This window comes from Momordica charantia (assembly GCF_013281855.1).
Source record: "Momordica charantia cultivar OHB3-1 chromosome 8 unlocalized genomic scaffold, Mcharantia_2.0 BLBB01000008.1, whole genome shotgun sequence".
NCBI classification, from domain to species: Eukaryota; Viridiplantae; Streptophyta; class Magnoliopsida; order Cucurbitales; family Cucurbitaceae; genus Momordica; species Momordica charantia.
The window spans coordinates 34098037-34209749 of record NW_028275166.1 but is presented as its reverse complement, the minus strand read 5'-3'; the positions used below and the strand labels follow the sequence as shown (position 1 = coordinate 34209749).

At 32.4% G+C, this 111713-nt stretch overlaps 15 protein-coding genes across 32 annotated transcripts; 5 read left to right on the top strand and 10 right to left on the bottom strand.

Moving 5' to 3' along the window:
• The first annotated feature begins 14816 nt into the window (after nucleotides 1-14816).
• On the top strand, nucleotides 14817-17558 carry BAS1 (Cytochrome P450 superfamily protein). The gene is made up of 5 exons (XM_022287325.2): nucleotides 14817-15273; nucleotides 15582-15805; nucleotides 15893-16137; nucleotides 16323-16683; nucleotides 16783-17558. The coding sequence occupies exons 1-5, from the start codon at nucleotides 14991-14993 to the stop codon at nucleotides 17230-17232; spliced, it is 1563 nt and encodes a 520-aa protein (XP_022143017.1). The 5' UTR covers nucleotides 14817-14990; the 3' UTR covers nucleotides 17233-17558.
• Nucleotides 17559-22102: 4544 nt separating this feature from the next.
• On the bottom strand, nucleotides 22103-29231 carry LOC111013114 (Plant Tudor-like RNA-binding protein). Of its 16 annotated transcripts, none has more exons than XR_015793019.1 (6): nucleotides 28429-28979; nucleotides 27588-28027; nucleotides 26561-27159; nucleotides 24187-26008; nucleotides 22840-22895; nucleotides 22103-22743 (listed from the first exon to the last, which is right to left on the bottom strand). XR_015793019.1 is itself a non-coding variant. In XM_088128019.1 (4 exons), exons 1-4 carry the CDS (start codon nucleotides 28499-28501, stop codon nucleotides 25987-25989), a joined length of 1134 nt encoding a protein of 377 aa, XP_087984145.1. In that variant the 5' UTR covers nucleotides 28502-28979; the 3' UTR covers nucleotides 22103-25986. The 16 variants fall into 16 exon arrangements, 3 of the variants coding, with proteins under 3 accessions (XP_087984145.1, XP_022143181.1, XP_087984144.1); XR_015793021.1 differs by having other exon boundaries at nucleotides 22840-22892; XR_015793020.1 differs by having other exon boundaries at nucleotides 22103-22895; nucleotides 24187-24306; nucleotides 24661-26008.
• A 2598-nt stretch (nucleotides 29232-31829) lies between these two features.
• Nucleotides 31830-34691, bottom strand: LOC111012944 (plastid transcriptionally active protein). Of its 3 annotated transcripts, none has more exons than XM_088127080.1 (4): nucleotides 34490-34691; nucleotides 34211-34359; nucleotides 33909-34006; nucleotides 31830-33746 (listed from the first exon to the last, which is right to left on the bottom strand). In XM_088127080.1, the coding sequence occupies exons 1-3, from the start codon at nucleotides 34613-34615 to the stop codon at nucleotides 33961-33963; spliced, it is 321 nt and encodes a 106-aa protein (XP_087983206.1). In that variant the 5' UTR covers nucleotides 34616-34691; the 3' UTR covers nucleotides 31830-33746; nucleotides 33909-33960. The 3 variants fall into 3 exon arrangements, with proteins under 3 accessions (XP_087983206.1, XP_087983205.1, XP_022142951.1); XM_088127079.1 differs by having other exon boundaries at nucleotides 31830-33141; XM_022287259.2 differs by having other exon boundaries at nucleotides 31830-33004; nucleotides 34490-34690.
• Nucleotides 34692-35278: 587 nt separating this feature from the next.
• On the bottom strand, nucleotides 35279-38770 carry NUDX19 (nudix hydrolase homolog 19). Its single transcript, XM_022287398.2, has 6 exons — nucleotides 38063-38770; nucleotides 37496-37636; nucleotides 37287-37391; nucleotides 37094-37193; nucleotides 36144-36236; nucleotides 35279-35814 (listed from the first exon to the last, which is right to left on the bottom strand). The coding sequence occupies exons 1-6, from the start codon at nucleotides 38681-38683 to the stop codon at nucleotides 35540-35542; spliced, it is 1335 nt and encodes a 444-aa protein (XP_022143090.1). The 5' UTR covers nucleotides 38684-38770; the 3' UTR covers nucleotides 35279-35539.
• Nucleotides 38771-39308: 538 nt separating this feature from the next.
• LOC111013045 (zinc finger CCCH domain-containing protein 39) lies at nucleotides 39309-41595 on the bottom strand. Its single transcript, XM_022287399.2, has 2 exons — nucleotides 40157-41595; nucleotides 39309-39854 (listed from the first exon to the last, which is right to left on the bottom strand). The coding sequence occupies exons 1-2, from the start codon at nucleotides 40944-40946 to the stop codon at nucleotides 39607-39609; spliced, it is 1038 nt and encodes a 345-aa protein (XP_022143091.1). The 5' UTR covers nucleotides 40947-41595; the 3' UTR covers nucleotides 39309-39606.
• Nucleotides 41596-43042: 1447 nt separating this feature from the next.
• LOC111013106 (RNA-binding protein csdA) lies at nucleotides 43043-44555 on the bottom strand. The gene is made up of 4 exons (XM_022287479.2): nucleotides 44412-44555; nucleotides 43986-44301; nucleotides 43713-43783; nucleotides 43043-43414 (listed from the first exon to the last, which is right to left on the bottom strand). Exons 2-4 carry the CDS (start codon nucleotides 44291-44293, stop codon nucleotides 43401-43403), a joined length of 393 nt encoding a protein of 130 aa, XP_022143171.1. The 5' UTR covers nucleotides 44294-44301; nucleotides 44412-44555; the 3' UTR covers nucleotides 43043-43400.
• A 3473-nt stretch (nucleotides 44556-48028) lies between these two features.
• Nucleotides 48029-50289, bottom strand: LOC111013010 (early nodulin-93). Its single transcript, XM_022287330.2, has 4 exons — nucleotides 49930-50289; nucleotides 49281-49342; nucleotides 48447-48522; nucleotides 48029-48358 (listed from the first exon to the last, which is right to left on the bottom strand). The coding sequence occupies exons 1-4, from the start codon at nucleotides 50018-50020 to the stop codon at nucleotides 48252-48254; spliced, it is 336 nt and encodes a 111-aa protein (XP_022143022.1). The 5' UTR covers nucleotides 50021-50289; the 3' UTR covers nucleotides 48029-48251.
• Nucleotides 50290-59343: 9054 nt separating this feature from the next.
• Nucleotides 59344-61711, bottom strand: PID2 (AGC (cAMP-dependent, cGMP-dependent and protein kinase C) kinase family protein). The gene is made up of 2 exons (XM_088127039.1): nucleotides 60978-61711; nucleotides 59344-60296 (listed from the first exon to the last, which is right to left on the bottom strand). Exons 1-2 carry the CDS (start codon nucleotides 61553-61555, stop codon nucleotides 59420-59422), a joined length of 1455 nt encoding a protein of 484 aa, XP_087983165.1. The 5' UTR covers nucleotides 61556-61711; the 3' UTR covers nucleotides 59344-59419.
• An 8346-nt stretch (nucleotides 61712-70057) lies between these two features.
• Nucleotides 70058-75972, top strand: LOC111013149 (FAD/NAD(P)-binding oxidoreductase). The gene is made up of 13 exons (XM_022287542.2): nucleotides 70058-70318; nucleotides 70670-70712; nucleotides 70958-71033; nucleotides 71473-71532; nucleotides 71675-71725; nucleotides 72159-72213; nucleotides 72340-72410; nucleotides 72515-72566; nucleotides 72907-72984; nucleotides 73692-73781; nucleotides 74536-74649; nucleotides 75353-75421; nucleotides 75526-75972. The coding sequence occupies exons 1-13, from the start codon at nucleotides 70151-70153 to the stop codon at nucleotides 75580-75582; spliced, it is 984 nt and encodes a 327-aa protein (XP_022143234.1). The 5' UTR covers nucleotides 70058-70150; the 3' UTR covers nucleotides 75583-75972.
• A 2319-nt stretch (nucleotides 75973-78291) lies between these two features.
• Nucleotides 78292-80740, bottom strand: LOC111013113 (uncharacterized). Its single transcript, XM_022287488.2, has 2 exons — nucleotides 79739-80740; nucleotides 78292-78642 (listed from the first exon to the last, which is right to left on the bottom strand). The coding sequence occupies exons 1-2, from the start codon at nucleotides 80165-80167 to the stop codon at nucleotides 78487-78489; spliced, it is 585 nt and encodes a 194-aa protein (XP_022143180.1). The 5' UTR covers nucleotides 80168-80740; the 3' UTR covers nucleotides 78292-78486.
• Nucleotides 80741-86261: 5521 nt separating this feature from the next.
• On the bottom strand, nucleotides 86262-91180 carry EMB1187 (Protein kinase superfamily protein). Its single transcript, XM_022287545.2, has 11 exons — nucleotides 90914-91180; nucleotides 90556-90647; nucleotides 90311-90417; nucleotides 89126-89231; nucleotides 88288-88410; nucleotides 88084-88175; nucleotides 87858-87942; nucleotides 87276-87381; nucleotides 87118-87184; nucleotides 86672-86764; nucleotides 86262-86598 (listed from the first exon to the last, which is right to left on the bottom strand). The coding sequence occupies exons 1-11, from the start codon at nucleotides 91051-91053 to the stop codon at nucleotides 86458-86460; spliced, it is 1152 nt and encodes a 383-aa protein (XP_022143237.1). The 5' UTR covers nucleotides 91054-91180; the 3' UTR covers nucleotides 86262-86457.
• Nucleotides 91181-96131: 4951 nt separating this feature from the next.
• On the top strand, nucleotides 96132-100359 carry LOC111013143 (binding protein). The gene is made up of 8 exons (XM_022287534.2): nucleotides 96132-96290; nucleotides 96361-96489; nucleotides 96974-97089; nucleotides 97760-97841; nucleotides 98570-98629; nucleotides 98708-98815; nucleotides 99587-99632; nucleotides 99841-100359. Exons 1-8 carry the CDS (start codon nucleotides 96216-96218, stop codon nucleotides 100053-100055), a joined length of 831 nt encoding a protein of 276 aa, XP_022143226.1. The 5' UTR covers nucleotides 96132-96215; the 3' UTR covers nucleotides 100056-100359.
• Nucleotides 100360-100843: 484 nt separating this feature from the next.
• LOC111012990 (uncharacterized protein At2g34160) lies at nucleotides 100844-102805 on the top strand. Its single transcript, XM_022287309.2, has 5 exons — nucleotides 100844-101050; nucleotides 101214-101262; nucleotides 101991-102053; nucleotides 102136-102200; nucleotides 102498-102805. The coding sequence occupies exons 1-5, from the start codon at nucleotides 100931-100933 to the stop codon at nucleotides 102594-102596; spliced, it is 396 nt and encodes a 131-aa protein (XP_022143001.1). The 5' UTR covers nucleotides 100844-100930; the 3' UTR covers nucleotides 102597-102805.
• A 251-nt stretch (nucleotides 102806-103056) lies between these two features.
• LOC111012983 (uncharacterized) lies at nucleotides 103057-106932 on the bottom strand. Its single transcript, XM_022287293.2, has 8 exons — nucleotides 106534-106932; nucleotides 105423-105535; nucleotides 104572-104643; nucleotides 104428-104463; nucleotides 104003-104048; nucleotides 103787-103874; nucleotides 103593-103650; nucleotides 103057-103350 (listed from the first exon to the last, which is right to left on the bottom strand). Exons 1-8 carry the CDS (start codon nucleotides 106610-106612, stop codon nucleotides 103300-103302), a joined length of 543 nt encoding a protein of 180 aa, XP_022142985.1. The 5' UTR covers nucleotides 106613-106932; the 3' UTR covers nucleotides 103057-103299.
• A 1213-nt stretch (nucleotides 106933-108145) lies between these two features.
• Nucleotides 108146-110177, top strand: LOC111012970 (uncharacterized). Its single transcript, XM_022287280.2, has 5 exons — nucleotides 108146-108289; nucleotides 108409-108529; nucleotides 108662-108765; nucleotides 109695-109826; nucleotides 109917-110177. Exons 1-5 carry the CDS (start codon nucleotides 108287-108289, stop codon nucleotides 109941-109943), a joined length of 387 nt encoding a protein of 128 aa, XP_022142972.1. The 5' UTR covers nucleotides 108146-108286; the 3' UTR covers nucleotides 109944-110177.
• The last annotated feature ends 1536 nt before the right edge of the window (nucleotides 110178-111713 follow it).

Sequence of the window (111713 nt, the reverse complement as noted above, 5' to 3'; positions counted from 1 at the left end):
TCAAGCTCATGTTATTCAACAAACTTACGTGATCCTGCACCTCTCAAATAAAATGTTATTTTTAATACTTTCAAATGAAAACTCGAACTCATAACATTTTGTTCATCGGAAGTAGATGCTTTAACCAGTTGAACTATATTCAGATTGGCTGAAATGAAATGTTAACTGATAAAATCCATTTATGTTAAATTAATTGTTACTGCCCGACCCTCATAAAGCCATGAATCCACCATTAATGGAGTCGGGGCAGAGTTGAGAGTGAAGAGAAAGAGAAGTATAGTCGGAGGAGTTGAGTTCATTAATGGGATGTTGGTAGAGACCAGAGAGTATAAACCTGGCCAACCTCACCTCGTTCCCCTCACGTGAAACCCACATGCTGGACGCTGGTTTCGTTAATAGAAACCAAAAGTTAAGGATTTTAACCTTAGCTTCCACTTGCCTTTAATTTCCAAATCCTCCCCCAACAAACATTGCCTCATCCTCATCTCCAAATTAATTAAGACCACAATTGTCATTGCAACTGTTGTTCACTATTGTAGATCCTACGCTGAAAAGAGTGAGTCCCACATAGCCAATTCCCTTTATCTTCAGATAATACCTTAGATTCTTACTTACTTGAGTATTGGAGCTTGTTTCTTTCTCTACGTAGGTTCTCCTCACGCCTTATATCAACTCGTAGTCTTAGAGTGATCATAATTGAGCTTGTTTAAGCTGATCTTGAACTTTACCAACATGTTTACAATATGTGGGGTGGATATATCCCAAGGACAGTGTCCCAAAACCAGGGGGTGAGTCTCAGCTGGCTCAGCTTATTGGTTATTACCCCAACAAAAGATCCCAAAGTGAAAGAGAGAGTAAATGAAATGAAGCCTTTTTAAGGGCAAAATGAGTGGTTTTCAGTGTCGGTTGGTACTGGCCATGGCTGGCAGTGACAGTGGAGTGTCATTTTTTGGGCTCTGCCAACAATTTATGCCCCGAAGTCCTTAAAGTATCATATGGTCTCTCTGTGTTGCCTTATTTATGATGAATGGGCCTTGTTTTGCTTTCAACTTGAGCTCCTCAAACATGGTAAAATCCACTCAAAACACTCATCTATGGACCTAATAAAATCCTTTTAATTCCAAATCTAAAGCTCAAAAAGATATATACAATGGATCATTTGGGTTTGAATTTATTAGGTGTCCTTCCCATGGCTCTGCTTTTATGGTATTCTCATGGGCAGCCTTTCAACACAGCAGCTGCCGAGTTGATCCCTTTTTGCTCTCCAAACCCAAATGAGGATATTTATTGAGTTGTTTCCTTTTAATTTACACATATATCCTTGACCCAGAACAATTCCAACTTCAGAAAACTAAATACATTCACAAACATATATCAAAATGTTAATTAATTAGAGTGTGGAGAAAGAAAGGATATGGTGGGGATCCAATGGTACTAATTGTGAAGATTGGGACTTCTCAGGGAAAAACAGACCATCATGTGAATTTGCATACACAAATAATATTGAGAGGTTAATGGTGGGGTAAGGATGAGGAGCAAAATGATGAGAGAAAAACAATTGAATGAAGGGTTGTAAACTGGAAGCAGGACATGTTCTGTTCTGTAAAGAGAGCATGTGCCAAGGCATGAACATGGTGAAGCATAAATAAGAGGATATCAAGCACTTGTCACTCTCCATACCTTATTCAACTATTGCTAAATGCTTATAATGCTAACTTTAGGACAAACACACACCACCTCCAACTGCCCTTTCCCCTCTTTCTCAACCAACCTTTTCTACTGCCTCATCAATTTTAATTATTTCTGCTATCGAATCATATCTCGACCTCTTCACGGTTCTGTCGAACCTGAGTTTGTGTAGCCTGTGCATGCAGTAAAAAAATAATTTAAATCGCGGGTTTGTAATTCGTAAAAACGTAAGCCTGTCTGATTGACAGGTGAGTTTCAATATGCTTAAAAGACGATAAAAGTTTTTAACTTTAGTCTAATGCAAACTAACTCATCAACCAAATCTCCTTAATCTATCGAAAATAATGATTTTTACATCAATATTTTACTTGCCCACTTCATTAATAAGAATAATAAGCCAAAAAGAATAATGGATAGATTATAAAGTACCCTACCCAATGGATAGATTATAAAGTACCCTACCCCCTAAACTTTGTCAATTTCTTAGAAAAAAAATAATTTTATCATTTCGAAAGTTTCAATACTATGGTTGATCTTTCACAAACGTTTCAAAAATACTATTTGAGTAAACATCCGTTAATATTTTGAATGGAAAGTTGATATGAACATAATCTGAAACGACACGACAATTATCGTGGTTAATTAACAATCCCAAATTTACTTTGAACATTTTCTTCCTTCGTTGTCAGAAGGGTTTGTTTCTCTGTTGTCTATCTAGTTTACCATAATCCCGCCTCAAAAACTCTTTTCACATTTCATCTTTTTTCATACGTAAATATCCAGGCAAACGAGATAAGAGTAGTATTGAAACATTTTGAAATAAATGACAAAATAGAGGTACTTTTTAGTAATTTTACCTAAAAGCTGAATAATGAATACAAAATTAGGTTACCAAATTGAAAAGATATATATGTCAAAGTTTCTTATATTTGATGAAGATTCCCACAAGTTGAGGGGTTCATTTGGCAAAGATATTCATAGCTTGTAAGATTGTGTCACCAATGTTTTTCCACTTAGAGAGAGAGAGAGAGAGGTGGGAAAAAGGGGCAGAGTCTCCTTTTTGTCTGCTTAGGGCAAACATTAAAGAAGATAATGTTTGAAGGAAGTTTAGTTTTTGGTGTGTCCCTCCAATGATTTGGTTGGTTACTGCCTATATATCTTCTCAGTTTTGGATTCAGCCAAAAAAAACTCTACCAAATATATTCTTTTTTGTCTCTCATTTGATTATTGGGTTTTGGGATTTAATTACAAAGGAAAAATTTTCAGAATTTAAGTTGGAATTAGTTGCTTAATGGCGACCACACGGTTTCTCCCTTTTGCATTAGGAAGCTTCAAGGGAGAGCTTGAATTATTCAATCATCACATTTATCTCTCTCTTCCCCCACCTTGCCTTTCAATTAGTATATATATTTAGAAAGAAAAGAAGGAGTGGTTAGAGATGGAATATATTTGGAGTACCCACACAAATAAACGATCGATCAAGAGATACATGTGAAAAGAAAGAGACTTGGTGTGAGCCTTACACGATATCATTTACATTAATATGGTTAAGACGTATTACATCTTAAAGAGTTTGAATAACTCTTTTCCTACAAATTATTATTATTATTATTATATATAAAAGGGGAACAAAAACTTAAAACCCACCATTTTTTAATCCATTTGAAGTTACCTTATCAAATTTCATTGGGTGAAGCTCAACTCCCTAATAATGTTATAATCACTAAATTTTGAAAATCGTATTAGAGTGAAATCCGAACTCAACAGTAGCATTGTTTTATTAAGATAAATAAGTTGTTAGGTCCCTACGAGCCATCGGTTCACTAGAGGCCCCAAAACTCGTTAAAAAGTTGTTAACTTGATTGTCAAAGTTTTTCTTTAATCGTAGATACTACGTCAATATTGTTCCTAAAGATATTCTCAACAACCCCATTTTTGTTCTTGCCCTTAATTTGTAGAACTATTTTGAACCAAATATATGCTTAATATATTTATCTAAACATATATTTACATTCGTATACCAACACAACAATAACGTTATTGTTATATATGATGAGTAAAAAATATGTAAGATAGCCTTTTATAATCGATTAGGGCTATTTTAATTTGCACACCTAATTAAAATGATCTTTTTTTTTAGTACAACAACATGTAATTAGGTTGGGGATTCAAACTCACGACCTTGTGATCGAAGATATATATCTTAATCAGTTGAATTATGCTTAGGTTTGAGTGTATGTGAAGATGTAAAAGTTAAACCTGTGATTAATAGGTGGTTTTTTTTTCTTTTGAAACAAAGGTGGGTTTAGTTATATTCTAAACTTTTTTGTTTTCCATGGAATATATAAATTCAAAGTTTCAAAAACTCACCTCTATACTGTATATATACTTTTACTTTTACAAATCACAAATCACAAATCACAAATCACAAATCACAAACTTTACATAGTTCAAACACAAGCTTGACTAGGCTATTCAAATCTAGGTTTTTGTAAAATTCTAACATAAGATTGATCACAAAAGTGAATTAATTATCACTAACTAGTTAATGGGTGATTAAAAAAAATAGTGTTATTTAGAGTCCTCTATAAATTTTCATCAACTCCGTAGATTCAATATCGACATGATGAATGAATCGGCAATTTCAAAAAAAAAGAAGACCGAATATAAAAAATATCAACAAAATATCACTATTATAGGCATAATATCAACATCAATAATTTAAACTTATTTTAAAAAGAGTGAAACAAGTATTCGTTAATTTAAATATTTGTCATGAAATTTTTTTAAAAAATAATTTTTACAAAATAACTATCAACGACGACATTTTATCGATATTTTTCTCAATATTTGCATAAAATTGAGATTGCTGGATATATTCAAAAGCTTGTATCTGTGAAATAACATGATAAACTTAAAAAACCTAAACATGAACATTTGGGAGCTAGAAATGCACTTGGGAAAGAACACTAAAGGGACAATAATGGTTTGAAAGGGACGAAACATAAGCCTTGAAATGTAGTGTGCCTCGTGCTTAGTTTCCTCCAAATTTGTTGATGCATTCGATAACAAATACAATTCAATAAACAAATCATTTAGCCAAGTTCACTTCAAACTTTTTTCTTAAAAATTCATTTCAATCCTATTTTGATTCTTTCAATTTTTATATTTATTTTAGTTTAATCCCTAAACTTCTAAATATTTTCTATCGTAATTTAACAACTTTCAAATATTTATTTTTGACTAAGTTATTTATGTCGTTATTGTTAATTTTATTTTTTTGTGAATCAATAACTAGGAACCTTATGCATATCGAAATCTATACCTCGTTACACGTAGGTGGTTTTAAAAACTTGTCCATATAGATATTTATTATCATATAAATAAGCAAAAGACATATTTATAAGTTTCTATTCAACAATTTATTGTTTTTTTTAGTACATTCAACAATTTATTGTTGATTAGTAACAATGACTAAAATTGTTTTATAGGCAAAGTTTTGGCAGAAGCAAAATTTTCTAAACTTTATAACTAGAATAGAATTAGCATGAAATTTCAAAGACGAGATTTAAACCTTTATAATTTAAAGATTTAAAAATTATTTTGGTTCTTATACTTGCGACATTTTTTTTTTTACTTTTAAAACATTCATTTGATCCATGTACTTTTTAAAAATGTTTATTTTAGTCTCTATTGCAAAATCTATACACATAGAAATCATTTAATACAAATTTATAACTGTTACAAAAATTTAGTGAGTAAAATATCATCCTAAAATTTTGATCGAAATAATGAGATAAAAATAAAAATAAAGGAATCAAAATGATGACATATTTAGAGTATAAAGACCAAAACGAAAATTTCAAAAGTATATAAACTAGCCAACATGAGTGTATAATTGACACGTGTCTGTTGTCTAAAAGGTCATGAGTTCGAATCTTTCATCCCATTTGTTCTACTAAAAGAATATTTAAACCAAATCTAAAAAATCCATGTAAAGTGTAGATTAGGCGTAGAACATACAAAAGTTTTTTTTTCTTGGAAAAATAAAACATTCAAAATTGTTTTATAAATAAACAAACTCATAGCTTAAAAGCAAGAAATAAATAAAATGATTATCCATAACTTTGTAACCAATATTTTTTTATTAAAATATCCAAAAAAGAAGCTTGACAAAAATCTTGGAGAGGTAAAAGAAAAAGAAGAAGGAAAAAAAAAAGTGAAATAGGCATGATGGGTGGCAGTGAAACCTCAATTTGAAAAGATGGGTTTTAACTGAAAAAGTGAAATTAAATTCCACTGACTGTCTACCCATTCATGAGGGAATGAAAATGCACAAAAAGTACACAATTTTCCCTTTCCTCATCATTTTTTTACTTTTTTTTACCTTTTTTCTGCCAAACTTCAGAGGTTGTTATCTTTGTACTCAAAAACCTCACCTGATTGCTTGTCCTTTTTTCTTCTTTCCCATCTTTTTAAAAGCAAGATTTTTGGTTTAGATTTACTACTAACTATATATATATATATATATATATTTTCTTTGATTATTTACCTCTTCTGTTTATTTAACTTTGATTCTTATACTTTTTGGATAGTTCGTTTTCTTATTTCTCTCGTTCTTGAATTTCATCATTACCTCAAATCTTTACTATATATCCCCTACGCCCTCTTGCTTTCCTTAAAGTGTATGCATATTTATTATCTTTGGGCAAAACGCTTGAGTCTTGTGTGAATTTTTAAAATAGAAATTAATATATGATAATTTGTAAAATACTGAAAAAAATACCTATTTATGAAATTTATTACGCACATATGACTTCTTTTTATTATTATTATTTTTAGTTCAATAAATGGAAGGGGAAGAATTTAACATTCAACTCTATGAAAAATAATAAATATCTCATCAACTAAGTTATTATCAAATTGTCATAGACATATCATTTCAAATCAATAATTCAATATATATGTATATTTTTTTATTTTGTAAGTTAACTGATATACAATCTTGTAGTTGAGAATTTGAACCTCTTGACATATGAGTTTGACATATTATGCCTATGTGCCTAGCAATTTTGCGAAAATAAACATAAATTCAAACTTTTTGACACATTTCTCAAACTATACCATCGAACGCTTACATATTATAAACTTATTACAAACCAAAGAGAAACTATATAAAATCTCAAACTTAGAAAAGTTTGTTCTTCAATTTAATCCAACCACAAATGACATAAATTTTAGACTTCTCAGCTCCGTAATAAACTACACATTACTTAAATTTATTGTGATAAGTTGCAAAAAGGGACTTATGATGTGTCTGCCTTGGCTAATCCAGATCCTTTTAAGATGATATGGAAAGGAGAGGCTCCATGATGTGGACAAACTTCAAATAACTTGATGACAAATGGAGGGTCAAGATTTGTTCTCTTTGACCCAAAAGATTTGACAATTGGCTGCACACATTAACAAATACAGTGTTGCAGCTGAGAAGTACTTGTCACAGCTAGGGAAAAATAAAAAATAAAAAAACCCTTCTCTGATATCTTTGTTTATTCTAATTTATTATTATTAGTGTTGGGTACATACAAAATTATTCCATTGGGAAATTCTCAATGTTATGTTGTGTGATTGATGTAACTACACAACGAGAAAAGAGGATGGATTTTCTGCCAGAATGAGTGAAAGTGAAAGTTGAATTAGCTAGCTAGAAGATCATATGTTTCTATCAGAGTTGTTAAAACTAATTTTCCCTACTCGATCAAAATTTCAAAATAAAATTATTGTTTTTAACTAGAAAGAAATTAGAGGTTGCATTTTTGGAGATTAGTTTACAATTTATTTTGGTTTTTGTTAGTTAAACTTACCGTAACAGGAGGCCCTATGTTCCAACTTTTATATAGTCATTTTCTCCCCTGTAATATTGATCTCCATCGGTAAAATAGTATCATGTCAATGGAATCGACAATAAAAAAGAAGAGAATGAAGAATAAAACCATCATACATCGATGTTAATATGCAAGAATATTCTCTTCCAAATAAAATCATAATTTTTCATAGGCAAATATGAAATTTCATCAACAATGATATTCTTTTCCAACGAATTTTACAATGAACTTTTTTTATTCCTAGAAAATATATTTTCCAATAATATTAATTTCTTCAAGGAGAGAATAAAAAGAACAAAATTGAAGATTGGATTACATCACTTTCCAATTTGAATTGATAAAAACTCATATAATGGGGAAAAATAATAATAATAATTAATTTAATAATAAAGAAGTGGGGTCCCTCATCCAGAAGCTAAGAAACCACGGAGAAGAGAAGCTATATTGACCTAATTAGCAAGGAGATTGCGCATGCTCTTCGGGAGTTAAATCAAGCTTTTAATGCTTTGCTAATTGTGACAAATTAAAGTGCGCCATTATCAGTCCTTCACCAATGTACTAGAGATCATATTCTTACCCTAAATTACAATTGAGAGATATATGCTGCTCGACTTTAAATTCGAGTTGGGGCCTATAATTAACTGCAAAAGCGGCCAAAACATGAGCATAGTCAGCTCACTAACAAGGGATATAATTCATTCTTTTGAGATCGAGGGTTCAAATCTCATACTGATCCATATTTATTTACTAAAAAAATTGCAAATGGACCTACTTCAATCTTCTCTTTGGTTAGCTAATAGTTCACTAGATTTGAAAGTTTTTTTTTTTTTTTTTAATTTGCAAACTTAGGTTGTCTAATTGCTAATGAAGATATTATCCTTCATTAATATACTAGTGTGAGATCAAGCTCACATCATCTTCAACCATATTCTAAATATAACCTTTTCTCTGTCACTATTTTCAAACTAGAACAAAAAGATTAAGACTATTTATAGTACACTTTAAAGTCATCCATAGAATAGTGGTTCATAAAACCAAACTACTTGTACTTACACTCTCACTAAATTCTAATTATAAAAAATCTAAAATTATTTTAAAAAAAAAACAACTTTTGGAATGTTGTTTGAAAAAAAAAAAGTTGGAGAAGATTATTTCACATGACTTGTTCTTGTATCTATTCCAACTGAGTCTTAATTTCAAACATATGTTTTATGTATATGAAAAAAAGAAAGATTGGGTTAGAATTTAGATGTCAGGTAGGGACATGCATAAAATTTTGAAAATGAAGGATTTAGAGAAAATTAATTCAAATTTCATGAAAGCCACCTATTCAAGAATTAATTTTTTATGTATTATTTTGATAATTAAATGTAGTAGAGATCGGCGATTATTCTATTAAATTAGTCAAAGCACACAAATTGGTCTACGAAATTAATTGAAAAAATTGGAAATTGAAGTTGTAGATGTAAGAGAAAGTGACAAATAGTGAGCATAAGGGAATGGTTCCCACCCCACACTAATGAAAAATGGTCGGCAGCTGCTTTTATTGAATCATTTTAATTTCCTAATCATAAGGTGGAAAACTTTTATATATATATATATATATATATTTGGGAACTTGTAATGCAATAAGGTAATTTTTTTTCTTTTTTTGAAGGATGCAATAAAGTAATATTCGAAGAGCAAATAAATGCCCCAATTTTTGTATCTTCTTTTGGAATTTTCTTTCTTTAAACCTTCGTTATCTCACTTTTTCCCTCTCTCTTCTAAGAAAATATATCAATGGCCTAATGAAGTGAACATGAAATATCCTATTTTCTTAAACTTTATGGTTCCATTATCAAGCTTTCACACTCATTTTATGGTTAGTTATATTAACTTTTAGTATAAGTATCAAAATTCTTGTTTGTAATCTAAAATATATAAATGGACAGATAATTAAACATATTATCATTGGTTTTGATATTGCACCAGAAGAGTTTAGTAGCTTCCTTTATTAGCCTAATTTATGTATAGATTTTATTTTGTCCATCGACTATTTTTTTAATACAAAGATTGAATTATTTCAATTATCATATTTTGATTGTATCGCGCAATTTTTTATTGTATTAAGTATAAATTTTGCATAGAAATATTTATGTAAAATTGTGAATTATGTTCTATGAACTATCCTAAAAACAAAAAAAAATATATATATATTAAATTTATAAAATAGTTAGTCTAAAAATATTTTATTTAAAACAATGACAAGATTTATGGGTAGAAACTAAAATAAGTATTTATAAAAGTTTTGTACTAAAACAAAGTATTCGGAAAAATAAAAATATAATCTAAACTCATTTTTTCTTCATGTGAAGGCATGAGTGAACTTAAAAATTTTAAATTCTCAAATGGTGTAACCCTAAAAAACGAGCTCAAATTTATCAGTTAAGTCATCAATATGACTCGGAATTAGAAATGAGTATGTTTTTATGTGAAAATGAAACCAACTTAAATAAATTAAAGGTATAATAATAATAAATGCTCAAAATAAGGAATAAGCCTTTTATATTTATGTAACTTGTCACCAAATTGCTGCATTAAACACTGAAAAATAATTGGCCTAGTGAAGCCTATAACTGTTGTATATATTACTCTAGCAAGCTAGGCACATGCACTTGTTTTTTTCTTACAAATTATGTACCTTTGTAATTTGTTTTGTGCCTCCTCCTTTTTAGGGTTTGTGTTTTCTTCAGCTTATTACATGCATTCTTATGACCAAACAAATTGGTGGGTCCCAACGACCCATTTAATTTTCACAATTTTATTATTTCTTTTTTTCATTTTCCTCCTTTTTTTTTTTAGTTAAACTTATTTACATATGGGTCATTTCAAGTTTGGATATATCTATGATTTTTGTTCATGAACTTATGTCATCTATATGTTTCCATACTCACACAAGTCTATACAATACCAAATATATAATTGGAGTTGAATTACATGCACAATACATAAAATTAATAACAAAGACACAAAAAATAAAAGGCTAGCTAAAATAAAATATTTATAGTTTGATTGCTTTCTTATAGTACACAACATGTGGGGGTGTGGGATCGAACTCACAATCTCTTGGTTAGATATGTATGTCAATTACCGTTGAGATATGCTTGTTTTTACCGTGTTATTTGATTTTCTGAAAGGATGAGAAGGTAAGAAATTAAATGGGAGACAGGCAAGTTTGGGTAATATATATATTAATTGGGTAGTATAAGTATTGAATATTTGTGTTTAAAATAGGAAGACATAGGACCCATTTAAGGGGAGGGCATAAGGGACCCAACATGTCTTGGTATTATTAGGACAAGATTAGGGATAGATGCCTTTGTGTGGGCACCCCAATGTTGGGTCAACTACATAGCATATTTCCCCACCTAAGCCACACAAACAAACCCTAAAAATAGACAGCCTTGTTCCCATGTGCTCAAATTTAAGAGCAACATTCCAAAACGACAACCTCCTTTGTGCCTCTCTCTCTAAAAACATCTTTTTGGAGAACCCTTGGAACCCATTCCAATCCCTTTACACAATTTATGTTCCCTTTTAACCTCTCCTAACATAAAATATACACCATCGTTTCTATCACTGTGACGCTCGAGCAGAGAAGAGGAATACACAAGTGGGTTCCTAAGATAGATCATGAAAAGCATGGTTAAGAAAGACATAAAAAATTTGATAGTTACTACCTATAAGCTAACAATGTGCACCTTCTTTTTGGATTGGTCAATTATAAGAACTCCAAAATTAAACGTGTTTGATTGGGAGCAATCTTTGGTCAGTCGGATTCCGAATCCTAATCTGAATCTTGGGTCTGGGGCGTTATAACAGGCTCCTACTCAATTTTGATATATCCGATACAAAATAAGTTTTAAAGTCTATCTCGATGATGATATATTTGAGTTTCTAGGATATTATTCAATTTTGATTTTTAAATTTTCAAACTTGGGTCCTGAACTAATTATGACAATCTTCCTTATAAACATTTTTAATCTTTATTAGTGCTAAATATTTTGTAATTACGATATCTTAATTGGAGTGTGGTTTTTTCTAAGCCTTCTTCTTCACCGACCCATGTCATCAAAATTAAGTAATTAAATGTGTTTCTACTATTTAGCGTGGAGCCTAAAAAAAAAAAGTATTGAGCTTTATCAAAAGGTAATCTTTATATGCTTGAATAATTTAATGATATTTTTCTTTATATCGTGGAAGAAAGATTTGGTACAAATTAATTTCCCATGTCCCAAATGTAGGCATATAATATTAAATTACTTGAATGTATACATATATATAAAAAAAAGGTGGGGTTTTCAAAATCAATGAGCTAATCATTCGTACAAATAACATGAACGAAATTATGTGGGAAAGTTCGAATTTATTTCTTCTCAATCATTCTCTAAAGAAACATACAAAGAAAATCACAAGGGGGATTCTAATTTGTTCTTTATTGACTATTAATTTTCTAAAGAAAAATCATGTTTTAATTTAAGGGAAAGTGAAATTGAATTTTATTTCCTCTTTTTCTTCCCCTCTTTTCTTGATTTACAAACCCACCTTTCCTTGATGGCTAAATTGAAATCTTTCACTTCCCATAATAGAAATATATCAAACTTTACCTTAAAAGTTTGGAAAGTTTGAATCTTGGTTAAAAGAATGTAGAAATTAACATATAATAAAGGGATTCAATGTATATTTGAAAATATTCTTGTAAAGTGACTACTCATTGAAATTTTGACAAAGAAATGTATGCCCTAGAAAAGCCTAATCAGAAAGTTGTATGTGAATGTGAATCTTTAAGGAAGAATGGTGATTGGTGAATCTTTTATCTCTCTACTTAAAATTGAAAAAAAAAAAAAGGAAAAAAAAAAGCTCCAATTTTCAAAATGGTAAAGAAATATTTTTAGGCTGAATTCTAGTAGTAGGCCACCTCCTATTTCAAGAAATTCATTTTCTAATATTTAGCTTGATATATATATATATATATATATATATATAAGAAAAACATCCTAATCAAAATTTAATGTATGATTAAAAAGAGATTATTAGATTTTGTTGTTTTTCTAATTACAAAATATTTACTGTTAATAGGTCATATCCAACAATCTTTTCCCCTACAAGGACTACTCTTAAATTCATGTAATTAATAACTCCATTTATAATTGTAATTCCATATTAAATTTATGTTGATAATATCTATTTCTTATGGTCCAAAAAATTGGTATTATTAATTAAAAACAGCATGAAGAAGATCCTAATTAGGTATGTGAGAATCAATATGCACAACTCATGCTGCTCTGTCATCTCCCAATCATTACTTGAAGAACACCTCAAATATAATCAAGAAAAAAATAAACCATTTGAGAGCTTAAATCCAAAATAATGTCCATAAAAAATAGAATAATTAAAAATTCCAAATATTATAAAATAAAATCATAGTGATCACAAGGAGAAGATAAAGGAAAATTGATAAAGTTATGGTTACTAAGCTAAAGACAATCTCATTTATTACATATTATTTAAAGATAAATTTTTTTTGGATCTCTCTCTTTTTCTTGGGGAAATTGAAATTAATTAATTGCATTTATTCCTCAACAAAGTACCATAATACAAAATGGGGCACGTTTTTTAATTAGAATGTCCTACTTTCATATAATATATGCTTTATTTAATTAATAATAATAGAGTTAGAGATAAATATTTGCATATATTAAATTGTCTTTGCTATTAATAACTTTGTACGTTTGACCTGAGTTGGATCCACATCAAGAGAGAGGATATATTTATTGTGGAGTGGACAAAAACATTATTTACAAAAATATTATATTAATTAATAACTTAACAATAAATTAAATTTTGTGGTTTAGAGTAGAGTAATATAAGGGAAAATTTTGTCATACCTAAGATATTATATGGATGAGAAGGAAGGTTTTATTTTATAATTTTTCCCTATTTCTTTTGATTTATTTTCTAATTTTGTTTTTTTGAAATGACATCACTATACTGTTTTGTTCCTTTCTATATCATTTAATTTCTCTTCTGAAATTGAAATTGAATTTTAATTAATCATTATTCAACTCTAAATTGTTATCAAGTAAAGCAACCCATCAGGAAAAAAAAAAGAAAAAAAGAAAAAGACCTTTTGATTTTTCTTATTCTAAATTTATTCCTTTTCCTTCATTTGATTTTCCTTACTATTTCAATCATCTTCCATATCCTCGAGATATAATTTTTCATTTTATCAAATCAACTAGTAAAGTCAAATTGTTTTACGATAAAGCTAGAATTTTTTTTTTAATTTTAATTAGAAACATAGGATGAAAAATAAATTACGAAAATAAAAAAAAATAAGAAAATAAGAAAATAAAACATATTTTCTTACAATACTCTACTTAAAAGGACATATATAAAAATACTAATATACTCTAAAGTATATTAGTACATCATCTTTATTAGAAAAAATAATTATCCAATGTAGCTATCTCGATTACTATTAGACGTGGATCTAAAATTTATCTATTCCAAATAATAATTATTCAATACCACTTCAAGATAAATTTTATAATAAAATTTTCTCTCATTTATTCCATAGTATACAATCTTCGGTCATGTTACATGAGCTACTCAAATAATTTCTCCTCTATGAGACACCCTTTAATAATATCTCTTGACCCATCAATTTTTTCTTCTAACCTTGTCCTTTTTCTTTCCCCATCTTCATTTCTTTAAATGACATCATTCTTTTTGTAAAGAGATTTTTACTGTCTCTTGACCATCTTATTCACTACAACAAGAATAAAAAATAAAATTAAGAAAAAATATAATTTAAGGGCATAATTAAATAGATTTCTATTCATCACGGTTAAAAATTCGACAGTTATTTATTTTATTTTTTCTCTTTGTTCTTATATTTATCTCTTTTAACTGTAACTTTTTTTAGTACGAACAATTTAGAGATACAAATAATCGAAGTTATTTATTTTATTTTATTTTTCTTTTTATTCTTATATTTATCTCTTTTAATTCTAACTTTTTTTTAGTACAACAATTTAGAGATACAAAGAATCAAATTTTTGACTTTGAAGAAAATTTACGTGTAAATTATCGTTAAACTAGGTAACAATTAAAAATTATTTTAAATGATGTGATAAATAAGAGAATTTTGGAAATGAAGATTTATAGAGACCCCTCCTTGGGTTCGTTGACCCTTAGCATTCCAATGGCGGCCCCTACGCCGCTGGCCTTGCTTTCTTTCTCTCTCTTTCATTAAATTTCTCTCTCTCTCTCTCTTCACTTTGAGTATTTAAAAGCGAAGCCACGAACTCTACAAACAAACCAATATAAACAGGAAAATTAAGGCGATTGAAGAGAAGAGAGCAATCAAAAATGGAGGGAGAGTTTTACGAGAGGGTTCAAGTATGGGGTTTGTGCTTGTTTCTGGCGGCGGCGGCGGCGAGGGCGGGGGTGGTGCTGTGGTGGCGGCCGAGGAAGATCGAACACCATTTTTTCCGGCAAGGAATTAGAGGTCCCCCTTATCGTTTCTTCATCGGAAACGTCAAAGAAATCGTCGGAATGATGCTTAAAGCTTCTTCTCATTCTCTTCCTAATGCCTCCCACAACATTCTCCCTCGTGTTCTCCCTTTTTATCATCATTGGAAGAAAATTTACGGTACCCATCTCCTTCTTTTTTGTTCCAAAGTTCAAAATTTTTACCACCCAGATCAAAAATATCGTATCTTAACTTGTTGAGTATAACTCATGGGAAGTAAATCTATGGTACCCATCTCTTATTTTGTTCTAAAGTTCAAAATTTTTACCACCCAGATGATACAGTATCTTTTAAGTTGTTGAGTTATGTTATCAGGAGAAAATCTATGATGTCCGTCTCTTGTTTTGTTCTAAAGTTCAAAACTTTTTACTATCGAGATGATTAATATTGTCGTCTTAACTAGTTGAGTTATGTTTATGGTTTTAAAGGTTCGAAATTTCTGGTGTGGTTCGGGCCGACGGTGAGGTTGGCGGTGTCGGATCCAGACCTGATCAGAGAAATCTTCACATCAAAGTCAGAATTGTGCGAAAAAAACGAGCCTCACCCACTGGTGAAACAGCTGGAAGGCGACGGCCTGCTGAGCCTCAAGGGCCAAAAATGGGCTCACCATCGCAAAATCATCTCCCCTTCTTTCCACATGGAAAATCTCAAAGTAAGAAAAGAAAAGAAAAAGATTTTTTTTTTTCTTTTTCTTGTTCTTTTTTTAGTAAATTTGAATTAATTGTTTGTTTTTTTTTAGTTGTTGATTCCAGTGATGGCAAAAAGTGTTGTGGATATGTTGGAGAAATGGTCAGCAATGACAGGAGATTCGGGTGAGGTGGAAATTGAAGTTTCAGAGTGGTTCCAAACCCTAACAGAAGACGTCATCACTAGGACCGCCTTTGGCTCCAGCTATGAAGATGGAAAAGCCATTTTTCGCTTGCAAGCCCAACAAATGGCCCTCGCCGCCAAGGCCTTCCAAAAAGTTTTCATCCCTGCCTATAGGTACCCTTTTAACTCTTTCTTTTCGAGAAAAATCCACTATGGGAGTATCATACTTCCTTTTACTTACAGAAGGTGTTCCCGTGCTACCGGAGAGTTTCAAATTGAGTAAATGAGTAGTGTCAGCTCTTTAAGAGATTGAGATTGACGTAGAGATTAATTCTCAATCTGTTTCTTTGATTTGTTAGATTTTTACCTACAAGAACGAATGTAAATTCGTGGAGATTGGACAAAGAGATAAAGAAGTCGTTGACGAAGCTGATCGACCGGCGGCGGGAGAATTCGGTTGAGAATGGTTCGAAGGATTTACTTGGATTGATGATTCGAGCCTCCAACTCTTCTCCTTCCGCTATTACGGTTAACGACATTGTGGAGGAGTGCAAGGGGTTTTTCTTTGCTGGCAAACAGACCACTTCCAATTTGCTGACGTGGACTACCATCCTCATGGCAATGCACCCACAATGGCAGCTAAAAGCACGTGACGAGGTACTGAGGGTGTGTGGAGCACGTGACATTCCCTCCAAAGATGACGTTGCAAACCTCAAAACGGTATGCAATTTTTTCTTTTTGCAAATTTATCATTTTTAACACATTTACCATTACAAAGGGTAGTTTAGTAAAATTAGAGTTGGGGGCTTGTTTGTGCAGCTGAGCATGATCGTCAACGAATCGCTACGGCTATACCCGCCAACAGTGGCAACTATTCGGCGAGCGAAAGCTGACGTGGAGCTAGGCGGTTACAGAATTCCACGTGGCACCGAGCTCTTGATTCCAATCTTGGCCGTTCATCACGATCAAACCATATGGGGGAACGACGCGAACGAGTTCAACCCGGAGCGATTTGCAGAGGGTGTGGCCCGGGCAGCAAACCATCGGGTCGGGTTCATACCATTCGGACTCGGAGCCCGAACCTGTATTGGGCAAAACTTGGCTACTTTGCAAGCAAAGTTAGCTCTTGCAATCATACTCCAGAGATTCTCTTTTCGAGTGGGACCCTCTTATCAGCACGCACCAGCGGTCCAGATGCTACTTTATCCACAATATGGTGCACCCATTATCTTCCAAAAATTACCCATCTCATTCATCCAACGGTCATGATCATATCATAACCATTCATCCCCCTACCAAGTGAAATCTCCAAACTACCCTTGAACCCACTGCATAATAACAATCATCCTCCAAAAAGCTAACCTCATGCCCTTGTTTTTTCTTTACCCCTTGTGGAAACTTCCAAGAAAAAAAAAAAAATTCTAACATTTTCCCCTTGGCATGTAACCTTGTGCTTTGAATTAGGATTTTAGAGAGACTAACAACTTAGGGTAAAGGCAGATTCCTTGTGTTTTCCCCTTCTCTCTTTCCCTCTCATGTGTATGTAATGTATATTTTTTTTCACCAATTTCTACACATTTTTTGTTGTATCATCATCTCGTTTTTTACTTGTTCATAATTCTTTTCGATCTAAATCTTAGTTATTTATGTTTAAATTATAACTTTTGTCCTTCAACTTGTATCAAATAAATCCAAGACATCTTATTATTTGACACAACCCTCGGAGAACCGTACTTGTAATTTAATCTAATCATGGATTATTAACCCTATTAATATCTCATACACACTAACTAAAACTTTACTAGTGTTTTAAGTAAGAATGATTACAAAATCTGGCATTACCAATGCAAAGTTGTGGTGTGGTTATTTTGATGGGCTAAAAGAATTGAAAATTAATTAAGTTAGAGGGATGATGGATGGGTTCCAGTGAGGAATTGGGGAACCCCATAAAAGAAAAAAGCAATGGAATTGTTGATGATTGGGTCTAGTTTGGGCAAGCATAATTTGATGATCCACAAATGAAGGCAAGCCTAGCTCTCATTTCAATGCCTTCACCAATAAAGGATTAAAGAAAAGGCACTTTGGGAAATGGGTATGTGAAAATTTCTCTGAAACAAATCTACCTTTACAAAATCACATCCTTGTGTTTGGAATTTCTTAGCAAAATTTTACAATCTCCAATGATAATGCCACAGTCCCCTTTGATAATATTATTATTGTATATAAAAACCCACTTTCCCTCCTCTTCTGGTTTTGTTCCTTTTTGTCACCAAATCAAGAGGCATTGGTGGTGTGCAAATACCAACGAGGTTCCTTTCTCACTTGTTTCAAAAACCTTTTTTTCTTTTTCAAGGGACCAATAAAAGACATTTCATGCTATATATATTTTAATAGTTTTTTATAAGTATATATCAAGGTTGTTGTATTACTTTTTACACATCCACATGAATTTTTTAGGTGAAAATTTACCCGTGACAATTAACGTGAAAGTTTGTTTGGATTAAATTTGAAAAGCGAAAGAAATTACTACTTGAGACAAGATCGGACATAACTTGACTTTTTTAACTGTAAAATGAAAGACCTTAAAACAAAACGTACTTTTGAAAGTATATGATATTAAGTTATTCTTAGTTGCATATATGAGAGATGATTTTGAAAACAAGATCAGAAGAAGGGCTAATAATGGGCAAGGCAAATGAAATGACAGCAATTTATAGGCTCTATGTTAAAAGCAAAATGGTTGCTAAAACCAACATATGCAAATCCAATTTTTTCTTTTTTTTTTTTTTTTTTTTTGAAGTTTTTGTTGCATTCTCTTTATGGGGTTTTGGGGATTCTGAGTTGTCTTATAATATATAGAATACAACAAGTTAGATTTCATAGAAACATCCTTTCTTTTTTGTATGTTACCTTTTGGGATCTTCTATGCTATCATGAAGAGATAAAAGCTCTAATCTTTAGGCTTTTTTTTTTTTTTTTATATTCCCCAAATGAAGTGTGCTTAGTGAAAGAGAAAAAGAGATATTTATTCCCATTAATGTTTCTTTAAAGGCTATTTTGGTTAAAGGAATCAATAGCATGTGACCCTCTCATCAATACTAACCCTTGTGACCCTAATTATTTTCATTCTGCCTTATCATATCACTATATTGATTTTGAAAATTGTGCTCAAAGAGAAATCCAAAACCATTATTATCACATGCAAGTGATTTGGATAATAATTCAAAACACTTTCACTTTTCAATATATATATTTTTTCCTTCACTTCTCATGCATGATATTATCAAGTAATATTATTTTTAGCCATGTCTTTATTAAGCTTAGACTTTTTTTAATAAACTAATTATAAATTTGATGTACTTGGATTGTTGTTTTTTTTAATATAAAGTTATTTATTATTAATTACAACCCTTCTCCCTCACTCATGGGTTTGTCTCAGTTGGCATGCTTCCACATTAACATCAAAGCCTTTGTCTCCTCCATCTGCACTACAAGACGATTTCAACATTCTAATATTCCATATTTTATTAGCTAATTTGATTACCAATTTATTTAAAAGTATTTTTAATTTCTTTCTTAAATTTACACTTGAAACCAAAGGATATGAGCTGGTTGATGCCTGGCCTTGATTAGAGAAAGACAGCTCCATTTACTTGGAAATTAATGCAAATCTCACTCATTTATAAAGAATGAGAGTTATGGGGACCTAATTGAATTCCATTTATAATTAAATTATAATTTTTTCTTTTGGAATTTATTGTAATGAGTTCCCACTGTTAACTAAAATTGAATAGATGTGAGCTCTCAAATTCTTGTCTTGTTCATAAAGGAGAAAAGACACAAGTTTTTATGAGTATTTGGAGTGGTTTGATATGCAGACATGGGTTCGTGGGATTCAAGTTGTTTGATATGCAAACATGAACTCATGGGATCAAAGTCGTCTAATATGCAAACATCAGTTCGTGGGATTGTTACTTTATATAGTTTCATATTTTGTACGATCCAAACACATGCATTCATTTATAGGCTTTCATTCCCGTACAATTATATCTGTTAAAGATCCTACGTTGAAAAAGATAAGCAACCTAACAAAGGTTTATAATAGATGTGGACTACTTTTCTTTCATTACCAATTGGTTTTGAGATGAAACTCATGAATATTAATATGGTAAGAGAACTTAAAAAGTTCAGGTGAGCATTCGGTTCAAAAATGAGATCCGGTCAAGATCGATGAGTCAAAAGAACTACAATCTTGAGGAGACATGTTAAGAATCTCACTTTTTTTTTTTTTGTAAGAAAGAACACGTTTCATTTAGGATGAAGTATGTGAGAACCATGCACACAAAATAAGAAACTATATAAAAGTACTCCAATTAAAAGCAAAAGGGTAGAAATGTCATAATTACGAAAAGGATGTGATTTTGAAGAGACTAGAGGCCGAAACTTTAATATCTTACCAAAGGAGAGCATAAGAATGAGAATTGTCCAAGAAAAGTCGGTTATTTCTTTCCGACCAAATATTCCAAAGAACAGCACCAACACTATTTCACCAGAGAATACACCTACTGCTATCTGAAGAGGAGGAGAGAGTCTCATTGAAGAAAATCTCGATATGGCTAGGGAGAGTAGAGGAGAGGTTGAAAGAATAGTAGAGATGATCCCATAAATATGTGGTGTACGAACAATGGAGCAGCAAATCACATTGAAGGTTTATAATAGACATGAGTTACTTTTTTCGCTCTTAATTGGTTTTGAGATCAAACCGATGAAGATCGATAATATTGATAACTAAATACTACATCCTTCAATTTCTTAGACATCACAATTTCATTTTTCGTGCCGTCCATTATCTCAAATTTCTTATTTATCTTTTTCTTCTTTTTTCAATACAACAACATGTACGGATAGAGATTCAAACTCATCTCATGATTGAAAAGAGATACCTTAACCAATCGAACTAAAGCTCAAATTTCTTATCCTTACGCTGGCATACTTGTTAATACTTTTCAAAAGATGACAATCATCTTTAAGAGCATCAAACAATGATTTTTCAATAATAAATCACTTGATTTAAGAACCATTAATTAAAACATCTTTTCCATAATAAATTATTGAATACAACTCGACCAAATGTCCTCTTATTACTTTTTCATGAATGGACACTCATATTTAAGGCCATGAAAACAATCCTCTTTCCATAATCACAATTAATTAAAAAAAAATGTCATTTTCCATAATAAACCATTTAAATTAAGGACGTATAGGATATAGTTGTACCAAATGACCTGTAACACATTTTTCATAAAAAAATTCATATTTAAGGCTCTTTAGACTATATTTTTCTCAAACAAATCACTTTATCTAAAGTCTAAACCACACATTAAAATGTCATTTTCCATAAATCAAATTCTTAACTTAAGATAGCATGATATATAGTTGTACCAAATGACCCCTTCTTTATTTGTTTATTTATTTTCTTTCACAATAATACACTTACATTTAAGACCATCATACCTATCATTTTTGCACAACAATTCACTTGATCTAAGACCACAATTAAAACATCACTTTCTATAACAAATCAAGATCCTACCAAAGGACCCCTTTGTTTTATTATTAGTTTTTTTTTTCCTGCAAAAACACTCTCATTTATCTCTATAGAAGGCAATCATTTTCTCATAACAAATCACTCGATTTAAGATCGTATTATATTAGTTGTACCAAATGACCTCTTAACATTCCTTTTCATAACATACCACCATATTTGAGATTCGTCGATTAAAACATCATTTTCCATAATAACTCAACTGAAACAGAGTTTCATAATATTTTTTCATAAAACTCTAATGGAAGATAATAGGTGTCTTCTCAATTAAGCCATGCCCACATGGGTCATAAGATTCTCGTATTGATGATCATCACATGAATCATTTTCTCATAACAACTAAAACATCAATTTCCCATAACAAATAACTCAAACTAAGTTTGAATACGATATATATAACTGTACCCAAATGACCATATTAACCATTTTTCACAAAACGACCATTTTTTCCATGACATACTGATCCCGCTCCATTTAAGACCCATCAATTAAAACATCATTTTCCATAATAACTCGATGATACAACCCTTAATATTTAAGATCATCAAGACAATACCAATACTTTCATAACAAATCACTTGATTATTCAAGATCATTTTCCACAACAGATCACTGAAATGAAGATCCTATATGTATATACAATACAACAGAGCCTCCCCTCTCTCTCTCTTACTTTCTGTGTCTAAGAGTGTGGGAGGCAAAATCACATGGGAATAGCAATCATGAAGAGGTGCAAACGAGACAACAGGAGAGGATTTCGTGGAGCCACATAAATGCACTGCTCATTTTTGCCAAAACTTGGAGCTCTGTTTGTTAACTGGATGACAATTCCACCTGCATAGCCTACAGCTAAGCCTCTGGCAACCCAATTCCCTGTTTCTAAACAGAACCTTTTTCCAACCCAGAATCAACTTTTTTTCCCTTTCCCTTCCAAATAAACATGAAAAGATGTGATTTAACTATAACTCACCCAACTCCCATGTGCCAATCCTTATTCCTACTCTCTTTCCCTCTTCCTTTCTACCCATCTCATTTACCCCTTCTTTTGACTGCTTATAATTTACACAGACCAACCAAACAAAGAGACTTTGGCCGTATCGGTACACGGCCTTCGTTTTCTCTATAAACATGAAATCGCAAGAACCCATCTCCGTGTACAACGTATAGAATAGAACCTATTCAAGTAAGACCTTATAACATCAGAGAAATAGTGTTTTTTGGGGGGAGGGGGGATAGAAAACAAAAACTCCATCAAATGGGGTAAACTGTACCATTAGTGGAGAAGCATTTATCATATGGGTTGAAGAAGTTTTCCACTAAAAAGCTGCTGTTGAAGGAGAGGACATAAGAAATTAAACAGCAAGAGATTTTGAGTTCAAAAGTATGACTTTCTTAGAGTGGAACAATAGACTTGGTTGTAAGATGGATTGCTATTACTATTACAAACAATGCATTGATTCGACTAGACCTGCTGGCCCAACAAAACTTAGTGGGGTTTTTACTATCTTGTTGGATAGTTAGGCATTGTGGTTCTTCATATTCAATTTCATATTCTTTAAATGTCACCTACTTCTAACATTCAATGTTGGATACTATCAAAATGTTTTCTTTATAGTTTTAGAGATATAGTTTTGGATTTTTTTTTTCTAGTTTTATCCCTAAACTTTTAAAATTTTGATTCTAGTCCCTAAACTTTATCTATTTTCATTTTGGCCATTCAACTTTTACAATTCTGATTTCAATACTCAAGTCCTTCTATTGAAACATGATATAACACGTCATGTATCCATATGCCACATCTACATTCCCTTTTGTGGCAGGGACTGAAGGTAAGCTTTTATGGTAGGGCCTAAAATAGCTTCAAAAGCTAAAAGAATAAAAATAGAAGTAAAAAATTTAAGGACAAAGATCAAAATTTTAAATATTCAGCCACAAAAACCATATTTAAACTTATTTTTAAGCCCTCGATTCTGTAACTAACTCACATGAAAACTTCAGAAGATTCTTAGGTCGAACAATAGATTTTACCTTAACCACAATTTATCTAGCCATTACAGTGAACAAACTGTTTCAGATCAATTCAGTATATAAAATAGAAAGACAAACAAGAAGATGCCCCATCAGTACCAATCAATGCCAAAAAAAACCCTGTTTGTTTTTGTTTTTATGCAGGCAAATTTTGAAACAGAAAGCAGAATAATTGAGAAACAAAGGTTGCGTTCTTGTAATATACCTCACACAACACTACAACAGTAAACAGCCAGTACAATGCTCTTCCTAAAAGAATCGACCATGGAACAAAAATCCACTCAGGATTCTGAATTTTCCTTGCTATCAAATATTGGGGGTCAAGCAATAGTGCCAAATTTCAAGTCAAGTGAAGATGAAGAACAAAAATGGAGAAATCTATGGACATTAAAGCCAAAAAAAGAAAGTAAAATGAATGTGAACAGTAGTTCTGCTAATTCGTCTAAAAAAGCAGGCATGATCAGGCACAGGAGTCAGTGAAATGAAATGAAGACTAATTAAGAAAGTAAAACAAAAGAATTAATGATGAGATGAGGCTTTTTTGGATTCAAACGTTCCAATAAGCATGATAGTTATAGAGCAAGGCTCACTCTTTATGCATCTGAAAGCAATTGAGGAGCATGAGGGGAAATCCACCCACAGCTTTGAGACAAGTTCTACACTGGCTTTAACGCCGAGCTGGAACTATACATCTCTAGAGTATGATATGTCTGCAGGATGCACATAAAAACACTATCAAGCCTTCTAAAATTAACCTATTTTTACTCTCATGAAAATAACATATGTATGCATTGGATAAGAAGGAAGAAACAGAATCCATCAATTCTATTTTATGTTACCTGGATCATGTACCTATTATGTGAGGTTGTCTAGTGGTCATTATTTAATTCATATTTGCAAATTTAAAAACAAGAAATAAACTATTGCATTGTACAAATTAACTAGGGTGGGAAATTCACCCCCCTACTGCTCCCCCCAATAGGGAGTTGTTGACTTTTTAGTCAACATGTTCATCAAAGAGAAATAGATCCGTCGTTGTAACAAAGAACTTTTTAAATTAATACCATGAAGAATGATCATTCATAATTGAAGACTGAATTGTAGCTCCATAACCAGTGGTGTACATAGAACAGTGAACATGATGTGCAGTGCAGATATCCATTTCAGAAACCTGAGGATGTGATCATAAAAGATACCTAAAAATTGTCAGTTTCTTTCGCCTTTAGTATATGTTCTCTGTAAGATGTTTGCCTCAATCATTATGTGTATATATATATATATAAACTGATGCTACATCAAGAAGAGGTATAATCCTATGAAAACTATGAAGTTCCTTGAGTAATCACCTGAAGAATTAAAAACATAAAAGACAAGCATTTCACAAGTTTATCCTATCAGTAGCTTGGTCCCTATTCAGACACAATCAAATGCCGTGATTTATAATACTGTACATGAGGCCCTTATCAGACTTTTGACAGTTGGCAATGTCAAGAGGGTCAGTGAAACAATGGCAGATAAGGAGTTTTGATACCTCCAAAATATGTACAGAACATTGTGTTTTACTGCTGAAAATTTGAAAATGTTCCAAATAGACAATTCCAAAATGAAGCAGCTTCAGGGAAATTGGAGTTCCCACTTCGCAGGACCACTAAACTAGCAAAAAAAAAAAAAACTAAATAATCTTAGAGGTTCCTGTTCCCCCACGGAACAGATTCCTGAGGGAAACAAATATGCCCTTTCTCTCCTACCCATCAAAACATTCAACGCTATAACATCAAAGTAACAAGTTGCCTAAAAGATCTAAATAAAACATCAAGATCAAGTTATTTGTGCTTTCACTCCATACGTTTTATAATTTAACTTTAAAATGTCAAATGAAATGATTCTAGGCTTGCTTCTCTCTCTTTCTCTCTTTCTCTCTTTCTCTCTTTCTCTCTTTCTTCTTTAAAGATTTTATCATGAGGATCTCCTGGTGACAGAGACATGCAGCAAACTTCAATGAATTAAAGTATAATAGATGAAAAAACTAAAAGACTGTTACTTAATTGTATAGTTTCGTGTGAAAATTTGACAGACCTTTGTTTCAACCATTAAGAAGAGAGGTCAGCCCCAAACATGAAGAAGAGTCTAATCCTCCACAGAAGGAAGGATGTCAGGCTCAAGCATGTCCTTAGTTGAATGGATGCAATAACCCATATAAACTGATATCAATGCATCTTCACAAGAAATGTAAGTAAAATTTTCATATTGTATATAAAAGGAAAATGGAGAATCTTATTTACACCATTAGAAGTGTGGCGCGCAAAAGCCCCCAACTTCAACACTGGAACAAATGCATCAACAGTGTTCTCAAGTGAAATTTCTCAGAGTTCCAAGTGGTACAATGATGATTAAGCTATCACAGGATAGATTCTGCAAAAGGTCATATGAAAAAGGTGAAGAAAGGATTCCATCAAATTATCATAAACAACTGGCAAAGCTCTGTTACAATAATGTTTTCTTGAACTGTGCCCAATATATTGTTGGACATGAGCATATATAAACATCTGTAATAGTATAAATCCATGGACACAAGAAGGAAATTAAACGTTCAGGAGTTGAGATAAATCAACTTTAATAATGCTGTTCTGTTTGTACACTACAAAGTTAGACCGCGAGCTATAGTAAAATAAAGAAAGAAGATCATTCTCATAATGCTTTGTACAATTAGAGGAACCATTCACATTAATCATTATTGCACTCTACACATAAAAAATATTTAAAACTTGAAGGGGAAAAGTGCATTTTACTTGTCATCTACTTGAAATTCTTGTGGAAACTAAATTTTTTATTTCCATCAAATGCTCGTCATTTGATATATGGAGGGATAGACGAAGATCTGTAAGCAATAATTCTTTTTCCCAACTTAAAGGACCCGAAGCATATAATGCCTCCATAGTGCATCGATAGGCATGTAACTCTAACCTATGGATTTCAGCTTCCAATGGTTTGTCTCTGGATAGAAGAAAATTGCCTGTTCCATATCCCAAATGACAAAAAGATTCAGCATCACTTCTAGAACCATCCGTATCTTCATTGCGACCAATAGAAACATGAAAAGGTAACCCGCGGTCGTCACTGTTAGAGACACTGCAACTGCCAACAGAGCATGTAGCTCTATCAGCATCGTTTAGTTCAATTCTTTCTTGAAGAGATTGGTAAGCTACACCCATTAGTTTCTTCCTATCACTGTTCATTTCATAAATGTCGGTTCGATCCAAAGAAGCACCTCCAAAATTTTCCCCTAGCATACCTCTTTGGATAGCAATTGATTTTACATGCCTGTGCAACGTGGAAGGATTTCCAGCAACCACTCCATGATATCTTCGCTTTTTCTTCAACACCCTACATTTCAAGGCAGCTCTAGCCATTGATTCAGCTTGAGAATACTCATAGTTTGATCCCCTTTTGCGGCTCTCGAAGTTAGAAGCGTTTTGGCAATTCTGAATTTGGGAGCTCAGACCATGAAAACCAGGGCTTGCATTCTCATCTTCTTTGCTATCATCACCAAGATTGCAAGATTTCTATATGCACAAACAACATTGGAAAAAAACATTAAAGAGGAATAGCGAGAAGGACAGGACAAGAAGAATATTGCTTTTAATCTTTCTCATTGGAGCCACTTTGGACCCTCAGTCAAACAACATTGATATACATGCTTTCATTTTACTAAATTTTAAAATTCAAAGCAAAACTCAACTAAACAACATTCTCAAACCATAGAAAAGAGAACCTACACTAAATGTTGTAGAGATCTTGGTAAGACAAAACTTAAACACTAGCTGATGTGCATATTTGTTCTATCAGCAGCAAAGCAAGAAAACTCAAACCGAAACGTAAATCAAGATAATATAATTAATTCAAGCCTCTGAAATTCTACATTTCTTAACATTAGACATTTAAACAACAAAAACAGTTATAAACAAAAAGTGATCAAGAAAATACTACCAACCTTGTGCACCAAAACCCATTTGTCATCTTGCCAAGACCTTCTTGCCCGAATGTCAAATTTGTTGACCTTAAATTCACAAGAAGATCCAAGTAATCTGACCAAATGGTTTTTCTTCCCCAAAACCTCAGAAACCGTAGCCATTTTCCAAGAACGGTCATTAAATACCTCCACAACGTCACCGGGAACCCAATTTTCCAAAACTTCCTGAGTAGGTGGACAAGGCCTGATAGCCTTACGCGATACCCTCTCCACAACAGTTTGATTACTGCCACCCTCAAATTTGTCATATCTAACAGTATAATAGTGACCACTGCCAGACATAATCTCAGCAGAATGCCAGGAGCCCGAAGGCGCCTCCTTTTTGCTTAGCACTTCCACTTTACTGCCTTTCCTGAATCGCATGTTTACTGATACGTGAACCAATTTCCAGAGCAAGCAATCTGTTTTTTCAAGGAGAAACAGCAAAAACTTGTGAATTAAAATACACAGGACTACCTCAATGAAGCTAAAATAAGAAATTAAACAAAATACCTAATAAACCATACAGAACAACACTTTCGGCGGGGAATAATAAATTGACTCAAAATTATTAAAAAGAAAAAAGAAAAAACACAAACAGATTTTCAGAAATTCTTCTGTATGCATACAATTGAATAGATCGCATGTTAAAATATGGAATTAAGAAAGCGGCTCTCCCTGTTTGAACACGAAGAGATTGTGAACAAACGTAGGCAATAAGAAAATAGAGAGATTAATGAAAGTACAAGAACATAAAGAGGAAATCGAAATCTTGAACGTTTGAATAAAAAAATTAGCTTTCTGAGACAATCGTCTGTCGAACCTGGATTGCTCAACAAGAATACAACAATAAGATGAAAACAGCTCGGTATTTTCTTCTTCAATCGCTTCTTCATCAACTAAACAGAGCATCAAGCGAAAATATCTCCATCACTAACATCGGACCGAAAGGACTTCGAATTCGAAATTATGCGATGTTTGGTTGCTAAGAAAATGCTTGGACGGAAACGAAAATACAATCTTAAAATCTTAGAATCTCAAAACCTCCTCGATTACAAGATGATGAAACCAGAAAGTCGACATTCAAATAAAGTTAATAGAACTAAAACTAGCATAGTTTTAGCTTTTTATTTCAAAATGTCACTACAGCAACCAAAACAATCAACAAATATCCAATACCCAATTTTCCTGAACGTTTCTTCTGTTTTCCGAGCTACCAAACAGCAGGTCAGAAAAAATGGAATTGACCCAAGAAGCAAAAAAACAGACTTTGATGAACCAAGATACAAAAACTAAATTCTGAAAAGAACATATACATCAAGGATCATTGCAATTTTGATCTGGGTTGCAAAAGAAAGAAACGGATTGAACCCAGAAAATGATGAAAATTGTAGAAGCAAAGAGAAAATCGATTTCACTCACCTTGGGATTTGAGAGAAATTTGTTATCACAAAAATTCCTCACTGCTTCTGTGATTCGCCTCTGGCTTTGTTATTTTGTTTATATTTGATATTTAAGTGTGAGGATTGTAATTTTTGGTTGGCGTTGGATTCTACAAAAACCCATTAAATCTTTTTTTTTTCCTTTTTTAAATTCATAAGAAATTTCCCATGAAAAAAGAAACATAGAAAGGAAAGAAATTGAGCTTGATAATCAACGAATAATTATATAATATTTTACAATTTGAAGTTGCCAAACTTCCAAGAATAGCTTGTTAAAGGAGGCTTTCACAGTACCCTTATGATAAGTTTATGGTTTCTTCATTTTTTTTTTCTATAATACGTGGGATAGGAGACTCCGAACTCGACTTTCTAATAAGGATGAGATGACAATTATCGTTGAACTAACTACATATTAATTTATGATTTTTCTTCATATCATGTGATAAATTTATGGTTTTTCTTCGTATCATATGATAATGGAAGATGTCATTCCAAAAAAATTGAGATTCATACAAAACTGAAACATATGTTATAATTTTCTAAAAAATAACCTCTTTTTCTTATTTCTAATATGAAGTTCAAAATAAATACATATATTGGAAAAAAGGTGTACATGACTACATGTGTCACGTACTGGATTGACATTGGTCAACCAAGGGATCCCTCTTAGATTGGCTCACTAATTTGGGCCAACCGACATCATAACCTAATGAGTGTTTGTGACGTACTGGATTGACATTGGTCAACCAAGGGATCCCTCTTAGATTGGCTCACTAATTTGGGCCAACCGACATCATAACCTAATGAGTGTTTGTGGGTTTAATGACACAAAGTTTATTAGTGAAGTAATCATCGTGGTTTTATATGTAGAGAACATCCCACCTTGGAAAGGAAAAAAAACGTAACTCTCAAATAAACTTGAGTGTTGGAGGAGTGTAGGGTTTGCACCACATCAGTGAGATTTGAGGTGAAGATTTGAACCCATGATTTTTTTTTAATTTGGACAATTTATTGGATAGTTAATTGAATAATATATAATTTTTAAAATTTAGTTGAAATGTAAAAGAAAAAAAATACATAATGTAATGGTCAATTTGATAACGATTTGTTGACGTATACATATTTTCTATTTTGTAGGAAATGTTTTTTAAAATATAAACTCTTTATTAGGAAAAACAAAGTTTCTATTTATGTTTTGTAAATTTAGTTTGAAATTTGAAAGTACCACTAAAAAGGTAAAAAAGTGTTAAGTAAAAGAAGCTAATTTCTAGAAAAAGAAAACTTAGGAATAGACAATATTAAGTGCCATTAAAAATCATGCTTAGTCACTATTCTTTCTCTAATACAATTGTTTAAAATAATTTTGAAGTCTAGCTAAACTTTGGAACTACCAAAAAAGAAAAGACAGTTTATAAAAAAAATCTTATAAATAGTTTACAGAAATTGGAGGCTTAAAAAATATACCAAATTAATTAAGTTGGTTTAATTAATTAACCTATTATTGTAAAATTAAAAAACTAAGCAAAATATTAACAGTTTTGAAATAGAATTTAATGGAAGATAATTGAAAAAAGAAAAACAACAAAATTCTAACAAAAAGAAACGACCAACCAAAATTATACAAGAGAAGTTGGTTGATGCAATTCCTTTTTTTCTAAATTTAAATAAAGTCGTAACCAAACAAGTCTCCAGCTTTTTAAATTGAATAGAGTTACATTTGACCAAACTTTATTTAAGAGACTTAAAAGGTCAAAGCAAACTTAATTTGAAAATCCACGTGGCATCCAAGCAAATGAATCATGAGTTTATTTGACTGGAAGAAGACTTTTTTTTTTTTTTTATAATTTCTATGACGTCTCGTCTAGCTCCAATTATTATATATTTTGTTTAGAGTGATATGTATGCTTGTGCTCCCGTGAGGTTTTCGTTCTAGATCCAACCTATTAGTCGGGTTTGCTAGAGATTTATTTTCATAATTAGACTGTAATTTTTTCTTCTCAATTTCTAATGTATGTTATGTTTGTTACGTGCCTTGATCTCAGACTATGAGATCCATCTTTTTCTTTGATATATATGTGACTCTTTAAAAAAAATACCACAATAATTTACCATCGAATATATTGAGATTTTTAATTAGCAAGTATAAAAATTATGAGACTTAAAAAATGAAAATATTTCTCTAAACTTGCCAGTTCGAATTGGCATACTGATCCACAACATGATTTTTGATAGAGATATTTATGATCTTTAATCAATTGTAAAATATTATACTATTTGCTTTTACGCGTATGTATCGTTTTCAATTAGAGAATTATTCTTAACAAATTGAGATTTGTTAATTTTCCTTTCATTAGCTTTGACAAAGTATTAACATGTTGGGACATTTGAATGAAATAAACAATAAACATCATTTGTCAATTTAATATTGGGTCATTTTGAACAAACAATTAGATAATATAAAATTGTAATCTCTCTCTCTCTAGCTTAGTGTATAGTTGAGAAGTTGACATTAGACATAACCTAACAAGGTAGTTGACAGAAAAAGAATAAAGCAAGATTAAAAATCATTGGAGCAAAATGAAGCTTGAAGCAATGATCTATACAATATATTTCTTTTTCGACCATAATATAACCAAATCTCTTCATCTTAGAAGTTCACCTATCACTTTTGCCACCCCTTTGATCTCTTTTTTTCCTTTTAAATGTCCCATCAATCTGCATGTTTTGCTTAAATGTAAAAAAAAAAGAATAGAATCTGACATCAGAAAGCAAAGAAGGGGGAAAGGCAAAAATCATTTTACATGTTCTATACTTCTAACAACTTGCCTTCCATTCCCCACAAGATTCTAGTTTGTCAAACTAGTTTTTCAGCTACAAATGTACAAGCAATGGAAGTGTGAATTTTTCTGCTGATATACACTTGAGAAAATGAAAGTCTCTAGTATTTAACAACGACAAGTAGGCGATAAAATGAAATTTCCCTAGTAGAAAGAGACACACCTGCAATCTTTCATTCGTTATTTTCGCTGACTTCTGATGGAAATACACAATTTTGTTAGATGGGAGAATTTGATTGTATGATTTGAGGCGAACGGTGTCGATGTTTACAGCATTTTCAAAGTAAACATATTGGCTTTAATCCGGAAGAGTCAACAAGTTAAAAGATGCTGCTCTAATTCCAGAAAACCATAAAGTCTAGCATACCAAGAAGAGAATAGATCAAAAGGTATCTCTCAACGATTTAAACAAGCTCCATAGAGTAGATTCTGTCGAACAGCTTCGATTTCAATCTCCCCCGTGCCTTAAAAACACCAAAGCAGCAAAATCAAGTGGTTTTTTTTTTGTGTAGTTGCCAATGTAAGAAATGACCGACCTGATTCCACAACACAAACTTACACAAGGAAGGATTGTTGTCTGGCATTGTCTATGGAAGGTGTCTTGTGAAGATTCATCATCATTTCATAATCTGTGGAGGAAGATCCAGTTTCCAGATGGTTCTTCTAACCCAAAAGTCTATTATCTTCTAGAGTTAAATTGTCCTCCGGACCCAGAGGTTCTAGACCACCTGCTAGACTAAACCTCAGATCGGTTTCGGGATGAACTCTAATAAGAACCAAAACTGAAAGTGGACCACCATTGCAAACGGGCAAAAATAATATTGTCGTCCCCTTCTTCAACAAGAGTATCTGCACTCAGAAAATCTCCAAGGTCCCTTATTGATCAATGGCACTGCCTTTCTGGGTTAGCTTTGGAAGGACGCACAAGATGATCTCCTTCCTTGCATATGCTTTCTCTGATGTGTATTGATTCCACTGAAATGGCAGGTTTCATTGGAGTAACTTCTTATTTTGCCCATTCATGCAAAACACAGACGAGTATCTGGGTCCTTCCCATTCTATTACAGCTACTGTGGCTTCTAAAGATATTTCGGGTTAATGCTGCCAATTACATACCGAGCTGCATGGAAATGGATATAGTTTAAATCTATCATGAGGCACAGAAGGATCTTCTCTTCTTTGGGACGCTGACATTTCTAAGGTTATAAGATAACTTCAAAAGCTGAGAAACCCAAACCAATTGGAAGGGAAAAAAAACTGAAAGCACCACAAAAGAATAAAAGGAGAATCAGAAAGCTGGCCCAGTTGTATGCAAGCATAGGTCATAATACATTGAACTACAGCTACAACTTCCAAAGCTCCACAAACAAGACTTTCTACTATTTATTAGAAAAGGGTTCTAAATAACAAAATAAAGAACAAGAAAATTTTGCGTATAAATCCTATTTTGGTCCGTAAACTTATAATGAATAAGGACTATGTTGCTAACAAAAGACAGCCAGGAAGCCAAAGTAAGATCTCACCCAAGAGCCTATAAAGAAAGACTAGACACGAGGTTATAGTATTATACCTGCGTAATAATCATAGTTTATTGTATGAGTTTACTAATCATATAATAGTTAATGACTTAAAATGAAATAATCATGCTAATTTTAGAGACAAGCAAATTCTCAGAACATGTTCAGTTGCAGTCTCAAGGGTTACTCTATCCATGTCCAGCAGACTTCAATCTTCTGATTCCTTAATATGTTTATAGAATCTACAACTATGACAATAGTCTGATGTTTCAGGTGACGATGATGAGTTTCCAACACTTATTGCTCAATCGAAACTCCCGAGACTCCCTTCGTACATTGCTAAGTCTATACTGACAATTAAAAGCATAAATGATCGATACTGCTCTCGCCAAAAATATTATCTGTATACAACTATGCAAAGAGCTAGGCTAGATCATCCATTAGTTTACAATTATCAACTAAAAAGTCTGAACAAGAACCCAATATAATGAAGGATAATTTACTTACTTGATAAGAAACTTAAAGGCAGTGTTTCACTTGTAGTCAATGCATAGGTGAATCATACTTCATATCCTTTACCCAGGCAGTTTAGGCAACGTTGTACCCTGCAATACCATTCATTATATTTAAAGAATTGAACTATAGCAAAAAAAACAAAAAACAACTTTAGGGTCCAGCATCTTCTTTCATGAAAATTGACAGTAACATACAACAACCTAGCGAGTAAAATATAAAGAACGGAAATGCACATAATTTAACAAATTTTTACACGCAGCAGTCGGCGAAATCAAAAGGGGTGAAGGATTAACCTGTTTCCCTCACAAGTCGGGCACACACAGGGGTTCATGGCAATAGGATCGGACAATGGCGACCAGTGGATGACAGCATTTCCTCGGCATAATTTGCAAATATAGAACCCTTTGCCTCTACAAGCCTTACAGGGCAAAGCAATTTTTCTCTGCGAAAAAAGAAAATCCCAAAATAGATTAAAGAGCTTTCTTTCTTTCCCAAGTTTAAAAGAGAGATGAATTCGAATCTGCTTCAGAATTAAATGGCTCTCTTGCATCATCCGGAGGAAAATGAATTACTCGTTTGGCTTCAGCGGTGAGACGAAGCGTTTGGATGGTGAGAAAAGAAGCGAAGTTGAGAGTGCAAATTCCGCCGAGGATAACGGCGGCGCCGGTGAAGACTGTTCGCAATTGCCTCGGTATCATTTTTGGTGAGAGAGAACAGTCCCCTGGCGGAGAGTGGCGCGAACCAGATACAGGGGATAAGAGGTTTTTTTTCCCTTTTTTTTCCTTTATATATATATATGTATTTTTTTTAGTCCAATAACACCTGAGCATACCTATAATATCGATGAACTTTCACTTATCTTTTATTTATAGTGTAATATTCTAAAATAAAAAAGATGTGCTAGTAAATTTTTTTTCTACTACTAACAAATATGTGAGATAAGAATTGAAATTCACAACCTTTCAAGATAAGAATTAAGAATTGAAATTCACAACAACCTGTGAGATAAGAATTGAAATTCACAACCTTTCAAGATAAGAATTAAGAATTGAAATTCACACCCTGTGATATAAGAATTGAAATTCACAACCTTTCAAGATAAGAATTAAGAATTGAAATTCACAACCAGACATGTGTATTAATTAGTTGAACTATTCTTAAATTAACCAGTGATTTATTAATAATTTTAATAAGTGAATGTTTGTGAAATATGAAACTAAATAGTTTTATATTGTTAATATATGCTTGAACAGTAAAATGTAAAAAATTATGGTTAATTTATAAGTTTGAAGGGTAGAAATTTGAACCTTCCATCACAGAAGAATAAATTATTATAAGAAGAATAAATTAAAGACAATCAGTTGCAGAGAATCTCATCATTCAATAAAATGCTGGGAAGTTTACAGGAAGAACAGAAATTTAACAAAGATGATATAGCTAAATCTTAATGCTCTTCAGCTCTATCTTTCTTGTTTCCACATTCAGAAACTAAATGTTGCTAATGTAAGAAACCTAAAGCTGTATCGATCAATCTCCAAAACGAATGAATGGATTCCTCCCTGGTCCAAATTACTATAGGAAGCAAAAATAATCAGAAGCAAAAAAAGAAAACAATCTTGAAACTACAAGCTGGACAAAGAATTTCTGGGCTTGTTCATGTCTGATCCTTCACTATTGACCCATGAAGAGATGAGGTGATGAGCAATTGCAAAGGGCCCCGGAACAAACATTGGAGCAAGTTCGCCACTCTCGACATTGAAATCTGAAGATAAACTCTGTAGTCTTTCAACTCCTTTGCACATTTGCTCGACCTTTGCTGCAGCAGTTTTCTGAGCCTTCTCATATTCCGCAAACGTCAAAGCTTTCTTCACGTCTTCCCTACTGTGCCATTGAGCATCTGAACCAAGCTCAAGAATTGTCAAAACTCCATAATCAAAGATTTCAGTTTCTGTATAATTTTCTGGCAACAGTATACTGGAGAATAATTACGTTGTCTATATGCATTACACTATTATTCTGCAAGCAAGAAACCCATTACACTATTATTCATTCAATACATTTTACATAGATGTCGAGTACCTTCAAATTGTACTTTACCATGTATTTTATTTTGTTACAACAGAATAACATCAATCAGAGGCAACCATGAATGCTCAAAATCAAGATCAATGCACCATAAATAAAGGATAGGGCTGATAATTTTCATTGGTAGTAAGTTCAAAATACCTTCCAACTCTTCCTTGTCCACATTTATATCAAGTGATTTTGCATATGCAAAGAACCCAACCATCAACTGACATGGCATACTATTTGGTCCAACTGTAAAGCAAGGGTAAAACATGATCAAACAGATGGAATTTTGTGACGGAAAAAACGAGTAGGAACGAAAATATATATACATATATCAAATAGTTAACATGAGAATTCCTTAATACAATGCTGGTGCAGAGTGCAAGTGCGATATGCTTGGAAGATGTAATATCTTTTCTGAGATAAAATAACTTTTTATTAAGAGGAGAAGAAGATAAAGCCATCCACTTGCTCAAGGCCAAAGTCACAACTCATGGGAAACTAATCCAAAACGGCACTAAAAGAAAGTTTTGTAAACGCGAAGAACCTAGAGAGAGCAACAAACACCCACAATCGTCCCACTCGATCATTGTCTTACAAAATTCAATGGTTTTTTCAAACTGAATTCTTCTTAAATTAGACTTGCATAACTGCAAAAGTCTACCTTGGCATTTGAAAGGACAGCCTCCAAGGAATTACTGCATAATCATGGAAGTACATAAAACAGTACCAATACCGAAATCGTAAAGGAGGTTTTTCCTTGTTGGCCAAACCTTCAATTTCTCTATTTTTCAATGATTCTTAAAAGAGAAGGTTCAACAAGTTTCATAGCTGTTCCATGATTCTTTTTTAAAGAAAGAGACACAGTGGTGGCAAGCTAGAAGATCTTTCAAAGAAAACCACTTCTAAAACTGATGTTAAGGGCACTAAAACATTTGAAATCATTGGTCATGGTTGGTATAAAATTAACAAAAATACAAAGAAATATTAATAATCAATATTTGATCAATGACATATGCTGGACAAAAGGCTAAAGCATGGATACATAATATAGCTACAGCAAGAGGCACGACATAAAGAAAAAACTAAATTTTCAAAAGTTGTACCAGGCCAAGGCTGAGAACTATGATAGACGACTTCCCCTACTTCAATGCCCGTCTCCTCCCATGTCTCTCTTCTTACTGCCTCTTCTAAGCTTTCTCCAGGCTGAGTGTAAACATCAGAATCAAATTATTAATATTTACTACCATAAGACAGTACTTCTCTACAATATTGTTCAATGTTTAATCGGTGAAGTACCTCGATAAAACCAGCTAGGCAACTCCACATTCGAGGAACAAATCGTGATTGTTTACTCAAAAGTGCACGATCGTTTTCTCTATCAATGACTAGCATAATGACTACCTGTCATAGATGGCCGATGATTAGAGATAAAATGTCTCGCCCAAAGAATCTATGCTTAATAAATCCTTCGGGGGTGGTGGGGGAAAGTGTAACAATAATCTTACTGGATCAACACGAGGATAAATCCTCTTCTTGCATGAGGGATCAGAACATTGCTTCCGTCTACCTGCTTCTGTGGGTACTGTTTTTCCACCACAGTGTCCACAAAATTTTGAAACATTGTGCCATTCTAGCAATGCCCTAGCCTGGTAAAAGTTTAAATAACTTAACCATGGAAATAAAAGTGTACAAGTACAACTAACACATAGAAATCTGTTAGTTTTAGTTCCCAAATTCCATGGGTTATTGACTCACATATAAATTGACTCACTGATTTCTGTAACATTTTTTAATATACAGAATAGAAACTCAAATAGAAAAGAGAGTCGGCAAAACAAAACACATGTTGATTGGTTCCAGATTGACTTTCATGCTGAAGATCTTCTAAGATCACATATTGACTCAATAAATTGATGTAATTTGCACAATATCCAAAGCAGAAAATGCAGAGTTAAGGCTTTGATGTAGTTATTTCCATTAATTATTAGCACTTCATTCAGTTAAAGAAAACAAAGTTTAAAACATGCATATGAAACTAAAACAGCTTCAATACAAACAAGCCAACTACTTACATGACCAGCAATAGCCAATTCTCCCATTGCTCGTGCGTCCGCCCAATCTGCGGCCACCATGAGAGTTCGCACCTCCACAAAGCATAGTTGCTTGCTCCCAAGTTCAGGAACCAAACCATCCTCACCCGAAACATCAATAGCCCAATAAACAGAATTTTCTTCACCCAAGGAACCCAGATAGACGAACAAATCCCCAGTCAATTCGACCACCGACTTGGCAAAGAGAGCCTTGAAATCAGGCAAGCTAATCCAACCCAGACGCCAGCTCGAGGCGGCATCAGTGGGCGCCGCACTCGACGTGGCCAGAGGCCTGCCCTTCCTGAAGGGCAAAACCTTGAAATTAATGGAAGAACCCAACCGGGTGTTGTCCAGAAGTTGGGAATTGAGGGATTCGAGAGCTGAAGAAGGGGAAAATGGGTCTTCCGATTTTGGGGTTTTCAGCTTGATGGGATTGCCGGCGAAGGCATGGGACTGTAAATTAATGGACATGGTGGGAATAGAGGCGGAACAAGAGAATGATCCTGCTGATGGGTTGAAGGAATTGTTGTGGGAATCGAAGGATTTTGGAGGGATGTAGAGCGGAGCTGTTGAAATGAGAGGAGAAAATGAAATTGATCTCATTTGTTTGCATCACAATTTTTCACCCATGGAATTGGGAAGCACAGAGCCAGAGAGCGCGCGCACGGTTGGACGCTAATAGTAACTACATTGCTACCACGTGTCGCGGTTCCTAATTTCTTCTGAGAATTTAGAAAGTATTTTTAAAAAATGCCAATTTTTCTAAAAGAAACTATTTTTTTCTAATTTCTGATATTTTTGTAATTCAGTTTTGTCCTGCAATTTGCAAAATGTTTACACTATTGCAACAAAGATAAATAAGAAATTTAAAAACTCATTTAAAATTAAAATTACCAAATTTTAAATTTTAATAAAATAATAAGTTGAAAGAATAAAAAACCTTTCCCACTTTCATTTTTCTCCCATTTTGGAATTCTAAAAAAATAAAAAACTTCTAAAATATTTATCATTGACAACTTGAAATTTATTTGTATTGCATTTTAATTGGGTCAAAATTTTTCAATTTGTTATAATTAAAAATTATATTTAAGGTTGGGCAATTTTAGAAAAATTATCTCCTCCCCCCTCTTTTTTCATTTCTAATTACAAATGATATGTCAACCTGTACGAAATTTATCAATGACATATTAAAAAAAAAAAAAAAAAACCATCAATGACATAAAAAAAGTTCAGCAAAAGATGAAATATATTGAACTACATTAAAATTTCAAACTATAGTTTTCTATGGGATATGAACAACAATGAAATAAAACTATAAACGAAGATGAACAATAAAGAACAAACAATAAGATATACCTCACTCTCTTCTTTTCCATACCCCAACGAATCCTCAGCAAAACTTTTTACACACTTCTATCTGATTCAGAAAACCAGCGCCAGCCCAAATCCGACATTGAAACTAATCAATTGAATTTGAATATCTCACCAATCCAACTTCAAAACAAAACTAAAACCACTCAAAAAACTCAACCCTCCATTTTGCTTGCTGAGCTTGGAGATAGAGGCAAGTCATCAAGCCAGTCAGCATAGATGCGATTTATCTTCTTGGGTCCTTTCCATTTCAGCAAGCACCGCTTTCCCTGGCCCTCCGGCACGGCGGAGGAGGGCGCGCTCATGGCCGAACTTGAAGGTGCTTCAGCAGCCACAACTAGAGGCTTTATATTGAGGGCAGAGTTAGATGCTTCCCCATCACGTCCAACAGATAGTTGTAACTCTGATCCATAAAGAACAGTCATCATCCCAAACAATGTCAAAGACAAAAAGAGGACAAACCACAAAAACTGAACAAATTAAGAAGAAACAAATTATTCAAACTGAACATTTTCAAGGCATTTCAGGTGTTTTAGTTCATTAAATGGCTAATCAGAGTTCCATTTCATATGTTCGTGACAGTGTATCCTACATGACCAACTACTGGATTCCATTCAGTTAAAAGAACTATATTCTTTTTCTCACCAACAATCCTCAAACCATTCCATCACAGAGAAAGAGAGAGAGAAGGGGAGAGCTATATACCAGATTGGCCATGGGCAAAATGGCATTTTTCACCGAAGGGGCAATGACCAGTAATCTCCCACTTGGTGCATAATTTTGTCTTCCAGAATGAAGGTCTTACATTTACATTAGTAGCTCGAAGAGTATCTGAAACAGAACTAGAAGCTGCCCTGCTTGCTTCTGGATAAGCAGAATCACTTCCATTCATCAATGGAGTTCCTGTGGTTCCAATACTTATAGCTGAACTCTCCCTAAATCGACCCGAATCGTCTCTAAATTTAGCAGGATCTTCATGAAGAAAATTGCATCTATCCCCATAAGGGCATTCCTCCCCATTATAAAACTTCCTGCACAGCTTCATTTTCTGGATTATCTTCTGATCGTCATTCCAGTTGCTTACTGATTGATCATCCTCGCGTAAACCAACAATTTCTTGCCAATTTGGTGGGGGTTGTCGCATGTCTTCAACACCATGCGCAAAGTTGCAATTTGCGCCATTCCTACACAGACCAGCCTTAAATTTCGCACACATCCGTGTCTTGAAGAAGATATTACTTACTCCTTTATTCACTGGAGCATTTGGTGGGTGCACTCTGGAATTAGAGGGCGGATAAGGCATAGGGTCAGATTGATTTTCTTCAGAATTTCTAGCTCTTTTAAACGGTGGCGGCTGCGGCTCAAACTGTGATTGCGGGTCAAATAGATCGTTCCTGGGAAACTGAGGCCAGCAACCAGAGGCATCGCCATTGGCGGCACCATAAGAATGCAGAGGCAGCGGCATAACAGAGGCTCGAAGATCATTGAAACTCATTATCTAAAATTAAACCCAGTTCTTGTATCAGTAAATCTCTCTTCAATCGACGAGAATAAAGAATCAGCCACCAAAAAATTCAATGCAATAAAAGTTTACACAATCCTGCTTGACAATGATCACAGAAGAAACTTCCTTGCAGAACCAATGCGTATGATGACGTGATCAAGCAGGAAAACAAGAAGAAACTAGACAATCGAATGAGAGGAAGATATCGAAAATCGAATAGAAAATCGAAAACGGACTATACTGACGCAAATTGAAGTCGAATTAGCCGAGAAGAAATAAAAGAAACAAATGGGTGCGTTTCAAATTCGTATGCCGGGCGAATCGAGATCAATGGAAGAAGGAATCAAAAGGATGAACAAAGTGGAGGAATTAAAGTCATATATTAATATAAATAAGAGAGCGGCAGAAGAGAGGGAAAGGACGAAAAAAGCGGCAAAAGGGAAAGAAACTGATGCTAAGAATCAAAACCCTAGCCGCCAAGGAGAAAGAAAACCCTAGAGAAATCAGAGATTGAGATTGAGAAGGCCGAAACCATGGGATTGGGAAGAGAATCGCCTCGCCACAATGGAAGCGAGCAGTCAAAAAGAGAGAATAATATAAAAACGCCTTAAGCCCTAAACCCTAATTCGCCACAAAAGACCTGATTTCACGGGGACTTAAAACTAATCGGAAATGACATGGAACCAGATCTCCTATGGGTCCCACTTTTCCCTTTTTCTTACACGTGTCACATTATTTCTTCCTTTGTTTAAATTAAATATATAATTTTTCAACTCTTTTTTTTTCTTTTTTTAGGAAAATTTTCCAACCCTTTCGTTTTAGAAGTTTTGATTTTACTTTTTTATTTTCATATACTAAAATTTTCAAAAGTCCTTTTCTTTTTCTTTTTTTTTTTTACTTTTGAATGTTTCTATTCAAATAATCTTTTTTAGAAAATAAATCTTAGCTATTAAGTAAATGTTAAAGGTCGATGACATTTTCCTCATGGATTTTGGTCTTGAGAAATTGTTTTGTATTTTCCAATTTCTTTTAAAGGAATTATATTTTCTTTGTTATAATCGATTATTTAAAAACTATTTTTTAAATTATAAGCAAAATAAAGTCAAATCCAATTAAAAATAATAATTTAATAAATACGACATTTAATACCCGCTGCCCTACAGAATTTGACGTTTTATCGGTAAGTTCGATAATATAATAAAGTCAGAGACACTGCTAAATTAGAAAAATTTGTCTTTTTTGAAGTTTCTTTCAAATTTTGATTATTATCTCTGAGTCCTTATTAGATGTCCCTGTGTTATAGTAAAAAATCTGATTTGTGAATTATTTGAAATTTCTGGACAAAGAACAATAAACAACTATTGAATTACCACAAGTTTCATTAATTATGTCGTATTTTTGTTGTACACCCCTTCTCTCTCCTGAAACTTTGGTATTCCAAATAAGCCCAATCACTTTGGGCCTACCTTATCCAAGTGTGATGGAGGTCACTTGAACTAGGTGATCATAAAGGCCCACGGCCCATTATTTTTTTTCTCACACTTTGAATTAAATTCCTATTGTATAAAAAAAAATTAATTAAATTCCTCTTCAACGTTTTTTAAGCTCAATAACACAGGTGAGGATCCAAGTAAAGATATGCTCAGATTGACAAACTTTTAACGTTCAATGGATTGAAAATTTTCATCCGAAGGTATTATGTATAATTTTGATGTTTCCTTTTTATAATTTCAAACGTTCTTCATTGGTATTTAGAATTGATATGATTATCAAATAAACCCATTAATCTTTATGAATACGTGTATTCCACATAAAGTTTAATGACCTCGTAGGTATACACAAACATTGATTTGATGCCAAACTAGGACACAAAATTTAAAAGGTGGGTCTATCCTTTTGGACTGCATTATTGAGGAGTAGATTCTTGAATCTCAAAGTTATTATTCTCTTATGTACACATCTATATCTCTTTGGCATAATTCAAAGCCGCTGGTTGGTGGCCCAAGAATGAGACCTTAAAATTAAATTCAATGCTCATTAGAAAGAGAGAGCTAAATTCTAATTAATTAGCGTGAAAGTGTGAGATCAAGAGAGGGAATTCTTGGGCTTTCATGCATGAATAATTTAAAAATATACGACACACATTTATATGTAGAGCTATAAAAACTCCTTATAATCTCTAATTTTTCACTAATTAACTTGAACATAAACCTAGTTGGTTAAGACATAAATCTTCCCACTAAAATATCAAGGGTTCGAATTCCCACCCCCACGTGTCGTTGAACTATAAAAGGGAAAAAAATCTCTAATTCATGGAACTATATTTGCTTCCCATGTTAATCAGAGTGTCTCAAATTAAAAACAAGAGATCAGAAAAAAGGAAGCAAATTGGAGTGGGATCAGATGCCAAGGGCAAGAGTTCTTCAAAAATCAGTTTCCTTAGTTTCAAACAGCTCCACCTGAAAGAACAAAACAAAAACATATATGGATTATTAGTTAGTACCAGGGAATGAAAAACAAAGGTACATTTATATATTTATGAAATAATATTTAGGTGTGTTTATCGATCATTATGTATATGACTATATGACTATGAGTATCTAAGAGAGATAAAGGTATTATAAGAAGAGAGAAAAATTAGTTTTTTGTTTTTAAAACAAGAAATAGCTGTGAATTTTTTAACTGTAGTAAATTCACCAAGTATAAAGTTAATTTGAATATCAAAATGTTTGAGATGATCAAAATAATTCTTCTTACCAAAATCCCTCGGAGTGTTGCATTTGTAGCATTCCATCCTACTCGCATAATTGTGCATTTCGCATCCTATTCTGCCCAAATTCAACATATTTCCCATCTCAATATATATGGGAAATAAAAAACAATTTTTTTTCGTTAAAGAAACTATAAAATTATTGGAAATGTAGAGAAAATAAAATTTCATGGAGAGAAATCTCCCATCATGTTAAATCATAATATTTTCTAGATAGCTTAACAGAATCGATCACAAAACGAAGACGAGACGGTACTAACCTAGTGCAAATCCAATCCCCAGATTTCCATCCAGGCAAGGCACCAATATTATCCACATTCTTAAACGCATTACTATTGCATCTGTAGCAGTTTGATCTGCTGGCATAGTTGTGAGCTCCACAGTTGCAGTACCAATCTCCAGCCAAGAGAGCTTGATGATCTGTTTTATGGTATTCATATGTTGTGGGATCAGGGCCACCATATTTTGGGTACCCACATCTTTGGCAGGCTTCTCTCTTCTTGAAGTTCACGTGCTCGCACACGCCGCACATCCAGTCGCCTCCCGACCAGTTCATGTTCATCGTCATATATCTTCCTGAAGATTTATGAATGATATAATCCAAATTTAGCAACAAATGGAGAAAAAAAAAGAAGACGACAAATATAAATATAATGAAGGACATTGAGGAAAATTGAAGCTCTCACCTTCAAGATTGGCTGAAGGATTGTTCTGTGAAGTTTGGGTTTGGAAATAGGGAAATTTTGGTGAGATTGCTGGCTCTGCCTTTGGAGGGTTTTTATAGTTGCCAAAAAAAAGTCTTTGCAAGTGGGTGTGATTTTGAGCTAAAAAGTTAGATGGATCGGATAAATTTTGGACCATTACAAATGGGGAGGAAACAATAATATTTCGAACACAGTATTAATTAAGGATTCACATTGATAAAAAGAAGGGAACTTACATGAATTTATAATAGACATTGGTTACTTCTCTCGATCGTAGTTAATTAGTTTCGAGATGGAACCTCATGAAATATTAATATGGTATCAGAGCCCAAAACTCTCAAACGAGCAACCGGTCCAAAAATGAGATCCGATCAATATCGATGAACCAAAAAGAGACACGATCTTGAGGGGCATGTGAACTTACATGAGCTTATAATAAAATGTATTCAAATGGTTCATTTTTGTCATTTTTTTTTCTATTTTTAGAGTTTCTGGTAGGGAATAAATATTTGTAATGAGTAATAACCAAACAAAAAAAGATTAATTTGTATCAAACAATAAATTTGTTACTTTTATGTTAATAATTTTGACATATTAACCTATTTTTTTGTGAACCAAAATCAAAATAAAACCCAACACACACATTGCAAAAATGGTATTTGATTTAGACAGTTTTGGGTTTTTCCCCATATAAATGAGATAGCTTCATAAAAGGAAAGAGTTGAGAAGAGGCCTAATGGCGGAAGTAATGCATGTAAATATGCTTTGAAAAAGTAGCAAATTAATTAATAAAGCAAAAGTCCATTGCATGCTCTTCTTTCCACCTAATTATTCAATAATATTTTCACTCACATGACCCATGCCTTGTTGTTTCATTCTCCCTCCCCCACATTTTTTTCATATTATAGGCTCTTCTTGATTCTTCAACTTTTCCTATATATTAGTTGATCAATCTTCAAATATTTTGTGTTTAGTTCTTCAACTTTGCATCACGAGGAAACTTTTTAATTTCTTGCTATTTATTTTTTTTAGTTATTTAATTCAAATTTTCTTTTAGGCTCCCTCCACATCAAAGTTGCTCTGGAGTGACTTCAAATATTTGCTCAGTTATAAACATCAATGATCTAGTGATTAAAAAAGAAAAAAAAAAACTTGTCTTGTTAAAAGTAATTTAGAAGGAAAAAAATTATAATTTGATGACCATTTTGTTTTCGATTAGTTGTAAATCTAAGTCAACATTTAATTTGAAAACTAAATAAAATAATTTTCGATTTTTTTGTTTTTTCTTAAATTTGGCTAAGAATTCAAATGTGAAAATAGACTATAGAAAAGGTGAGAAAGTAAGGGTAAAAGTATACTTTTCAAAAACAAGAAAGCTAAAAACAAAATTTTTAGGTGCCGTTTGATAATTTGTTCTTACAAATTAAGCTTGTTCTTCTTACATTTTTCATTGGTAAGTTATCGCATCTCTTGAAAATACATTTGAATTCTCAATCAAATTTTAAAAAATAAATTGAAAAGAAAAAATTCAAAATTAAAGCCTACATTTTGAAAACCTTTTTAAAAAAACTAAACACGGAAGATCAAAATAGTATTTACAAGTTTACTTTTTAAAAAATAGAAAACAAAAAAATAAAATTGTTACCAAACAGATCCTGGTTGAAGGAGACATTACTTGAAGATGGACCAAGTTGAAATATTCATCTCCTTTTTTTTTCTCTTTAGTATAATATATGAAGATCAAACTCACAACCTATTAATTGAAGATATATATCAATTACTGTTTAGCTAGGTTCATTTTTGAAATATCCGCCTCTTATTTTTGGAACTCGAGAAAAAAATCATTAATTAACCTCGTATTCATTCATTATATAATTATTATAATCATTATGAATAATATTCTCCCTCCCTCTCTAGGGTTTATCATTTTGGAATGGTTTCACGTGCTGCAAGGCCGGGGGCCTGCACCAAACATGGCGTTGCATACCTGATGATCAGATGCCTTGCCCCATATTCTATAGATGAAACCTTCCCTATATAATGCTTTTTTTATTTTCGTGTGGGTCAAAGTTTTAAAGACATGTAAAACTTTATAATATATTTATAAGGAATATATAAAATGTATGTAGCCAAAGTATATATATTTTCTTTTGATTTATTGGCTGGTGGGAATAAATTCCTTTAAATAATGTGTGCATCCATTTCAATCTAATTTTGAGGATTCTTCTTTTTTCGGCATGCAATAATTCAAAAGAATATTATCCATGTCGACATATTAAAAAGTTGAGAATGCACATTAACTAATGATTATTAAGATAGATCAAACTCTTTGGTTAACATTAGTCTCTATCAATGATACATTGTTGATAGTATTAAAAAAAAAAACTTTTCTAATATGGTTAGATCAGCAAATTCAAATATTTAATTCAGTTTCTAATTGTTCACATCCATGCATGGATGTGAATATTCCTAATTTCTGACTTGTCATGCAAACAAAATACATTTCAAATCACTTTTTATTTGCTGACATGGCACCAACATATACTTGAATTCTTGACCAAGTATGAGATAAGGAAGAATCCTAATAAACAATTTGTTCTTTTAAGCCATGAATTGTCAATGTTGTATATGTGGAAAACCTTAGAAAATTATCTCTTCTTTTTTCTTCACTTTCCCTCTTTATTCTTCATTTGTGACTGTTCTTAAAAGGGGGACAATTGTCTTCGAGAATTTTGAAACACGCTGTCGTTAAACGATGTTGGATATCTAGGAATTGAATCAATACATGATGTTGTATGTGATCGTCCCTTAACTGATAAATATCAATCTTCTAGCTAACTAGGGTATTAAGAGATTGAATCAACACATGATATTGTAGAGACATTCTTTTAACTAACAAAGTTGATTAATTGACGTAGATTATTCATCGTTGAAGATTTGGGATCCCTTCACAATCTTCTTAATAAATAAAACTTTGAATACATGGTTTGACAGTTAATATTAAATAATAGTACTATTTATTTAATATTTAAAGATCAAATTATATAGTATCATATATTGGTTTATTCGATCAAGGAAAAAATGGTTGATTGGATTATATATAGAGTTTGAGGTCTCATATGTTATATCTTGTCTCCACTTTTATCATGGGAGAACTAATCATATCTATTTATATAATTATATTATATAATAGCTAGATTTAGATTGAAGTGATATAATATTATAAACCTCGATTATCCACGACATTTAAAAAAAAGATACTAGTTTAACTTAGTTATGATAATTAATCTAAAATAAAATAATAGTAAAATTTAGTAGGTAATTGAGACCTTTTATCTCACCAAACAAATTTTGATTTCAAATCTCCCGGCCCCATACTAAAAAAACCCTAGTAGAAAGAAAGAATCTAAAACATTATCCTGTGAAAATGCACCTTTTTTCCTCTCTTTGCAGACACCCATACTGTCCAAAGAAACAACAAAAAGGAAAATATTGGATTGGGCAGTTATCTTAACACTTTTTGCAAACAAAAATTGTGTTGATCTTATGGCTTTTAAGTATATGAAACAAACAAATCTTGTCTAATTTCACAAGATAAATATCTGAAAACCCATTTTTATTTATTCAAATAGTAAATGGATTTTACATAGATTTTCTTAGTACACAAAATTCAAGTGATAATTAAAAAGAGCAACAGCGAGCAATGTTGATATGGGCCTATGGCCTAGATCAGGGTAGCTTCTTCAATGCCCGCCCTCAAAACCAGATGAGGCTAGCCTTTTCAATGCCATCCCTCAAAATCTAAGGTTGAGTTGACATGATTCAATTGAATTCATATGTTTCAGTGTTGGGTTTTTGCTTGAAGGAGTTTCTTCTTGCTGTTGCCAGCACAGTCTTGTCAGCCACTATGAAGTATGCTGCTCCAGCCACTGCCATTGAAATCAAGCCTTTTTCCTTTAGTAAAGAAAAGCAAATGAAACCAAATGATTATTTGGCTGCAACAGAAAAAAGGTTAACCTGTGGAGATTATTAGAGCTTGAGCAGTGTGGTTCAGATGAGCTTTTGCCCATGGTAGCATCCTCACACTAGCCAACTGCAAAATCAAACACAATTCTAGTTATGAATTTAGTTTGCTGTAACATAACTCTAGTATTATCTACAATATTTTGACACGATCTAGGCCCGAACGGGGCTGAAGGATGTGGTAGCAACAGCTAGCTCTACACCATCTATGAGGGGCAAAAGGATTACAAGCTCGTGGCACCTCAACCCCAAGGGTAGAACCAGAAATGTTTTTTGGGAGGGACAAAATTTTACCTTCTAACTTTTACATGTTTATATAGTTCTGAAAATTTAGTAGAGGGGAGAAAATAAGAAAAAAGACTAATTCTTTTTAATCTAAAATGAAGTAGGGACAATTGTTCTCTCCTTCCTTCTTAGCTCTGCCTTTTGTCCCAACTTGAACATTAGGGGGATCGTTAATAATCTATACCCATTCATCATTTGGGTAGGGAATGGGTGAAAGGGCCACAAACTTGTGGTGCCTCAACCCCCTTCCCGAACACTTTTGCAATGCATCGCCATTGCCAATCCCACGTGCACCCTTAGCAGGGCGCTAAAGAAACATTTTAATCAAAAATGAATTATAAATTGTCTACATCACTCCAGCAATAAGACCATCCACCCACATCAATTAAAGATTTAGTTGTGCCCGTAAGGTCATCTACATTTAGTTCTTCTGTTACTTTGGTCATATTTTCCAAATAAAATAGAAGGTGATGAATGGCACTAATTATTCTCCAAAAAAGATAGATAAGGATCTGTGTGCTTTATGAAACTGTGGGAACTTACAGTGGGAATGGCAGTGGCAATACTTGCAATGGCAGCTGCTTTTGCTCCTGCTATCACACCCTCTGTCCGTCAAAAAAGAAGAAACTTAACCCATTAGCTCAGATACTTATGAAAAAAGCTAAGTTTGGGAAGAGAATTATTAGAAACAGAACATCAGAATTCACTTATTTTCATGGCACTAAACCTGAAGTGGATCGTGGTCCACCAGCCAATCGATCAAAACAATCAAATCAGTCAAACATACAGCACAAATCCAATCAACATGCGCATGGATCACATCCCATCTCTTTAACTTTTAGATAAATCATTAACAAAAAAAGCAGAGTTGGTGGGGGAAGTTGGAGTGGGAGAAGTTGAACATGGTCCCCAAACATTAAAAAGAAGGAGTAACTCTTTTACTTTCAACCCGTTCTTGAAACTAAAGAGAACAACACCCTCTTTAAGGAATTTCATCGAACAGCTAAAGGGCGTTATCAAAAACCAAATCTTAACCCATTATTATGATCAAACAGTCACTATTTTCAACGACCCAACTCATCAAATACATTACATTGTGGTGTCATCAAAGCAGAGTAACCAAACACCTTTACATATCCATTACTTTTTTTCCCATCAGAAAGAGAAAAAATCAAAAAAATCAAAAGCATACCTTTAGCACAGCGCTTGGCCATTGCCACTTTAGGGTCATGGGGAGCCAGATTTTTGCTCTCGAAAAGAGACTGAGCCACATTCTTCGCCATTGTTGCAAGAACAGGGAATCAAAAAAAAAACGCAGAGATCAGCTGTGTTGAATAAAAGTGGATGATTGGGGAAGATTTGGTTGAAGTGAGATTGAAATGGGGCTGAGTATTTATAGACATTTATGATAAGTGAAAGAAATGAAGTGATGTTGAGAGCTTGAAGCTCAGATGGTGTCATTAGTGGTAGAGAGTTTGATGGTTTTCCCTGAATTCCAGCGTCTCAGTCTCTTGTTTTCTTCTCCTATCCTCTGGTTTCTGTTGCAGTTGGTTGATTCTCTGGGCCTTCCTCCCAAAAATGTCCTTGATTTATAACCAAATTCCACTTATACCCCTTATTTTATTTTTCTCTAGTGAGTTATTGGTTGGTGAGAAACTTTTTTCTTTTCCTTTTTACCATTTAAATTAATGATATAATTTTGTCTTTGCTCAAAAAAATTTATTAATAATTAGTGGATGGAAGGTTAGATCTATCCATTTATGTTTAATAAAAAAAATAGCTATATTAAATTACAAGTTTCATCTCTCTAAGTTAGGTTCATATTTCAAAAGATTTTGATATATGTCTGAGCTTTTAATTTTATGTTTAAATTTAACAAGTTTTTGTTGTTGTCAAAATGAGTCTAACTCAACGTTAATTGACATATATCTCAAATCAAGAGTCTGTGAGTCCGATCTCCACCTTCACATATTGTACTAAAAAAACAACAACTCTTTGTTGTTAATTTCATTTATTCAACATTTGTATAACACGTCAGTCATATTATTTAATTATTTGTTCATAATAAATCAGTTCTAAACTTCATGTACTTAAAAAAAAGTTTTGTTGTTAATTTCATTTATCCAACATTTTGTAACATGTCAATGATATTATTTGATTATTTATTCATAAGAAATCAATTATAAACTTCATGTACTAAAAAAAATAATAATAAAGAAATTCAAATCTTCTCAAAATCAAACCAAGTAAAATTTGTGTATGAATTGAAAATCAAGCAATTGATTTGATTTGTTAGGTTAGGTGTGAGAATCTCACTCACGGTCTCCCCTTGTAACCTAAATTTTCAAAATGGATATTAAATTGAAGGAAGGGTATTGAGGTAATTTCAAGTGACACAAAACGACTCGTAACCGTTGAAAATGTAGCTTGTCCGTACGTATTAAGAAACCCGCCAACATAACATCCTGTATTGCTTTTTCTTTTTAATTTTCGTGATCCAAGAATCCATGAATTAAATAACTAGTAATAAAGTATTTAAGTATTTTAAACTCTCCTAATATTTTCATCCTTACATATAACTTTTCATTATCATTCCGTTTTTGTATTATAAGGACAATGATAAGATCTTTCATGTGATAAACGATTTTATGTCAAATTTTAGTACTAAATACACTTTCTGTGTTAAAAGGAGTTTAAATATTCTTTTGATTTCTTACTTTTATTATTATTTTTTTTTTTTTGTTCATTTTAATCCATGAGCTTTCAAAACGTTTATTTTGATAACTCTTATTTGCAAAATGTTATACATAATCAATATTACTTAATACAAATTTATGACTTATACTCTGAAACTTTATTGACTAAATATCATGGCTATGATTTTTTAAAAAAAGAGTAGATAAAAGAAGTAATAAAAATAGTCATTTTTTAAAATATACGGATAAAAATGAGTTTTTTTAAAATATAAATATTGAAATAAGAAAAACAAAAAATACAAATGTCAAACTAAATATTTTTGAAGTACATTGGCTATAAATGAATTAAAATGTATCTAGACCTTTAAAGAATACAGTTTTTCAAAAAAAAAAATTTAAGAAGACTATGTTTGAATGTGATTAGAGGGTAAAGAAGTCTAAATAGAGGGGTAAAAAGTATATTTTAATATTATAATTGCTATTTTTCAAAAGAAAAAAAAACCTAGGAGATTGCAATACAGTGGTGGAAGACATGAGAGCTTGTCCTAAAAACCATGGGTGCTTTTTGAGTTTTGATTCTATGAACCTGGAACATTGAATACGATTGCAACACGTGTCGATTTGAATGGCTGGGATTCCTGGTTGTTCTGTTCTTATTTGGGTACCTATGGGCTTCTCAAGATGCTTTAAAAAGAGTGTCTTTTTTTTTTTTTTTGAGATAAAAAAAGAGTGTCTTTTTGACAAATCTAGGTGGGTGGCACATTGGCAGTTTGGCACAACAATGAGTTTTTATTTTCTCAGCTTTTAATGGTTTTAAATCTTAATTTTGATAGTGCTATTTTAATTAGATTAATTTTACTTTTTAAGAAAATAAATATGATTTATTTTTTAAAAAAGTTCAGAGTTGTTCTTTTTTCTTTTGTTTTTTGAATGAAGAAATCTAAGAATTGTTAATGAAGAGGGAAAATGGAGAGTAATCTATCTTGAGTTTGATGGTAAGAAAATATGATTCTCCCATGTTTTTTGTTCAGTTTTCACTTGATACTAATTTTAGATTTAAATTTTTTTTTTTTTGGTTTGGTGGAAATATCTATTTTCACCTCTGTAATTGCTCTTTTTATTTGTATTATTTAATTATTTAGAGATAAGAAAATGATATATTGTCAAAGATTTATGGAACATACGCAAAACTAATTAAGAAAGTCAAATCCATCTTGAAACCTTAATAGTTATATAAATACATCTCTTTTTGACGTCTATAATCACTATTTTGTAATATTTAATTATTTAGAGGTCAAAAATATATATATATAGTCTAAGATTTGTAAGAATTTTTTAAAGGAAAAAAGACTTGTAAATTTGGCAAAACTAGTTAATGACCCAAAACTTACATAGATTTTGAAAGATTAATAGTTATTATAAACAAATTTCTTCTTGAGAATATATAATCACTCTTTTATAATATTTAATTAATTAGAGGTCAAAAAAGAATATAGTGTGCATATTCTAAAAAAAAAAATCTTAATAGATAATAATTCTCCCCTTTGTATGTTTTATTAGGCTGAAAATAATGGCATGTCATAATCACCTAAATCATTTTTTTGTAAACTTATAGAAAGAAAATTTACCCAATTGGTGTTGCAATTTTCTTAAACAATTTTTTTAATAAATAACCCCTCTCTCTCTCTCTCTCTCACTATGACCATGTGGCCAAACAAGAGCATTTTGCTCCCTTTAAACCCACAGAAAATTGAGAAAAAAAAAAGTTTGGATTTTTGAAACATTGGTCTAAACTCTTGAAACCACCAAACTTGAAAGCCCCTTTGAATCCTCCTTTATAAAAGAGATAAATTTCTCAATCATCTCCCTTAAAATGGAAAAATGGATTCAAACCCAAGGGAATAGGATCATTTTGAAAATATCTATATTTTAAAAACTTTATCTTTATATATTATTATATACCAATCAATTACGAAATAACATAAAATAAAATAAATATATATCATTAAACATAGTAGATAGTTTAAAATTTTACGTACGTAACATGTAATTCAAATTAAAATCAGATTCAATTTTCTTTTCAAGGATTTGTTTAAATTATGGTGGAAAAGAATGAAAAATTAATTATCAAAATAAAAAATAAAAAAATACACCGACTGTAGACGCCCTTAAATAAAAATTATAGAAACCTCAAAATAGAATAAGAAACAAAAACGATCAGAACTATATAAAAAATTATATGATTATTTTGGAGATAACCTCAAGAAGAAAAATGAAAGCAAAAACTTAAAATTGGAGACAAACTCTAGAACGAAACATTAAAGGAAAATATATAAGATTTTAAGAACCAAAATAAAATAAAAAACAAAAACAAAAAACAAAAAATGCCAAAGCAAAGAAACAACAAGATGAAAATAATTAAAAAAATGAAGTTTTATCCAACTCTACTCAATTTTATGAAAATATCATATTTCTAAAAAATTATAATAATAAAAATTCCTTAAATATATTTAAATTAACGAATAAACACATCTATAAATAAGTTAAAAATTCTAATTATTAATATTATTCTTATATAAGTGAATCAGTGCTATTTAGTTAATATTTTTTATATTTTCTATAAAAATGTCGATTCAGCTCTTATGTCGATGTTGAACACTTGAACGTACAGAAATTTCAATAAAAATATTGATATATAGATAAAAATTTAACACTAATTTCATCATGATAATAATAATAATAATTTTTTTGTGAACGTTAATTATTTACCATGAGATATATCAAAAGGAAAAGGAAATAATATCACTTTTGGTTCAATGTGGACCAGATAGTAATTTACTGCAAGCTTAGGCTACCGCTACATAGAGGGGAGCCTCCTCTCTTTCTTTGTCCCTTTTGGAAATGGAAAAAAAAAAATTCCATGATTTTAAATGTATGGAGTTATCATAATACAAAATCTTCATAACATTATGATAGGATCATTTAATCACCATCATTGTTATATATATATATATATATATATATATATATATATATTTATTGGGATTTCCACTTATAGGGGCATTTTTTTTTTAATTTCCACCCTATTATCTTCATAATCTAAAGAAATTTCTCTTCTAAAATAATCATTGTTCTCATCTCCTCGATTTCATACCCACTATCAACAATTCACTTTTTTGTTTTCATCTTATGTTATTATGCATTTATTTCTCAAATTTTGTTTATTTTTTAATTCTTGAATAAACTTATAGACCTTCTCTTATTAATTCATACTTCTTAAAAGAAATGAAATTTTAGAGAGTTCGAATTATTAGATGAAGGATAAAGAGGTAAAGATATTGTTGGTGTTTTACCATCCAAAACTTTTTTTTTTTTGGGAAAATTTTAATTTGTAGGTTATTTTATTAATGAGTGAACTATATATCTTACTTTAAATAATTAACCTAACAATAATGAACCATTGATTAATGTAATACTCAAAATTCTCAATCTTATATTATCCTCACAATATATTGAGATTATCTCTTCCAAATCATTATTTGTCCATATATCTTGATTTTATAAACAAAAAGTTAACACTTAATTTCTTATTTTTATTTTTTCATTTTATCCCTTTCTGATTTTTTTTCTTTCAAATTTTTTATTTTTGGATTTGAAACTTATCTTTTATCTATCATAGAATAAGGAAAGAGACGTTAAAACTCATCGATAACGTTTGATATAAATCTTTACAACACGATCCAATTGAAAAAAAAGGAATATTAAGGAAGAGAAAAGAAAAGTTGATACGTCAAAAGAGGTACAAGTTTTGGATCAATCATTTTCACAATTTTTCTCGTCTATTATTATTAGGTTTTGAAATTATACATAGAAAAATCAAAGAGGGTAACATATTGATATTATTTGAGAAGGGAAAATTTTAAAATAATAAAAAGCATTTCTCTTGTTTGAGCAAGGAAATATCAAATTGCACCCAACAGCATATTTTTGCATTCATAATAAAAACAAAAATGTGGGCCTTTTGGTGCAATAGTGAAAATAGGGTTTTGAGAAACAGCCAAAAATATGAAAGCAGCTTCTCCAATTTAGGGCTCAAAAGTGGTCTGTGCATTGAGATATATAGAGTGACACTACAAGACACGTGTGTTAAAATCTCAGAATCCAATTTTGGAAGAAAATTTTAAAAATTTTGGCTTTTTGCTTTGTGTTTAGTACTGTATTGGTAATTAACGAATGGAAAAGCAACTTAAAATATGTCATTATTGTAAAAATTCATTCATCACTCCACTTGATTAATTAAATAATGAGTTCTCTAGGACCGTGATTAGAAAACAGAAATAGATTCCATGAAAACAAAAGTTGTATTATTTATTTTTAGTCTTTTCAAATATGTGTTTGGTAGCCGATTTGAAAATTGAATTTTAAGTTAAAAAATTGTTAAACGTGTATTTAAAAATATATTTGTAAACTACTAGTAATTACCCACTAAATATTTAATTTAATCTAAAATAATATCAACTAATTTATAAACATTTTTGTTATAAATTTTGTATAATTATTATTTTACAATGTTATATAATCTATAATATATTATGTTTTAAATGTTTTAATTTTAAAAAGTGAGTTTATAATATGAAAAAATATATTTATCAAAGTTTTTATATTTTTTTAATACAATTCTATATTTTTTAAGTTTTAAATTCAAAAGGTAAAAACATTGAAAACAATATTTTTTGTTTTCAAAATTAAATAAAAAAAAACAAAATTCGGATGTAGACCCTTGTAAACTTATCCTCAAAGGATAAATTTCTCATGTTTCTAAATTATAATTTTTTGTTTATTCCCGAAAGAGAAGCCATGATTTTTTCCCGAATCCCAACACATGCATCAAGATATTAGCGGCCTAGTTTATATATATATATATATATATATATATATAGATAGATATAAAAAGAAAAAAAAAGTAGCAAAGTTTTAAGATCATAAGCTGAGAATATAAATCATAGGAAGGAGTAAGGAATTAAAGAGGGAGAGAAAAGTTAAAAGGGGGGGCTGTTTTGAATGAATATTGTTTAAGGTCTAAAATAATATAATTGATATATATAGGAATAATGATTAGTGATGAAATATGATAAAATGGGGCCACTGGATCACCATATTTCTTTTGTTGGTAGAGAATTAATTTCTGATGAACAAAATGATGATTTTTGGTGTTTCTTTTTGCTGTTTTGGGTGAAAGTTTGTGATGTTTCTCTGCCTCTTTTGGCATCCATAGAAATTTGCACAGAGAGAGAAAAGGGAAAAAAGCAAAGTTGGTGGGGATGAAGAGGAAGAAGGGGCCTCGCGTGCTTGCTGAGGCAGACACAGATTGGATCTCTCTCTCTCTCTCTCTCTCTCTCTCTCTCTCTCTACCCGTTGACTCTCTCTCTAAATATGTTCGGATAACTATTCTCGACGTATAATTCACTGTATTAGACATAAATCGATATCTCGTTTGCTCTCTTAATTGAACGTAGTTTACTGGATTTGTCGGACAGGTCATAAGTTCGAATTTTCACCATCATATTTATAATATAATTTTATCAGTGAATAGAAAAAAAAATCTTGGAATAACCGTTTGTTTAGAGGACTAATTTTTTATCCGTATAAGACATCTCTACCCCTGATAACAAGTCGTAGATTCAAATTCTCGTCATCATATTTTGTGTTGTAATATTCTCACCAAAAAAGAGATTAAAAAAAATTCACTATTACTTCTTTGAACAGGATTTTAGAGGTTTGATATAAAAAAAATTCTCAAAGTAGTGTTCGGGTTATTTACACTATTATATTTTATAAAAGGTCTATCAAATTATTTATGAAAGATCAAATTTATCAAGTCCAAAACTTTAAATTGATCAATGATTTAGATAAAATCTATTTTCTCCTAATTCCAAAATATTGTCTAGAATTATATGATTTTTTTAGGTAGAACATTTCTTTTTCTTTTCCTTTTTTTTTTTTTTTTGAGAACAAAGGGTAGAACATTTCAATTGAAAAGGAAATAAAGTGAATACTAAATTATTTCTATCTTGACCTCATGAAATCGTCTTTTCAAAAAAGTAGATTTAAAGAACTACTGTATTATTCAATTAAATCATCAACCTACCTATATTTTTCAAATATAATTAAATAATCCCCATATCATGGAGTAATTTAATATTTAAAAAGAATAATAGGATGATTAAGATGGAGTATATTTCCAATTAATTTACTAGTTTTTTTCATGTCAATCTCAAATGATTTTCTATCAAACCACTAATAATCATTTCTCTTGAAAAAGATGGTAAGCACAATTTGTGTATTTATATTGGAATAATGAGTGCTTCTTAACCCTAATTTTGAACATCTTGAGATCCACAATTATACCAAAAATTTTTTTTTTAAGATATCTCTCTCCAACAAGAAAATAAATAAAATTTTTAATAAAAAATTAGCACAACATGACTCTTTTATATCGTTGAATATACGGGAAATAAATTTAGTTAGGAAAATGACAATAATATATTATTTTGAAACTAGTATCTACATACCACTTTTGAGTGGCTGTAGATTTGAATCTTCTTATATTTTGTGATGTAATATATATTAAAAAACAAAATTTTGAAAAGAAGGAGCTTTTAACGGGAGCATGTCATAAATTTCTTTTCTTTTCTTAGTGGTAATGAGTGAAACAAAAGAAAATCATAGGGAAGGAAGACTAGCTTTTATCTACTTTTTTTCTTTTTAACTAAATTGGACCAAATCGAATTACATAGTTGTCTAAATCAAGTGATGCTATTGTATTATATTAATGTAATTTTTTTTTAAGAAAGAAAGAGAATAAAAGAAGATATGAAGAAGAAGAAAAAGTAGCATGGAAACATGATGGATTTTTGTGTTTTCTTTTGCATTTTTTTTTTTTTTGTTCGGTGACAAGGACATGTGAATACCTTGATAATGCTCATACATACCATAGTAAAGAAAAAAGGAATATAAATTCTCCCAAAAAACAAAAAAAAAATCAGAGAGAGATAAAGTTGCTTTTTTTCCCCTTCAATCTATAGATTCTCCCCTTGATGATGATCTATTGGGATAAATTTATTTAAAAAAAAAAAAAAGACTGATTTAACTCATTTATTTTAGCTAAATCAATAATGGGTGAAAATTTGAATTCTTAACCAACCAATTGAATTGTGTTGCAAAATTTATTTACCTTTAATATGCTATATATATTCAATAAAAACACACTTATTTTTATCGATGTACATATATTGTTTTAAAAATATACATTAAAAAGATAACAAAAACCTTTCATTTCCCCCTCTCTTTTGTTCTTGGTATTTTCTTTTTCCTTCTCTCCCAACTGTCATAATGTATGTAAGAGAGAGGCTATGACCAGAAAAGAAAAGAAAAAAAAAACAGACATTCTTTTGGAAGAAAGTCAGAAAAAGATAAATAAATAACAATATATATATGTATGTATATCAATATTTATATATATATTTCCATGATTGAGAATAGTGTAATTATTCACATCACATGAGTTTACAATAGTTATCATCATGAGAATCACATTGAAGCAATTATGAAGTTGCTTCTTTTTACATCCCCTTTTGCATATTTATATAAAAATGTACATTGTAAGTGGAGAAACAAGTACACAAGACAACCTAAACAAATAACACACAAAACTTTTTTCTCAAAATAATAATAATAATAATAATAATAATAATAATAATAATAATAATAAACGAAAGACAATGTCTTTAACTAATTTTTAAACCATCCCGGTCCAACTTCTCCTTTGAAATTCGGATTTGATATACCCTTTTCATGACTAATCGTTAAAATTAGTAATTAATAATCACTCTCATTAGTAAGAAATATAATAAAACCAAAATCACTCTTTTTTTCAGTTTCTTGATTGTTTTGATGTATTTACAATGGGATTTTAGGAGGAGGAATTTAGAAATAATCAAAATGGTGATGAGGGGGGATTTGGTAGGGTTGGTCCCTTTGTTTTTTGGTCAATTTTGGGAAGTAATTAGAAGGGTATTTTGCGTGGTGGAAATCAGAATTGGGGATTTGGGGTGGCCTTACGGATCTGATTAGAGCAAAATTAAGGCCTTTGAAAAATTCGTGTCTCTTGATTTCAACCGACCCCTTTATGCTTCCGATTCTCTTTTTGGGATTCTTCACCAAAAGCTTGGCGATTAGATCCTCAACTTTGGCCATTTCTTCATACTCTTTGCTGCTGCTGAACCCAATTCTCGGAAACGCCAATGGCTGCTTCAGAATGTTGATTAGCGTTTTCTCGTTGTTTTCCCCTTTGAATGGGGTTTTTCCGTACAGCATTTCGTACAGGAAAATCCCCAGAGTCCACCAGTCGACGGCGCTGCCGTGGCCCTGGCCGGAGATCACCTCCGGCGCCAGGTACTCGTGGGTTCCGACGAAGGATTTCGACCGGGCGGTGATCGGCTCCGCGACCAAGTCTTCAGGGCTTCCGCCGTCGTCGTCGGCGTCGGCGTGCTCGGTGATGGTGGTGACGGTGGTGGGCTTTCTGCGGCGGGCGGCGGAGAAACAGGAGAGGACAGGCTGGATTGGGGCGGCGGCGCAGGAGGTTGGTGAGGTGGAGATGACGTGGCGTTGGAGGGATGTTTCGGTGGTGGTCCTGCTCCGGATGAGCCTGGGAACGACGTCGCATTTGAGGCAGAGGTCGAAATCCGACAGCATTATGTGGCCGTCGTCTCTGACCAGCACGTTTTCGGGCTTCAAATCTCTGTAAACAATTCCCATCATGTGCAGATACTCCAGCGCTAAAATTATCTCCGCCGCGTAAAACCTGTAAACAAATCACACACCCCATTTTCCGTTATTACCCTTCCTTTTTTTTTTCTTATTACTTCCTTTCATTTTAACAAGATCAATAATCTTAGTTCATAATTTGTTATACATTTATTACAATTCCTCCCCTCAAAAAGGCAGAGAGGATAATATTTAAGTGGCACTATCTTTTAATAATTAAAATTGACCGCTATTTATTTTATTTTCTCTCTATTTCTGCAAAAGTTATGGTATAAACACCTCAATATTATTATTTTCGAAATATTTATTTCAATTTTTAAAATTTTAAACTTTTTTCATTTATTTAAAAATATCTATTTAATTTAAGATCATTATTTTTTGAATTTTAAAACTAAAGCAGATGTCTTTAAATTTATAGACCAAAATAAAATAAATATAAACCGAAAAAAGTAGTCGATTTCTCCTTACCGTCCAGGAATATTTAACAACTTTTCTTTTTAATTTTATTTCTCTTCATCATAATTGTCAAATATTTAACATAGTCAATTGATAAGGATCTCCACCAAGAGTCAATGTATTTTCTACATAATATTTCAATGATAAAAAGGAACATTTTAAATATTGAAAAGATCGAGAGAATCTCATTGTGAAATTCTTGAATTTACGAGAGTTGGAGAATAAGTTTAAAATGGTAGGGGGGGCATTAGAAGAAGCTTACTTAGCGGAGGAAATGTTGAAGCGTTTGGCGGGGAGGCGCTGACGGGCGGCGTACAAATCTCCGCCGGGGCAGAACTCCATAACCAAACAAGAGTAATGAGAAGCCTCAAAGTCGGCATAAAGAGTGGGGAGAAACGGGTGATCAAGGCCGGCGAGAATGTGCTTCTCCATGTCGGCACGGCGGAGCTTGTTCCGTATGGCAAGCGCTTCTCTGTCAACCACTTTCATGGCGTAGAAGCACTGCGGCAGCCCCACCATGGGGTTCCTTATCTGGCACAGGTAAACATTCCCTATGTCTCCGCTACCCACGCGCCGGAGCAGCCGGAAGTGCTCCAGCCCCACGCGCCCCTTCGCTCCCCGGAGCCACCGCATGGCCTCCCACGCCGCCGAGTTCGCCTTGTGGGGCTTCTGCGGAGACGGGGACCACCCCCCCGCACCCTCCGCCGCTGACGCGCAGCTGCTGCGCCGCCGGCTCCCGAAGCTCAGGTTGCTCATCCAGCTCCGGCTCGAGTCCGGGACTGTTATGGACGAGCAGCTGCTGTCGTAGTCGGATTCATCTCTGCAGGCTATGGCTGCCATGGAAGAAATTGAAATCCAATTCTGATGAAGAGAAGTTTGAGGATGGTGGGGACAAAGAGGGAAATTGAGAAAAAGAGACAGAAAGAAAGAGAGAGAGAGAGAGAGGTTTTAGTTGGCTTGTTGGGTTGTTTTTTATATAGAGAAACTTTGTGTGGGCTTTTTAGTACAAAAACAAATTATCATCTTATTTTTTTAAAAAAGTGCTACTTTTGTTTATAGTTTACAATAAATATGGTTTTGATTTTAAGGTGCACTATTAATGCCTCGATTTTGGGCCATTATCACGCTTTTGCCATTCCAATGAATGTGTTGTTTTTGTTCAAAGTAATGTTTATTTCATTCTTATAATTTAAGATTTTTTTTTGTTCTGAAAACGGATCATCCAAAACTTATAATAGATCTTATTCGAGTACTGTTTGGTTTGGTGGGAATTTAAAGTGGACATGGAACAAGTCAGAATTGTACATTTGTTTTATACTTGAGATTTCAAGACGTTCGAGCACTCTTGGACGCTCAATCATCCAAGATATTTTTTTATTATGTATTATTGTTTCAAGATTCTTATATAGAAGGCATCCTATATTACTGTATTTTTGTTCTTCATTTGTTTTCTATATTTTTTTATTAATTTTAATTTTTAATTTTTTATCATATAAAAATATAACCCAATAAAAATGTCATCAATTATATACTTTTCTATAGAAAAACAAATTCAAGTTAATATTATAATTAATACTATTAAATATTTTATGAAAATATTAAATTAACATAAATGAACTTGTTCTACAAAATAACATCTAAATTTAATAAGAACTAAATTGATAAGAGAAAATACACTATTAAATCAATAAAGATATAAAATGATCTACATAATGTAATGTTTCTTGAAATATAGTTTCCATCTAAATTGACCAAAAGTTTACGGAAACATAAACAATTGAATTATTTTATTTTATTTTTCTCGAGAGATGAACAATGAATATTTTACTTCAAAAATAAATGAAATATTTAATTTCCACCACTTATCCAAGCTTTTCCTTTTTTCAGTATATGACTACATAGAGCGTGGCATTGTTGTAATTTCTCGTCATAGATAGGGCAATTTCGAAAACATACGGTCAAAAAGGCGTAACTCTTTTATTTCTCTCGATGATAAAAGCGAGCGTATAAGCATACCCCCATTCAAGAAACCGTATCCAAAGCGTCAGGGAATAAAGCGTAGCAAACGACGTCGTGGCAGATCGAGGGGCAGTTCCGTCATTTGGGTAATGGGAGCCAGCGGTGGAATGGAGCCAACCAAAGCGGGGGCGTGGGTGCACGAAGCGCCCGTGCCTCCAATTCATATCCACCACCTACTGTCACGTAGTCGAGTCCTTTAAATTACTTTTTATCATCATTTTTTGTCACACATGTGAACCCAAATAATCTACCAACAAAATAAATAAATTATTACTATATATGTACATCATAAAGTTTTATTTTTTATTTTTTGTTTTTTGAACTCCTCATCATAAACTTCAAGTTTATGCTTTTGTCACCAGATCTCTATTCAATAATGTCATTGGAATTGAATAACAAAATGATGATACAACTTATCATATATTTTTTTAAGAATATTACATTACCTCTAATATCCATGAAGGTGGGTATAGTTGTATCTACAACATGTTATAATATCTTTTAATAAAGATAGGTAGGATCATGGAATTAATAAGCAAGGTTTTAATTTAGTTCCAACTAAGTTGGAATCTTAGATGAAGTAGAGGTAAAACAAATATTTAAAAACCTTGTTTGATAGTTATTATGTTTTTGTTTGTTTCTTTTTTAATTTTTTGTCCTATAATATTTTGTGTCGGGAAATACGTTATAGATGTAGGTGGCGATGATGGGGTTTAAACTCATTCCCTCTCCATTAACTTTTAACCCACAAATAAGCTACTATCATGGTTAAACCTAATAAATGAGATTGTATAAAATACAAGCATAATTTTTTAAAATTGAAAACTAAAAGCGAAATCATTATCAAACCACCTCTAAATGTCATATTCCCGTTCAATTATTTGATTTCAACCATGTCATAAAAAGTGATGGTTTGAATTAAAAAAAAATACTAGAGAAGAGATTGAAAAAAAAAAATCTATCAATAGACGTTGGAAATTTTCAAATTCGATAAATAAATTCTTGTAATTATTATATTTATAGTTTAATTAATTATTTGAGTTTTATGATATTTCTTAATAAGGAATCATATTGTTTAAGAGATAATCTCTTAATATATTTATCGAACAATCAAAATAATTTCTCCTTGATTTGGATACATTATTCGAATGACTGATCTAATTATGATTTTGTTGAACAAAAACACATCAATTTCGTTATACTATAAATTTCTAACAAACAAAAAAATTAGTACAAATTTCTAACAAAATTGGCACGAATGATTTTCATATATTTTCTAATAATAGTACCAGCACATGCACACCATACACTTATTTCCATTATTTAGTGACAATTTTCAAGTTTACACGTGTCATTTTAAATGAAATTTTGTACTTTTATTTGAGAGAAATTTAGCATTTTGCCACGTTGAAGGCTACAAAACCGCGATCATCAAGAGCACGGTGCATTATCAATTTATCATTACCTTTTTCTTTTTAAAAATATAATAATGTCCAAACTTTATGACTTTTGTAGTTATGAAATATATAATACAGAATTCGAATATAGTTTCTCAACCTCATATAATAACCGTAATTAATATTTACTCAGTCGAAGGTTAAAACTTTCGTCTAATTTGTTATATTATAAAAAAAACTCAAATATAATTGATATTAATGAGTTATCTTATACTTCAAATATTGAATTCTAAACTTAACATAAGATCTATTAGTTTAAAAAGTTTAAATATTTAAAAGTTATTTACTAATTTTTTTTCTTCTTTCCTTTTCATCTTTTCACTTTTATATCTTATAAAAAAGGTATTTATTAAAATAATTATTTCATTGCTTTTTGGATAAATCGTCAAGAAAGCGGGAGAATATAATTAGGAAAACAATAACTAAACTTAAAAACTTAAAATAAATTATGTAAATTCTCACTTGTTGTACTAAAAAAAATTATGTAGATTTGATATTAATTTTAGTGACATAATGTTCACATGAGTATAATCCAGTGGTAATTAACATATACTTCTTCCTTTTAGGTTGGAGGTTTAATCGCACATATCTCCAAATTTTTGTAAAAAAAAAGGAAGAAAATAGTGACATGACAATCCAAAATATGGACTATTAAAAGTATAAAATGATTAGATAAATGCTGCATAAATTTGGATATCGAGTCATGCTGTATTAGATTACTACTAAAATAAAAATATCAAATAATAATCGTTATTCAATATTATTTTAAAACAAATAAAATCCAAATGAAAACAATTTGATTTACACAATAAGTTTGTATATAATTTGAAGTTGAAAATGCAAATACAATTGGTAGCTTGAGTTTAACTTCTAAATTAACTACATGCCAAATAATTTTTAACCAACCACAAACTAATACCGGCCTACGCACCTAAAAGTCAAAAGGTTAAACTACCCAGGTAAATAATCTAATATTCTCCCCCATTCGCGTTTAATAGCAACTTGAAGAATATAAGTCCATTGATTAAGATATATATTCTCAATCAAAAGATTAAGATAAGAATTCACACTCACTTGTTGTTGAATTAAAAAATATACATTAAATTGATCAGCCTTCGATCGCTTGACCTTTCAAAATACCAAACTACATATTAATTTTTTTACAAAACAAACATCAGATATTTATTAAACATATATACAAGATTTAAAATTAAAGTTAATTACTTCTTCCCGTATAAACACAAATTATCTCCAAATGAGTTTGAGGTCTCTTGGTCATATTGACTTAAAGTTCTCAAGTTCAAACCTTGTAATGAGTTTAATACCAAAACTATTGATGTCTCCCGAATCCAAATCTTGGGACGAGTGTAGATATCCTGGCTAGATCCAAGAAAGTAAAGTTCCTGACTCCCCATATAATATATATGTATGAACACAAATTACACTCTCTCCCTCAAACTTTTCCCAAACCCTAATCCAAACATCTCTAGCTATGATCTATATCACCTAATATTAAACTTAATATTTTGAAGTTAAACCACATTTTATATATAATTACACGTTTTATAATTGTAAATTTTTCAAATTCGTGCCAACCTAATTACTCAACTTATCAAGGCATATACTCTTGATAAAAATGTTGGAAGTTTGAATTTACACTATCTTGATTCTAATCGGTATTAATAAAATATCAGCCTGATAAGAGAGAGAGGGAATAATATGGAGCCATGGGAGGTTTACACCAAATCTTATCCCCCAGTTTCTGTGGGATTTGGAACACAGACACACTTATATTGACATGACTTCTGATAGTTCTTTTCTTCTCTGTACATTACACATAAAACAAACAGTTTTTTTTCCCTTCATTTTCACTACTTTTTTTTGCAGGATGGATCTTATCATCTTCTCTCTTTGGTTGCCATTTCAGGCAGCACAAGTCTCAGAAGAAACTGCAGAGCTTTCAGAAGGGTTACATAGCCATTCCTCCATCAATTTTGCCCCATACATTCTTCTCCCCTTTACTTCACCATTAAAACCCTCACATAATCATAATATCACCTTCTTCTCTCTCTCTACAATTTGTACATGTATTATTTCAATGGGTATGTTATGATGATAAAGCATATATATTAATCCTTGCTTTTGTTGTTTAAATAAGTTCAAGTGATCAGGAACTAATACATTTTTTAATACATGCTCGATCTTCGTGTCATAGCTATCATATTACTTTTTGATTCACGACACCCAACACGTGAATTGTTTTTGTTGGTATAAAATGAGGAATAAGTAGTATTGTATTGACTTAAACTTGGTGAAAATAATCTCACTAATTATATTTTGTTGATCTCTTTTCTTATATATATTTATTTCTCTCCGTTGTTAATTTTTCTAACAGTAGTAATTAGTAGGAGGGTACCTAGCTACTTACCAATTACCAGTAGGCATTAAATTTGAAAAATACTTTGAGGATCAAATTTTGTGGATCGCTTCTACCAAAAATTGACAACCCTGCATTTTTTTCTTTCAAGAAATCTATGTTTTTGTATTTCTCTATCTTAATGGTTAAATAAGGACAAAATTGATCCTTACTAATAGGGAGCCAAATATTTTCCTTAAAATTTTATCTCGAAGAGAAAAAAATCAAAGGGTTAATAATACTTCTTTTGTGCTACTCATAGAGGAGGAAATAGATAAAGAAAACGGAAAATTTTCTCTTAGTTTCTCAACCTCTTGTTCCTTAAGGTTTGTATGTTCCTCTCAATGGGATGTTGATCTAACTTACTACGAAGACCTATACCAGACAACAACTCAACTTTGTAAAATCAAGAGTAGAATTTAATATTAACTTTGTTTGAGTGAGAATTCGAATCTTGACGAGTAGTTGTTGTACTGCACAAGTTGACAACTCCGGCCGTGGAATCAATATTGGTCCCTATATTACTTAGTTTTATTTTTCATGTTTGGGTTTGAATATTAATTAGAGGTAATATGTACAATAAGTTAATTTACTTCATACGTTTAGAGGTTTAGGATAGAAATATGTACATGTATTTCATATACATTGGGATCTTCTGTTTATTGGTTCTTATGCTAAATATTTTATTAGACTGAAAAGTCAAATAAATTTAATAAAAGAAAAAAGAGAAAGACATTGTCAGAAGAAAAAAGAAAGTTAGGAAAGAACCAAAATGTTTCTGAAAATCTGCAAGAATTTTCCAGTACTGGTCATCATCTTGAGCAATATATTGTACAAATTTTACTGAGCAACCAAACATGGCCAAACCTGACAGCTCCACCAATGGAGTCTGTCAACCAAATGAACTCACTGAGAGTGAGAAAAAGAGAAGAAAAGGGTGAAAAAAACAGTAACAAGTAAGTATATTTATGAGTACATCTTTCAAAATGATTTTAGAATGACATCATGTAATTTTAGAAAAAGAGATTTAATAATTTTGTATAATTAATTTCATGTCTAGTTACACAAATTTTCCAGTGATTTTAGGTGATTTTGGATGATTAATATATTATAGAGAGAAAAAAAAAGTTAGACAGAAACAAAAATTTTAGAGAGAGAAAAAATTTTTAGAAGAAATAAGCGTATAAAAAAGACAGACAAAAAGTTTAGAGAAAGATTATAAAAAAAAATTAGAGAGAAAAAGAATTAAATGTCTTCGAATTTCTAGAAGTTGTTAGGGAAAACATATCTATTTTAAAATAGAAATGATTTTAGTCCTGCCACGTCACTCCTAAACTAGTGATTCTAAAAGTAAAGGATTATAAGTGTTTTCTATTTATTTATTTTTTAAATTAATTTTAAAGAGTATTTTAAACCCATTAAAAATATTTCTTTTTCTAAATTTTAAAAAATCAAAATTAGTTTGAAAATTTTTAAAAATACTTTGCTTTATATATGAAATATTTCATTTTCTTTCTTCTAAAATTAGTTACAAAATAAATGTTTAACTTAAAATCTTTTCTTTTTTCACAATGCATCCAAAACTCATCCTTAGGGCTCCAAAAAAATATTATTATAAAAATTAAAAAAAATTATTAACCCTTTTAGAAGTCATTATCATAAAGAAAACCCTAACCCTAACCCTAGGCTTGTTAGATCAGTTTTGTTTCACTGCTAACATAAATTTTAATTTTCTTCATACCAAATATTTGGATGGCTAACAAATAATAATCCATAATACCATATTAAAATGGGAAGGCACATAAATTTCAGTGAAAGTGAAGCAAAGTAAAAAAATAAAAAAAACAAAAAGACATGGGGATGCATAGATCACTCAGAAATGGAAGTTGAATTTTTCTGATCTGTGTTTCTGAATTGTTGTTTTCCTCAGACATATCATCATGGGCAGCTTCCATTCCATTTATTCTCTTGTTTTTCTGTATAATAATTTATTATTGCCTCTCTCAATTCTTGGTCAAAAGGGCCTCCTACTTTCATAAACTAATATATAATAACTTTGCTTTTCTTAAAGATTCCAGTCACTATGAAAATAGTGGTACTTGTCAAAGTATTAAATTATCTACCAAATTCCTTCAGATAGCCAACTGGGTTTTATCTATTATTTGATTAGTCAAATCTCAAAAGGATTAAAATAAAAAATTAAAAGTTGCTAAGTTCAAGATTGGACCATTTAGAAACTTGTGTATGATATGATGAACCTCATCACCCCTTAGCTTTGTTCTCAACATATATAGTACTAGTTTTGGTTGCATCTTAAACATTTTTTAGCTAAATTATCTGTACTCACAAGAGACTTTTTGCATTCTAGATTTCTCCTTTTTCTGGTTTGGCTTCTTTTTGAATAGTTTGATTTAATATTTGTTCAAAAGAAGCGAATATATATATATATATATAATATAGATAATTTAATTGGTAGAGTGTCTTTCTCTTCTTATCCGTTGTGGTAGTGTACATCCGAGTCTTACACTATTTGTTGTATGATATTGTGTATCCATATTTTACAAATCTAGAGTTGAAATTTGAAACTTCAAATATGTAAGAGAGTTTTTTCTCTTTTTTTTAAATAAATAAAAAATCATTGAAAAGAAACATGACCACTAAAAGTTACATCAGAATAGTGGTGGTGACCATCAAACCAGCTTGCCTGTTAAAAAAACTAAGAATATAAATAAATTTTAGCTCACTAAAATTATACTTGGTTGAGGTATTATATATTTTATTATAAAGATTAAATGTTCAAATCTTCATCTTATTTCAAAAGAGAAAAAAATAATTTTTTAAAAGTTGAACTATGTTTAAGTTGGGATGGTTTTGGTAATAAATAAAATAAAATAAAAGAGAATTTATGAAAAGAAATTCCTACATTATTTTCAAATTATCACATATACCTTTTATTTCCATAGCTTACAATACTTAATACCGCAATATGTATTTAATTATTTGTTTCAAAATTGACCAATGTAATTTTCTTTCCATGTTCCAACAATGGTATTATCAGAATATTGAAAATTTTGAACTTTCAATGATAATGAGCTGTTCATATATTAAAAAAAAAAAAAAAAAAAGAAAACTAGCAACTTTTTTTTATTTAATAATATTTGTCAAAAGGGGACAAATGTGAAAATTTTCATAAATCAAGGGTAGTTTTGTCAATGAAAGAGTATAGCAGCCAAGGGCACTTACGGAAATTTCTCCTTTTGTTTCATCTGTTAAGGGCATCAGGCAGCCCAGCGAATAATTGGGTCTAAAAGGCTACAGGCCCAAACAGTCCAATTTGAGATGGGCTCAAGCAGGATCCAGAAACCAGCTCTGCTGCATATGTGGGCCTAGGCCCAACTTCAGAAGCGGGCCCCACAATTTCCATTTTCCATATTCCAAGCAAACTGGAGAAACGAAGGGGTTGATGTGCCGCTGCTACTGCTGCTGTGTTTCTGAATTCTGATTTCTGTTCACATTTCGTTGTCTTTCCTCTCTCCGGCGATCATGGCTACGTTCTTCAGAAGACTTGCTAAGGCTGCTCCAGCTCTACACTACAATGCATGTGGAGGCCAGTCAAAGTTCCAGTCCTCTAAGTTCAGATTCCCCATTGGAGCGATCGCTGCAGTTTCTGGTGGAATCTCGTATCTGTATTACGTTTCGTCTCCAGATTTGGTAATTCAGCTGGAATTTATTGTTTTCTTTTCTTCTGAGCTGTACAGAATGGAGTTATCCTGTCTCCAATTCTGTGCGCTGCTCATAATGGTTTTGACAATCATTCGCGAAGGCGCTTACATTGAATTGTTTACATTATTCTTTATTTCCATTATTTGAACTTATTATGATTGATTGAGTTGTCATCGTGATCGCGATTATAATACTCAGTACGATTAGTTTCGTTATCGGTTGTTCGTATAATACGGATATTGCTGTGTTTTCTTTCTTATGAGTACCGAAATTTAATGGACGTTTGGATCGAAGCGTCTCCTTGGAGCTTAACCTTCTACTGGCAAATTTTATTTACAGGTTCATCTAGATCAAAGCAATGAAGAAGGAAGCCCAAAAGTTGGTCAGTCTGTGTTATTCGCTCCTTCTATACAATTTTGTGATAAAAGTTAAAGAAAATCTGGCCCGAATGAACTTTTTAATTTGGATACCGAGTTTTACTATAACTCTCTGAAGTCATATGAAGCAGAAAATTTATTTTATTATTATACTTTATAACACGCTGAGAATTGAGAACGACTTTTATTTAATTTGCATATTGTTTCTTACATTTTATAAATTATGAAAAATGGTTTTGGGCATTTCCAGCTCTCAATGCAAACAAGTGGATCGAATTCAAGCTGCAAGACACTGCCCGGGTTACTCATGATACTCAGTTATTCAGGTACGAAATCTAGGGTGCCCGTTTTGTGGTATTTCAGTAAGATAATGAAGTATCTATTTGCTTTGTGTCAGTTTAATTTGCCGTTAACTTAGTGTGGTCTATTTATAACTGCCTTTATAATACTATATAGTATCGAGACATATCTTTAATTTGAGATTTCAGAGTATGAAATTGTTGTGGAGTTATAGCAGAAAACAATTACTGATACTACTGCTTAGGCTTTTTCCCTCGGAATAATGGTCGGAACTGCTAGTCTAATTACATTTCTTTAAACTAGAATTTTGTTTTTGTTTGCCCTCAGTTGTTTTCTTCTTTCTACTCTCCAATTTAATATAACCTCACCCAAGTCATGTATACACTTGTGCAACTAATTAAAAAATAGTTACTTTTTGGTGAACATTTATATTTGCAATATTTTCTAATACACAATTTGGGCCAGATTTTCATTTGATCCTACTAAAAAATTGGGGCTAGATACCGCTTCATGCCTCCTTACAAGGTATATTTCTCTATTTCCTTCTGTCCTCCACTCTGATTTTCCAATTAGACCATATAAGGTACATTTTTCTTTTCCTGAAATATGGTCATTTTTGCTAAGTTATTTCTTGGTTATTCATCCCGGTGCATTGTTGTAACCACAGAGCTCCAAGTGGGCAAGATGCTGAGGGGAAAATAAAATATGTTGTGCGCCCGTAAGTCTTCTTGTTCAAATATTGGCATGCTTGATTATAATTTTATCTGTATTTTATTAATGAAAATTTGGTATATCAGTAAGTTTGAGTTTTCAATGGTTTTGCATAGTGATAAAGGCTTTAGAATTCAGACAAGTGATTATGGATTCAAAATACCTAAGGCCAAGTCCTTGGGAAGTTGGGGTTTTCTGACCATTCTATGTTGTACGGACAAACTACATTCCCAGTTCGAATCTTTTTCATATTCAGCTATTGATGCCATCTTCCTGTTCACTATCAACCTCTACTTATGTTTCTTGATATCCATGAAATGATTTTATCAGCAAATTTTTTTTTTAAACATCAAGATGAGACTCAATTAGATCTATTGATGTACATAATGAAATGCACCGTATATATTTTTTTCTTTTTTATTTAATCATTTTTTGTCCAGGTATACACCTATATCAGATTCAGATGCAAAGGGATACTTTGATCTACTAATTAAGGTATATTATTCTTCATGCTATTGCCTATATCTCCTCAATTGGATATCTACTAATCCTTTTGAAAATTTCTTTATGAAGTGTGGTGTATTGTACTTAGGCCGTGGCTTTCCTGCATGAATTTTGCAGGTATATCCTCAAGGAAAAATGAGTCAGCATTTTGCTAGCTTGAAACCCGGGGATGTAGTTGAAGTGAAAGGGTATTTTCTTCTTATTATTATTTTGTATTCCTTCTTACCTTCATAATCATATCATGAATTGTATACCATATATGTCATACTTTTTCGCCTTTATTGCTGTGCAGCCCCATTGAAAAAATCAGATACTCTCCAAATATGAAGAAACACATTGGCATGGTAAGATGAGATTATCATGTTTTCTCAGAGTTCTTGTGAAATATAAGTAAACTTATAACTGTGCTGCTTCCCATATTATCATTTCTGGATTGCCAGTGTTATTCCCAGATTTTATATATATATATATATATTTTTTATCGACAAGCAAGTCATGTAACTTCTTTTGGAATGAGAATAATTCATTTCTATTTTATTTTTATGCACAGGATCTATTTGTGAACTCAAATGCAGCCTAATTGAAATTATAGAAACTAAATACTATGATCAACAAAAAATTAAAAAAAATATATGTGATCAACTGTAAGTTATATTCTCTAACTTCTGTTTTCTGCTCATGCAGATTGCTGGTGGCACAGGAATTACTCCAATGCTTCAGGTCATTGATGCTATTCTAAAAAATCCAGATGACAATACCCAGGTGCGCAATAATCTTTTCTTGCAAGGTTTATGGAACAATTCAAGACTGACCAGTATAGTCGAAATTCAAGGTTCCTGTACTTGCACTTTGAGGAGATTTTATGCAGTTGACTGCATGATAGACAAGATTATTTCTTTGTTCAATCACTTATTATTTTTTCTTTGAACTAGTAACACACTTTTCATTGATTGAGCAAAACATTACATCAGAAAACCTATTGTTTCCCCTATTTGGAGCTTACAAAAATGCACCCAATTGGAATCAATTACAAAAGAAGAATAATTGTAGAATGCATTTGATAGGGAAGAGTATGAAGTGAACTGAAACTTAGCTGTCAGCCATTTCATCCACTGTTTTTCTTTCCATTAGAATTCCAATTGTTTCTTTCGAAGTCATGTACACCATGCCACACCTTTGAGCACATTCATCCATAGAACTTTAGTTTTTTATTTGAAGATATGATCACAAAGCATATGTATTACATTCTCCTAGCTGAAAATTCAGACCCCCTGGAAAATTGAAACTGTTGTAGTATACATTCCAAGCATTTCCTATGGGCAGTAAAACAACATTTTCTTATAACACTTTAATGTATGAACTCAGAAAATTTTGAAAATAGACACCCATTGGTGTTTCTACGTTCTATTTACCTTCAACTTAGCTATAATTTTTTCATGGTTGCTTAACATATCCTTAAATGCTTACAGGTCTCACTGCTTTATGGGAATGTGTCTCCTGATGACATTTTGCTTAAACAGAAACTTGACTTACTTGCTGCTAGCCACCCAAATTTGAAGGTATTATCATCTGTTACAGACTTGAAAAGTTGCTGTAATTTTTAGAACTCGGATGTTCTATCAAATGACTGTGATTTCCATCAAAAAATGATTGTGTGATGAATGATGACATATTAAGAATCAGTTTGAGTAGTGTGTCTATGTGAAGTGCACTCTATGACATGTGAGATGTGTTAAACAAGCACATTATTGAAATTTTGACGTGCTGCAAAGAAATGAATGAAATAGAATATGAGAAAAAACTAAAGTTTCGACATGCTCAGAGAAATAGATATTCATAAATCTGGTTAGAGGACTACTCACGTGAGTCAATGGTGCTGTCACCAAGGATGCACATCTCCTCTAATTTCTTTTTTTTTCGGGTTTTCTGTATGTACTAAAAAACTAAAACTAAAACAACAAACAAAAAGAAGTATTGAAAAGTTGGACAACATGATAAAATTTATGTTTGTGTTGATGCTCATATTAGGTATATAAAGGACAACAAATTATTCTAAAAAATGGAAATATCTTATTAGTAAATATTTGTATAGGCTGTTGCATCATGGTGCATCTAGTATTATAAGATTAGATCTTTGTTTTTCATATTTCAATTGAAGTTAATACTGTGAAACAGAACTGAAAATATATCCTGATGCTTTACACATTTACCATGAAAAATGATTTAATTATTTCCCCTTCTTTTGCATGCTTGTATCAATTTTTTTTTCCTGCCTCTTAGTAATAGTGATGCACTCTATGGTAATAAATGTAGATATTTTACACGGTTGATAATCCATCAAAGAACTGGAAGGGTGGGCAGGGATACATATCAAAGGATATGGCCGTCAAAGGCTTACCAGCCCCTGGGAATGACACACAAATCCTCGTAAGTGTTTATTGTTGTGTAATTCATCAGTACTTGAAAATCTTTGCAGTTCTTGTCTACCTCATGGATATATGATCAGCAAAAACTAGCCTACCAGTCATTTCCCTGTGTGGGAAGGAAAATAAAAAAATAGTTCTAGTGATCTTTGTGTTCCCTCTTCCTTCTATGGTTCCCATCATCATAATAATATACTGAAGCATGCTGTTGCATGTCTACTGGGTCCTCTAAATATGGTACCTTCAAGGCATAGCGGCTAATCCTTCATTTCATCTAGACCTATGTGCACCGTATATCAAGTTGAGCCTGTGGAGCTAGGGGCATATATGTAGGTCCTATTCTAGCCAAAATTTTTGTCCGCCTTTGAGTTCCTCATTATGACAACCGAACTATGTCATGTAGTTCCATAATGATAGCACAAACAGTATGGTTCATCTGCCTTGAAATAGGGGCAATGATATTGGGGAATATCTACTAACTGCATTTCATCATTTTCTTAATTCTTAATGGTGCTAGCTTCATATTTCTTTCATGCATAGGAAGATGAGGCATTTGAGCCCTTCCTTCACCCAATATGTTGTTGAATCTACATATATATTCACGTGGATAGATGCAAGTGGATTGGTACTTAGTCTAGTTAACTTCTACACTAGGAGTCTATAACTCTGTATTGTTTGGTTAAAATGATAAGAAATTATGTGTTCAGGTATGCGGTCCACCAGGGATGATGAAACACATATCTGGGGAGAAGGCTAAAGATTACTCACAGGGAGAGGTATGTTAATATAGTTGGGATTTTTCTGTCTTTTCATTAACTTTAATTGATTTACCAACTGTTATTAAATATTAATGCACATCTAATTTCCTGCTTTCATGCAGCTTTCTGGCATACTTAAGGAACTTGGATATACTGAGGAAATGGTTTACAAATTTTGAGAAGATTGGCACAAAATTTTGAGCTGTCGACGTTTAAACTTTATGTGAGGAAGTATTTTCTGAAGCGTAGGTAGATTTGACCAAAATTTCAAATCAAAATAATTTATAAGGTAATGGCATTAGATAAATTAATCTTGTGAAGGCCAGTTTATGTTGGCTTTTTTTTCTTTTTCTTGAAATGTATAACACGTAGCTCTAGCTGTTTGTTCCATGTCATGAAGTCTGAGTAAAATAGCATATCAGCCGTGGCTATGAGCACTGCCTCTGGATAAATGGGTCGGCGTCTTCTCTAATTCCTAGGGAAATAATAGTACAACTGCTTCTCCACAAGTGGTTCGTATCTTGTACATTTAACAATTTTCAATTGAAGACGTGTTTAAATTTGATTTATATGATCTTGATTGTATCAATTAATTAGAAACTTCTCCAATTCTTAAAGCAACCTTGACTTAGCTGCTGCTTTCAAAACGTAGTTGTAAATTCTGATGTCGCTCCGAGATAGGTTAGGTAGATATGAAAGTAGGCATTTGATGATGACGCATTGGGAGGAAAACAGCAGGATCCTTTCATTTATGTCCTATTACTATGTTATCCTATGGGCAATGGGATCAGATCCATGCCGTCTTAAGAGGTACATTTTCTCACAATGAATTTCACCAATTATGTGCCTATCCTTTAACATTAGGGTTATAAAAATGTATATAATTTTATTTAAATGTATAGGTAAATTTTTTGCTTTTATCCTATTTCCCAAAATTAGTATTTAAGAAAAAAAATTTTAGCACCTATGAAATATTTAGTCTTGTACTTAGCACAACCTTTATCAGTTAAGATTGGGAAACAATCACTTTTAAGATCTCAACACCCGTTAACAGGTACAGGAATTACAATCCAGGTTGTGGTCCTATAACAAATGGACATCTGACTACTTTTTTATCGAAAGAAAATTGAAGTCTGAAGGTAATATCTCAAACCTACGGTGGGTCAATTTGCTATCGGACCACATCATGGGCCGCAGGATTTTTCCTAGCATGCAGTAAGTATTCCTTAAAATTCCTTTTTATTCAAGAGGGATGAAATTGGGGTCTCATTTTGCTCAAGAGAACACTTTTTTCTAATTTATTTACCCTTTGTTTTTGAGAAGGCTTGCCAATGCAAGTGATAAGTGTGTATGAGATGAAAAGTGCGCGCCTTCAATATTTTCTGGAAACCCAGGGTCAGCTACCATTGACCAATAACTGGTTTTTCGTTAGGCTATGATTTCTCTTAGGTTGGAAGGTAGGATAGTTCTTTAATATTCTCGTAGAAGAAAAGAATGGAGTTATTCTTCATGAAACTAAACTTTGATCATGTTGGCAATAAAGCAAAATAGGTTCAGGAAGCATCAGAGGGGAAAAAGTTGTATAGTGTCGGAGTTTAAGGTGAACTTGTTTTAGGGATCTGAGATTCTCCATACGAATTTCTACTTGTAGAGGGGTAAGGACCAACGCTGAGATCAAAGCAAAGAAACTAGGGATTTTTCGTGGAAAGTGGGCCACCTAAACCAATCTAATTCTAGACCAGCTCATTTTAAGGGACCTAAACCACCAATTTAATGAAACATGCAGGATGAAGCTCACTTAGTCACTAGCGAACGAAGTTGGCTCACTCATTCAATGACTAGAAAGTGCAATCAGAAAAAGCAAGGGAAAGTGGGACAAGGCTAAGGGCTTACCAGAAGATGATGCCAATAATTAGGTAAAGTATAATGAGCCTACGCTCATCATGGATTCGTCATTGAGTTTGAGTGTCTAGCATTTTATGATCCTTTCAGGATATCGGGCTATCCCCAACTTTCTTAGTCATTTACGGAGAAGATCAGCCCTGAATCCATTATTGACAAGTTTCTACCAACATAAGATCAAGTCACTAGTCAAAATGGATATCAAAGCGTGTAGATTACACCATTTGGGCTCTTTCTTTTAGAATGTTTTTCTAGCTCCCTTATAAACTATGATCATACATTCAAGAAGCTATGATATCATAGCTTCTATTTGGCAAGGACAAAGCGTCAAAACCTATGGCAATGTCCAAACTAGAGAAGAAGCCTCACGTTCAAGAAGCCTAAGGATACATCAATCACCTTTGCATTCTTTACCCTTTCACTTATCGGTGATGGACGAGTGTTCTCAAAGTCCTTGGTTCCTCCTCGTGCTCATAGGAAGTGTTGATTGTTTTTCATTTTAAGATCCCCTAGGGCCAACCCTGTAGGTTGAAGACTTTGGGGTGCAATGGCTCCTAGTTATTGTGTTAGGTACTTCGAGTAAATAACTTAATAAATAAAGTCCATTAATATGTCTCTTGAGACTAATGATAAATACATGATTCTAGTGAATTAGTGGAATGACGCCGTATCCTATGATTAAAATAAAAAATATCCTAATGGCAAAATCCTTTGGTCGTATGGCTTGCAAGGTTCCCCTTTTTTACTTATAGATTGAAAAGATGTAGTTTTGAGGTAAGGACTTTTGGATCTAGGTTTCAATCATCCAAGTGAAAAAATTCAACAAATGAAATTTCTCTTTATCTTTTCGAAGTTGGTTATGATATGCATAGGTCTATTGATTAGTGGAATTGCATCTTACCATACTTACCAAAGAAAAAGAAAAGAGATGGCGAAGAACAAAAAACCGTTCTTTGTACTATTGTAGTTGAAAAATTGAATAGATCTTCATCCAACAGCATTCCTTCATTTTCCCAACTTTTATTTTGAATTACAATAAATAGAGGAGAAATTTGTGCATCATGTACAAATTTCTGGATAAATAAAATTATAGAAATAGGGGTGGGGGCAGGGAAGAAGAGCAACAACAAGAACAAAATAACTTCTGTATATTGATCTTTACATAGGTTCATTCTGTGAACTCATTCAGTAGCTTTCTGAATCTTCGTTCTAAACAACAAAATATATAGTTTCTCCATTGAAAAATAAAGGAAGCAACCTGTTGAGTGGGTCACAAATGACCCAAAACTTGAGCCCACAATACAATGCCAGGCCGGCCCATGAACTTTATCAAACTCCTGCATTAGGCCCAATTTAATTAGTATAAATTAATATATAAAAAAAGTGGGGTGTATCAAAGTTTTTTATTTTGGGTTTTTCAGGAGAGAATAGTTTAGAAAAATGAGGTAGCATAGATTTTTTTATCCATCCTTACTACAGAGTAATTTTTTTCCCTTTTTGTGATATACAAATTACGTCATTACCCTCTCTTTTTTCCTTAACAAATGGACTACTTTAAAACTCTCTATTGCAATCCATCTAGCAACCACGTTTCTTCTCACAACAAACTTATTTCTTCCAATCCATCTTGCAAACTTCATCTCTCTCTACCAATCTCGATCTCAAAATCTTGCAATCCACCTCAGCCTCATTTCATAACCAATCTTAGTCATACTAATTTAGTAATTAGTGAGTTCTCTTAAGACGATTAGGAAATTAACAACAGTCATCAGTCAAGTGATGCACATGGTTTGTTAGGATTAGGAAAGGGAAGGGTTCCATTTGACTGAAATATTAGATTATTAGCTTAAAATATGTGCTAATCACTATGTGTTACTAATCTAATCACATGGGTTGTCGGATCCTTGACTCAATGCCCAGTTGAATGCTGTCTGAAAATTTTAGATAATATAATGCATTGCCAGATTTAGTGTTTGAACAACTGTCTGATTGATCAGAAACATGGACCACAGAAAGAAAGATCGTTGGGGATGATGTGATGCAGACTAAGTATTTGAAGAATTCAAATGGACCCCAGAGAATTAGAAATGTTATGATTTTCATTTCCCATTGATTTCTTCTTTCTGAATATGACCAAAAAGGGAGGAAGAAAGTAACAAACAAGGGGCCTTCTGTTCTGCTTTCCTTTTGAGCATTTCCTCAAACCAGATCAATATGAGATTCCCAATACCCAAAAAAGAAAAACAGAAAAACACTGTAGCAAAAGTGAGAATTTGACCAAAGCTTTTCATTTTGTGAAACCCCATTAATGATTTGTTCCTAAAATCTCCTGTATACTACAGTGAGGCCAAAGAGAAAAGAGAAATGATTCGAAGGACCAAAAACGAAAAATCTCACTGAGAGACCACAAAACTTGCTAATATAGAAGAATACCTTTTTAATACTGTGAGCCATGTGTTTTGAGCTGAACTTCTCCAAGCTGTCATAACTTCTCCTTGCAGACCTAAAAGCTTGAAGCTGCATCATTTCAGGCATGTCTGATACCAATACCTTCACTTGAAGAAATGCAGCCACTGATGCCAAGTTTGTTTCCACATGGGAAACTGACTTCCTACCCTCAACAACCAGCAGCTTTCTCCCCCCCATTCCCTCGCCACCGTCCCCGCCACCGCCTCCTCCCTCCATTCCTCTCCGACCGCCATGCTGATCAGTTGCTTTCTTAGATTTCCTACCCAGCCAGTTATACTTATAAACAGGTACTCTGTCCAACGGAGCAGGATCGAATGCCGCTGTATCGCGAGCTCCATCACGGGACTTGTAGAAGGATTTGAATCCTTTTATTTGCTTGTTTAGGGTAGCCATTATATGATCTCATGGAGAATATGGTTGGTTCAGCTATATAAAGAGGAAGATGAGCCAAGCCAAAGGGAGGTGTTTGGAAATATGAGAACCCAAGAAAGCCCCATTAGAACATAACTGATTAGGGAAGTGGTTGATTTGAGAATAATCTAAAGAGGCAAACCATGTGTTATTGCCTTCGATCAAGGATAATAAATTGCTTGTCAATGCTTGTGAAAGATTTGATATATTTTGTTCTTTGTTAGCAAAAAAATAATGCCTTTTTTATTGGAAAAAAAGAGAAATTCTGAGGTGGGCCAATGTTATTGGTAGTCTGGGGCATATTTGTCCTACTGTGGAACTGCTCCAAGACAGCCTAACAGAAAGGACACCCACCCCTTCACAGCTTATTTGTAGGGTAAGCTTCCCTTAAACTATATGGTAGGTTGATTTATTTGTCCAAAGGAAAAGAAAAAAAAAATGCTTCACAAAATCACAGTTGTGGAGAGTCTGGAGACCGTAGGATGTTGTGAAGACCAAAAACATGTTTTTTCAATCAATATGTGTGTGTGTGTGTGTGTGTATATGATTTGGTTATTATATATTGAATATGTGATGACATTCATTTTTTTTCTGGTTTGTCCTTTTTCTTTTTATTAAAGTATTTAAGGAATATGGGGAGGAATATCATTCTGAAAAAAGCTTTTTTTTTTTTAGTTCTTGGAAATCTTTGGAGAAATTTGTTTCTTGCTCTCGGTCTGTTTTTATACACCTAAAATTACCATTAACTAGTAACCACTTGAGGGAAAAAAAAGGATCCAAATTTATCTGTTTGACATTTTCCTATAAAGTGTAAAAATAATGCAACAAAATATAAACTAGCAAGGTTTCTTTTGTAAAAAAAAAATAATTACTGTTCACCAATATTTTATTTTAAATAAATCCTAAGCTTTTCAGCCAATAATAGCTTGAAAAGTACATTTTATAATACATAAAGTATGAACCTAAAAGTGGAATAGGTTCCTTATTGTTATTATTTTTTTTTAAATAATCCTATGCCAAACGCCGCCGTGAAGCTAGGCTCTAGCATGTGCTCCACCTCTTGTTTATCAACAAAAACTAAAAAAAAGTGAAATCTTTTTTTTTTCCCTTACGGAAGAAAAGTGAAATCAATAATAATAATTAATTAATGTACAATATTTCTTTATGTCATTTTGTGGAAAATTATTTCGCAAATAGGGTGTGGAGTTTGAGGCCAAATAATTGGTGGGTTTTTCAATTAAGTGGGTTATCAATAATTAATGAGGAGACAATTGATATGTTGCTTTTTTCTTTTTTTGAAACAACAATTGATATGTTGCTAGGTTACCTTTCTTGTAGAGTAGCATGCTAAAATAACAGTTTATAGATAATTTTAGGAGATGAGGAAAAAAAAATTAGAGATTTTAGATGTATAGCTACTTTTTAAAATGTTTATTAAGGATATAAGTTACTATTCTCAATTATTCATGAATTCTACTCAATTATAGGTTTTTGATACTTGTTGAAAGGCATGTTATTAATGATGCATTTCAAGTAATTTATATGTGCAAAAGCGGTATCTGGACTGTGGACTCAATTTCTTATAATTTCACTCATAAAAAATCCGAGTTTGTTTCTTTTTATCTATAATATGTAGTAAAAGTTTTAATGAGTGGAAGCCTTTACCATTGAAGTTTGTTCATATTAGTTTGAAAATTTAATAGTTAAACATAGCTCAACAGTTAAGACATCTTGTTCCTGGTTATTCTTAGTTAAAAGTTCAAACACCTACCTCCACATTTATGGTACCAAAAAAGAAAAAAATGATAATTTGTCATATTCTGTTTTTGGATTCAATATCTAAATATTATTGAGTAATTTGCTGAACAATATCTAATAATTATGAAGGGCTATAATTAAAACATTGAATAATTATATCTAATAATTATAGTTATTAATATAACTAAAACAACTCTTTATAAATTAGTGGTGTTTAATTTTACTATTTGTTATATTTTTATTGATTAGTAACTAATATTTCTTCTTTTATTTTTTTTTTCAAAGCAAAACCAAATACTTACAAGAAAAGTTCATTTTTCGTCGGTGACTCAACTTTTAATACTTGTATATCCATGTGAGTTATCTAATGTTATTCTCATTTAAAAAATCATTAATGCTCAACTTACTTATTTTATTGTTAAGAAGTAACATATTAAAGTGCATATGATTATCATTTTCATTATCAAGTTACTTTATTATGTAAAAATATAGGTAATACTTCATAGTGAATCTATTTGTAGCTTATATTATAGTCTTTATATAATATTAGAAAACAATAAAGCCATATTATTTCAACACTTAATTGTAAAAAAGTAGGGTATGCATGTCATTGATGAATAAATAAGAGATAATATCTTCGGATGTCTATTTTAGAAACTTATTTACATAAATGTCTAAAGTTTTCCAATTTTACAGTTTTAGATTTCTCCATGTAGGATTTTTTTAAATGCCGATTTTATCCTTATTTATTATATACACTTTTATTATAGTTTTTTTTATTATTTTGAAATTTAAAATATTTAATTGCATAATTGTAATCATATTCCTTTAATTATTGTGGACCCCATATAAATTTTCAACACTAATCCCTTAATTCACTCCTCCAAAAAAGATTTTTCCTATAATTTACCATTATTATTAATTAAAAAAATATCCAATTTTGATCCAACAATATTTTTTCATATGATTTTTTCCGTGTGAAGTTCCCACACAATTGACCACTCCAGTTTGAAATTGTTTGATTAAATTACATTGGAGCCAACCACACTATCAATTTTAGGGGTTTCCTTTTAGGGGTTTCCTTTCACAAATCCATGATGGTCTCCTAGGTAAATAAAATAGCTAGAATTATGTATAAGATATATACCACATATACAATATATTCTAATATTTACAATATATGTTGCTTCAGTCAATATATTCTCATATACTATATATTCTCATATATTCCCATATATACAATATACAGTTATAACATATATTCTACTTGTACTTTTGAAATCTACTATTATTCACACGATGTAATTAACATTATGTATATACCATGAAGACTTTTGAATTCAAATATTATTATGGATACGGTTAATATAATTTATATACCTATTAATATTGTTTTATAACTTACAAACTATGTATTATTCAAACTTTATAGAGAATAATTAGATATCAATGTCAATGATTTGTATTTCTATAAATATTATGGAACTAAATGTATACACTATAAGATATATCTCATATATCCCTATATATACTGATGACAAAGCGATGAAATCAAACTCACTATAAGATGTATCCCTAGATATACACTAGTTCACACCTACATTTTGCACTACTGAAATCTAGGTGCGTACAAAAATAGTGTTAAACTATACAAAATCATAAATTGAAAAAAAACCATGGAATATATATGTGTATGGAAGGGGTTTAACAGTAAAAAAAAAACAATGAGTTTTCAACATTGTTCAAATCTGAAATAAAAAAACTTGGAGGATATATTGGAATGAAAAATATATCATGGTGAGACAAAACTATTTTCCAATCGGCGAGATGAAGGAGACGACGAACGAAGACGAAGGAGCGCAGACGGCGAATGGAGACGAAGGAGCGCAGACGGCGGATGGAGACGAAGGAGCGGACGAAAATCGAACGAGAGAGGAAGAATATAGAACTACTCCGACGATGAAGAATAATGGAGACGACGACCGGAGACGAAGAACGTTGACGAAGCCGGAGATGGAGGAAAGCAGACGGTCGGAGACGAAGAACAAAAGTCGGAGAGAAGGAGCGCAGACGGCCGGAGATGAAGGAACACAGATGGTAGAAGACGAAGGAGCGTAGACGGCCGGAACGGAGGAGCGTAGACGGCTGAAACGAAGCAGTCTTCGAACAAGAGAGGAAGAAGAAAAATCGGAGGAGGGGTTTTCAAATTTTTTCAATTATGGAAGATTTTGGGAATTTGATTAGTATTTTGGGATTTGGGATTTGGTATTTGGTATTTTTTACTTTTGGAAAGTCTTAATTAGGCAAAATTTAAGGGATTTAAATGGTAACCTCAATGGTATACCAGTAAATTGGGTGATGGGTACCATCTTAAATTGGGTTGTTTGATAACAAAAGTGCAAATTTTATACATTCAATCTTTTTATGTAATTATGATATCTAATCATTTTATGTAATTATGATATCTAAATAGGCTATGAATGTACTCATCCCAATAAATAATGCTTTAATTCATATCTCTCTCTCTCAATAAATTAGCCTTTTAGTCTCTTCCAATCCCAAACATTTTTTGCACACATATAGAGGGAGACCATACTTGCCAAGACAGCTAGCTATCACATTCCCATTAAAAATAAAATCATATTATATAATAACATAAGATAAAGAGAATTTGACAATGACCAAAAAAAATTGACATGCCTCCAATTTTTATGAAGTGGAGTGTATATGACCCATAAAACAAAGAGAATATTGAACAATCTTCTCCATTTACATGGGCCCAATGTATATGGGTGATGTAGCTTTGGACATATTAGTGGTTTAAACCTATTTTTTCACCCAAAATTTTGTATTTATTCTATTTTAATAACTAAATATTCAAATATTCTATTTTAGTTCAAAAATTTATTTCAATCCTTGCTATTTGTTTTTATTTAATTATTTACCGTAGATATATTCTATTTTGAGACGCAACATCTGACCTACTACATGTGACTTCAAATATTTGTCTATGTAAACATATATTCACTAGATAAATGAACAAAATACGTGTCTATATTAAATATCTATTAAATAATTTAAAACTAATATTGAAAATAATAAGAACCTGTGTAGTTTTTTATACAAAGCTCAAAGATTATACAACGTGTTTGAAATTTAATAACAAACATAGAATAAATATGATTATTTTGGGACTAAAATAAAATTTAAACCTACGCATGTAACAATCATTTCTTGATTGAAAAAGTTTTTGATTAGAGAGAATGAAAGAAGGTAAAAAAATGAAATTTCTAAACACGGATCATGTCTCAATTTGGTGGGGATCAAAGCAAAGACGATAGTGAAAAAGCAAAGAGAAGCACTTGAGTCCAAATAATATACAACTGAAGTTGCATTTGACAAATTTCCACTCTCTTATTATACATCCAAAGTTTAAATAAACTTATTTCAAACCACAATAATTTCGAAGGTGGAATTGTCGTTATGGGAGATGATTTGAAACTTCACCAAAACTCGAATGAATTATGATAGTTCTGTATTAATTGATTGAAATGACAGTTCTCTATGGATATTAAAATTGAAATTTAAAGGAAGATCCACATAGAAATGCATGATTATGCTTTAAGAATGTGTTCGAGAGTTAAAAGGATATGAAAGTTGTGGGTCTCCTATGTCTTTTAGAGAGTGTGAATGAATGGATGGATTTAGAGGTGGCTTAGTCCTCATCCACGACATTAATTTTAGGGTTTTTTTTCCTTGTAAAAATGAGATATATTGCAAGTGGAAAAAATGGATCAAATAGAACCAGGAGACAAACATCATAAGAAATACTGCATACAATAGAATTGAGAAAGGAAAAAAAAAAACTCAATTTTGAAAATAAATCTTGAGCTGACTCTATCAGTGGCCGGGATCTAGAACAAAACTCAGATTTATTTTTTGAATTTTAGGGTTTTTCAAAGGTGTGATATTCAATGGCTGGCCAGATTTGTAGGAGTCTTGTGGCCTTAAAGCTAAACATTTAAACCTTATCATTGCAATTCATTACTGTTTTAGTACAAAAATTGACATTTTATTTACTAATTGGGACCCAATCAAACACGATGGTTTCACTTCATCCAACATCCATACTATATTCATTCTATGCTAAAATGTGAAGAGATTCAAATTAACAACCAAATTTGAAGTGAAACGAAAATTGAAGCAAAAATAAGATTTGAAATCACGTTTGGTTTCATATATTTTTATTTTGAATAATAATATTAAAAAAGGTCATTTCAAATCCATTATATTATGACTAAAGACCTGAAAACAAACAGACAACGAAACAAAGTTCACTATTATTTTCTTTAGTTTCTTTGAAGTTTATGACGAGTATCAGATTACAAAAAGAATACTTACAATAGAGATAAAACAGAACCTGTAAAGAACTTGCCTATGTGCTTATGGAATACAATCTGATTGCTCATCCTACACTGCCACCACCACCGCCCCCAGGCCGAAAATTGCATCTTCTATGCAGGTCGAGATCCCAATCCTGATCGTGCAAGGAAAGATCTTGCCAAAGAGCAAACATTTTCTTTCTGCTTTTTATATTCGCCATAACGCAGAAAGAAATAGCCAATGTAATCAAAAGTGATCGGAGACATCCTCGCCTATAAAGAAGAGTAAAATGATTAAAAAGTTTGGTCACATAGTTCATGGTTGCTGGGAATGGGAGTAAGGTACCTGTATCAGCGCCCATAAAGCCCAATACAAGTGAGAAGCTAGCATGAATGTGTTTGACTCTACGTAGAGAGTTTCGAGATCTTTTTCGGATACCTTTCAGGAAAACACGGTAATTCTGATTACTATTGAAAATTGTTACTTAAAAAGAGTACAGATAATGCAGATAGATGTTAGTGCTAACGACTTTTCTGTTGCTGGTGTGTTTCCATTCCATGTATGTTAGAAATATCATAATCATAGTTATAAGATTATCAAGCTTTATGCAGCCTAGTGCAGAGTACCAGCTCAATATAAGCAAGCATAGTGAGCCTCTAGTTTTACAATGCACTGAGAAGGACAGAGAAGAATATTTGTGGCAACAACTAAGCTGAAAGCATGATGCGTAAAATCCTAATCCTATAGTGTCTGATGCTGAGGAAATTAGATGTGTATTTCTGTCAACGCACCTCATCTGGTTTTTCAGGTTGTAAATAATGTCTGAAGAAATGATACTGTTCCATCTTGGATGGGTACCTGCTCAAGAATTGATAAATTGTAGTCAAACTGCATTGTTCCGACATTGTAGAAAGAGAATTTAAAGATGAAAAGAAGATTTAGAACCTACTGGCTGTAGTCACAGTTATAGCCTGCATATTCATTGAAGTGATTACCGATGTCATAGCCTCTGTAATTGTATGACCCGTACTCAAAATCAATGAAGTAGAGTCGTCCTGGATGTTTGTAAGATAAGCAATGAAGTCAATAGGATGAGCATCTTATTGCAACTAAATCTCACAACCAATCCTTCGTCAACATGAACAAATACTCTCTCAACCTAGTAAGAAAAGTAAATAGCTAACCAGATGACGATGAAGTCCTAATGCATGCTGTACCACGGATACTACCAACATAACTACTCCAACAGCTCCTAAGGTGTTCATTCTCAACAGTCAAAAGGCATGTTAATGTTGCTTTAACTATTTGGGAATTAGAAGATATTTTATTTAGTTGATGTTGCTTAAGGATTACTGCAAATCAAAGAACCAATCAGCATCCAGTCCCACTCGCACCTCAACACCATTTCTTACTATTCATAAAGAACCTAACATCCTTAATAATTGCAATCTAGAAGTAGGCATCCTCGTAATTCATATCATAAAGAAATGGAAAAACAACGCAAGTGGAATATGTTATTACAGTGGGTTACCTTCAGTTTCATTCAGCATTATGTTCCCAGAAAGCAGGTCATTGTGAGCAAACACTTCGGGGGCATTAAGGAGACCAGTTAGTTCCTGTTTGATTATGGCAAGTTGCATCAGTAAACAGGATTGTCTTTGTGTATGACTACAGCAGATGGTCACTCAAAAATAAATCAAAACTTCAAAGGCTAGTATACAGAGCATAAAAAAATAAATAGCTAAGGAAGAAACTACCTTAATTTCAAGTATTTCATTATGAATTTCCTTAAATGAAATTGTGTCGTATATGCTTTGTTTCCCAGTATCATCAAATTGAAGTGCAGAGGCTGAAAGTCAAGAATGAGCAACGTGAAAACCAGATCAAATGAAAGTAGAATGCTAAACTGCATGAGGAGTCCTCCGAACCAAAGAAGCTTGTTCTTGGTCAACAAAAATAACCTTTTTCGTAAAATTTGAAAATGTCGTTCCATAACTGAGGTTCTTTAGGTCCTCGAACATTTACTTGGTGGAATTTGTTGAGCTGTTTGGCAATTTCTCCAGCTATCTTTTCATTTTTGAAATCTGCAAGACCAGGCAAACTGTTAACGTAATATTTGTTATTATAGGGTTTGTAAGATATGTGCTTGATATATACGAGAACATAAGAAATTGAAAGGGAAATTGCTTTCATGATAAACACACAAGAAAGTCTATTGATGGTAAAAAATATGGGCAACTCAAGGGGTAAAAGAACTCCCAAAAAAATTGATTGCCCACACTGAATCAGGGTACAGGTCAGTTAGGTTCATGTGATATTGAACTAAACCAATTGGTCTTCTCTAATCGACCTCCAAAACAAATCAATTTTCATTTAAATTTCAATTAATGCATGATAGAGTATCCTCCAGTCAAAATTACCTTCAAGTCTGATGAACTCCCTCATTTCATAAGACAGGCTCTCACACTCTAAACTACAAATAATGACCTTGAACCCCACCCAAGGGCGGCCATTTGAATTATTAATAATGAAAAAGTTTTAAGAACCTCAAGTGAAATGGTCAAATCCCAGCCAATATACAGCAGCTATACATTAAAAACAAATTTCAAAACCAGGCCTGACTATTTAAGTCGTGGATATTATTAAATTCTGTCTCCATTGATCGGAACTACAAAGCTTTCAATGAGACCACTACTAGAATGAAGCATGACACAATGCAACAATCTTCAATACTGAAAGTTAGGATTGGATTGTCGCTAGATAATATCTAAATCAGAAAGTTTCTAAATGCTTTCTTACCCGCTGGCTCTAGCGTACGTGCATTAATAAATGACTGCACCATGCCATTACTAAAAACTCCAAGAAGCTTGGCACCAAATCCTGCCGCTGAAAGATATTTGATTGCCTAATGCAAGATTTAAAGACATTACAGAGTGAATAACATGATATAAGCAAACATCACTCACTACAAGGGAGGGAAAGCAAAGTGAAAATTAACAATTAGTAGCACCTTTTGGACAATTAAATTCAAGATATAAAAACAAAAATGCATGGTTTAAGAAATCAAACTGGAACCAAAGACAAGGAAATGGAATAACAGATAAAGAAGATAAAGATTTTAAGGGATTTAGCCGCAACGCCTACACCCTCTAAGTGAAAGTCACAAGATCCCTCACCAAGCAATTAGCCTAGCCCTCTCTGCGCCAAGAAACAGGATCTCCCTTGCAAAGCAGATAGACTCGAGTACATACAGAAAAACAACTGACATTTTCCTTAATAAATGTGAACCAATTACAGAGAACAGCTCTTCACTACTTGTATACACACATAAAACAAATCAATAGAATACTGTCTACCTTAACAGCTGTATATTTATCCGACCCAGAATACCAACAACAATTTTATTGATTAGATGAGTTCACAAAAAAAACTAATAAATAAACTACCAATATTGTATGGTTAAAGAAGTTGGATTAATACTAAGATGATAATGGTCAAAAATTGTAAAATATTCATATCTGAATTCTGCATCGACAAAGATTTATTATATGTCAAAGTTATAGTTCTTGATTATCATGTAAACATGAAGGGGGCGCAAATATAGGATAATAAGAACATTTTCCAGCATAAAATTTTTAACTTAACTATTTTGTAAAATGATTTGAACATAATAATAGAAGTGAATAGAGATCAACATAAAACTGCCAAGTACTAGAACTATGTATTCAGACTCCAGTAGCTTATCAGCCTTACAGATACCTAAGCAATAGGACCTAAACGGCTGACTTTCGATTTACAGATTGCCCGGTAAGATCATGAATGCTGATTCTGCTGGAAAATGAAACCCCATGCCCGCCAAGATAGAGAGGATAAGAGTAAAACAAAGAAGAAAAAACAACGTAACGAACACGAACTAGAACCTAACACTTGGAATACACAACCAACGGATATTTTGATATTCGATCAAAACGCGTAGCAACTCACCAGCAGTTCCCTGTCACGATTAATTACATAATCCGTGTTAGGTCCATATAGTCTGACGGTGACGGAAACGTCACTACCACTTTCCTCTTTCACCGTAACCTTGAGCACTGCGGAAGTTAGAAAAACAAATTCCTGTTACATAACATTACACCGCAAGCAACGAAGAAATCAAGAACCAGCAAGCTCGAACATAATCTTGCCTTAATCTAATCGAACGAAGAAATACATCGTAAGCGAACACTCACGTAGATTAGTGATTCCACCAGAGACGGTTTGGACAGAGAAGCGAGAATCGTCCAGCCTCGACCACTCCTTGAACAGATCTTTGCAGAGCTCGCTGCAATAAAATCAATAAAAACGATACAGAACGAAAAAAGAAACCAAACAAGCTTAAAGAATTAGCTTCAGTGGCCGCATTCCGCGAACTCCGAGAAGCTAGGAGATGTAATCATCCAAATTCGTAGAAACACGAAGCACTCCGGTTTTCTTGCTTCAAGTTCGTCGGAAAACGTAACAGAAAAAGCAGAAATTCACGAAAGATACGGCGAAAGAAAAGCCATAAACAATTCATCCGTGGAAAATCAAGGAGGAAATTGAACGAACATGATGCGAGGGGTCATGGCGGGAAGAGGGAGAGAGAGGTCGACGGAAATAGACGATGTGTGATACGTCTCGGCGGCGAGTTCTCCGTCGCCGGCTTCTTCCACGTCGCCGGAGCCATTGCAGATCTTCTTCGCTCCCATAATCTTCTCTCAATATTTTCTCAGCTATGAATCAACAAAAGTTCATTCGGAGTTTCGAACTCAAAATCGGATTGCTCGAGCCATTCTTAAATATATTAATAGAATTTATGCTCCTTCATCTACGATTCTGTATTCTCTATGAGCCTGGCGGCGATGCTCCGCCGTACGATCAAAAATGTCAATTTTAAATTATATATTCTGATAAGTTAAACTTAATTTCGTCTTATTTTCTTCAGAAAAATAAATAAATAAAGATTCGTCTTATTAAATTCGTTTTTAATAAATTTTTAATTTGGTCCTTAATGTTTTTCAAATTCTCAGTTTTACCACTGATATAAATTTTTTCAATTAGATTCCTCTGTAGAAAAAAAAATAATTAAATTTTGTAGTCAAATACATACAAAGCATCGTACCTTTGTCTTATTTTTATCTGTAGGCTTCTATGAAACAAAAAATTATTACTTTTTGCCGTATTTTTAAAATATTTATTTTAATTCATTCATTTTTAAAAATAGCTCATTTTAGTTCCTTAATTTTCATTCTTATCTTATTTATTTCTATCAATATTTTAGTGTGTCACTTCACTCACTAAATTTTTTGAAACGTAAATATAAAAATTTTTATTAATAGATTTTATCATAGGTAAAATTTGTGTTAAAATTTTGTAAATAAATACTAAATTATTCTTTTTAAAAGTAGATGAACCAAAACAAAAAGTGAAATGTCTAAAATTGAACCCGTTTGGTAGTGTTGTCGTTTCTTGTTTCTATTTCTTATTTTTTAATAAAGAAAAATAAAAGTGTACGACTTCAACCCTATATATTCAAGAATGATTAAATAATATTTTTATTTATGTTTTAGAACGAAATGGAAACAAAAACAAAAGGCAATAAACTTGTTATTATTAATTTTAAAATTTCTATAGAAGTTCGAAAATATTTCTATAAACAAATTAAAAATAAGTAAAATAAATAGTTGTTCAATTCTTAATAAAATTGAAAACTAGAAACAATTAACTCAACAACAACCCCCACGCGATCAAGATGAATTGAAGGCATAGACTCATAATACAGAGATAAAAAGAGTATTTAAACACCTTTAAAATTTTAGTTTATCAAATCTAAAATAATTTGTGAAGTTAATATCCCCGTTGAATTTTTTTTTTTTTTTTGGTTAATTTTCATGGCTAGTTATAGACATTTTTTAGCTTGACCCTTTTTAGCAAAATTACTGTCTTTTAGTATTGATTTGGAATTTTTTCAAACTAATTTAAAAACAGAGTTGTTTTAATTGGTTATACTGTGACCCATCCCACCAAGTATAAACTAACTCTATTTTCAAAATTGATGTTAAAAACTACCATATTTTTATTATTAAATTTTAAATAAATTTTTAACCGTTGAATATCATATTATATCCCGACTATTCACATAATTATAAAATATTATATCACGCTCTTGGCTCTTCAATTATTCCAAGAGAAAGTAAGACAAACTTTTAAAAGAACATTATTAGACACCAAAAAAAAGAAAATATATATTGTTTTTTCAGTGGGGAAAAAATCAATATTTCTTTGTCAGTTTTATATATTTGTATTCTGTGGTGGAAATTGGTCATCTGTGTACAATTTCAAACAATAATATTTAAATTCCTACAGCCTAAAGTTTCAAAAGTTGTTCAAAATAATCAATAAAGTCAGGTTTTTATTTCTCAAAATGTTAAAACGTTTTTTAATTTGATGGACCAAAGTGAGTAGATGAAAAGGACTTTTTTCTCCAAAAAAAAAGAACAAAGAAACTTTTTTAAAATTTCAATAAGAAAAATTATAATTTATTTGTATGTGAAACTATAATCTTCTTTCCGAGGATGATTTGATTGATTTAATTTAAAAAAAAAAATACAACTGTTTCTCCTCTTACTTTTACGACTCATGTAATCAAATTTCTCATCTATCTTATTTCTACGATTGATTAAGTAAAATTCAAAAAAATCATTTTCTATCACATATCTAACACAATAAACAAATACTTTTCAAATATATATTTCTTTTCTAGTCAACTAATTAGTTTTTCACTTCAATAGCAATGAGTAAACAAAGTTAGGGGAGAGATTGAAGAACCAAACTTTCAACTTCATGATAGTAATAAATATCTAGTCATGTTCGAACGAACTACTCTAAAAAGACGTGTAATATATACTAATACATTCTTGTGCAATCCGTGACTTAATCAGCATTTTTTTTTATTGTATCTATTGTTTAGAAAAAGTGGTTGACTTTATTAATGATACTCTTAAGATAATATCTTAACATAACAATAAAAATACCTATGAACTTTTAGTTGATTCATTCATTGAAGTATTTATATCTTATTTTATGAATACGTCAATTTCAAGCTTTATCTCTATGAGCAATTATCAAGGTACACAAGGCAAGGTACGATGTTGAAATTTATGCGACAAGATATTTAATAGGACCAATACTTATCATGATTCAATGTCTTTAGAAAATAGATAAAGTTCCCCATACTCATGAAAGCAAACATTCAAACCAATTTTTTTTGTATCATTTAAAATAATAAAATATACGAAAGGTTTGTTTAATGAGATATTTTTAAAAGTCATTACATACATAATTTCCGTAAATATAATATAATTTTCTATGAGATGGAAGGTTAAATCTGTATATTTGTAAGTATTTTTATTTACTATTTTTCCTTTCATGAGATATTTTTAAAAGTCATTACATACATAATTTCCGTAAATATAATATAATTTTCTATGAGATGGAAGGTTAAATCTGTATATTTGTAAGTATTTTTATTTACTATTTTTCCTTTCATGAGATATTTTTAAAAGTCATTACATACATAATTTTCGTAAATATAATATAATTTTCTATGAGATGGAAGGTTAAATCTGTATATTTGTAAGTATTTTTATTTACTATTTTTTCATTAAACTTGCATCGTCCAATATATCTCAGATAAAAAGAGTAACAACTTTTAGGAATCCAAGAAGACAATTATTGTCATCAACAAACGATAGGGACTATTTGGATGTTTTCCCAAATATTTCCAAGTTAAAAATACCAACCATAGATAAAGAAAATATTTTAATAGGAAAGTTTTATACTAGGGTACATTTTTGTTCTTTTCAGGGTACAATTATCAATATTAATATTAATGTTTTAATTTTGAGAATGAAGTTCAACTTCAATTGGTCATTAATGGAATCAAAGATTTACAAAAATGTATTAAAGCAAGAGATTGCATTGAAGTAACCAACATTTTAACAAATCGTGTAAGGAATGAGAATTATATAGGGTCTAGAATCGTCTAAAATGGGTGTAACATTAACCTCAAAGGAACTTTAGTAGCACATACGTTGTTAGCAAAAGTTCAATTTTTACTTTACCTTTGTAATTTATTTGTTTAGTTTATTTTTCTCACGATCAGAATCAACAAGAAGAAAAAATCGGGTAGATTATTCGATTCTATTTTCTAGAATGTCCCAACAACCCTTCAAAAAAATAAGACCAAACTAATTAGACAGTAGATTCGATCGGTATCTTAATAAGTTTATACTCAATTTAGTAAGTACGTGCTCTTTTTAATATTGGACTATGTGAATCATAAATATATTAATTTATTTGATGGGTTACCCTTTCACTTATTTTAATTTTTTGAATGTCGGATTTGATTTTGACAATAACCACTTGAGTTGAATGTAAAAATTGTTGAGAAAAGTATAAAGGAAAGAAACACATCTTTTCAATATATAACATATACCACACCTTTTTTTATTATTATTATTCGTAATATATATCACACGTTATTTAGACACGTGTGTTGTAATATGCTGTGGATGAACCGTGGCCATGTATAAAAGACAAAAAGCTCTTTACTTAAAAAAAAAAGAAAAAAAGAAAAAAAAAAAGAAACTAACTTTTTATTTTCCGAGAAAGGATACCAAAAATTGAGCCCCACATATTAAATATGTCAAATCATCAGTATCACTGTTTGATAACCCTTCCACTTTCATTTCTTGCTTTAAAATGGTTCCTTTCTTTCTTGAAACATATTTGTATTTTAAAATAAATTTTAAAAATAAAACTATTTTTAATATATTCCTAAGTAGTAAGTAGTAGAGTCAATTTGGATGCAATTCGATTATTCTCGCATACTCTCAGATTATTAAATCCTAAGTAGATGTGATTTAAACTCATAAATATAAACTACTTTTTTGTTGCAAATTTTGTCATGGATTTTAAAAAATGTTAATAAAAGCTATCTAACAGAACAAAATAACGTATTTGTAAAACTATTGTTATTAAGTTTTATTTTTAAAAATGTAAAAACAAAATAGTTATTAGACCAGCCATTAGTTATTTATTACTCGATGAATTATTATTACTATTATTAATATTTTAGTCAAACCCAACAAATTATTTTGACATTGGACATCATTAATAAACATTTTTCATTATCAAATCATTTGTTCATTTTTTAAAATCAAATGATAAATAGGACACCTACTATAAATTCTCAATATTTTAACTGAGCAGAAGAATCACTCTAAGGTCCTCGATAGTAACTCTGCGAGCGCATCAATAAATATATCAACTTCTGTTTTCACGTGTCTACTTCCTGGAAATATGTCGAGTTGAGATACTCTTTTTCCTTGCAAACCTGTAAAAAGATTTAACAATACTATATCGGTGAACTTGTTTGCACTATCCATAATCGTACTATTTGCTAGTTTAGAGTTGGAACTCAAGTTTACTTCATTTTAGTGCCTAGTTTTTGTAACTTTGATAATTGCATTTTATCCGTAAGAAGATGAGCTCTATAACTGTTGCAATTCATCCAATCAGATAAAATTATCCATTTGTAACCATTGTAAAATATTCATAAGAGCAATACTATAAGTAATTGGATCTAATATCTTACTCAAAGAATACTTCTTGTGTTAACATTATGTCACTCGGACCGACTTTGAAAAAAAAAATCATTAAACTATTTTCGCCCGGTCGATTGTAGGCTACAAAACCGGAACCTCGACCGGTTCATTCCCGGACCGACGTTGCGTTTAGAAAACGATCGACCCATGCGAGTCAAAGAACAAACCTGACGGAAGGCCGCTGCTTCACGAGGAAGACGAAGATGCTCAGGCCGCTGTTTAGAACGAGCTCTTCGAAGCCCACAGCTCTCAATTTCCTACTTCGTTTCAGTCAATATGTAATTAGTTTCTCAAATTCCATCTCTCTTCTCTTGTTTTTGTTTTTGTAATTTGTGTTGGAATCTCCAGAGGGAGCTGCACAGTAGAAATCGGAAGGCCATGGAGTTGATTGCCAAAGGATGGAGTGCTTTGAAGGAAGTCGACAGGGTTATTGATTATTGTGAGCTCAATGATCGCCGTCTCATCCCGCTTCTTCGGGTAATAGTTTTGAATTCTTTGATGTTTCTGCGTTCTCCCTCAAGGCCCATTGAGTTGGACTTGGAAGACCGTATTTAAGTGTTTGGTGTTCTTGGATTTTCCTTAGAATCATTTGTATTTATAACTTTGTGACAATTTAAAGGAGGTCTCTAGTTCAAACCAGATGTCATTTCTTTCCCAACTAATATGAATAGTCTTGTGTCGCCTGATTTCCAAACATGTAGGAAGTGTTAGGAATGGATTAAAAAGATTAGATATATCCTTTATCAACTCAATCTGAGTTGATAGCTTAAACTTTTGGATTAGTAGTAGTTAAAAAATTTAGTCTTTTGTGTTTAAACAAATAAATGTATGCCATTGTTCAGTAGCTATTGGTATGGTCTTCATTGCTTTGGTTTTGGCTACATTTTCCATGTAGACTAATTTTTTCTGTCAGTGAGATCTCTTACAATGTAGACTTTGTTTCCCTTTCATATTGTATCAGACAGCGAAGGAAAACTTTGAATTGGCTCTTGAAGTTGACAATTCGAATACCCACGCCAGATATTGGTTGTCCAAATTGCATTTGAAGTATCACGTCCCAGGGGGATGTAAAGCTATGTGAGTGAATCTTGTACTTCATTTCTTGACCGAGACGTTCTTTATTTGGGATAATTGCTCTAGTTAGTTTTGCGTTTAAAAAATTATTGCTACAATATTAGCCCCCAAGGGGCAGTCCGGTTGGTAAGGGCTTGGGATCTCTTGGGTATACTGACTTGGAGATTTTAAGTTTAAACCTTCCGGTGAAATCAATACCAAAAACTCTTGATCTCTCTTAGATCTGGACCTTGGGGTGGGTGCGGGTGCCACTAGGTATAGGGGGGAAAAGCTTCGACTTCCAATTACCAAAAGAAATTATTACTGCAATGTTTGTGAGTCAAGTGATGGGTCAGAATATGAAAGAAATGCAGTATGTGAACACTTTCCTTCTGTGTAAAAGAGAATATGCATCTGAATTATTTTTGTCCTGTGTTCTGTTTACTCTCAAGCTTATTTTTTCTAAATTCCATCAGAATTTAAAATCTTCACCATCATTTTTTTTTTTTTTTGCCAGCAAAATATTACAACATCTGCTTTCAGTTGTTCACAGAAAAGGATGAAGTAGTAGACTGATTGATTCATCTTTAAGATTTTTGGAATTTGTTTTGGACCATTGTTGCTATATCTATTACATGGTTGCTGAATTTTGTTGAGGGAAATTTTTACTCTCCTTTTCCTTTCTATCGTACAGAGGAGCTGCGTTGCTGGTTGAAGCAGCAGATATGGGTGATCCAGATGCACAATATGAACTTGGTTCTCGTTTGAGAGTCGAGGTTAGTTAAATTCCGTTTTTTTTTTTCTGTGGTTAGGTTCACACATGAATGATACCTACACATCTGAATGCTAACTCTTAGAGATATCAAGGTTTTTTTTTTTTAAAAAAAAGATAATCCAAAAGATTGAACCCAGTAGCTGGTGGCAATGTCCCCAAGCTCTCAACTAGGGGGCACTTATTATTATTTTTTTAAACGAGAAACAATTTCATTGATATATGAAATTTTTGATACAAAGGGGAGAAACAAGATCCCTATCCATGATAGTTACAAAAACCATCTCCAATTGGATACTAAAGCTTCTATGGATGCACTTTGTTCGAGCCGGTTTTTGGTCTATTTGGATGGAAACGAATCATCAGATTTTTCAAGGAAAAGAACTCCCTTTGATCCTATCTTTGAATCCATTGTCTTTTGGTGCATCTTGGCGTAAATATTTCCTTTGGGGGCACTTATAGTAAGTCATTCAAAGAACTTAAGTTGAAAGAAAATGTAATTGACCATATATAGCTTTCTAGTTCCGTTATAAATTTGTTCACACAAAAACCTTATTAGTTATCCTTATGGAGTTAGTAAAGCTCCTTGAGAGGAACTGATTACGAATAAATATTGTCTTTTGCCTGCTTCTGGTAATCATGTCAGCCAGTGAAGGATTCATTCTCTCGTGCCAGTGCCTGATTAAACATTTTTTTCTATTTATCTTACGTTGGTCAAATGTCTTGTGACAGAATAAATATGTACAGTCAGACCAACAAGCTTTCTATTATCTGGAGAAAGCTGTTGACCAGGTATGATTCCTTACTGCAGGCTCAAAGTGATCATTTTTTCAAATTATGCATCAAACCTTACCTGTTGCAATGTTTTAGCTGCATCCAGGTGCACTTTTTCTTCTGGGTGCAGTATATTTAACTGGAGACTGCGTGAAGCAAGATATTGCATCAGCATTATGGTGTTTCCATCGGGCTTCAGAGAAGGTATTACAATGTCTTCATTTAATCATGCCCTGACACGGGGTTGGAACTACAGAGTCCAGCCTGGTTCCAGGCAAGCACCAGATAGTCACCTCAAGCATCATTTTTCACAATTGCACTTGCACATGTGTCCACCCTCATCGATATATACAATTTTTCCCCTCCAGTTCATACTTTTGGCCTAGTTGCCCTTCTATTCATTCCTTTGGTTCGTAAGTGACATATTTGCCATCTGTTTTATTTCTCTCTTTTAATCTTTTTATTACATCGTTGTTAATCCTTAGCTTCTTAATTGTCTTTGCTGATAAAGATTCCACCTATATATTTCATAACACTAAACATACAAATCTGTTTTCTATTCATCCATATTCTCCCTTTTCCTCCATTTGAGACATTTAGTTAATGATAAATATGTTGTGATAAATTACTTCAAGATTTAGGGCATAGTGGTATAAATTTTTATGATTCCACTGAGAGGGAATTCATAGCATCCTAAAGTCACTTGCATAAAGTTCTCTTTTTGGACATTTGCCCCCAAGTTTCTCGAAGGGCAAATATCTAGGAATGGGCAAGATCCCCCGAGTTGAACCAGGTGAACGTGGAAAGTTTTTAGGCACAAAAAGAATTAGCTACATTTTTAGATGATTTTCCGATTAGCAGTTAGCACATTGTTGTGTGTGCATATGAGGAATGTTCTGCTGCCCAGTAGAAGATTTTTGTTCTAGACAATCTCTTCAACAGGTACAACTTCATGGCTTCTCATGTAATTTTCAGGGTCATGCTGGTGCAGCTATAGCATATGGATCTCTTCTTCTTAAAGGTAAGAATTTTTCAACGTCATTTCACAACACCATGATAAAAAGAAAGAGGAGAAGAATTGAAATTACATCGTGATTTTGATGGAAAGTTGTGGAGTTGGATTGGCAGCTGCATACATTACATGTATTCAAGTTCTCGATGATTTAGTAGATTTCTAATTCTTTTGGCTAAATTTTATAAATTCCCCACTTTATCTTTGCATGTTCTAGGTGTTGAAGTGCCCGAATCTCTAACAAAATTCAGCTTAAAGAATGGTTCTTCAACCAGAAAGGCTAGAAAAAACCCAGATGGTCCAGTAATGAGTCCAGTTGAGATGGCTAGAGAACAGTTTAATGCAGCAGCAATCACAGGGTGTGATCTTGGGCTGAAATGGTTAAATAGACTCGAAGAGGAAGAAAGGAGTTTGTCAACCGAATCCGAATGAAGGCACATTGTTTTTCTCATTGTTAGAAGCACACCAGATAGCGAAAAAGAAAAACACATTCGGCTCCTTAAAGAAGAGTTTCATTCATTTTAGTACATTAACCCTGATTAAGGATATGTAATGGCTGATTCTTTGTGTTAGCGTATATAAGTATCGGATGGATTCTGTTAATAAATATTTTCATATAAGGATGATAGCAAAGGTATTAGGAGCCGGAATAATGTGGTTGACGATTCTTCTACATCAAGAGAGAATTTATAAACAGTATTTTGAATTGGAGCAAATAGATTTCGAACTTACATTCTACAGTTGTTATGGTAGAAACCTCATCAAATAATTTGTCCTTTCACAAAGGTCACTCTAGAAATTTGGAGCTTGTTTTTCGCTCGACACACATTGGAGTTTGTTTGGTAAATAGTTGGGTAATCGATTTATCATGTAAATTGATGTTATATTGTCCACAAATTTCATAATATTGGAAGTAACTTTATTTACTCTATAAAAAAAAAGTGAAAATTTATGCGAAAACGAAAGATAAAAATAGAATATTTTAAATTTGAAAAAAGGAATGAAGGTTATAAAAATATAACTAATATGAGGTTTGAATTCGTTATAAATCAAAATCAGGAATAATTATTTAGAATGAAAAAATATTTAAAAAAAAATGGAAAAGACGGAATGGAAAGAAAAACAAAAACACAAAAGAAAAGGAGAGAAGGGTATTATTGTACTTTCACATACACGTCAAATCAAGAAATGTTATTAGACGAAGTATTCGAACCAAAGCTTATAACTCAGCCTTTGACCTCAGCAACCGAAAAACTAGGGTTTTGAGTTACAGTTTCTTAGGGTTTTTTGCGAGGTTGAGCAGCTCAATGGAAGAAATTGTGGAAGGTGTGAACTCCCTGAATTTGGGTCCCGATGGGTATAAGAAGAATCGGATTCAGGTCTCCAACACCAAGAAACCATTGTTCTTCTATGTCAATCTCGCTAAGGTTTGCTAGTTTCCAATGTTTCGAATCTTCGATTCCCTCGTTCTTCGTACCGGGTTTTGTGTAATTACTTATTGGAAAATATTTTGTTTTCCCTATGATAACTGGTTTCAGTTTAATTATAATGTCCCGTGTTTCTGACTTTTGTTTTCGGTTTTAATTGTAGAGGTACATGCAGCAGCATAATGAGGTCGAACTTTCTGCTCTTGGAATGGGTAATTTTTCTGCATTATCTTTCTGTTCTTGTTCTTTTAACACTACACCTGACTTTAAATCCTAAACCCTAGCAGAAATGGGACCGTGTAATTGTATTTGTAGTTGTATAAAATAGATTTCAGAGTCATAATTTTCATTTGATTTGGAGTCTGCCTTACCTGGCTAGTGCCGAGTTTTGGGATGGTCAGTAAATGAAGTGAAGTAATAGTGTGGATACTTATCTATTTTTAATACGCTCTTAATGGTAGCTTATATATATTCAACCTTCGCCTGAGCAATGGGCAATTCGTTTGTTTCCTTTCTCGTTGCCATTTGACTCTTTCCAATCCTCCATGAATCTGACGACCTTAGTAATTCTCACCTCTACAACCTGGGTGCTATGCCACACTATGTGGATTAACTTCATTGCAAAGTGAATTAATATTTTTGGATGCTGACTGAGAACTTCAGTTCTATTGGAACTAGATAGGCTATGGAATAGAGAATGTTTTGGAAAAGCTTGCAAGATAGTTTCTAATATTATCTTTGTTAATGTCAAGTTTTTGGATGACTAACGTTTGAAAACAAGGCTAACTGGCCGGGCTTTAACAACTTTTGTTTAAGATTTTTGTGGCATTATTCACATTTGATTTTTGGTGCATAAATGAGACTTGCTCTTCAATTTTGTTCATTCGCTGTAACATATTATCCCAGACTCACGGATATGTGTACTTGCAACGTTTTGCAGCAATTGCCACTGTTGTTACTGTTGCCGAAATTTTGAAAAACAATGGATTGGTTGTTGAGAAGAGTAAGGCTTCTGGCTTTTTTCACTTTCAGAAACAAACACTGTTTACTTTTGTTCCTTATAGTGACTTGCATCAAATTTACAGAGATTGCAACTTCAACTGTTGATATCAAGGATGACTCAAGAGGTCGACCTGTCCAAAAGGCCAAGGTAAAGATTACCCTAAAAATAAGATCCTTAATAAGTAAATACTTGATGTATGCAAACTGCGGCATTTACAGGAGAGAGAGTTAAGCCGTGAGCCTTCTTAGTATGTAGGTTCCTTTTTCATTCGGGCATCAAAATAAGTCCAAAGCTAGTCTGCATGTTTTAGTTGGATGGTCTATATTTCCTCTTTATGTTTATTTTTAGTTAGTGTTCCTCTATCACCATTGAACTCAATAAATTATGATATTTTATTTTTCCAAGACCACCTTGAATAATTACTGTAACCTTTGGCCTCAACAGATTGAGATATTGCTGGGTAAAACCGAAAACTTTGACGAATTGATGGCAGCTGCTGCTGAGGAAAGGGGGGACACAGGCGATACTGATGAGCAGAGTTAAAGATGAAATACATTTGATGTATCTTGTCTTTTAGTTACAATTTTTGTTTGTGATGAACCGAATTTTCCATTAATTATTCGTAGCTCTCTAGGTACTCGAGGAGTCGAGGCACTAATTTTCATAGTGAGTTTGTTCATAATTTCATTTTAGGGATCTTCATAATTTATTTGGAGTTTTTCCATATAGAAAGCCATTATTTTTTATTCTGATATTTTGTCTTCCAAGCATTTGTTTTTATTTTCCTTTTGATGAAATTTATTTAACTATATATCCTTGCCCAGATATTAAGGATAGAATATCGAGATTTCAATTATATTGAAATGTAAACATATTAGTATTGAACAAGTTTAGAGAGTAGATTCATCAACATTCAACTGAAATATTTGTATGACATATGGTAATATTGTCAATGGATATAATGTAGCCAAGTTTGTAAGAAAGATCGGACGTGACCAAGTGATTGAATGTTGAATACTCTCTGTATTCCATTTCCACAGCATCAAATAAATAATTTCTTACAATAAAAAAAAATGGGCAGAAAAAAAAATAAAAACTTTAAATTAAAAGTTCAGAGATTTATGATGGGTATAAATTAAATACTCTGTGACCAAGTGATTGAATGTTGAATACTATGTGCATCCTCTCGTAACTCTTCCTATGCTTTATAATGGTTATAAATTAAAAGTTCAGAGATTCTTATTCCTTAATCCTTGGAAGTTAAGATCAGCAATCCTAATGCACCAATCAGTATGTACTGCAATAATAACAAAACAGAGAGTCAGTAAAGAACAAACATTCAAAATTCAAATCCAAAATTTTAGTGCATCATCTTAAAAGTAAACTCTCTTTATTTGGGAAGGAAAAGAAATGAAAAACTGAGAACCATATGCACTCCTAGTTAGTCCTTTAGCTATTCTATTCTGATTCTATATCATCAAATCTTTGCTAGTAAAAATATATTTGCACTAAACTTCTAAATTTCTAAAAATTTCAAACCTTGATTATAGGCTTTTCTGTCATGATAATTGTTGCCCAACCGATATATGGTAAGAAACTGCAGCAAAAAAAAAAACAAAAATATTAAGCTAGAGGTTGCCCTTGTTTGTATCTTTCTAAACAACTGGTACAAATGGAGAATTCTAATTCATGGGATAATATTGACTCGTTTTGTCCAGTTCTTGCAAACTTACCCAACAGCTTTCCCCATGATGTGTTGTCTTTCCAACCAAAGCTGATCCTCAGCATACAGCTGAATGTCATCAAAATGATTATTGTCACCTGAAAATTAGCACACGAGAAACAGTTGAAGCAAATCGTCAAACATTCAGCAAAATCACTTTATTTTAATGGAAAACCATATCCTCCCCTCACAGGTTCTTTGCAGCCACAATTTAAAGTTCAAATACCTTTTGTAAGTATGTAAACTTCTCCTGTATCTCTCCTCTCATGAACCTACCAAGAATAACATTCGATGTAAAACAAGTTGTAGTTACGTCTCACACAACATTGTTGCCAAGAAGTTTAAAAAAAAAATTAACATTTTTCTCTCTTTCATAGTTCAATTTATTTCTCTCTTTCCTAGGTAGGTGGTCACCATGGTTTGAACTCATTCCCTCTAAGTCCTTTGCTATTTATATTGGCCTTAGTTGACCACTTGAGCCATCCCATGATGGTTCTCAACGATTTCATAATTCTAAAATATGGTTGTGTTGGACAAAGACAAACCATATAGTTAAAAACAAATTGCTTTAATGAAACATATGATCTATAAACAAATTGACTGCACTCTAAAGTGTAGCTTAGAGAGAGAAATTCTGCCAAGAAACCTAACCTCGATTACACGATGGACAATTGGAATATCGCGTCCCTAGCAAATGTTACAATGCATATCAGTAGACAATTCACAAACTAGCTATAAACAATGTAGAAATGTACCACATCAGTATCAGTACATGAAAGATGAGAGCAAACTTACCTTGATGTTATACACGACAATCTCCCCTGCACGAATTGGATCATTATTCATGTGGAGGAAAAGAACGTCACCCTACACCAGATAAAACACATATAAGAAAGCTAAATACCAAAATTCAACTTCAACATAAGCTTTCCACATCAGAGCATAGCCACTGATGTATCATCATATATGCTAGTACAGCGAGGTACATTGTGACATAATCAAGTCAAAAGCTAGAATCTGATGTTTAAGAACCATAGTTCATGACAAGTCCTCCACTAAATCCTGGGCACCCAAAGCTAGATCCAAGAGATGATAAGAGTTTTAAGGTAATAAGTTTTCGACCTAAGACTTTATCCATAATTTTAATGACCTGGTTTCCACAATTTCTCTTAGATCAGCCTTATAATTAAAAGGTACTTACAAGTCCCTTCCAGCATATTGATGAAATTCCATATGCTGATTAAATCAAAAGAGAGTTAAAAAGTAATATGATCGTTCAGCAGATACACAACGACTAAACTTTCTAGTTTATAAGCTTACAACTGCATGAATTAGCATGCATTAATTTCTCAAAACCAAAACATCCACAGCCTATATGACCTCCAATTCACAATGTAAACACCAAGAACTAAGGACGGCTTCGATATCATTTGAAAATTTTATTTTCTAAGCATTCCAAAATCCAAATAACCAAAATCGGTTGGATATCACAGTTCAAAATTCAGATTTGTCATCCATTAAGTTCAATCCAAGCTAATATCAAATGCATCGTTAAAAGTTAGAATCAAGCTACTTAAATAATATTTTATATGAAAGCTACTTAAATAATGAATTGGCAATTTAAATATCTTATAGGATAAGCTCACCCTTGCAAAACCAGGTTCCATACTTTCAGAGAGCACAACCACCACAGGTGACTCACTGCTAGCCCAGCACATCAATCCTTTCCAAATCATCAATGCAGATGTAACGATCAAACCTGATGCATTGCGATATTTGTCTTAAAGCAAATAAAAGGCGAAAAATAAATGCAAAAGTGGGATATCAGGACCAAGAAGTTGGAATATAAATATTAAGGCCACATCTAAATCTTCTTCTCCCTTCCTATGTATGTGTTCCTCTTTTGGAGGGTTCTATAGGTATAGATCATATTAAGAATTTAATCCTTGAATTTGGAGGGTCTATAGGTATAGATCAAATTAAGAATTTAATCCTTGAATTTTATCAAACTTTGATGGTCGTGACTTTTTTAATTCTAAAATTTAAAAGTTTCAGTTGCATTGTAATTCTATATAGTCATCCCTATCGGCACTGTCAATTAAATGATAACAGGCCTATACATTGGATATAATACATACGTCGACTGATTTGGTGCAGTGTGGACATAGATGACTGGAGAAAGTAGATAATTGGACAAAATAAAATAGCACCCGCAACCTACCCCCTTTTAAGTCGATCTATTTTATAGATTGCTTTATTTTTGTCTAATTGATTATGTATCTGCTCGTTGTGCCAAATCGTCAAATATTGGTCCGAAATTCATATCATATCATCAAGTTCCCGTTATCCTTTACTTAATGGTGCTAACACGATTATATAATATCACAATCTACAATTTGGATACGAACTTGTAACTTTTTGAAGTTTAGAAACTAAATAGGCCAAAACTTATGAACTAAATTTGTAATAGAATCGCTGCAACTGTTGCAAGGCGAGGGGAAAGGACATAATAATAAGAATTAAAGTGTCTAAAGAGAAAGGAGCTGAAGACGCTGAACATTTGCAGAGGAACATTGCCTTAAAGAAGAAAAAGAAGTATAACATTGCCTACGAAATAGCATCCATAAACAGTGTTAAAAAAGAGAGAAAAAAAAAATACCAACTCGATTCAGCAAGAATATGAAAAGTTTTCCCACAGCATATTCATTTGATATATGACAAAATTTGAACGAAATGTCAAAGATTCAATTTACGTACCAAAAGTGACGATCTGAGATAGAGCCTGTCTGGTTTTAATGGATTTGAAAGACTCGACGGTCTCCCCAATCCAACCCATGTTTGCTTCTCTGTTTCTCTGTGTGGTTTTGAGAGCTATGAAGTGGGGTTTAGCGATCAATGGAAATGGAATTGGGTTCTCTAAAAATGACTGAAAATTTCTCGCTATTCAATAGACATGGAAACTGGGTTCCCTAAATGACTGAAAATTTCTCGCTAATCAATGGAAATGGAATTGGGTTCCCTAAAAATTACTAGAAATTTCTCGCTATTCAATGGAAATGGAAATGGGCTCCCTAAAAATGACTGAAACGTTTCTCGCTATTCAATGGAACTGCTGGAAAATGGGGTTTTATTTTGATGAAGTTCTCAAAACTCTCACTTCTCACGGGTCTACTCACAGCGGTCCGAGTTAGCATGGCTCCTCGATTTTAATTGGTTCCGATGATCAAGCTGGGCCCACCTCATGGACAGCAAATTTCTTTTCTTTACTCATTATTACACTAAAAACAAAGGAATTACCATTTTTTTTTCTAAATTGTCTCTTTTTTACTTTATTTAAAATTTGTTAGTCGAATAGTGCTCAATATAATTGTTAAAATTGAATAAATGAGTTGTAATATATGGTTTTTTTTTTTAAGGATTGTTGGAGGATATTCATCGTCTGCCCCGTGTAGACATTTTGGAGGTATTTTTTATTACGACAAGTAATAATTATCATCAAGTTTCTCTAATTCGATATATGTCATTCAAGTTGAGCTATTAATTAAGCTTATCCAATTAATGTACTTGAAGATATCCACATGGGTGTCCACGATGCACCACTCCGATAACACGCCGCGTTTCACGGGTGGTTGGATGACTGTTTTGCTATTGTCTAAAGCCCTATCGAAGATTATTCCTATAAATACGGATGTCTACCTCTTTTACAAGGTACACGAATCCATTTATGTTTAATGCTTATATCAGATTGTGACTGACTTGCTTGCCAGATTGCTAACATTGTCTTGCAGGTTCCACAAGAGAGTGAGAGAGATCATCCCAGGTGTTCCAATCTATGTGGATTCCAAGCTTGGTCAATTTATGGATAAAACAAGCATAGTTATAATTTGTGATTTAAAACTATACAAATTGAGATGGTATTTTCAATGTTTAAACATCCACGTTGCTCTACTTAATTTAAATATTAGGTAATGTTGAATTTAATTCTTCATCAGAAATGACGAGGTAGATCTGTAAATAGCGTCTAAAATATATTCGTGGGTTAAAAATAATATTTAAAATATCATTCAATCTTAATGATACTATTAAATTTTTAGTTGAAAATTTTCAATACCACGAAGATAACATCAAAACTTCTAGAAGGCGAAATTAAAAAGTATCATAAATTTCAAACCCAATTAGAAGTCCCCAAACCTAAAATTTAATTCACACTTTAATTTATAAAATAAAGTTGACATAAAATGAAAAAAAAATACAATTATCTTCGGCTGGAGTGGGTTCAAAAAGTTGGGATCATGATCCAAGCCCATTGGTTGGACCGGGCTTGCTTTTTAGGTATATCGGCCTCGGCCCATTAATAGTTCCGGGCCGAGGTTGGATGACCTCGATTCTTCTCCATATCTTCCATATACATATATCGTAGAGAATTTAGCAGTAGTTCTTAAACCCTAAATTTTTTCCTTCAAATTTTGCTGCCATTGCATTAAACCCTAATTTTCCTCTTCGATCCAAAATGGTACTGTATCTTCGTTACGCATGCGCGTAGGAGATTGATTTGTTTGAAAACTTGTTCTGATTTCGGTTTCATTCTTTTGCATGATTTTTTATGGTTGCTGCGTTTTTTTTTTCTGGCAGACAGGAGAGGCGGTGAATCCCAAAGCCTATCCTTTGGCCGATTCGCAGCTTACGATTACCATACTTGATCTTGTTCAGCAAGCTGCTAACTACAAGCAGCTCAAGAAGGGTGCGAATGAAGGTATTCGGTTTGTCGTGTGTTGGTGTCTCTCATTTGAAGAAAGTTTTTGTTTTTGAAAAAGAACTGACTGTGGTTTTTGTATGGTGTTTTTTATTTCCTTTGGCTAATAGTCATCTATTGATGGAATTTCAGCCACTAAGACGCTGAATAGAGGGATTTCTGAGTTTGTAGTGATGGCTGCGGACACTGAGCCGCTTGAGATTCTTCTTCATCTTCCCTTGCTGGCTGAGGATAAGGTAAAACCTTTTTTTTTTTTTTGTAACTGTGGATTGAAAATCGTGGTTTTTTGCTGTTACTTGTTAAGACGAAGAGTTCGGCCAATGAAAGAATGAGCATGTTTAAGGATTCCAATATCTCCCCTGCCTTTTATTTTACTCTTTTTATTGACTTGCGAAATATTGGTGCTCCATATTTTAAAAAAATGTTAGGATTTAGCTTTTATTTAGACGTAATAGTTAGAAGCACTTTCTCTTTTTGTTCCTTTCTTAAGGATGCTTTGATGCATTGTTCTATGCAGCTTTAGTTATCGCTTTAGCTTTAAATGCATTCCATGTTTTTTTTTAAATGAAAATCTAATATGATTAGGAATAATTGGAATAAATTAGTAGAAGGGCTTCCAAATTATCGTTATTTATTTTAGCATATAAGAGGATTAAGTCGAAGTGGTAGCTGACAAGCTCTCATAATGGTCTCATAATCTCATATTGCCGTGCTTATTGACTATTTTTAAGATAGAGTAAAGCCACAATATCAGTTATGTTCCTTCATTCTTTCTCTCTGGTTAATTCAAGGCACCGTTCCCTATATTTCAAATTTTCTATTTGCCTTATTTTTCAGTTATACGTTTCTTCAGATGCTTGATCCTACAATGTAGAAAATGAAATTTTCCCTTTAACCTTGCCATGGAGTCTCATTTTGGATAGAGTTAGACGAACCAGGTGGCGATTCTTGAATTATATCTTTTGTTTATAACAGTAATTGGGGGAAAGTGTTTCTTTCTTCCATGTTTTATAGGCAGATATTTGATCATATACAGTCCTTATAAGAACCTTGTACTAGGAAGATTTCCTTTCCGGCCTTCAGTATTATTATGTCGTGTCTGTGAAATAATAATCGGTGCTTAATGCTCAGTGATATATAATCTTTTTTATTTTCAAATATCCAGAATGTCCCCTATGTATTTGTCCCTTCAAAGCAAGCTCTTGGCCGAGCATGTGGGGTCACGAGACCGGTAATTGCATGTTCTGTAACAACAAACGAGGGTAGCCAATTGAAATCCCAGATACAGCAACTGAAGGTAATTACCACCACCTCTTACTTATGTTGTATTATCTTTGTAAAGTACATATCTCCTCTCTTGATACAGTGTCTTTCCTTCTAAATACAGGATGCCATTGAGAAGCTGTTGATCTGAAATGTTATTCTATATGGCATTCGGTATGATGGGCTTCTTTGATCGTCATGGTCGCTGTTCTAGAGGCTTTGACTGAAGTTGTTGTGCAATTAGGAAAAGTGTCTTGGTATTAACCTATATATTGAGCTTTTTTTTCCCATTTTGTTTCCATTTAGAGTGGGACAAAACACTCGTACAATTTTAATGACAGTTTAAGCTAATATTACCACCGCTATCCTTGTGAGTTTGAGTTTACTGTTGAAGATGTTCATGGTTCGTGAAGCATGGCTTGGTCATAACATCTCTTTTCTTTTTTGCACCATAATTGATGAAATACTATAGATGTGAAAAGAAAGTTCAATGATCGACTAGTCACACATCATGAAAAAAGATCACTAGCTCACTTACGACTAAAGAACCTTCTACTCTCTACTCATTTATGTTAATAGGATTTATTATGTTTTAAACAGTAGATATCTCCATTCAGATAAATCAATAATCTTGCACTAGATACATATTTTCATCAGTATCTTCTATTTGGGATGTAAGATAGGTTCAATCTAGTTGTTTTGACAGGAGGTGGGTTATGAACCTCTAACCCTTTGTGGTTGGGGATATATTCATGTCTTTAACTAGTTGAGCTGGCAGGTGTGACTTATATATTGGTGTTGACATGAATGTATGGTAAGGTATAACTTATGCTTGAAAAATATTATGTGGAAGCTGGTTCATGCTATCAAATTTTGGTTTCTTTCATCACTTCATAATTTAACTCTTGAAAATTTTGGACATAGAAGAATTCATTCTGCGGTTGAATCAATGAAATTAAAGGGAAGCCTTAGCTGGACTGAAATTTTAGTGGAAACTGAAAGGCAAACAAGGGAATTAAGAAGTGTCCCTGATTTGATTGTCTGGTTATGGACTTTTATCCAATTCTTTCACGTTAGATGTTGCTCCAATGACATGAAACTGTACAACGTTTCCTTTTTTTCTGGTCTGATGATAATGGAGAAAGTGCAGAGCACATTCAAAAGATAAAATATTACACTGCTAGCTAAAATATGGCCTTTTAGCTGGATTTTTTTTTTTTGTCTGTAGCTTTTCACTTCTTCAAATAATTGCGAATTAGATTTATATTACTCTAGTTTTTCTTTCCCCCATCTTTTGAGTAATTTTTGGGTCGAAGCTTACTACCAGTTTTGCGTCAAATTTCCAACATGAAATTGCATACGGGAACTTGGTCAGAGGTGAGAAAATTAAGTTTTTACGTAAGGGGGTGAAAATTTGACATCAATCAAGAAAAAATATAGAAGAATATATTTTTAGTTGTACTCCGTAATTTTTAGTTCAACACGTGAGATGGAGATTTGAATCCCATCTTATGCCCTAACTAGAGATCATAACCTTAATTAAATTTTAATGGAACTGACTGTAGTTTATAATAGGTCTCACAAGTACCAACTCAATTTTAAATTGGAGTAAAAAAACCATGAAAAATGGATAATGATTTTTTCTTATCTATCAATTCAATATATGTCCCAAAAAAGCTCTTCATTAATCTAGAATCAATCAAAGGAAGAAATTACCATACCATTTTTCTAATGCACATTGTCTGGTAGCCAGAAAGACAAGTTCTTCAACATCCAAATCTCCACTCCTTTGTGAGAAATTATATTTTCACAAGATAGGGTTCAAAAAAACATCAGCAGTTTAAATTTATGAATTTGTCTTAAAGAAATTGAGCTCTTTGTTTGGGAAGGGATCCTAATCCAAGTAACATGTTGTGTTTGG

Bases quoted from the DNA above. Each gene is read 5' to 3' on its own strand.
- LOC111013114 (XM_088128018.1), bottom strand. From the start codon at position 28,501: ATGAAGAAGCGATTGAAGAAGAAAATACCGAGCTGTTTTCATCTTATT. The intron at 28,028-28,428 runs GTTCGACAGACG...TTGAAAAAACAG, and splicing joins ATTCTTGTTGAGCAATCCAG to ATTGCTTGCTCTGGAAATTG. The intron at 27,160-27,587 runs GTTGGTAGTATT...TTGTGCATATAG, and splicing joins AATGGGTTTTGGTGCACAAG to AAATCTTGCAATCTTGGTGA.
- LOC111012970 (XM_022287280.2), top strand. The intron at 108,530-108,661 runs GTATTCGGTTTG...ATGGAATTTCAG, and splicing joins CAAGAAGGGTGCGAATGAAG to CCACTAAGACGCTGAATAGA. The intron at 109,827-109,916 runs GTAATTACCACC...TTCTAAATACAG, and splicing joins CCCAGATACAGCAACTGAAG to GATGCCATTGAGAAGCTGTT.
- LOC111013010 (XM_022287330.2), bottom strand. From the start codon at position 50,020: ATGGCGAAGAATGTGGCTCAGTCTCTTTTCGAGAGCAAAAATCTGGCT. The intron at 49,343-49,929 runs GTATGCTTTTGA...TTTGACGGACAG, and splicing joins GGCCAAGCGCTGTGCTAAAG to AGGGTGTGATAGCAGGAGCA. The intron at 48,523-49,280 runs GTAAGTTCCCAC...TTGATTTTGCAG, and splicing joins TTGCCACTGCCATTCCCACT to TTGGCTAGTGTGAGGATGCT.
- LOC111013113 (XM_022287488.2), bottom strand. From the start codon at position 80,167: ATGGCTACCCTAAACAAGCAAATAAAAGGATTCAAATCCTTCTACAAG. The intron at 78,643-79,738 runs GTATTCTTCTAT...GGCCTAATGCAG, and splicing joins TGGCTCACAGTATTAAAAAG to GAGTTTGATAAAGTTCATGG.
- LOC111013045 (XM_022287399.2), bottom strand. From the start codon at position 40,946: ATGAGTTTCAATGATCTTCGAGCCTCTGTTATGCCGCTGCCTCTGCAT. The intron at 39,855-40,156 runs GTATATAGCTCT...TTTATGGATCAG, and splicing joins TTTTGCCCATGGCCAATCTG to AGTTACAACTATCTGTTGGA.
- BAS1 (XM_022287325.2), top strand. From the start codon at position 14,991: ATGGAGGGAGAGTTTTACGAGAGGGTTCAAGTATGGGGTTTGTGCTTG. The intron at 16,138-16,322 runs GTACCCTTTTAA...TTGATTTGTTAG, and splicing joins GTTTTCATCCCTGCCTATAG to ATTTTTACCTACAAGAACGA. The intron at 16,684-16,782 runs GTATGCAATTTT...TTGTTTGTGCAG, and splicing joins ACGTTGCAAACCTCAAAACG to CTGAGCATGATCGTCAACGA.
- LOC111012983 (XM_022287293.2), bottom strand. From the start codon at position 106,612: ATGGGTTGGATTGGGGAGACCGTCGAGTCTTTCAAATCCATTAAAACC. The intron at 105,536-106,533 runs GTACGTAAATTG...GCAATGCATCAG, and splicing joins ATCTCAGATCGTCACTTTTG to GTTTGATCGTTACATCTGCA. The intron at 104,049-104,427 runs GTTAGGTTTCTT...TATTCTTGGTAG, and splicing joins TTGTCCATCGTGTAATCGAG to GTTCATGAGAGGAGAGATAC.
- PID2 (XM_088127039.1), bottom strand. From the start codon at position 61,555: ATGGCAGCCATAGCCTGCAGAGATGAATCCGACTACGACAGCAGCTGC. The intron at 60,297-60,977 runs GTAAGCTTCTTC...ATTTGTTTACAG, and splicing joins TTCAACATTTCCTCCGCTAA to GTTTTACGCGGCGGAGATAA.
- LOC111013143 (XM_022287534.2), top strand. From the start codon at position 96,216: ATGCTCAGGCCGCTGTTTAGAACGAGCTCTTCGAAGCCCACAGCTCTC. The intron at 96,291-96,360 runs GTAATTAGTTTC...TGGAATCTCCAG, and splicing joins TACTTCGTTTCAGTCAATAT to AGGGAGCTGCACAGTAGAAA. The intron at 96,490-96,973 runs GTAATAGTTTTG...ATATTGTATCAG, and splicing joins GTCTCATCCCGCTTCTTCGG to ACAGCGAAGGAAAACTTTGA.
- LOC111012944 (XM_088127080.1), bottom strand. From the start codon at position 34,615: ATGATACCGAGGCAATTGCGAACAGTCTTCACCGGCGCCGCCGTTATC. The intron at 34,360-34,489 runs GTAATTCATTTT...CTTTTTTCGCAG, and splicing joins TCACCGCTGAAGCCAAACGA to AGAAAAATTGCTTTGCCCTG. The intron at 34,007-34,210 runs GTTAATCCTTCA...ATGGTATTGCAG, and splicing joins CCGACTTGTGAGGGAAACAG to GGTACAACGTTGCCTAAACT.
- NUDX19 (XM_022287398.2), bottom strand. From the start codon at position 38,683: ATGAGATCAATTTCATTTTCTCCTCTCATTTCAACAGCTCCGCTCTAC. The intron at 37,637-38,062 runs GTAAGTAGTTGG...AACTTTTACCAG, and splicing joins AATTGGCTATTGCTGGTCAT to GCTAGGGCATTGCTAGAATG. The intron at 35,815-36,143 runs GTATTTTGAACT...AGCTTGGTTCAG, and splicing joins GGACAAGGAAGAGTTGGAAG to ATGCTCAATGGCACAGTAGG.
- LOC111013149 (XM_022287542.2), top strand. From the start codon at position 70,151: ATGGCTACGTTCTTCAGAAGACTTGCTAAGGCTGCTCCAGCTCTACAC. The intron at 70,319-70,669 runs GTAATTCAGCTG...TTTTATTTACAG, and splicing joins ACGTTTCGTCTCCAGATTTG to GTTCATCTAGATCAAAGCAA. The intron at 71,034-71,472 runs GTACGAAATCTA...AATTTGGGCCAG, and splicing joins CATGATACTCAGTTATTCAG to ATTTTCATTTGATCCTACTA.
- LOC111013106 (XM_022287479.2), bottom strand. From the start codon at position 44,293: ATGACGATGAACATGAACTGGTCGGGAGGCGACTGGATGTGCGGCGTG. The intron at 43,784-43,985 runs GTTAGTACCGTC...GAATTTGGGCAG, and splicing joins GGGGATTGGATTTGCACTAG to AATAGGATGCGAAATGCACA.
- EMB1187 (XM_022287545.2), bottom strand. From the start codon at position 91,053: ATGGGAGCGAAGAAGATCTGCAATGGCTCCGGCGACGTGGAAGAAGCC. The intron at 90,648-90,913 runs GTTCGTTCAATT...ATTTTATTGCAG, and splicing joins GCCATGACCCCTCGCATCAT to CGAGCTCTGCAAAGATCTGT. The intron at 90,418-90,555 runs GTGAGTGTTCGC...TAACTTCCGCAG, and splicing joins TGGTGGAATCACTAATCTAC to TGCTCAAGGTTACGGTGAAA.
- LOC111012990 (XM_022287309.2), top strand. From the start codon at position 100,931: ATGGAAGAAATTGTGGAAGGTGTGAACTCCCTGAATTTGGGTCCCGAT. The intron at 101,263-101,990 runs GTAATTTTTCTG...AACGTTTTGCAG, and splicing joins ACTTTCTGCTCTTGGAATGG to CAATTGCCACTGTTGTTACT. The intron at 102,201-102,497 runs GTAAAGATTACC...TGGCCTCAACAG, and splicing joins GACCTGTCCAAAAGGCCAAG to ATTGAGATATTGCTGGGTAA.